The 144,179-nt window shown below is 39.4% G+C and overlaps 1 protein-coding gene across 2 annotated transcripts; it reads left to right on the forward strand.

Moving 5' to 3' along the window:
* The first annotated feature begins 31,131 nt into the window (after positions 1 to 31,131).
* On the forward strand, positions 31,132 to 116,010 carry LOC124264081. Of its 2 annotated transcripts, XM_046698805.1 has the most exons (4): positions 31,132 to 31,290; positions 31,393 to 31,606; positions 115,031 to 115,174; positions 115,529 to 116,010. In XM_046698805.1, the coding sequence occupies exons 2-4, from the start codon at positions 31,555 to 31,557 to the stop codon at positions 115,762 to 115,764; spliced, it is 432 nt and encodes a 143-aa protein (XP_046554761.1). In that variant the 5' UTR covers positions 31,132 to 31,290; positions 31,393 to 31,554; the 3' UTR covers positions 115,765 to 116,010. The 2 variants fall into 2 exon arrangements, with proteins under 2 accessions (XP_046554761.1, XP_046554760.1); XM_046698804.1 differs by having other exon boundaries at positions 31,132 to 31,606.
* The last annotated feature ends 28,169 nt before the right edge of the window (positions 116,011 to 144,179 follow it).

Below are 144,179 nucleotides of genomic sequence, written 5' to 3' on the forward strand. Positions count from 1 at the left end.
CTACTATTCTGCTTCGGTTGCGATTAGGTACCTTCTGAGCCTGTTGATGTCCTTGTAGACACAACGCATGTGGAGATTCTGATTCACGGATACGAGTCAAACACCAAAACGAGAAGCATAAGAAACGTCTCAGCTTTATCTGCAGTTACTGTGAGCGAATAGGTTTTTGGCACAGATGCTTTTTTTCTGAAAAAAAGAGAGTATATTTAATTTTGATATATTGCCCACATCTGGCATCTATAGGTCTAGTCCTCGGAAACCGATCTAAGGACAAGTTATAAGTGATACGTTTTTTATCAGCGACATACATACATGATAAGAATGTATATTTTTTAGATGAGCAGATGGAACAAACCTGCAATACACTGATTCCCAAAAACACCAGATAATTATTTCACAAGGAGCTCTAGACTATGGAGATAACATAACAACAAGACATTTTCAAAATGTTACCTTTTTTCCTTTCTCAAAGGTGTTGGTGCCAGTGAATAATTTAACAACATATCATATAAATGTGCTGTGAACCACATAAGAAGCATTATGTAAGTTACAGTTAGAAAGCTCCTTTGACCATTGTGTCAGTCATATCAAGCGGTGTAAAATTGATGTGGACCGATAACCTGTTGGTAACGAGAACGAGTATATTGTTGCCCTTTAATCATGATTGGGACAAAGATGGGCTCAAAACCCAGGACCAACGGGTCCTTGTTGCTTAGAGGAACTGGAAACTGGCCCCAGTTCCGGATATCGGAAGCATGCCTACTTCTTCCAATGCACAAGGGAGCAGTCATTATTGTCCCCCGCCGCAACGCGGAACGGGGGACTATGTATTCAGCCGCGTCTGTCCGTCCGTACGTCCCGATTCTTGTTAACGCGATATCTCATGAACTGTTGTACCCAATGTCTTCAAATGTGGTGACAGCCTACATTGGGGGATTATGCAGACACCACTCGATTTGGGTGACCCTGACTTTATTTTCAAGGTCACCATGACACTTTGACCACTTTCAAACTCTTGTTAACGCGATATCTCATGAAATGTTGTACCAAATGTCTTCAAATTTGGTGACAGCCTACATTTGGGGATTACGCAAACATCAGTCCATTTAGGTGACCTTGACCTTATCTTCAAGGTCAACATGACACTTTGCACGCTTTCAACTCTTGTTAACGTGATATTTCATGGACTGTTGTACCCAATGTCTTCAAATTTGGTGACAGCCTACATTGGGGGATTTCACAGACACCGGTTTATTTAGGTGACCTTGACCTTATTTTAAAGGTCACCACAACACTTTGAACACTTTTCAAACTCTTCTTAACACGGCATCTCATGGACTGTTGTACCCAATGTCTTCAAATTTGGTGACAGCATACACTGGGGGATTACGCAGACACCGGTTGATTTTGGGTGACCTTGACCTTATCTTCAAGGTCACCACGACACTTTTCACACTTTCAACTCTTGTTAACGCAACATTTCATGGATTGTTGTACCCGAAGTCTTCAAATTTGGTGACAGCATACACTGGGGGATTTCACAGACACCAGTTTATTTAGGTGACCTTGACCTTATTTTCAAGGTCACCACGATACTTTGACCGCTTTTTAAAGGCGATATCTCATGAAACATTGCACCCAATGTTTTCAAATATTTTGAGAGCCTACATCGGGTGATTATGCAGACACCAGTCATTTCAGGCATTTTGTATGTGACCCAAAACTAAAATGTAGTAAATATAGATATTCCATTCTTTAGCGGCGGGGGATATTGCAATATCAGTGGCAAACACTTGTACATATTGTAACATCCTTTCTTTTTGGAAGAAACACGTTCAGTTATTACTTTGAACAACCTTGGATCAAAGCGCTTAATAAGTATAAACAGGTAAGTAAAGAATGAAAAGTTGAATCCATCATTGAAAAGTTAACTTGTACTTTTAGAAATTAAAGTCCATGAGTAGCTCTGCTCAAAATTCAATTAAGAATGAATCAAATTGTTAACAAGAACTGACTGATATCAATCCCAAATAGTCATTGTAACGCTGTGGTGGTTTTGACTCTCCACCACATCTTGTTCGGACAGTTTCCTGGATTGCAGGAGTAACGTGCGATACGTGACTTTAATTTTCATGCTTTTCTACATGTTTATTTATGGTTATTTTTATAACTTTTATAAAAACTTCATTTTCTGTTTTGCATTCAACATCTGCAACTGTAACAGCACTAGCATTCACAAATAAAAAATTCATGTGTACGTGTACGACAAAGAACTGTCGTATAGCTGTAATATTGCTGAGTGTGGCCTTAAACAATAACCAACCAACTTAAAGTAAACAAGGCAAGGTGATTTAGTCGTATAGCATGTCGTCGTATCTCAACATTGAAGCATGAAAATCATGCCATCAACCACTAGCTCGTCTCGAATATTTGTTGATAAACCAGGCAAATTGCTGCGGGAATATGACGAAAACCAGTAAAGATCATTGCTTGAAACTCGTGTCAAACCAGATACAGTGTTTTCTTATATATATGAATGTTATATATACATCAAATTGTTAACAAGACTTGACTGATATCAATCACGATATATATACGCTGAACACATTTCTAGTGTTGTCGGCTGTTATAGTATTGGAATATTGCAAAAGGCGGCGTATATCAATGCTTACCATAACGCAAAATGGTCCAGTGAGTGAGTTAACGTGAGTTAAGTCACATCGTCAGTATCTCAGCCATATAGTGTCTACTAGTTATACATTCATGACAAATAAACCGAGCAAATAGAAAGACCTGTGGAAGAAGGACAGTAAAACAACCAAACTCGAACATCACAGATATCGATGTAACACAAGAACGTTAATATATAATTTTAGAACTATAGACAACTGAAGGTAGATCACCATACTAAGAACCATGGGGACTTGCGGTACTTTGCTTCACTGCATGGACACTAGCCATTGGCGATTTTGTTATAGATCTATTGACAAAACCTGTTTATCAAAAATTTCAAACAATTCAATTTCTCGTCAAAAGTCAATAATTAATAACAATTAACATTATGAAAAAGATCATTGACTGTTTCACGTATATATATCATGAATGGTCATTACGACATATCTCAGCATTGGCACCCATGAAGGGCCACCTCCTCGTGGTGGGTGCTGGGTCACGCTAAGCGCCCTTCAACCCCCCGTTGTGGACCCGGGGGGATATTTGGTCCACCAACCCGTTTGCCGTGGGTTGCGCCCCTGTGTCGGTGGAGGACGGGAGTCTGGTGGTTGAGGGCACTGGTTCCAGGAACAGTGTACTTTTGCCCAACACACCACTTCGACCCTTACTTCACCTAGACGGGTGGTTGAATGGGCCCGGTTCAACCAATCGGCTGGTCATGCTAAGCCCTGTACATGCATGTTTGTTATACAAAATTTAGAAACTATTCAATTTTTGTCAGTTGTCTTAGTTTTATGATAATATATTTGCATTTCGATCAAGTAACTATAATTTAGTGTTTTGCCTAGAGTCCTATGTCCAGAAGGCAGTGGCTCATGGGCCAATCTGGTGGATTAATTACTTGTTAATTATTCTGCTTGAGTATGTCATCCGGGTATCCTTGGTGCTGCAAGTCGGAAATCCACTTGTTATAAGCATTGTCTTTATGATACTCCGTGGTGGGTGGGGAGCTCGGATGATGAATCAATATATACTCGCCATGGAATACGAAACCCCTATAAGAAAACAAAACGTCCTCTTGACAACGATGATGACCAACGACCCTCCACTACAGTTGATTACTGGCCACGTTTCTTGATTGTTGAGACCTTGGATAAGACTCCTTTAAACTGAATCCTTTTGCGATTTCAAAAGGTGTTTATGGCATAGCAGGAGAAGTGAAGACCGTTAGCGCTTGCGTTCAGGATCACTTTTAATTGAATGCAACAGGAAATCACAGGCAACGAACCTGCTATCGACAGATATGTTTGTTGGTGTTCCCGTTCTGGTCTCTGCTCATAGAACCTTAAACACTAGCAAAGGGATTGTACGAGACAGAGATCGTCTCTTTGCAGATATGACGGAGATTGATATCGTTTCTGAGATGAAGGACCAAGGAGTGTTATTTGTCAGAAGATTTACCACCCGTAAAAATAATGAAACTGTACCAACAAACACTTATCTCTTTTCGTTTTCCGCGCCAAATCCTCCAAAATCAATCAAGGCTGGTTATTGCAATGTGAACGTTGATATGTACATCCCCACCCCTCTGCGGTGTTTTAAATGCCAAAAGTATGGACATGGTGTGAATAACTGCACATTGTCTGTTACATGTGCTCACTGTGCTGAGAATACACATGTAACAGAAGACTGTGACAATAGTTATAAAAAATGCGCCAACTGCAACGGTAGTCATTCATCTTTTTCTAAAGATTGTCCTATGTGGAAAAAGCAGATGGAAATAAACAGGATTAAATATACCAGAAATATCAGCTTTGCTGAAGCAAAAAAGTTTGTTCTTTCTACAGAACATACTGAAACCTATGCCTCCATCGCCAGCACATCAACCGTACCAACCCATAAAGAAAATTCTTCAACAAACACTATTCTTACTTCCTCACACTCCTGCCAAACAGACTTGACATGGGTGAACTCTGACGCTCCCAAACGCTTTTCTCCTGATCAGTCTACTCAGACGGAGAAATCACTTCATGCACAGCAGACCCTCTCGCAGGGACAATCATCTCCTATTCCACCAGCTTCTATTCCACCAACTAGTTCTCAGCGTGAAAGAAAAGAGAAACACACCGGAAAGACCAAAATCAAATCAAGAGCAGAATCTTCAAAACCAGATCGAGCACCCAAAGGGTCAGATCAGATAAAGATGTATAATAAATTCGGGTCACTAGAGGATATGGATGTCTGATAGCATCCACCCAAGGGCACATAGCTTGTCGCCCTCCAAGACAGTGCGGGTAGATCCCCAATCAACCCACCAAAAGATAGTTTTTCCAAAAATATAATACAGTGGAATTGTAGAGGACTAAGGGTTAATTTAAATGAATTACAGCTATTAGTCCAAGATTTTACACCTTCAGCATTCTGTCTTCAGGAAACCTATCTGAAACAGACAGATACATTTAATTTACGTCAGTTCGATACCTATCATTCTTTTTTCACCTCCAGGTGACAGGGCAACCGGCGGATCTTCAATACTTGTTAAACAGGATGTTATCCATAGTCCTGTGGCACTTACAACTAATCTCCAAGCTGTTGCAGTTAGACTCACGCTTCACGTTACCTTTACATTGTGCTCTCTGTATATTCCGCCTTCTTCAGTACTCCAGCAGTCTGATCTTCAAGCCCTCTATGACCAACTTCCGACACCCTGTATTCTAATGGGTGATCTCAATGGTCATAACCCAATCTGGGTGGTGGTACAAGCACGAACACTAAAGGTAAAATACTGGAAGATTTTATATCCAATAATGACTTGTGTATATATAATGACGATTCCAGCACTTATCTGCATCCTGCAACCGGCACTTACTCTTCTTTCGATTTGTCTCTTGCAGACTCTAACCTCCCTGAATGAATTTGATTGGTCAGTCCACAATGATCTCTGTGGAAGTGACCACTTTCCAACTATCCTATCAGAAGTTTATCCTCTGATTCTACATCTTATACAAGATGGAATTTTTCCAAGGCGGACTGGCCCCTATTTCAAACTTTGTCCACATCTAAACTAAAACTGAATATTTCAGTGATATAACGAGATCCTATTGAGGTTTATTCTGACGTCTTAAATAAAATAGCTGATGAGTGTATACCAAAGTCCTCTACGACTCCACATGTACGGAAACCATAGTTTAATACAGACTGTAGGCAAGCCAGAAAAGCGCGGAAAAAGGCAGAGCGTTATTTCCGCCATCATCCAACTGTCCATAACCTGAATAAATTTAAAATACTCAATGCAAAGGCGCGTCGTACCTTTAAACAAAACAAACGACAATCTTGGAGAAATTATGTCTCCAAAATTAATTCACGTACGCCAATGTCCAGAGTATGGAACATGGTTCAAAGAATTAAAGGCAAAGGTTCCAAATCTGCTGTTCATCATCTTAAAGATGGTGATAATTTAATTACTGACAAGTCTAAAATTGCAGATAAAATTGGCGAAACTCTTGCCAAAAATTCTCCATCGGCAAATTATGTCCCTGAGTTTCAGAAATACCAGAAACAACAGGAAAAGACTAAACTAAATTTCGAATCAAATAACGGTGAAGATTATAATGAAGTGTTTTCAGTACATGAGCTACATACTGCTCTTGCGCAAGCTCATGACACTGCAGCGGGTGATGATCATATCCATTACCAGCTACTGAAACACTTACCTGAACCATGTCTGGTCACACTTTTAGATATATTTGACAAAATATGGACGTCTGGAAATTTTCCTCCCTCGTGGCGTAATGCCATTGTTGTCCCTATACCAAAACCTGGCAAGGATCATACTGATCCGTCTAATTACAGACCAATATCTCTAACTAGCTGTGTCTGTAAAACCATGGAACGTATGGTGAATAATAGATTAACTTGGTATCTTGAAACCAATAACCTGATTACAAATATTCAATGTGGTTTCAGGAAAATCGTAGTACCATTGATCATCTGGTACGTTTAGAATCCTTTTGTCAAGAATGCTATAATTAATAAACAACATGCTGTATCAATTTTCTTTGATCTCGAGAAAGCTTATGATACGACCTGGAAGCATGGCATTTTGAAGGATTTACATGATTTCGGTTTGAGAGGCCGTTTGCCTCTCTTTATATCACAGTTTTTAAAAAACAGACAATTTCAAGTCCGAGTGGGTTCAACCCTGTCTGATCATTATAATCAGGATCAAGGTGTCCCTCAAGGCAGTATTTTGTCTGTCACATTGTTTAGTATCAAGATAAACAGTTTATCCAAGGTTTTAAACGATTCAATTGATGGATCACTTTTTGTGGATGATTTTAATATTTCTTGTCGTGGTAAAAATATGCATACTATTGAACGGCAATTGCAGTTGTGTTTAAATAAAATAAATAAATGGTGTCTTGAAAACGGCTTTAAATTTTCCAAGTCCAAAACTAATTGTCTACACTTTTTGTAGAAAATATAAGCCGCATAAAGATCCAGAACTATCTTTAAATGGCACTCCAATCAAAGTTGTTAAGGAGGCCAAATTCTTGGGTCTAATTTTCGACTCCCATTTAACTTTTTTGCCGCATATTAAATCCCTAAAAACTAAATGCCTGAAGGCGCTTGATTTGTTGAAAGTCGTGTCTAATTCAAGGTGGGGAGGGGATCAAGCTACCCTTCTCCACCTATATCGATCATTGGTCCGCTCGAAGCTTGATTATGGCTCCATCGTATATGGTGGAGCCTGCAAAAGCAACTTAAAACTTCTTGATTCTGTCCACCACCAAGGCCTAAGACTTTGTCTTGGGTCCTTTAGAACCTCTCCTATTGATAGTCTATATGTTGAAGCAGATGAGCCTTCTCTTACACAACGTCGGATAAAATTATCCTTACAATACATTACTAAACTTTATTCTAGCGAGTCTAACCCTGCATTTAACTGTGTCTTTCATCCCGTCTATGAGGATTTATACAATAAAAAACCTTCTCTTCTTCCCGCCTCTTGGGCACAGAATTAAGCCATTCCTGTCCGCTGCCGGCATTGAGCTGGGAAATATAGCTCCTTCCGTCTTCTTTCTTCTCCTCCTTGGCAACTGGTTAGGCCTGAAGTTGACCTTACTTTGACACAGTTTAAGAAATCGGAAACTAATGAACTACAATATAAACAAGAATATAATCAACTAAAAACTAAATATAATACAATTACACAAATCCTTATTTACAGATGGGTCCAAGGACGGTGGCGCGGTGTCATGTGCCACGGTCATTGGATCCAGAACAATATCTTCTAGAATACTCTATTTTTACAGCAGAAGCAAACGCCATATTAGCGGCTCTTAAATATATTCAACGACATCCCAAACATAAACAATATATAATATTTTCTGACTCTCTTTCTTGTCTTCAGGCTATTAAAAATCTTTCTTGTAAACATCCACTTTTATTAGAAATTATTGAATTGTATAATGAGCTTGCTACTGGCCAATGCGACATCGTCTTTTGTTGGTTACCCAGCCACGTTGGCATTTCTGGGAACACAATGGCTGATCTTGCTGCTAAGGCAGCACTCAACAAATCTGTGACACCACTTCTTATTCCATACTCTGATTACAAAGCTAGCATTAGAACTTTCATCCGTGATCTGATGCAGAAGAAGTGGGACACCCAAGTAGGTATTAATAAATTGCATGAAATAAAACCCAATATCGGTTACACTTACTTGGGTTGTCAGTCCAGATTTGAAGAGGTCATCATGCGACGATGTCGTATTGGCCATACAAGGTATACTCACAAATATTTGTTAAATGGTGAAGATCCTCCGTTTTGTATCCCTTGTGATGAGAGAGTCACAGTCAAGCATCTCCTGCTTGACTGTGTTGAATTCTCCATCATAAGGGATAAATATTTCAATGTTAAAACTGTTAAGGATCTTTTTAATTCTGTTCATCTTTATTTAATTCTTGGTTTTTTAAAAGAAATTGATTTCATTAATGAATTTTGATTAATATATTCTGTATATAGCTGTGTTTTAATGATTGGTAGTTTGATAAGTAACTTAGATTGTTGGTGGCTGTACTCTCAAGGGGGTTGAAGTATTGTAAAATTATTGTCCCCCTGAGAGGGTACGTAAGTCCCAAAACTTCGAAAGTCAATTTAAACTTACCAGGATTTTTAAACGTAGCATTTTGTCATTTTAATTGTAGCTAACATTTCTGACAATCGCCAGCAGCTGAAGGGATGGTGTAAATCCAACTAGGGTCCATGCAGGTAGCCAAGGTACTGTAAGTCCCCATGGTCCCTAGTATGGTGATCGACCTTCGGTTGTTGGCGATCTATAGCCTGTTTTTATCTTGTATTGTCCTAATAGTGCTATTAGTTTTAACCTTCCACACTAGTTTTAAATCTAATTGTGATATTCTAGTTGTTTTACTGCCCTTCGTTGGCAGGTGTTTTATATTATACACATATTACATTTCAATATCAAATGTTCTCGTCACGATATGGCTGAAATATTGCCGATGTGACGTTAAATAATAACTCACTCACTCACTCACTATCTCAGCATTATTCCCTATTAAATAGTCAAAAAAAAATTACTGGCTTGGTAAAATCTGCATTTCCATTCTGCTTCGTTACTTTAATATTTGGTTCAATATGCCCAGTATTGCATCATGTCAAACTCGATTCATTACAGAGAGAGAACGATACTGTAATTCCTTTAACGGTTGTGATCAAAAAGATTTCTTCCAACAGTGGAACAAAATCGATCTCGGACTTTCATATTAGGGTGATCGATAACATTTGTCATGACAAGAATACTGCCCTAATGCAATGTCAGTTGATAACGTGTTTTCGTGTTTCGGGCCTTTGGGAAAAAGGGGTTTCACATTTGCATACGAAACCCCTCAAGATAATGTTTTTGACATTTAGATCTGTTATGTGACAAATTAAGACCATTCGCTTTTTTTCTCCGAAACAAATCAGTTTAAATAATGCTTTGGCAAGGAGGCAAAAACAACAGCGAACGCTATTATAACTCGCAGTAGTGTCACGATTGATGTCTTTAAAAATACTGTTGCAGACGCGTTATTAAAACGTGAGTGATGTATTCGGTTACTTTTAAATGGTAATCTCTCTGCATGTCATAGTGACAGAGGTGTTTTTGAAAAACTAGAACCTTATTGCGAGAAATGGAAACCGAGCACAAAAGAACCAAAGGAAAGAATATGTTTTTCCAAACATACTCTAAACAGCTTTAGCTGAGTGATACTGCTCACAGTATTAAGAACATGTGAAAAATCTGGGTAGAATTGCTCTTCAGCAATCCATGTTTGTCGTAAGAGGCGACTAAGAATCGGGTTGTCAGGATTGCTGACTTGGTTGGCAACATATCGTATCAAATTGCGTAGATCGATCATGTTGTTGATCACTGGATTGTATGGTCCAGACTCGATTATATACAGACCGCCGCCATATAGCTGGACTGTTGCAGAGTGCAGCGTTAAACAGAAACAAAAATAATCATGTGACTCTGTCCCAATGCAATGGCATTCCAATGGCCAATACCAATTTTCCGTTGTTTTATATTGTTACTTCGTATACATGTTTGTCCGTTTGTTGGTTGACGCCAACACTGCAGTCTTTATGCAATACTGTTTAACCGTAGAATATATGTCATTTTAATTTATGGTTATATTGTCTAGTCCCTACTTTGGTGATCTACCGTCAGCTGTTGGCAATCTACAGCCTGTTTTTATAGTGTATCGTCTTCTATAGTTGAACTGTTTAATATTTACATACTACTTTTAAATTCATATCTATGATATTCTAGTTGATTTTACTGTCCTTCGTTGATAGGCTTTATGTTGCTTATAGGCATTTATGGTGCATTTATAATTGCTCTCGTCATGATATGGCTGAAATATTGCCGATGTGACTGTAAATCATAGGTCACTCACTCACTCACTCACTCATGCTATACTGGTGTGAAGTATTGTTTGATTTGAAATAGCATGACAGACTCAACGCTTTTTACGGTAGTGCACATTTAGATTGGAATTATCGATTAGGAAGCGATTTAAAGCCTATATCCTGCTACCTTGGCTGACGGAATTTATTTCTCTTTATAACTATTGAATTTCATGAATGTCATCAACGTCCTCTCTTTTTCTCTTGACATAATCCCATCCATGTTAAGGAGCACTTTCTGTCGAAGAGGTGCAGTGTGTAAACCCGTTTCAGGTGTTGCTGCCATTATAGTACCAGGATATTGTAAGAAGTGCTAAGCACAGGGACATAGCATGTTGCTGTCAACATATTATTGGGACTGGAAGGATTTGCGTGTCCTTTAACTCCACACTTTCAGCAATATTTCAGCTCCAGACATCCCAGTGATTGTCGTTATTGGCATCTGTCTACGCAAGTAGGATACAATGCATGACATGCATGAACCAAGCCAGCGAGCACGACCATCATACAATGAACGCTAAAAGAAACGTTACCCTCCAACCTTTATGAATGACTGAAAAACTATCAAAGATATGTTAGAAGGTATTAGTTTACAAGAAAGCTTAACAACACAGCTTTATGTAAATCCCGAAAAGAAATTCCCAAATGCATTCATATTTAGGTGAAATGCATCTTTTCCAGAAGAGATAAATTGTGCTATATTCGTCCATGCCCAATTAAACCAATAACAATGATTTTGATGTCCAAAGGAAAGGTTGAAATAAAATTCTGCTATGGGACAATGATAAACCATTTATAATCACCATTTTCCAACTATTAGGTGAAATTGGGTTTTACGTCGTGCTTGAGAATATTTAGCTCATATGACGACGTGCATGCGTGTGTATGTGTATGTGCGGCTGACTTAAGCCCAGACTTAAGCTGGTTTTATAGTGCTAGCCCACTGAGATACCATGCCTCAGTGAAGCATGAATACCCCACTCAGACACATTATACTTACTCCGAGTCGACCAGTCCTTGTTGTACCCATTAATGCCGAGCGCCAGGCAGGGACCAAAAAGTACCATATTTTAACGTCTTTTGGTATGACGAAGTCGGGGATCGAACCCGCGACCTTCCGCTCTCCGGGCAGACACTCTAACCACTACACCACGGAGGCGGTCTTCCAACTATTAAAACAAGAAACAACTGTTGTAGAGTGTGTAATATTGTAAACTAATCATTCCTATGATTTCAGTCTTTTAAAACATTTTCTAGCTGATTTGCATTAGTGAAAACAAGTAAAACGTGTCTTTGATATTGTGAAAAAGTGTTTAGGAACATCTAAAAGTATCTCTGTTAACATTTTTGTTTGCAAAGTAACATGGTTCCATTTTCTGTTTACACATAGCAATATCAAACGCCACAACGCAGCGATATTCAAGCAGAATTTGCATCCATTTCACATGTAGAATTATTCTATAGGGTATGCAGAGAGCCTAGAATACATGATATGATACACAAGTACGAGAAATATGCAACGATTAACAGCTGAAGAGAGAGAAAGAGTCATCGGTATGGTGCAGATGGGGTCGACATACAATGCTGTTGCCAACGCCCTTGGATGCCACCGTATCACGGTTATAAAACGTATTCAGGGCTTCAGACAGACTTGGGTCACCGAAGACAGACCAAGAAGTAGACGTACACGCATCACAACGCCAGCTGAAGATAGGTACCTCCGTCATTAAGGAAGGAGGGTAACGTTTCTTTTTTTGGCGTTTAGTGTACATGTATACCCTTACTGTTTTCTAACTTCAGCTTCCTGTCAGTGGCTTCAAGCATGGGTTGCTGACGATAACCCGGATTGTCACATATGTCTAGCAGTGGTTCATGAGGTCAAATATAGTTTTCGAACTTCAAATTCATTAGAAACACAAGATCACATTTTACAATGGAATACGCCGAGATAGCACCAATTCCGAATTATTCATTATATGTATTCATTATTTGATTACCACCAGCAGCTTTAATTTGTATACTGCAAATGGGTTATATGTACTCGTGTCAATACATATGGGGTCCACAAACCGTTCGTAGCACTATGTCATTTGTAAGACCTATGATAAAGTATAGTGCTACGATTGGTCGTAACGTTACGAACGCTTTGATGATCGGGACCCTGGTGTCGACACAGATGTTCAGTGATCTTTTCATGTAGTTACAACGCTATTTTGCATGTTACGCCTAAAGGAGTATGCTTGGCAAACTGACTATTGAAGCGAATTTGAATGTTGTTCACAACGTTCACATAGGCAATGAGTTGTTAATATGTTTATTGTTACATATGTTACACTTGGGATTACACTAAATGACATTGCGTATTCGTAGTTATTGTCGTCCATGGTGTTAGGGCCCTATCAATATTGCAGTAACACACATCGTCGGTCTAATTTCAATCATTTTTGTCATTTTTTGTGGCTATAAAGGTAATTAACCTCATTGTGCCAACCTCGGGGTTACGTAACACCAGTCAGTCATAATGTGACAAGATTCCAATAATTACAGGTTTTATTCATGTTATTATTTGCACAGAGAAGCTGGTAACAGTTGATTTAAGCCAATGTCCATTAATCTGTTCACATGAAAATAATTTCAACACACCTTAACGTATTGATCGGAAGTCTTTGGTGATAAAGAATACAGTTGCATCCAAAGACGATCCTGTCTGGGTTTCGTGGTTCGGGATGGGACACAAGTTGCACACTTCTGGAAATCCATCCATATCTAATTATACATTAGAAACTCTTTTGGTTCTAAAAATGTCCTGGAATAGCAGAGTGGTAATGCTACTTGACACTTTGCAATGTCTTAATAAGAGTACCAAATCTAGTGTTTGTTTTGGCTGAGTTCCATCCGGCATTCGAAGCCACAAGCACGGAGTGAGGCACCAAATCACCAACACACAATGTCAGCAAGCCAAGCAACCACCCTGTGATTGTGTGAGTCCAAATATAAATCGCAATGGTTTGGCTTGGTGATTATAATTTTGTGTTAATAAATTCTTATGCTGCAGTTGGTTTATCTTTCTCAATGCGCCTTAATGCAATCAGTCGGTCTATTCATGTGTTTTTCAACTTTTCGTATTGGTATACCCCCGTCCGCACTGTAAAAACTAATTAGACAATTACGAGTCGGTTCCTCTGTGGTAGAGGCATAACTAAAGCGTGCGCAACCCAATCGTTAGTTGAGCAAGCATGATGGCACATTGCAAATCTCCTATAGCAATCTCTCTTTGACTTAACTTTGACAAATAACTTTCATCAGCTTGAAGATAAGCAAACATTTACAAGTGACACTTAGTGATGATTTTTAAGACATAAATCGATGCTATTTGAGAGAAATAGTTAATGTTTGGGGGATTAACCAAATCAACCATGGCCTTGGTAAATGGGTTTCAGCGTTCGAGATGGTCATATCTTCTACCTATATCCGTGTTCCATGGGAAATGGATACAACGTTTCTTTCACAAATCAAGTAACAACACACATCTAATTGCACCTTGGCATAGTGATAGCAACACGAAAGAGTAATTATTACATTTCATGGATTCCCAGCACTATACCCACGCTTATTTCACCGAAGTGAAAGTGAGAAAGGTTAAATTTGAGATTACATTTTCTCATTAAAGTACAGATTCTAGTAATTTCGTTGGGTCCAGTCCCATTCGGGATTCCAACCCACAGACTCAGGCACCTAATCGCCCGCACAGAACGTCAGCTGTTTAACCCACTCAGCCAACGCTGTCTCCAAGTGTAATCCCCAATATAACATGTGTTACATTTAATCACTTTCTAAACGGCTTTGTGTATTCACAATGGAAGTAGACATCTAAAAACTGTATGTTATCTCGGTTTCCTTCCACTTGAGGCTGATACATCGTGATATAGCTGGAACACTGTTGAAAGCGACCTTACGTTCTGGCGAGCTGTAACGTCATGGAGGGAACTGTAACAAAACTGAGAAGTAGATTTTGTCTGATTGCAAACGAACATACCTCAGACAACATTAAACCACCGCTCACTCACACACATAATGAAATGCATGTAATGGTACCCCCAGGTGTACATATTAAACATTGTGTTACGTGAAGACTCCAGAGGGACTTCGTTATGTATTTCTTCTGTCATATACATGCAGCTATTGTAAAATGTGTTTCATGTATTCGTTCCTGAGAGCAAACAGTGGTTGCTTAAATTTCCCATGTCACCCATCAATGAGCCTGTCTGGCACTTACAGATGAGATATGGCTCAAGTCTCGCCAGTAATTGAGTGGGTTTGTATTTTAAAGGGCTTGTGGCCATTGGGTTCTCATCAATACAAGCGACATAACTATTTCCATATTCATAAGAAATCACAGCTCAAATCAGAGTCTGTTGTACGATTCAATTTTCGTCTGAGGCATGTGCTCTTGAATTACTATCAAACCGGGATACCATGATATGAGGTGTTCGCAAAAAGGCGAGCGTATCCTGCACAACTAGTGTCCAACGACTCAAGCACATGCAAAGGCAAATCAGTTGTTCACCTGAAAAACTAGAAGGGATCACTTGTTTGAGTGGCAAGATAATAATTGTTCTATATTGTAGAAGGGATCATATAGTATAAATCAAAATAGATGGTTACATAGGACGACCATGTGCCAGGTCGGTTGATGAGACATCTGTAACAAGCATCACAGTAGCCAATTGCAAGTCACACAATGTGACTATGGTGGGACAGGATTATTACAGAAGCGGTGTAAGGACTTTCTCCTCACTTACAGAACACTATGCCCGTGATACTGTCCCCTGAGAGGGTATGTAAGTCCTGTTTCATTCAAGGGTTGTTTCATACTACGTGTTGTTTTATCGTAGATTAGGTGGTCTTTTAATCTCTGGCTAAAGTGGAATACAATAACCAACGACTGAAGCGATGGTGTAAATCCACCTATTGTCCCTACAGGTAGCAAAAACACTGTGGTGATATACCTTCAGTTGTTGGTGATCTATAGCCTTTTTATCATAGTGTATTGCATTAATAGTAAGAAAGTTTTAGGTTTACATACTAGTTTTATGCATACTATTTTGCCGATGACTTTAGATATTAACTTACTCACTCAATTACCCACTCACTCACTACGATGATCTAGTGTGCTCCGGAACTGTCACGTTCACGAGGTGTGAATAAATAGTAGATTTATGCCAGACACTACTATTCTGCTTTGGTTGCGATTAGGTACCTTCTGAGCCTGTTGATGTCCTTGTAGACACAACGCATGTGGATCTTCTGATTCACGGGATAACGAGTCAAACACCAAAACGAGAAGTATAAGAAACGTCTCAGCTTTATCTGCAGTTACTGTGAGCGAATAGGTTTTTGGCACAGATGCTTTTTTTTCTGAAAAAAAAAGAGAGTATATTTAATTTTGATATATTGCCCACATCTGGCATCTATAGGTCTAGTCCTCGGAAACCGATCTAAGGACAAGTTATAAGTGATACGTTTTTTATCAGCGACATACATACATGATAAGAATGTATATTTTTTAGATTAGCAGATGGAACAAACCTGCAATACACTGATTCCCAAAAGCACCAGATAATTATTTCACAAGGAGCTCTAGACTATGGAGATAACATAAAAACAAGACATTTTCAAAATGTTACCTTTTTTCCTTTCTCAAAGGTGTTGGTGCCAGTTAATAATTTAACGACATATCATATAAATGTGCTGTGAACCACATAAGAAGCATTATGTAAGTTACAGTTAGAAAGCTCCTTTGACCATTGTGTCAGTCATATCAAGCGGTGTAAAATTGATGTGGACCGATAACCTGTTGGTAACGAGAACGAGTATATTATTGTTGCCCTTTAATCATGATTGGGACAAAGATGGGCTCAAAACCCAGGACCAACGGGTCCTTGTTGCTTAGAGGAACTGGAAACTGTCCCCACTGAAAACCAACATGTTGCTTGTAGGTTCCTACTGTTTTGTATCTTCGCCAACTATGGCAACGTCATTGTAAGAGATAGAAAACACATTCGTGTCGGACGACTATGTTTTATAACTCAACCAGAGTACCGGATATCGGAAGCATGCCTACTTCTTCCCATGCGCAAGGGAGCAGTCATTATTGTCCCCCGCCGCAACGCGGAACGGGGGACTATGTATTCAGCGGCGTCTGTCCGTACGTCCGTACGTACGTCCCGATTCTTGTTAACGCGATATCTGATGAACTGTTGTATCCAATGTCTTCAAATTTGGTGACAGCCTACATTGGGGGATTACGCAGACACCAGTCGATTTGGGTGACCTTGACTTTATTTTCAAGGTCACCATGACACTTTGACCACTTTTCAAACTCTTGTTAACGCGATATCTCATGAAATGTTGTACCCAATGTCTTCAAATTTGGTGACAGCCTACATTTGGGGATTACGCAGACATCAGTCGATTTAGGTGACCTTGACCTTATCTTCAAGGTCACCGTGACACTTTGCACGCTTTCAACTCTTGTTAACGCGATATTTCATGGATTGTTGTACCCAATGTCTTCAAATTTGGTGACAGCCTACATTGGGGGATTTCACAGACACCAGTTTATTAAGGTGACCTTGACCTTAATTTAAAGGTCACCACAACACTTTGAACACTTTTCAAACTCTTCTTAACACGGCATCCCATGGACTGTTGTACCCAATGTCTTCAAATTTGGTGACAGCATACACTGGGGGATTACGCAGACACCAGTTGATTTTGGGTGACCATGACCTTTTCTTCAAGGTCACCACGACACTTTTCACACTTTTAACTCTTGTTAACGCAATATCTCATGAAATGTTGTACCCAGTGTCTTCAAATTTGGTGACGGTTTACATTGGGGTATTACACAGACACCAGTTTATTTAGGTGACCTTGACCTTATTTTCAAGGTCACCACGATACTTTGACCGCTTTTTAAAGGCGATATCTCATGAAACATTGCACCCAATGTTTTCAAATATTTTGACAGCCTACATCGGGTGATTATGCAGACACCAGTCATTTCAGGCATTTTGTATGTGACCCAAAAATAAAATGTAGTAAATATAGATATTCCATTCTTTAGCGGCGGGGGACATTGCCATATCAGTGGCAAACACTTGTACATATTGTAACATCCTTTCTTTTTGGAAGAAACACGTTCAGTTATTACTTTGAACAACCTTGGATCAAAGCGCTTAATAAAGTATAAACAGGTAAGTAAAGAATGAAAAGTTGAATCCATCATTGAAAAGTTAACTTGTACTTTTAGAAATTAAAGTCCATGAGTAGCTCTGCTCAAAATTCAATTAAGAATGAATCAAATTGTTAACAAGAACTGACTGATATCAATCCCACATAGTCATTGTAACGCTGTGGTGGTTTTGACTCTCCACCACATCTTGTTCGGACAGTTTCCTGGATTGCAGGAGTAACGTGCGATACGTGACTTTAATTTTCATGCTGAGTGCTTTCCTACATGTTTATTTATAGTTATTTTTATAACTTTTAATAAAACTTTATTTTCTGTTTTGCATTCAACATCTGCAACTGTAACAGCACTAGCATTCACAAATACAAACTTCATGTGTACGTGTACGACAAAGAACTGTCGTATAGCTGTAATATTGCTGAGTGTGGCCTTAAACAAAAAACAACCAGCTTAAAGAAAATAAGGCAAGGTGATTTAGTCGTATAGCATGTCGTCGTATCTCAACATTGTAGCATGAAACCCATGATATCGTCTCGAACATTTGTTGATAAACTAGGCAAATTGCTGCACGAATATGACGAAAACCAGTAAAGATCATTGCTTGAAACTCGTGTGAAATCCGATACAGTGTTTTCTTATATATATGAATTGACACAATATATATGGCTGTGGGTCGTGGTTAGAGTCGTTGTCGTGGTTAAAGCACCGGCTCGTCAAGTCGTGAACCCAAGTACGCTGAACCCATTTCTAGTGTTGTCGGCTGTTATAGTATTGGAATATTGCAAAAGGCGGCGTATATTAATGCTTACCATAACGCAAAATGGTCCTGTGAGTGAGTTACGTGCCGTTAGGTCACATCGGCAGTATTTCAGCCATATAGTGTCTACTAGTTATACATTCATGACACATAAACCGAGCAAATAGAAAGACCTGTGGAAGAAGGACAGAAAAACAACCAAACTCGAACATCACAGACATAGATGTAACACAAGAACGTAAATATAAAACTTTAGAACTATAGACAACTGAAGGTAGATCACCATACTAAGAACCATGGGGACTTGCGGTACTTTGCTTCACTGCATGGACACTAGCCACTGGCGATTTTGTTATAGATCTATTGACAAAACCTGTTTATCAAAAATTTCAAACAATTCAATTATTCGTCAAAAGTCAATAATTAATAACAATTAACATTATGAAAGAGATCATTGACTGTTTCACGTATATATATCATGAATGGTCATTACGACATATCCTTCCAACAGTGGAACAAAATCGATCTCGGACTTTCACATTCGGGTGATCGATAACATTTGTCATGACAAGAATACTGCCCTAATGCAATGTCAGTTGATAACGTGTTTTCGTGTTTCGGGCCTTTGGGAAAAAGGGGGTTTCACATTTGCATACGAAACCCCTCAAGATAATGTTTTTGACATTTAGGTCTGTTATGTGACAAATTAAGACCATTCGCTTTTCTCCGAAACAAATCAGTTTAAATAATGCTTTGGCAAGGAGGCAAAAACAACAGCGAACGCTATTATAACTCGCAGTAGTGTCACGATTGATGTCTTTAAAAATACTGTTGCAGACGCGTTATTAAAACGTGAGTGATGTATTCGGTTACTTTTAAATGGTAATCTCTCTGCATGTCATAGTGACAGAGGTGTTTTGAAAAACTAGAACCTTATTGCGAGAAATGGAAACCGAGCACAAAAGCACCAAAGAAAAGAATATGTTTTTCCAAACATACTCTAAACAGCTTTAGCTGAGTGATACTGCTCACAGTATTAAGAACATGTAAAAGTCTGGGTAGAATTGCTCTTCAGCAATCCATGTTTGTCGTAAGAGGCGACTAAGAATCGTATTGTCTGGATTGCTGGCTTGGTTGGCAACATATCGTATCAAATTGCGTAGATCGATCATGTTGTTGATCACTGGATTGTATGGTCCAGACTCGATTATATACAGACCGCCGCCATATAGCTGGACTGTTGCAGAGTGCAGAGTTAAACAGCAACAAAAAATAATCATGTGACTCTGTCCCAATGCAATGGCATTCCAATGGCCAATACCAATTTTCCGTTGTTTAATAGTGTTACTTCGTATACATGTTTGTCCGTTTGTTGGTTGACGCCAACACTGCAGTCTTTATGCAATACTGTTTAACCGTAGAATATATGTCATTTTAATTTATGGTTAGATTGTCTAGTCCCTACGTTGGTGATCTACCGTTAGCTGTTGGCAATCTACAGCCTGTTTTTATATTGTATCGTCTTCTATAGTTGAATTTTTTAATATTTACATACTACTTTTAAATTCATATCTATGATATTCTAGTTGATTTTACTGTCCTTCGTTGATAGGCTTTATGTTGCTTATAGGCATTTATGGTGCATTTATAATTGCTATTATAATTTTGTGTTAATAAATTCTTATGCTGCAGTTGGTTTATCTTTCTCAATGCGCCTTAATGCAAACAGTGTTTTCAACTTTTCGTATTGGTTTACCCCCGTCCGCACTGTAAAAACTAATTAGACAATTACGAGTCGGTTCCTCTGTGGTAGAGGCATAACTAAAGCGTGCGCAACCCAATCGTTAGTTGAGCAAGCATGATGGCACATTGCAAATCTCCTATAGCAATCTCTCTTTGACTTAACTTTGACAAATTACTTTCATCAGTTTTAAGATGAGCAAACATTTACAAGTAACAGCACCAGATTGCAAGTGACATTGAGTGATGATTTTAAGACATAAATCGATCCTATTTGAGAGAAATAGTTAAGGTTGTGGGATTAACCAAATCAACCATGGCCTTGGTAAATGGGTTTCAGCGTTCGAGATGGTCATATCTTCTACCTATGTCCGTGTTCCATGGGAAATGGATACAACGTTTCTTTCACAAATCAAGTAACAACACACAACTAATTTCACCTTGGCATAGTGATAGCAACACGAAAGAGTAATTATTACATTTAATGGATTCCCAGCACTATACCCACGCTTTTTTCACCGAAGTGAAAGTGAGAAAGGTTAAATTTGAGATTACATTTTCTCATTAAAGTACAGATTCTAGTGATTTCGTTGGGTCCAGTCCCATTCGGGATTCCAACCCACAGACTCAAGCACCTAATCGCCCGCACAGAACGTCAGCTGTTTAACCCACTCAGCCAACGCTGTCTCCAAGTGTAATCCCAAATATAACATGTGTTACATTTGATCACTGTCTAAATGGCATTGTGTATTCAAAGTGGAAGTAGACATCTAAAAACTGTATGCTATCTCGAGCTTTTCTTACACTTGAGGCTGATACATCGTGATATAGCTGTAACACTGTTGAAAGCGACCTTACGTTCTGGCGAGCTGTAACGTCATGGAGGGAACTGTAACAAAACTGAGAAGTAGATTTTGTCTGATGGCAAACGAATAGACCTCAGACAACATTAAACCACCGCTCACTCACACACATAATGAAATGCATGTAATGGTACCCCCAGGTGTACATATTAAACATTGTGTTACGTGAAGACTCCAGAGGGACTTCGTTATGTATTCATTCTGTCATATACATACAGTTCTTGTACTTTGTGTTTCATGTATGCATTCCTGAGAGCAAGCAGTGGTTGTTTAAAATTCCCATGTCACCCATCAATGAGCCTGTCTGGTACTTACAGATGAGACATGGCTCAAGTCTCGCCAGTAATTGAGTGGGTTCGTATTTTAAAGGGCTTGTGACCATTGAGTTTTCATTAATACAAGCGACATAATTATTTCCATATTCATAAGAAATCACAGCTCAAATCAAAGTCTGTTGTACGATTCAATTTTCATCTGAGGTATGTGGTCTTGAATTACTATCAAACTGGGATACCATGATTTCAGGTGTTAGGGAAAAGGTGAGCGTATCCTGCCAAACCAGTGCCCGCCGTCACAAGCACATGCAAAGGCAAGTCAATTGTTCACCCGAAACACTAGAAGGGAACGTATGGTATAAATCAAAATAGATGATTACATCGGACGAGTATGAGTGAGGTCGGTTGATGAGACATGTCTAACAAGCATCACAGTAGCCAAGTCACACAATGTGACTACGGTGAGACAGGATTATTACAGAAGCAGTGTAAGGACTTTATCTTCACTAAAAGAGCTATATGCCTGGGATATTTCCCCCTGAGAGGGTATGTAAGTCCCATTTCATTCAAGTTTTTTCTTTCTTTTTTCATCGTAAATTATGTGGCTTTTTCATGCCTGGAACACAATAAGTAACGATGAAGGGATGGTGTAAATCCAGCTATTGTCTATGCAGGTAGCAAAAACACTGTAACGGTATCGTGATCTACCTTCAGTTGTTGGCGATCTATAGTGCTTTTTTCATAATGTATTGTATTAATAGTTAGAAAGTTTTAGATTTACATGATAGTTTTATATATATAGTCCCCATGGTACCTAGTATGGTGATCTACCTTCAGTTGTTGGCGATCTATAGCCTTTTTATCATAGTGTATTGTATTAATTGTAAGCAAGTTTTAGGTTTACATACTAGTTTTATATATATAGTCCCCATGGTACCAAGTTTGGTTATCTACCTTCAGTTGTTGATCTTCAGGTCTATAGTCTATTTACCATAGTGTATTGTATTAATAGTAAGCAAGGTTTAGGTTTACATACTAGTTTTATATATATATCTGTGAACTTCTGGTTGTTTTTACTCTCCTTCTTTTACAGGTTTTTATAATTCAACTCTGTATTTATTGCCGATGGGTGAAATATTGCCGATGTGACTTTAATCACTGTCTCACTCACTCACACTTTCACTCACCCAGTCACTCTTTTATTCACTCTTTCACTCACTCACTCCGATGACCTTGTGTGCTCCGGAACTGTCACGTACACGAGCCGTTAACATATAGTAGACACTACTATCCTGTTTGGGTTGCGATTAGGTACGTTTGGAGTCTAAGTTGAAGTCGTTTTGGGCAATACGCTCGTGGAGATTCAAACCTGGATGTTTTCCTTGACGGGATAATGCTTCAAACACCAATGTGCCCTTTCCCTCCAAACGAAATTATACATCACATAAATACACTCTAACGAGAAACATCTGAAAAAAGGTCTGAGCCTTATCTGCAGTTACTGTGAGCAAATTGACTTTTTTTGCACAGATAGTATTTTCCCCAAAAAAGAGTATATTAAATTTTGTTATATTGCTCACATCTGGCGTCTATAGGTCTAGTCCTCAGAAGCTGATCTAGGAGCAAGCTATGTGTGATACATTTTGTAATCAGCGACATACATACATGATAAGAATTTAGTTGAGATGAGCAGATGGAACAAACCTGCAATACACTGATTCCTAAAAACAACAGATAATTATTTCACAAGGAAATCTAGACTATGGAGATAACACAAAAACAAGACATTTTCAAAATGTTACCTTTTTCTTTCTCAAAGGTGTTGGTGCCAGTTAATAATTTAACAACATATCACATAAATGTGCTGTGAACCACATAAGAAGCATTATGTAAGTTACAGTTAGAAAGCTCCTTTGACCAGTATGTCAGTCATATCAAGCGTGTAAAATTGATGTGGACCGTTAACCTGTTGGTAACATGAACGAGTATATTGTTGCCCTTTAGTCATGATTCTGACAAATATAAGCCCAGAACCCAGGACCAACGGGTCCTTATTGCTTAGAGAGACAATGAATCTGTCCCCACTGAAAACCAGCATGTTGCTTGTAGGTTCCTACCGGCAGCGGAATCTCTGTACCTTTAGTGAGTGAGTGAGTGAGTTGAGTTTTACGCCGCACTCAGCAATATTCCAGCTATATGGCGGCGGTCTGGAAATAATCGAGTCTGGACCAGACAGTCCAGTGATCAACAGCATGAGCATCAATCTGCGCAATTGGGAACCGATGACATGTGTCAACCAAGTCAGCGAGCCTGACCACCCGATCCCGTTAGTCGCCTTTTACGACAAGCATAGTCGCCTTGTATAGCAAGCATGGGTTGCTGAAGACCTATTCTACCCCGGACTTTCACGGGTCTCTGTACCTTTAACAAAAATGTGTTGTCTTGTGGCTGGAAACCATTTTTCGTAAAAAATAAAATCTCCATATTGTATTCATTAAGGGATTAAGGGTGACACCGATAATAAAGAAAGTTTTTTTCCTTTTCTCCCATATCTGGTATCATTACCAATTTAAAGTAACCCATTCACATACTTTTCTCGACTATATCACGTTTTATGACAAATGGACTTGGTTTCGGTGGAATTTTGACACTGGCGATTCTTTAGCATTCACGTTTTGCTTTGAGAGTGCATCAAATCATGGGATAACTTATTTCCTATTTTCTACCGATATATACATATATATTATCAATTTTATTACCATATTAACATGTTATCTACGACAAATATGATGTCACATCATGTATTGTATAGTCTTCTTTGGATTTTTGAAAAGTCACGTTCTTCCACTGAACGAATTAGGTCTTCTTATTGACTCAAATGGAGTTTCCTCCCCTTCCTGGAAGAAGTTCCTTTTGGCACTGAAGGTAGAATAAATCCTAAATTAGTCCTTATCAGAAGAGTTACCCAATGACTACGTACTTCTGAAGCATGAGTACAGAAAAGAAAAAAAAATCCATCATTTGTGACACCATGCTAGAAGTAGGTCATTTTCATTAGGAACCTTCCGCTGGACTTTTCGGGAAGTACGCATTTGCTGTCTGGAGAATATCTTTAAAAACAGAGCTCGTCTAAAGCGTCTCTTTTACAAACTTGTGTTTCATGTGACACCAAAGTGATATTAACGTTCAGGGTTCGTCCAAGAAAATTGGACACGGTAAAGAGATGAAATGAACCCATTTCAGATATGTATGTGGCGTCGTTTTGGGGAAGGTCGTTCTAAAATGAACTAAAAAATCTTGATTAATGCGTTTATAGTAACATAGGGCTTGTCATAAATATATTCTTTAGACAAATTGTTGGATCATTTGACATCTAAGTACTTATAAACTCGTTTGTTGCAAGACATTTGGTTTCATTTAAGAAACCACTTTAACCGTTTTACAATGATTGACATTCCTAGCTATGACATACGCCTATATTTTACGCTTTCCTGTGCCCTCCATTCGGTTGAAAGAAGATTAATTTTGGTAAATAATCATATTTCTTTTCCTGCAGTCCATTTACAATTTTTGATAATTTGGGTAATCTCCTAAACTGCGTAAGTACGCTGTATACAAATTACAATCAGAAACTGAACATGTCATCCTACATTATGTTTGTTTGAGTGGCATTTTAGAAGCTGAGACGTACATTATAGAACAAGTTTTTTATGGATGACAACTTCTTTATTTCGTGAGTGCGACGTTTCGATACAGATTCTTGTACAACGGTACAAGAATCTGTATCGAAACGTCGCACTCACGAAATAAAGAAGTTGTCATCCATAAAAAACTTGTTCTATATTCTACATTATGTTGTCCAATCGTCTCTGGGTGTAACGCCAACTTTCGTTTAACAGAAACTATGGCATTATAACCTGGGTACCTTTAAAGCTAGGGAGGTGAAAGTCAAACCTTTGTGACATGATATGTAGAATTTATAAATTGTCAATAGTTTATAAATGTAAATAGTTTATTGTTTAGCGCCGCTCTCAGCAATATTCCAGCTCTATGGCGGTGGTCTGTAAATAATCGGTCAGGGCCATACAATCCAGTGATCAACAGCATTAGCATCGAGATGAGATGAGATGTGTCAACCAAGGCAGCGTTCCTGACCAACCCCGGTATTGGGTGGTCAGGCTCGCTGACTTGGTTGACAAGTTCCATATATCTGGAATATTGCCGGGTGCGGTGTAAAACTAAACTCACTCACTCACTCCTGACAACCAATCCCGTAAGTCACCTCTTGCAACAAACATGGGTTGCTGAAGTCCGGATATTCACTGGGTGAACAGTGGTCAAGTGAAGCATGATGTATTAAAGAGGCCACTTGACGTCGATGCTGCACGGAATATGTTGCAGTACACCAGTCGCGGTTCACAAGTGTCACATTGCCACCGTGTCTTTGTATGATAGTAACACTATCATCATACTTTGCTTGTTTGTTTGTTGTTTAGCGCCTCTGTCGGCAATATTCCAGCTATATGGCGGCGGTCTGTAAATAATTGAGTCTCGACCGTACAATCCAGTGATCAACAGTGAGCATCGATCTACGCAATTGGGATATGATGACATGGGTCAACCAAGTCGGCGATCCTGACCAACAAATCCCGTTGGTCGCTTCTTACGACAAGCACGGGTTACTGAAGATCGATTCTTAAAATGGACCTTCACGGGTCTCACAATCAGGAAGGTTAGTTGGTTTGTTGTTTAAAGTCGCACCCAGCAATGTTCCAGCTGTATGAGGTTGGTCCCATCCGGAAGGACTGGAGATGACAATGTTATCTTTAGAATAGAATTTGAAGGCACCCTTCTTATTTGCCCTGTCCTGTTATGTTTCTATAAATGAATTATTTATAACTATAACATGTTTGTTCTTCCAAACTTAACATTCCGCTCGCATAGCCTTCATCTGTGAATGTAGAATTTAGCTATCACCATGCTCAATACTATAGGGTGTAGTAGCATTAAACATTTCCCTTCGAAAACATGTGCTCATATATAATGTTACTGTACTGAGTTGCTGTGTGCAGGGAAACTCCAGTTGGACACCCTCTCCAGGCTACGACTGCCGTTTCTCCACAACAGTGAAGGAACTGGTAAAGATTGCTTTGTGTGTATAGTGCACAGTCGACACGGCCTTTTCTAGAGCCGTGAGATAAAACAGTTTAGGTTTGAGTAACTTTTCTCCCACAGGCTACACATCCAGGGCAACAATGTAAGCACTCATTCGATTACCGGGCCAGGGGCCCTTGATGTTAGAACACTCAGATGTGCGGACCCTGTTTCATGGTCATGCACAGAGAAGGAAACAATATTTGGTTACTGGATGTCTTGCATAGATGCAAGTGGCCAACTACCACTGAGAGTCACATACACCCTCATGAGCCTCATTCAATACACATACACTCACGCCAGACACAAATACACACACATCCGAGCCCCACCCAATACACGCATACATACACCTGAGCCCCACTCAATACACATATACACCCACCTCAGCCCCATCCAATACACACATGAACTCACGCCAAACACACATACACACACATCCGAGCCCCACCCAATACACGCATACATACACCTGAGCCCCACTCAATACACATATACACCCACCTGAGCCACATCCAATACACACATGCACTCACGCCTTACACACATACATACACACTTCAGCCCCACCCAATACACATAAACACATATCCCAACTCTATCCAATACACATATAGATACATCCGAGCCCCACCCAATACCCGCATACATTCAGTTGAACCCCACTAAATACGCATACAGCCACCCGATCCCCAACCAATACACGCATACACCCACCCGAGCCCCAACCAATATACGCATACACGCACCCGAGTCCCAACTAATATACACATACACCCACCCGAGCCCCAATCAACACACGCATACACCCACCCGAGCCCCAACCAATATACGCATACACCAACCCGTGCCCCAACCAATATACGCATACATCCACCCGAGCCCCAACTAATATACGCATACATACACCCGAGCCCCAACTAATATACACATACATACACCCGAGCCCCAAACACCCACCCGAGCCCCAACTTAAACATGCATACACCCACCCGACCCCAACTAATACATGCGCACACCCAACCAATACACACATTCAGTCACCCGAGCCCCAACCAGTACACGCATTCAGGCACCCGAGCCCCAACTAATACACACATACATTCACGCACACATGAGCCCGACACAATCACACACGCGCACTCACGCACACGCGCTATTTTATTGCAACTACATGACTCTTCCGTATTTTCCTCAATTGACAATCCCAGCCTCGTAAAATGTAATACATATTGTTTAATTTCGAAGGGGTTCTAGTGTTTCTGGCGTGATCGTGGAAAACGATCCCGGCTCGAGAATATTCAACAATGATAAATAACATAAATGTCAACTCCTCGCATGAGGATAATGTTCCGTGATGCTGCTCCCTCGGTTCCAGTAATTTGCAATATCTGGCCTTCTGTAAAAACCACTCCAGCAGGGAATTAATAACAGGACCTTTCAAACGGTTTTAGGAAATGAAAGGGCAAAAAACACCCATACCCAGCGGGTGCTTAGATAAACACTTTGGTTTTATTGCAGAGTCTGCTTCAGAACTCTTTATGTACTTATTATAATGTAACGACTTTAATTCGCCATTTGGAGGTATTATTCATGAACTATGCATGTAACGACAGAGAAGAATGCTAAACGTGCACACAATAAATGATCGACTGCACAATGTTGCGCTTAATTTGTCGGATAAATCGTCGCACTACAGACACGTGGAATAATTTTCCATGAGTGTTACGTTCTGTATGGTACCGAACGATTATTATTTTCCCGACTGGCGACTGTAAGTATAACTTCATGAAATGGCGATAACTATAATCTCCACAGTAAGAACATTCTCCAATACAAAAGTTAATATCACTAGCCATGTTGACAACACAACGTTATACCTACACCTCCCCGGCAGTCGAGTTGTTTCTGATGCCAATCTTTTACTTTCCCCTTTTCCGATATTGAGTCACTGCCAACACTGAGCGTTACATTCCCCGCTGTCGACACTGAGTGTTACTGTTCCCCAACTGTCGATATTGAGTGTTACTTTCCCCGCTGTCGACACTGAGTGTTACTGTTGCCCCACTGTCGATATTGAGTGTTACATTCCCCGCTGTCGACACTGAGTGTTACTGTTGCCCCACTGTCGATACTGAGTGTTATTTTCCCAAATGTCGACACTGAGTGTTACTGTTGCCCCACTGTCGATATTGAGTGTTACTTTCCCAAATGTCGACACTGAGTGTTACTGTTGCCCCACTGTCGATATTGAGTGTTACTTTCCCCGCTGTCGACACTGAGTGTTACTGTTGCCCCACTGTCGATACTGAGTGTTACATTCCCAAATGTCGACACTGAGTGTTACTGTTCCCCAACTGTCGATACTGAGTGTTACTTTTCCTGCTGTAGACACTGACTGTTACTGTTGTCCCACTGTCGATACTTAGTGTTACTTTCCCCGCTGTCGACGCTGAGTGTTACTGTTGCCCCACTGTCGATACTGAGTGTTACATTCCCCGCTGTCGACACTGAGTGTTACTGTTCCCCCACTGTCGATATTGAGTGTTACTTTCCCCGCTGTCGACACTGAGTGTTACTGTTGCCCCACTGTCGACACTGAGTGTTACTGTTGCCCCACTGTCGATACTGATTGTTACTTTCCCGGTTGTCGACACTGAGTGTTACTGTTGCCCCACTGTCGATAATGAGTGTTACTTTCCCCGCTGTCGACACTGAGTGTTACTTTCCCAGCTGTCGACTCCGAGTGTCACTTTCCGCGGCGTCCGTGTCAGTAAAATAGCCATGGCACGTCGTCATCGTATTAGTGGGACGGCGTGGCAGTGTCATATCTGTAGGGCATCTTGTCAGTGTCATACTCGTTGCGTTGCGTGGCGTAGCGTGGCATGAATATCCACGAAGTCTAGGTACATTGCAATTGGTCGCATCGGGGTTTTCTGCATCCAGCATCAACTTGACTGGTCGCGATACTACTCAAATACTGCGACAATTACAAAAATTAATATTTGAAATAACCATTCATCTTATTTCCTACACATGTAATGTTGTTTGTATCCGACATCCAGTAATTGACAACTCGATATTTTTTACAACGTCTGTTGCACCTAAAAAACATATTTACAAAAACATATTGTATGCTTTGCACATTTACTAACATTCATAACACCATCAGTATTTATATTTTAATATACTCCTTTTATACTCTCAAATACATTAAGAACTTACAATTGCAACATAGGTGGATGAAACCCTAAATGGCAGACTAAGAAAGAAATATATTGGCTTGAATAATATGTTTCTTGATATGTTTATACTTCATGTTTGTATAAAATAGGTAAGACACTTCATGGATGACAACTTCTTTATACTAGTATTATATTATCATATTATTATACACTGTTACTTGACAACAGTATAAGAATCTATACCCAAACGTCGCGTCATCCATAAAGTATCTTACTTTTCTTGCTGCTCACAAACTTACGAAATAATAGTCAAACATTTTTCCATGTACTAACTAAAGTAACACCGAACTCCGCCCAAATATATAGGGCTGCGCAATATAACCGGTTTATTTACCGGTTCAGACATGAAAACGATACGTACTGCGATACGCTGATCGAAAACCGGTATTTTGACATGCATTCGGAAAACTTCGGATATTTCCGCTTTTAAAATTGTTCTTTTCCTTGTTTCATTAGTGCCAAATGTTACTTACATTTTTATTTTGTCATGATTAAAAGTTTTTATTAAAGGTTAATCAATCATAGTGATTTTGTTGTGTTTTTGCTTTATAATCAAGCATTAACTCGATTATAAGTAGTTTTTGTTCAAATACATAATTCTTGCAATATATTGCAATACATATCGCAATATATGCTTTCGCATCGCAATATATCGCAATATGAAAATTCTCTGCAATACCCACCTCTACAAATATATTACTTTTATCTTTCAGTTTCAGTAAACAGCATATGTACTATTAGATGCACTTTTCTCACTCTACTGCTTTAAATAGAAGCGGCGAAACTCTTTCTATGCCACAAGTAACCGCGGTTAAAAGCAGAGAGGATTCAACGATTCTGGCTGTATCACGAGCATGTGTTTATGAATCACCATCAAATAGTGATGATACCAGCTATTTGTGAAAGGATGAACCATAGCTGTATATATCAAGTTCTATCCTATAATCTACAGAAGTAGTCGGTTTATCTATTTTCTTCGAACGCGCTATTTCTACTGCGGCTTAATTATAACATAGAATGTATTATCACAAGAATTAGATACGTCTGATCTTGACGTCGTTTGGCATTTTCCTCTTGCAGATTATCAACTGTGTTCCCTCCCCCCGCCCCTCCCCACGCAGAGAATGGACTCTTCCTCTTATTCACTGACGGCAATATCTACAGAAGTCTGTCCGAAATGTGGCTAGCGCCCGACGCTGACGCGCGACAGTCTCAGTGCCCAAACACGCGGGTTTGGCCGAGGCTTCTCTCAAGCCGCCACAGATTGATTCCCCAAGAACGGTCTACGATCATTGTTGCAGAAAGCGACGAGAGAGATAGGAAGCGGGGACAGCCCACTGTCACGCTGTAAAAAGTAACAAAGAGTGTTTTCAGAATCATTAGCTGATCATATAAATCACGCTGTTTACTCCTTTGAAAAACTTTCACATATAAAAGGCCACGTCCTTTTTTTCAGGACCCGTGTAAGTGTATTAATTCACCGGACACGAGGACTATATCTTGTAACAAATTAAAGGTTTCTGGCAGTTATGCGAGATTCTGGGGAAGTATAGGATTCGATAGCACTGAGCAGAAGATCAGGACTTCTTTTGTGAACTTGTGATGATCATCTAGCGCCATGCGGGACTGGTGCCTGAGCGGGTTTACTTACTTAGCACTGATTTCTCTAGGTAAGTAGCGGTTTGTTCTCTTGTTTGTTTTCTAAGATCTTTTTATTGATGTGATGCACGCTGGGTTTCCCATCGCTTTTACCAGTATTGCAGCAATATCACGAAGGTGGGGTTTAGGGGTGCTTCAAGAAGGTGCTTCACGCGTGTATGAAGCAAACCCATCGGTTGACTCCTTTCACCACCTGGTTACCCACCCGCCCTTTTCAGTAATATTGAATTGTTCCATGAACTTTTTGTGCATATACTGTAAACGTGTATGATTTATCAGCACTTAGGATGATAAATCAGTACTTTTCTTTGTATATTGTTTTATTCCGCATTCAGCAATATCCAAGCTATATGACAGACATTTGCAAATAATCGAGTCAGAACCAGACAATCCATGGATTACCATCATGAACATCGATCTATTTGGATACAATGACATGTGTCAACCAAGTTAGCACGCCTGACTCCGGATCACGTTAGTCGCCTCTTACACCACAAGCATGGGTTGCTGAAGACCAATTCTTACTCGGACCTTCACCGGTCGATATCAGTACTGGATAACGGATGTTGGGGTCACAGTTGGTTATCGTATATTCTCAACAATCTTTAAAGTTAGTAATAATGTTGGCAATGTTAAAATAAGGTTTAACGTTGCGATTTAAATTATTTCAGAATATACAGGGACGTGTCTGCATTGATCTGTGGCTGTTGTGTTGACAGCTTAAGAATATGGCTACCCCACAGCCCAAAATCTATTTTTAAAGTATTTAGTTAAATACAAATTTGACTCCAGCTCTAAGATATGTAATATATATTCAATGCTTCCATATATCTTTAATTTTACCATACATTTCTGCACACGAAAAATCGTAACTTAATCAGGTATCAGCCCAAGGGCATATCCTCCATACGTTCAAACCGGAATCAAATGTAATTTCCCGATGCATAAGAAGCAGTTCACATGATCTTTTTTGGAAACCAAACTATGTGTGATACATATATGGTAAGATATTGAACATATGCATTTGGATGTATTATTAAAATACATCATAACGACAAAATGACTTTATTGCCATTGAAGTTATTATACGATAATATGCAAATGTCTGGTGTTTTTAACTGTCTCTCACTAGCACGTGCAATTTCAAGGCAATTTCATTGGCAGAACAATACCGTGTCGTCAGTAATCGCACCACAGCGAAAGAAATAAAGAGAAAACAGGACATTAAGTTAACAAAAGCTCTCCGAAATGTTCGCATTTCTAAAGTTCCGAATATATGTTGGATATTGGGATATTTGTGACTGTATATTAATAATAATAATTTGACATATATAAAGTTGCATCTGGTACCTGGTATAACCCTTTTCGGAAATGATTATTGTATGTATGTTCTAGGGAAATATCCGACAATGTTTGCCAGCCTACAAATTTAATATCAAGAGATGTCAGTGCTCCGTCCTGTGAATTTGCATTTGCAAGTTCCAGGGTGTATGTTAAAATGGCATACAAGATGTCCGCTCCGCCGGAATGTTTTCCAGAACTAAATATAGGAACAGTCAAGGCTCACAGACAGAACCATTTTAGATGTATTAGTTAGTATGTGGTTCAGTAGATGATGATATTGAGGTGACGTCCATCTTAGACCACTGCTGGGGACATCAATCATTCCACGAGGTCGACAGAGGCCCAAGGGCGATGGCTCTGTGTAATATTCACAGTCCAATTCCGCGTAATTACTTCTGTGGGATACAGGTTCTTCCGTACTGCTACACATGCATGGTCCGCCAAGGTGATACTGAATTCTAGAATTGCGTTTTGAGAAACATTTAAGTTGCGTGGACGAAAGTTTGTTAGTTTGTTTTTAAAAAAAGGGCATATGACTGCATCTTCAGCTGAACGAATTTCTAGTTCTCCATACAACCCTTCTCTTCAACCAAACTCCAACCTCACCAAAGTTATTTTTTGTTTAAACATGTGGCTTAACATCCTCAGCTGAAACAATTTCTAGTTCCCCATACAAACCCTTCCCTTCAACCAAACTCCCACCTCACCACTCACGAATGCCAAAAGGTTAGCTTAATGGTTAAATTATTCGCCTTTCAATTCAAAGACCCGGAATCGATATCCCACGTAGGTACAATGTTTTGACCTATTTCTGGTGCCCCCCAGTGATATTACTGGAATACTACTAACAGCGAGGTAAACCTATACCTACCCACTAAAAATAGCAGATAGTTGGTACCTTGTAATATAAAACAAGTGATACTAGTTATCATATATAATCATGGGAAATATATCACTTCTTTTTAACTTGCTCTGAGTGTGCGTTGACAGATGTCATTGTTATTCACACCCAGTGGAATCGGGTTCGGTAAGACTGGTGTTACTCTCTGGCGCTGATGATCTAATTGAACATTCATACCCTTGTTTTAAATTGAGTAAGGAATTTTTGCTACTTTATATGGTAAAAGCTCGCTCGGCATTCTTACCACATGTATCATCGTACAAGGTCATAAAACACATAACTGTAGCGTCTGTATACTAACGTCCTGTGTTACACTGCAGAATAAAATATCCATATATACTCTGTGGCTGTGATACTAACTCATCAAATACTTCTTGAAAGATGATACTTTGCAATAGCTTGGATCTTTACAATACTTCACCAAAGAACGAACCCGGGTTCGATACCATGGGTACAATGTGTGAAGCCCATTTCTGGTGTCCCCCGCCTTGATATTGCTGGAAAATTGCTAAAAGCGGCGTAAAACTAAACTCACTCACCCCTTTATACTTTAAAGCTGAGACAATATACTTCGATCCTATGGAATAGATAGTAACAGAACCAAAATAACGATCCTGGTGAATTGACTTAAACCTCCTTACTGACTGATCTGTCTTCTTACGATGTTAACGTAGAAACACGTGTCAAGATGGATCACTGAAGTCTGATGCGAGTTTCTACAATTATCGCGAAAAAGGCATGTGAATGCGCAAGGTTAAAGAAAACAGATATTATTAATTCTAAGAAATCAAAACCCTTCAGAGCCTGTTACTTCCATGTTCGGTCTAATTAAACAGACCAGTGTAGTTGAAGTCTGTATCAAAAGGACAACAGTCACTCTGTGGATAGAACTGGCCCTTACGAACTACGCTTGTCGTACGAAACAACACAGTATTTTGTTTCTTTGTTGTTTCAACGCCACATTAATATTATTACTGCTACATTGCAGCGATCTGTAAATCATCTAGTCTGGTCCATTCAATGTAGTGACTGACATCATGAGCATCGATCTGCGCAACTGGGATACAATGACATGCCTCTACCAAGTCAGCCAGCCTGACCACCCGATCCCGTTAGTCGCCTCTTATGACAAGCATGGGCTGCTGAGGATCACTTCCAACCCGAATCTTCACTTCACGGGCAAGCAACACAGTGGACTTGGTTCTCGGCCTGAGAAAATGCTATTTAATTTAGTTACAGGTTAACAGGTCCAGACTAAACTGCTTCACACATTTTACCCATGTGGGGTATCGAACCTGGGCCTTCGGCGTGACGAGAGAACGCTTTGGCCACCGCCCCTATCTTGACAATAACGTTTAAAGATGACCAACTACATGTATATGAAAAACTCAACTCACGGGTTTCAAAGGAAAGCAATGTTACAGATTGAACATAATTGAATTAGAATATTGATCCGCCTGCGCAATATTGGTATAACGCTTCCACACTCTGCAGTGGTCTGGTAATATCATCACATTGTTTGAAGTGACTCCTGTCTCATTAGAACATTATCCGTCCCCTCATGATGAGTACCTACATACCACCACAACAAGGTGTAAAACAACACTTCTCTTCCACCCTACAGGGGTTTCACTGGAAACTAATGAGTTTCGAAATAGCACCGTGTGCCCAGAAATACGCAACGGGACTATCGGCTTGTTCTTGTGATACCATTGTTGTGCTGTGATGCAACTGTTACTGGGCCACAAATGAGACAATCTGTCAGGCAATACGGAAGTGATATGAAGTCTTTTTCAACGTTAAAACATATGTTGTACCAGTTTTAATAAGGTGAGGAAGCATGTGGGTGAGTTGACGTTGCGTCCATCAATTGCTGATGCGTTCATGCATCTTTTGCTGTTTGTCTGTGAGTGTGTGAGTATGTGTGTGTGCGAGTGTTTTTGTGTGTGTCTCTGCGTGCGCGCACGTGTGTGTGTGTGTGTGTGTGTGTGTGTGTGTGTGTGTGTAGTGTGTGTGTGTGAGTGTGCGCGTACATACGCCGGTTTTATAGCGAAAAACGGAGATACCATGCCGCAGCTTAACATGTATACCGCACTCAGATTCAGCATACTGACTACGTCAACCAGTCCTAGTTTCATCCCCTTAATGCTGAGCAGGTTATCAACAAGAACCATGCTTTAACGTCTTCTGATATAACGTGGCCCAGAGATAGCAAATAAAGGTACGTATGTGTGCATGCGTGCGTACCTGCGTGGGTTGGTGCTTGCGCGCGCGCGTGTATATATGTCTGAGGGCTGGTACAGACTGGTAATATTGTGCTAGCTAACTGGCGTACACAGTATACACCACAGTATATCTCCTTAATGTTAAGGCATGGTAACTACTTGTGCTGTCTTAGAAAAACTTTTAGTGGTACCACAACCGGAATCTGAACACCATCCTTCACATCTCCAGGCAGTCTCCATCAACTGAACCAGTCCACGACCAAAGTAATTGGTCACCGCACTTGAGGCAAGACACTAAGTTTAATGCCAGTTTGAATAGTATTTCACGTGTCTTCTTAATGTGTTGGTTGACTCCACAGTCTTGACCATTTGCACCATTTACATCTGTAGATAATTCCTTCTGGACCAGACAAATCAGTGGGTCATCAGCATGATCAAAATACCACTGTCGTAGTAGACGCAATGCAATGAGCAACTGTGGTCGGCCGTGGATTCCCATTATAGTGCGCTCTTACACTTAGCCTTAGCGGCTATGAACATATTTGTACGCGGAATCCCATAAAGGGTTGTGAGAGGAAACCCCAAAGTAACGCAGGTCATATCAACTGTTTCCTCTTTGGTGAGAATAAATCAAGGGCCCTTGACAATCCTGAAAATACGCTAAACCACCATACATCACATAGACACTGTTGGCTGTTGTGACAAGAAAGCACAGTAACAGTGCTTGGACTGTTGTCATTTATCTATGCATAGAGACAAACAATAACAAATCCTCACAAGACTTTATAAGACTGATGACTTCATTTTGAAACGTGTGTATTACCTACCATCAGCAGAATTTCTGCTTTTGGACAATTCGGACATAATTCAAAAGAATAGTACCTGGTATATTCTTACTGGGTTATGCGGCCATCAGGAAAATAATGGCCAAATGAGGATTCAATACGCTGGGTTAATGTTACAGTGGCATCACCCCATTCTCCATACCCCGATAGTTTGATCCTGACCTGGTTCCTCAGGAACGACGCGCCGTGCAAAATGTTATTCCCAGATAACTGGTAAACTCTGATGTGTCAAACTCGTTCCTTATGCCATTTAGTATGATGTATTTTCTGTGGTATTCAAGGCTGGAACTGCCCTTTTGTAAGACGCCCTATTATGGTTATTTTTGAAATACAAATGACTCTTTTGAATGCAAACCTTTGGGAACATGATCTCACAACCTTTACCGTTCTATGCATGCGATTTATCCTGACGCAATTGCACATTGTAGGCGTCATACCAAAAGGTTGCTGTGACATTTAGAGATGGAATAATGCAGAAGGAAAATTCTGAATCTTACCTTGATCTATGCGACGCAGCCCCAAAAGGTTTTCTTTGTGGGATGGTTTGGAAGTAGATAACACTATTCTTGAATGTTAACATATATAACGATAGCAATATCAAGCCTTATACCAACACATGTCCATACTAATAACAAGCCTCATATCAGCGGATAACAATATCAATATCAAACCTTATATCAATATCACGTCTTATATCAACTTCTAATGACACCACTACCAAGCCTTGTATCAACGGATAATGACATCAATATGGAGTCTTATATCAATATATAACGATACTACTATCAAACCTTCTATCAATGTATATCGATACCAATATCAAAGCTTATTTCAACGGATGACGGCACCACTATCAAGCCTTGTATCAATATACAACGATGCCACTCTCAAGCCTTGTATCAATATATAACGATACCACTATCAAACCTTTGTATCAATATATAACAATACCAATATCTATTCTTATTTCAAAGGGGAACGCTACCAATACCAAGCTATATACATATTTCAATGGATAACGACAACAATTATACCAAGCCCGGTAGTATCCGAGCATCCAGTGCTTGACCCACTACACGGTTTGGTAGTCACACTATTTCCTGTTATGACCATATACGCTCATCGGTATTCACTCAAACGGTACAAAATACACTTGAAACGTAAGGCATGTAACTAAAGTAATTCCACCACTGAAGGCATTCGGTATCTCTCCTGAGTGTGAAAACGTAATCACGACTCGTTAGGTTGGAACATGTAAACAGCATTATCACAATCCCTCGCCACGAGGCACATGGAACCTTCTGTTGATTCCATAAAAGGGTTTTGGTTCACCTTCGTGCCGATTTTCTAAAAGCATGAACTGCAAACAGGATACAAAAGCATAAAAAAGGGAGAGCAACTTTAAAATAAAACGAAGTTACGACATCGATTTTGTAACACAAGTATCGCTTAGATAAGCAAACCAAGTCTCACGCCTGTAACCCCAGCAGTTCCCGAGAAAGCTATTTCAGATGCTATGTACTCTGTAAAATAACATTTACAAAGGGTTGTAACTTTGGTAAAAAAGAAAATTAAAGCACCATTAATTTAGCACCGTCTTTTATAAACATGCAAATATGCAAACGTTCATCTAGTTTCCCCAGAAGCTTGTCTCCATTTAAGAAATGAAATGATAACATACCAAGGGACGTCACAATGAATACAATTAAAAGGATCAAGGATTTTCTGGATCACAAAATCCTGAAGCTAATGAATTAGATTTTCGAACAAGTCATTACGATTTTGAATTAATTCTTTTATCACAATCAGTCTCAATAGGTTATGAACAATTGCCGAATGCCGGCATTACTGGCTGACACATGTACAAATTGAGACCATCTGTAAAATCTGATAATGGCTTCTCTGTCGTGAATGACCTGATGCGGTCATTCTGACATGTACCCTGTGGACTAAATACCTACAGGTCTAACTTTGATAGGGCTCTTCTAAATTTGGCAATTGGAGCAGTAATTCATGTCTGATATATGAAACTGTTTGCTTAAGTTTCATAACCACCATCACCATCATCAACATCATCATCATGAACATCATCACCACCACCACCACAGCCACCATCATCATAATCCCCACCGCCATCACCACAGCCAACATCATCAACAATATCATCACCACCACCACAGGCACCATCGCCATCATCATCATCACCACCAGCGTCACCAACATGAACAAACCTGCCCTCATTTCACACTGTATGCACTAAACTGACAAGAGGCGAGCAAGTGCCCATAATCTGTTAAACAATTTCAAGACAAGAATTGTCCAACTCGTTTCATATCGTGACCAGTAACATCAGTGAGTAAAATTTCATATCTCTAAAATACATCATCTGTGCAATATCTTCGAAACTTATTCGCGTATCCGCGGGATAGAAAGATATCTAATGCTTCAAATTGTTACTTTCCAATAGTCATGTGAACGACGACAATGTTACAAAAAATGTATGTAACGGGATAAACGTTGTTCGCTTAAAGCAAGTAAACAGGAAGTTTGTATATGATGAAGTAATTACATTTATGAAAAAACATATTCTTATTACCCTTGTATGGTGATCTACCTTCAGCTGTTGGTGATCTATAGCCTGTTCATATTGTCCTAATAGTGCTGTTAGTTTCAACTTTCCACACTAGTTTTAATTCTAATTGTGATATTCTAGTTGTTTAACTGTCCTTCGTTGACAGTTATTTTTACAATTTCCCATTAATTACTATGCATAAAATTAATTGTTTTCGTCACGATATGGCCGATATATTGCCGATGTGACGATAAATTTTAACTCACTCACTCACTCATATATTCCTATTCCTATTCACAATGATTAAATGTAACTAGAGATGCATTAGGGTCTGCCAGTTCATTGCGCAATATCCACAAGTACTTAAGAGTGAGATGAGTATGATTTTAGGCCGCTTTTAGCAATATTCCAGCAATATCACGGCGGGGGACACCAGAAATGGGCTTCACACATTGTATCCATGTGGGGAATCGAACCCGGGTCTTTAGCGTGACGTGTGAATGATTTAACCACTCGGCTACCCGACCACAGGTACGGTAGAACACTGCATTAGGGTGGAAGTGCACTACCTACCATACTGTAAGCATCAGTCGGTCTCTGTAAAAGTGAATTATATTTACTATTTCAGTATGAAATACCTTTAATAATGCTTGCAATTTAGACGTAAAGTCCAAACATAATATATTAATGACAGCTGCAAACTGACTGTCTATTAGTGATATTCATATTAGAACCTGGATGCAATTGTGCAATAAGCTACTTATCCTTTATGTTCAAGTGGTGAGTGAGTGAGTTACCATTTCAGTGAAATCCTCGAACTCGTGCTGACAAACCCAGAAACAATCATTGAGCAGAACGAAAACTTAATAGGTTTCAGATTTGTCCAACTGAGCCAATCGAATTGCAGGCAACCTTTGACGACATGGCACCCGTTTCATATGTTGTGGAGTTAAAGAGACAGTTTTCAACTATTGGTGATTCTTTACTGATAATACTCTAAATATGAATAATATGTTTATTATAAAAACGTAATATATTTGCGTACGTACATTTAGCTTCAAATGATATACTCTCCAAAAAAAGAAACGCATCATGAAAGTAGCAATTTAATGTAGCAATGAATTAAAACGTGATTCATTTTACAAAAGGTTTTGCTCTGTTTATGAGTCCTATGGTGTTTATGTTTTGAAACATCACAACAAAACGCACCATCCGTAAAATACCCGTATTTAACAGCATGATTTTCAATTTCGGCGTGTAGTGTCACATGCTACACAATTCACATGCAATGCACGTGAAAGTTGGGGATCAGATAGTCTCAATGATGGGTATAAAAGGTTGATCGCTGTCTGTCGATTATTCACTGTTTTTGGAATATTGTTGACGAACGCAAAATGCCACGTCTAAGTGAAGTCAACCGTCATATCGCCATTGGTTTGCTTGAAGCTGGCCAGTCTCAACGTGCAGTTGCCCGACGCATGAATGTTCACCAAAGCACCATTTCACGGCTCTGGGAGAGATATCGCCGGCAGAATGCGGTAGCAGATGCCCCTCGTAGTGGGCGACCTCGAGCGACCACTGAGGCGCAGGATCGCTACATCCGGGTACATCAATTGCGTCATCGAACAGCTACGGCGACTAATACCGCTCGACAAACACCCGGATTGAGGAGGCTTCCTGCACAGACCGTCAGGAACAGGTTGAGAGAGGCTGGTTTCCGTGCCAGAAGAATTTATTCTGGCCCTGTGCTTCGACAACAACATCGTCGACATCGAGTTCAATGGTGCACCAACGTTCAGGCCTGGAACCTACCGAATTGGCGTAGAATCTGGTTCAGTGATGAATCACGATTTCTATTGGAACGACGCGATGGAAGACTGCGGGTGTACAGACGTCGACGTGAACGTTTCGCCGACGCTTGCGTTCCCGAGGTGGACAGATTCGGCCGGGACAGTGTTATGATGTGGGGAGCGATCACCCGCCGTAGGAGAAGTGATTTGGTGATGATTCAGGGCAACCTGACAGCTCAACGGTACTGTGACGAAATCCTACGCCCACACCTCCTTCCAATCATTGATCGCCAGAGGGAGTTGTTTCAACAGGACAATGCCAGGCCCCATACAGCTTGTCACACTAGAGACTTCCTCCAGAACCACAACATCAATGTGCTCCCCTGGCCCTCAAGATCACCGGACTTAAACCCGATCGAACATCTGTGGGTGCCCTAGACAGACGGGTGCGACGCCGTAACCCTCAGCCCCAGACACTTCAGCAACTCGCACAGGCACTACAGGCAGAGTGGGCTGCGATTTGGCAACACGACATTCTGAGACTTATTCGTTCGATGCCGAGGCGATGCCGTGCAGTTCTGGATGCCCACGGTGGTCTAACGAGGTATTGACTTCAGCGCCACCACACGTCTCCATGTGACACTCAAACTGACTTTTCTCGAGTTGGTGCCAAAGACGGATAAGTCTGCATTCCCAGTGTGCAATTTCGCTATATTTCATTGACTCTTAAAGCCTACAAGATGTTTCAAAATAAAGATATAAATACAGTTGAAATTCCTATATGCGTTTCTTTTTGGGAGAGTATATAATTAGAACTGACGTTTATGTGGAGGTTACTTTATCTTAACTACTGATCAGAAGAACGTCCCGATCGAACACGGCTGAAAATGGAAAGACAACGCTTGAATGTACACATTACATATTAAATGTATTTTGAATTACATACAAAACAATCCAAAACGCAATGTCTTGGAAGCTTGGCGGCAAGAAATATTTCGTCATAACTGTCACTGTCGTAATAATAGCAGGTGATGAATGTTCCTGAAAACATCAATTAAAATGTCAAGTGAAGTTTGTACTAAGAGAAGGGCCTTTCCACATAGCTACAGCATCAACATGACTTTTCAAGTCGTCTGACTGTTAAAGAGATCATATTCTATATGTTTCATAATTTATTCTGATAATCTATTTAGTATTGTCAGAATAGGTAAATGAAATGAAAAAAAAAGTTGTTTTGGTTGGTCAAGAACTTGTCGAACGTATTATCATTATTATGTTTTACAGATTAAAGATAGTATGCAGCAGAGGGGGTTCGGGTGATCCTTGCAGTCAGGCTGGTAAGGCTCATCATCAGCTCAGGGCCCTTGCCCCCTCTACAGCCCAGACAGCGATTGGGACTTCTCCCAGGAAACACTGCCTCGTCGAGCCCACCAAGAACTTTCCGGAGAATATGAAGGCTCTCCAACACTGCAGCCTTCTGCATTACCCAGAGTGTCAGAAGGGCTGTGCTCCCGGTGGAGTACCCGGGCACTCTCCTGATCTGCGTCAAGAGTTCAGGGGGTACCAAACCAAGGGCATCGAGAACAATGGGGAGCCTGGCGACAGTGTACTTGGGATGCATGCGAGACATTTCAAAGGCGAGGTCCGCATATTTATCATGCTTTTCCTGAATCTTGTCAATTACATTGCTGTCAAAGGGATAGAAAATTCAATGATATAAATAAATTCATTGGCTTTATCAAAAGGACAAGATCAGGTTTGTTGGCAGGAATTCTTCTGAGGCTGTATATGGGCCTGTTCCACAGAAGTTTGAAAAAATCATTTTTCAGGACGCCCTGGACATGTTCAGGGTCGTACCATGGATGGACCTCGGAGTCAAAGCCACAGGCATGGCGAAGACGGTAGTAAAGCAACGAGCCATGCCATCATTTCTCTTAAGGTATGCTGTTTGTGCCAATGAAGGGCATCCGCTGACAAGGTGTTGGACAGTCTCTGTAATTTCATTACACAGTCGACATTTCATATCGATATTTTCCTTAAGAATCACATTTTGGCGATTACGAGTGGGAAGTGACTGGTCCTGAGCAGCAAAAAGGAAGCCCTCAGTTTCACATTTGAGACCAGCCGACTTCATCCAGGCGAAGGAGTTGGTGGGATTGCTATACTGTTCCACACACTGCATGAGATTTGTACTCGGCCCGAAGTTTGTCTTGAATTTGGGCGTTCTGGAGCTTGTCTCGAACTTGCATTCCAAGATAGGTGTAGGCCTGATCTTCCACAAGATGCTCAATAACTCCTCCCCCTTGTAACCTGACTGATCCATCATTAACTACCTTGCCACGTTTCAAATGAAGAGTATTACATTTGCCGAGCCCAAATGTCATGCCAATATCATTAGAAAAGGACTCGACAAGGAGAACCTGTTCTTTCAAATTGGTATCTCCTTTGGCAAGGAGCTCGATGTCATCCATGTAAAGGAGATGAGTAAGTGGTGTTGGGGATCTGTGCTGGGAGGTCCGGGATGAGCAGAAAGCCCAAAGGATTTAGAGACAAACAAAAAAGCAAAGGACTGAAGGAGTCCCCCTGGAAAATTTCCCTTCTGATTGGAATAGATTCTGAAGTCTGCACCTGCCCTTGCTAGTACATCTCAAGTTGAGTCGACCAGCAACTCCTTAAAGACTTGAGTAAATCAAGTAGTTGCTCCGGGAGGTCAATACAACGCAGATACTTCATAATCCATTCATAAGGGACAGAGTCATATGCTTTTTTGTAATCAATCCAGCACATGGAGAGGTTGCGGTGATATGTTTCAGCCTCTTCCAAAATCATTTTCGGTACAAGAAGTTGATCCTTGCACCCCCAACATCCCTTTCTTGCTCCCTTCTGCTCTCTGTAAATTATATCATTGGAAGATTAGTAACATGACACAAGGTTTGTCCAACACCCTGTGAAGATTTTGTATTGTGTATTCAAACATGTGATATATTATTATTATTATTATTATTAACATCGTCGTGAAGAATAGATGAATTCATAGAGCAACAACCTTACTTTCTGACTGGGTTTGAAACCACCCAATATGTGGGGCAACAGCATCGTGTTTCATTATGCTATAGAACTATACAATCACAGTGCAAGAAAGACTTGCTGATGAATTGTATCACATCTGTAAAGGGCACCCAAAATACGTCACTGTTGTCCAGGAAAGGTTCTTCAGACCAAATAACATATGACCGTGTCTTCAAGAAACACGTTACCGCAAATGTCAACGAAACAATCGAGAATTCCATAACGTTGTATAGCTGCTACCTGAAGATCCAACCAGGATCCCAACGACGAATCCTTTACGTAACCCCGAGCATTAAACCCAACTATGCGTGTGTTATGGACGCTTTTGACGATCACGACACTGCACATTTATGAGGTCGTTAAAATGACTTTCTACACGCGTGACATTTATAACTGAAAACCGGCAGACAGTGTCCTCAATGAACTGATAACAATTCCCAAACATCCTTCAGGAACAGTAGAACTCAAACTACGCACCACAATTCTATGAGCATAGATACCTGCCATTTCCGCCTGATGCTGGGTTTGAATAATAGAATCGCCTCAGTATTATCATCCAAGGTTTGTCAGTAGCTTATCTAAGATCAATTGTTTGTGATGAGCGTCTACAATCTTCGGGCTTTCTTCAGACATTTGGCTTGGAGGCTGTGATATAACTGATGAAATCAATCACTCCAAAAACTCCTTACCAAAACATCCTTTGAAGATCGGTATACCAGTTATATTATTACATTTTGTGTGTATTGTGTCTCGCAGAGAATCTATTTGACGATAATATAATTTCATCAACGAGATAATCATATCTGTGGAAGATGTCGTGGTTTTACGTCATGATCAGGACAATTTCCATCTTGGCCTATTAGTAATGGATCCTTGTTCAAGGCGATTCGTGATGCACTGAAACACTGAACACATCAATCACATGCAATTAGTTGTGCTCGTGTCTGCCTACTGGGGTCGGTTCCTCTGATCTAGTTTATGGTCATTACACGGCAAGGTATTGAGATCAAACGATGCTTTTGTGTAACATCCGCACATGACTTCTCCCTATTATATATTTCCTGAACTGATTTCTACTAAGGTTAAACACGGGATTATCTTTGATATCCAGGGATAATCTACGTCATGTCAGCCAATAGTTTTGTTCAAACCGCCCCTCCCATCATACACCTTCCTTTATTGTATCGTTAAAAATTGTTGTTGTTTTGTGTGTAAAATACGGCTCAATAAGGTAGGCGAGAGTGAGTTAACGTTTATAATCACAGCGACAGTATTTCAGCCATATCGTGACTAAATATTATAAATTCATGATAAATGCACAATTTTTAAATGGCTGTCGTCAAAGGACAGTAAAACCAGCTAGAATATCACGGTATCAAGAATTAAAACTAGCATCTATCTCCAAACTTGGATTTCAAATTAGGATACAATATTTAAACTGGCTGAGTATCGCCAGCAACTGAAGGTACATCACCATACTAGGGACCATGGGGATTTCTAATACTTTTGCTACCTGCATGGACCCTAGCAGGATTTACACCCTCCCTCACGATCTTCCACGTCGTCGAGATATGATGACAAACTATCAGTTCACGACACACATCACAGAAGCTTAGCAAACGATCGTCAGTCTCAGACTCAGACTCGTTTATTTAATACTGCAGGCCATATGACCTAAGGTACAATGACACCAGAACATATTATTTTGTCACGTGGATGTAATATGATAAACAAAAATTATAATTAAGAGCGGCGTGCATTAAATACATTAAACTATAATGATAGAAATTTGATTGATTGAGAGTCTTCTATGAATTATAGGAGGCTTATTCTTACCCGAAAGTGCTACAGGAGAAAATATAAGTTTTGCAAAGGTAATGTGCCCGCAAGGACATAATGAACTGTTTCACACAATGCCCAAATCGTTCCATGTTCTGCCATGTCCGCGGTGAGACAAGCAGTGACCAAAGCAAGCCATCCATTAATGAGACCCCCTGCTGCTATCTAATCGATACTGTGCAGTCTGATAATACATTGTTTGTGTTTGCTGGAGACGAGCTTATCATCCTACTCTGTTCGTGATGACGTTCTCGTTGAACAGCAAGCGTTTATGAGAATGAGAGTGTTCAATAATCATGATACAATCACGCTAAGTAGGACTATGTGATGCCAGTTACAGAGACACTGTGTCCAAATACATAACAGAAGATGATGTACAGCTCACCACTGTGAGAACCAGTGTGCGTAATAACCACTGGCCCGCTGGCCCGTGGCTAGTAAAAATCAAGTTGGGCCACTAAATTTCCACAGTCAATTACCAGACTGGCTAGTGAATGTTCATAGCGTAATTTTGTAATTATATCACTTTCTCCGGCATGTTGAGTTATAATACACTTTTAAATCATGCAAGATTATGGCCTGACAAAGATGTTCTTCATATTAACAGCTCAATGATGAAACCCGTGTCATGCCAACAATATCTTATTCTTGTAATCTTTTGCTTCATCATCAGTTTCTACATTCAAATTTCGGGCTAGTGAATTATTTTGTAGGCTTGTAACTTTCCGGCATAGCTAGACCGACTGGCTAGCAAACTTTGGAAACTATTTCGCACATTGGTGAAAACAGTTTCAGATGAGAGTATGTCGTATTTAGTTTGTTTGCTGTTTTAATGCCACACTCGGCAGTTATCCAGCTATATGACTTCGGCCTGTAAACAAATGATCAAACACGGATCAGACAGTCCAGTGACTGACATCATGAGCATCGATCTACGGAAATGATCGATGACATGCAGCAACCAAATCAGCGAGCTTAACCACCGATCCCGTTAGTCGCCTATTGCGACAAGCATTTTGCTGAAAACCCGAAACCCCATACTTCACTAGTCTTGTATTTGGTAACACTCTGATAATCACTCTAACAAATGGCCAGTGGTGTAGTAACTTTTATTCTCGTTAATTAATTTCAAAGAATGCAATGAAATAAAACATTCGCCATACAAAATTGAATATAGTAATAGGATTGGGAATTGAATTTCATTTTGTAATGTTCCATGAATACATTCCCGTTTTTCTGGATCGTTTTACGGCAGCGCATGAATATTTTGTTTTAGGTTGTTGACAGAGATTCATTCAGAACATATGAATCTAACGATATTATTCCATGGCTTTGTTTTGAAAGTGAAAAAGTTATAAAATTCCAGACATCACGTGACCTGCGATCAATTACGAATTCAAAGTTGTGTGTATCCAATGATTTCCACAAGCCCCCCTCAAATCAGTATCTCGTTCCAGACCTTTCTTCTTGTTTGTTAAACGCCAGCAACGTTCCACGTAAATCACAGGGGTTGTTAGATAGTTAAGTCTGAAAGAATAAAGAAACAAGGCAAGAAAGGAATTAATTTAGACTTGGGCAGATAGGCACCTCGTATTTGTCAAACCAGTGGTTGATGTGAATACCTAACCAGTCGCATGAATATTAATGTTGTTTCCGTGAAGGCATGCTCTCGTGAAGATGCGGGTTAGAATAGGTCTTCAGGAACCCGTGCTCGTCGTAAGAGGCGACTAACGGGATCGGGTGGTTAGGCTCGCTGACTTGGTTGCCATTGTTTCCCAATTCATCGTCATGCTGTTGATCGCTGGACTGTCTGGTCCAGACTCGATTTTTACAGACCACTGTCATATAGCTGGAATATTGCTGGCTACGGCGTTAAGCAATAAACAAACACAAATGTTAAAATGGATAAAGAGTGGGATGGCACTGAAAATATGCGTGAATGGACGAGTCTCATGAATACACGTGTGGGTCGTTTGTTTGTTTCTAACACAGCCTGTCCACACGATCCCGTCAGTTGACTCTTACAAGCATGGGTTGCTGGAAATCTACTCAAGCCTTATTTTGACGGTTGGCCAATTTGGCCACCTCTTGCAACCAGCAATGGGGTCCTGAGGAGACATTTTCCCCCAGTTACCCACGAGGATACATGTCGTAATTACATGGAAACAAACAATTTTGCCTAAAGGTTTCTAAACAGTATTGGATTACAGTTTATTGTTACTCTGTGATTTCCGCTGGATCAAAATCCAGTGATTTTCAGAAATCAATGAGATCTTCTTCATTTGATGCCTGTAACAAATCTCCTAGTGTTTCAAAAACAGCCATGTGGGATTAATGGTACCTAGATATAGCCTTCCTGCCTTATCCTTTGATGATAATGCACTCGTTTCCTGGTATATCTCGGCTGGTCTGTGAGTCTGTGAATGAGGCTCGTTACTAGCATACAAACAGCTGCGGTGAAGTTGCTCAATGTGAACAGAACACTAGGAAACAGGCATTGTCCAGCAACTGAATTGATGTAATGTTGTGTCATGCTTGAAGTAATGTTGGTTTTGTCTCTCTGAATCTTTAACTTTAAATTCCTATATGCGTTTCTTTTTTGGGAGAGTATATAATTAGAACTGACGTTTATGTGGAGGTTACTTTATCTTAACTACTGATCAGAAGAACGTCCCGATCGAACACGGCTGAAAATGGAAAGACAACGCTTGAATGTACACATTACATATTAAATGTATTTTGAATTACATACAAAACAATCCAAAACGCAATGTCTTGGAAGCTTGGCGGCAAGAAATATTTCGTCATAACTGTCACTGTCGTAATAATAGCAGGTGATGAATGTTCCTGAAAACATCAATTAAAATGTCAAGTGAAGTTTGTACTAAGAGAAGGGCCTTTCCACATAGCTACAGCATCAACATGACTTTTCAAGTCGTCTGACTGTTAAAGAGATCATATTCTATATGTTTCATAATTTATTCTGATAATCTATTTAGTATTGTCAGAATAGGTAAATGAAATGAAAAAAAAAGTTGTTTTGGTTGGTCAAGAACTTGTCGAACGTATTATCATTATTATGTTTTACAGATTAAAGATAGTATGCAGCAGAGGGGGTTCGGGTGATCCTTGCAGTCAGGCTGGTAAGGCTCATCATCAGCTCAGGGCCCTTGCCCCCTCTACAGCCCAGACAGCGATTGGGACTTCTCCCAGGAAACACTGCCTCGTCGAGCCCACCAAGAACTTTCCGGAGAATATGAAGGCTCTCCAACACTGCAGCCTTCTGCATTACCCAGAGTGTCAGAAGGGCTGTGCTCCCGGTGGAGTACCCGGGCACTCTCCTGATCTGCGTCAAGAGTTCAGGGGGTACCAAACCAAGGGCATCGAGAACAATGGGGAGCCTGGCGACAGTGTACTTGGGATGCATGCGAGACATTTCAAAGGCGAGGTCCGCATATTTATCATGCTTTTCCTGAATCTTGTCAATTACATTGCTGTCAAAAGGGATAGAAAATTCAATGATATAAATAAATTCATTGGCTTTATCAAAAAGGACAAGATCAGGTTTGTTGGCAGGAATTCTTCTGAGGCTGTATATGGGCCTGTTCCACAGAAGTTTGAAAAAATCATTTTCCAGGACGCCCTGGACATGTTCAGGGTCGTACCATGGATGGACCTCGGAGTCAAAGCCACAGGCATGGCGAAGACGGTAGTAAAAGCAACGAGCCATGCCATCATTTCTCTTAAGGTATGCTGTTTGTGCCAATGAAGGGCATCCGCTGACAAGGTGTTGGACAGTCTCTGTAATTTCATTACACAGTCGACATTTCATATCGATATTTTCCTTAAGAATCACATTTTGGCGATTACGAGTGGGAAGTGACTGGTCCTGAGCAGCAAAAAGGAAGCCCTCAGTTTCACATTTGAGACCAGCCGACTTCATCCAGGCGAAGGAGTTGGTGGGATTGCTATACTGTTCCACACACTGCATGAGATTTGTACTCGGCCCGAAGTTTGTCTTGAATTTGGGCGTTCTGGAGCTTGTCTCGAACTTGCATTCCAAGATAGGTGTAGGCCTGATCTTCCACAAGATGCTCAATAACTCCTCCCCCTTGTAACCTGACTGATCCATCATTAACTACCTTGCCACGTTTCAAATGAAGAGTATTACATTTGCCGAGCCCAAATGTCATGCCAATATCATTAGAAAAGGACTCGACAAGGAGAACCTGTTCTTTCAAATTGGTATCTCCTTTGGCAAGGAGCTCGATGTCATCCATGTAAAGGAGATGAGTAAGTGGTGTTGGGGATCTGTGCTGGGAGGTCCGGGATGAGCAGAAAGCCCAAAGGATTTAGAGACAAACAAAAAAGCAAAGGACTGAAGGAGTCCCCCTGGAAAATTTCCCTTCTGATTGGAATAGATTCTGAAGTCTGCACCTGCCCTTGCTAGTACATCTCAAGTTGAGTCGACCAGCAACTCCTTAAAGACTTGAGTAAATCAAGTAGTTGCTCCGGGAGGTCAATACAACGCAGATACTTCATAATCCATTCATAAGGGACAGAGTCATATGCTTTTTTGTAATCAATCCAGCACATGGAGAGGTTGCGGTGATATGTTTCAGCCTCTTCCAAAATCATTTTCGGTACAAGAAGTTGATCCTTGCACCCCCAACATCCCTTTCTTGCTCCCTTCTGCTCTCTGTAAATTATATCATTGGAAGATTAGTAACATGACACAAGGTTTGTCCAACACCCTGTGAAGATTTTGTATTGTGTATTCAAACATGTGATATATTATTATTATTATTATTATTAACATCGTCGTGAAGAATAGATGAATTCATAGAGCAACAACCTTACTTTCTGACTGGGTTTGAAACCACCCAATATGTGGGGCAACAGCATCGTGTTTCATTATGCTATAGAACTATACAATCACAGTGCAAGAAAGACTTGCTGATGAATTGTATCACATCTGTAAAGGGCACCCAAAATACGTCACTGTTGTCCAGGAAAGGTTCTTCAGACCAAATAACATATGACCGTGTCTTCAAGAAACACGTTACCGCAAATGTCAACGAAACAATCGAGAATTCCATAACGTTGTATAGCTGCTACCTGAAGATCCAACCAGGATCCCAACGACGAATCCTTTACGTAACCCCGAGCATTAAACCCAACTATGCGTGTGTTATGGACGCTTTTGACGATCACGACACTGCACATTTATGAGGTCGTTAAAATGACTTTCTACACGCGTGACATTTATAACTGAAAACCGGCAGACAGTGTCCTCAATGAACTGATAACAATTCCCAAACATCCTTCAGGAACAGTAGAACTCAAACTACGCACCACAATTCTATGAGCATAGATACCTGCCATTTCCGCCTGATGCTGGGTTTGAATAATAGAATCGCCTCAGTATTATCATCCAAGGTTTGTCAGTAGCTTATCTAAGATCAATTGTTTGTGATGAGCGTCTACAATCTTCGGGCTTTCTTCAGACATTTGGCTTGGAGGCTGTGATATAACTGATGAAATCAATCACTCCAAAAACTCCTTACCAAAACATCCTTTGAAGATCGGTATACCAGTTATATTATTACATTTTTGTGTGTATTGTGTCTCGCAGAGGAATCTATTTGACGATAATATAATTTCATCAACGAGATAATCATATCTGTGGAAGATGTCGTGGTTTTACGTCATGATCAGGACAATTTCCATCTTGGCCTATTAGTAATGGATCCTTGTTCAAGGCGATTCGTGATGCACTGAAACACTGAACACATCAATCACATGCAATTAGTTGTGCTCGTGTCTGCCTACTGGGGTCGGTTCCTCTGATCTAGTTTATGGTCATTACACGGCAAGGTATTGAGATCAAACGATGCTTTTGTGTAACATCCGCACATGACTTCTCCCTATTATATATTTCCTGAACTGATTTCTACTAAGGTTAAACACGGGATTATCTTTGATATCCAGGGGATAATCTACGTCATGTCAGCCAATAGTTTTGTTCAAACCGCCCCTCCCATCATACACCTTCCTTTATTGTATCGTTAAAAAATTGTTGTTGTTTTTGTGTGTAAAATACGGCTCAATAAGGTAGGCGAGAGTGAGTTAACGTTTATAATCACAGCGACAGTATTTCAGCCATATCGTGACTAAATATTATAAATTCATGATAAATGCACAATTTTTAAATGGCTGTCGTCAAAGGACAGTAAAACCAGCTAGAATATCACGGTATCAAGAATTAAAACTAGCATCTATCTCCAAACTTGGATTTCAAATTAGGATACAATATTTAAACTGGCTGAGTATCGCCAGCAACTGAAGGTACATCACCATACTAGGGACCATGGGGATTTCTAATACTTTTGCTACCTGCATGGACCCTAGCAGGATTTACACCCTCCCTCACGATCTTCCACGTCGTCGAGATATGATGACAAACTATCAGTTCACGACACACATCACAGAAGCTTAGCAAACGATCGTCAGTCTCAGACTCAGACTCGTTTATTTAATACTGCAGGCCATATGACCTAAGGTACAATGACACCAGAACATATTATTTTGTCACGTGGATGTAATATGATAAACAAAATTATAATTAAGAGCGGCGTGCATTAAATACATTAAACTATAATGATAGAAATTTGATTGATTGAGAGTCTTCTATGAATTATAGGAGGCTTATTCTTACCCGAAAGTGCTACAGGAGAAAATATAAGTTTTGCAAAGGTAATGTGCCCGCAAGGACATAATGAACTGTTTCACACAATGCCCAAATCGTTCCATGTTCTGCCATGTCCGCGGTGAGACAAGCAGTGACCAAAGCAAGCCATCCATTAATGAGACCCCCTGCTGCTATCTAATCGATACTGTGCAGTCTGATAATACATTGTTTGTGTTTGCTGGAGACGAGCTTATCATCCTACTCTGTTCGTGATGACGTTCTCGTTGAACAGCAAGCGTTTATGAGAATGAGAGTGTTCAATAATCATGATACAATCACGCTAAGTAGGACTATGTGATGCCAGTTACAGAGACACTGTGTCCAAATACATAACAGAAGATGATGTACAGCTCACCACTGTGAGAACCAGTGTGCGTAATAACCACTGGCCCGCTGGCCCGTGGCTAGTAAAAATCAAGTTGGGCCACTAAATTTCCACAGTCAATTACCAGACTGGCTAGTGAATGTTCATAGCGTAATTTTGTAATTATATCACTTTCTCCGGCTTGTTGAGTTATAATACACTTTTAAATCATGCAAGATTATGGCCTGACAAAGATGTTCTTCATATTAACAGCTCAATGATGAAACCCGTGTCATGCCAACAATATCTTATTCTTGTAATCTTTTTGCTTCATCATCAGTTTCTACATTCAAATTTCGGGCTAGTGAATTATTTTGTAGGCTTGTAACTTTCCGGCATAGCTAGACCGACTGGCTAGCAAACTTTGGAAACTATTTCGCACATTGGTGAAAACAGTTTCAGATGAGAGTATGTCGTATTTAGTTTGTTTGCTGTTTTAATGCCACACTCGGCAGTTATCCAGCTATATGACTTCGGCCTGTAAACAAATGATCAAACACGGATCAGACAGTCCAGTGACTGACATCATGAGCATCGATCTACGGAAATGATCGATGACATGCAGCAACCAAATCAGCGAGCTTAACCACCGATCCCGTTAGTCGCCTATTGCGACAAGCATTTTGCTGAAAACCCGAAACCCCATACTTCACTAGTCTTGTATTTGGTAACACTCTGATAATCACTCTAACAAATGGCCAGTGGTGTAGTAACTTTTATTCTCGTTAATTAATTTCAAAGAATGCAATGAAATAAAACATTCGCCATACAAAATTGAATATAGTAATAGGATTGGGAATTGAATTTCATTTTGTAATGTTCCATGAATACATTCCCGTTTTTCTGGATCGTTTTACGGCAGCGCATGAATATTTTGTTTTAGGTTGTTGACAGAGATTCATTCAGAACATATGAATCTAACGATATTATTCCATGGCTTTGTTTTGAAAGTGAAAAAGTTATAAAATTCCAGACATCACGTGACCTGCGATCAATTACGAATTCAAAGTTGTGTGTATCCAATGATTTCCACAAGCCCCCCTCAAATCAGTATCTCGTTCCAGACCTTTCTTCTTGTTTGTTAAACGCCAGCAACGTTCCACGTAAATCACAGGGGTTGTTAGATAGTTAAGTCTGAAAAGAATAAAAGAAACAAGGCAAGAAAGGAATTAATTTAGACTTGGGCAGATAGGCACCTCGTATTTGTCAAACCAGTGGTTGATGTGAATACCTAACCAGTCGCATGAATATTAATGTTGTTTCCGTGAAGGCATGCTCTCGTGAAGATGCGGGTTAGAATAGGTCTTCAGGAACCCGTGCTCGTCGTAAGAGGCGACTAACGGGATCGGGTGGTTAGGCTCGCTGACTTGGTTGCCATTGTTTCCCAATTCATCGTCATGCTGTTGATCGCTGGACTGTCTGGTCCAGACTCGATTTTTTACAGACCACTGTCATATAGCTGGAATATTGCTGGCTACGGCGTTAAGCAATAAACAAACACAAATGTTAAAATGGATAAAGAGTGGGATGGCACTGAAAATATGCGTGAATGGACGAGTCTCATGAATACACGTGTGGGTCGTTTGTTTGTTTCTAACACAGCCTGTCCACACGATCCCGTCAGTTGACTCTTACAAGCATGGGTTGCTGGAAATCTACTCAAGCCTTATTTTGACGGTTGGCCAATTTGGCCACCTCTTGCAACCAGCAATGGGGTCCTGAGGAGACATTTTCCCCCAGTTACCCACGAGGATACATGTCGTAATTACATGGAAACAAACAATTTTGCCTAAAGGTTTCTAAACAGTATTGGATTACAGTTTATTGTTACTCTGTGATTTCCGCTGGATCAAAATCCAGTGATTTTCAGAAATCAATGAGATCTTCTTCATTTGATGCCTGTAACAAATCTCCTAGTGTTTCAAAAAACAGCCATGTGGGATTAATGGTACCTAGATATAGCCTTCCTGCCTTATCCTTTGATGATAATGCACTCGTTTCCTGGTATATCTCGGCTGGTCTGTGAGTCTGTGAATGAGGCTCGTTACTAGCATACAAACAGCTGCGGTGAAGTTGCTCAATGTGAACAGAACACTAGGAAACAGGCATTGTCCAGCAACTGAATTGATGTAATGTTGTGTCATGCTTGAAGTAATGTTGGTTTTGTCTCTCTGAATCTTTAACTTAAAGAATGGGCCAAATGTTCTTGCTCGGATTTTTACAATCCGAACAGAAATTCCTACGTACATGCATGAGGAAACTTATCAGCTTATTTTCTTAAAGGTCTAATCTTATAATGTAACACAGAGGTTGTCAAGGAGGTATTCCAACCTCTTACATATTGTTGTTTCAGTTAACATATCTGGGTTCACCACCTTCAGTGACAAATGTCCCATTGATCAAGGAATCAAGATGTCCCTTGAGATTGATGTGTGGGTTATTGATCTAAAATAGAAAGTTTTGACCGAATTGGCATATTTTCTTTCCTTAGCTACTAGCCAGTTGCTTTTGATGTTGAGATACTACATTGCAATAATGCCTCTTTTCTCTCCCTTCTTAATAAGTATTAAGAAAGTGTTTCCTACTTGTTGTTGTTCATTTGCTGGATCTAGCTAGATGGATATTATTGGAGCTTTGGAAACCATTTGATGTCTGGCCAATTTTCTCCCAAATTTAGCATACTGCCATTGATATGTCACTTTTATGCTCATTGATCAAACATGTAGTGATATATAATGTTTAGGTGAGTTAAAAACATTGACAGTTTGAATGCCTACGCATTTGCGATGCGGTAATTATAGCCATACTTTCAATGATAAAATGAGTACAAAGAAGGGTTCCAATCCCGTTACCCTTTTATAGTTGGTGTATTCTATCAATGACAAGACATATAAAGAGTAAAGGTTGTTTTTCATTACCTAATTTTGCATATATTTCAACATGAACTATAATGACTTCAAAGGTTTTATCCCAGCTTGTAGGCGGCTGATCCATGATTGAATATTTGACGAAGGAGTTTTTGCCATCAAGTCAGACTGTTGATAGAAGTATACAGTCTTAACAGCCATTAGTGAAATGTCGTGTCCACGTTTTGCAACACGTTCCTACAACTGAACAAATTGGATGAAATGACGTACATAAACGGATCTTGGTGGTTCTTAAATCTTGATATATTATGGTACACTTGGCGAAACCGAAAACATTACTTATATTAAGACAACAGTTCCCTTGTTTCCGAATTGTAAATTTAAACTCAGGAGTACTGGTTCATTTTCAGATGCAGATTCTGTTTCGATTTTGGCCAAACGTTTCAAAGATATATTCATACAATGGGATTTACCCTTTGTAGACCGATTCTTCAACAAGGGTTGCGGGAGTCATTTATTTACTTACAGAGACAGATATCGTTGTCCTGCACTTATTTTATGCAGTCCCAAAGGTTCCTGAACGAGAGTCTACAAATCTTCCAACATGAATGACTAATGCTGCGTTGACGTCTTTGGGAAGCTGGAAATACAATGTCTTAATACAATGGCGTTCGCAGTTCGGTTGTTACATTGTCATTTCATTAATACATCCCTGTCCAAAGACTTTCCATGGATATCGTATAAGGTCGACTGGATTTATGGCTACTAGATGGATGGTATATTTTCTCTCATATCCTGATTTTCAAGAAAGAGATGGTTTGATTGTGAAAATGGAAACGGCGGTAGACACAGCTGAATGCATTTCGGTTGATAACATTGCCGTGATCATGAAACAGATTCATTCATAAGGAATAGTCCATGGTACGATCATTCTCAAACGTGTTCATGACACTAAGAATGACTATACCAGGTATTTGTGTAAAAAACACCTGTGAACACTATAATGCACAGCAAGAGCGACCGTGATGTATGCATTCAGATAGTGTTAGTGTGTTAGTGAGAGACATTTTCCGCAGCTATTCGCAATATTCCAGAGGGATTCAACCATTATTCTATCAAACCGCCCTTGTTTTCAGAAAGAATGTGGTAGAAAAAGATTATTTCGTAATCAGTGATATAATATTATTAAACGCTAATACTTTAAATATTTTGGTCCGATGCAACAAAAGACACGTTAAATGCGTAATATGTAAATCTTCGTTAACTCTCACGAATCATAAGAACATTTGCAGTCTCATCATGTGTAGTTATAACTACGAACATTTGTTACAGTGGGTCTTGGAGATTGTGGTATTATTGTTTAAGGCTTCTCAGTATAAAGGACCCGTGAAGATCCGGGTTAGCAATGGCCTTCAGTAACCCATGCTTGTCATATGATGCAACTAACGGGATTGGGTGGCCATGCTCACTGACTTGGTTGACACACATCAACTTATTCCAGTTGCGTAGAATGATGCTCACGCTGTTGATCACCGGGTTGTCTGGTCCAGTTGCGATTATTTACAGACCACCGCCATATAGCTGGAATATTGCTGCGCACGGCGTTATACAACCAACCAATCAAAATAAGGTAACGATACATTTCATAATGATATGAGACATTAAGTGTTTGAGGACATACGTTATGAGGACTTTGGTAACACAGATGTGTGTACACTGCAGGATGTATACACAACATATATTAACCTATTAACAATCTATCACAATATATGGTCACTGAAATGTCATTTTGTGACAGATAAATGATCCATAAGATTGATCCGGTGGTAGTTTTATGTAAGAACTTTACATCATGTCCCAGATAATCGGTTTTTCACGATCCCTTGGCGGGACGAATATCGATTAATGCGACATGGTGGATATTTCTCAGCTTGCAAGTAGATTTGAAACATATCCACAACAACTAACACGTTTAATGGTCCACCATACAGGACCATGCACTCAATGTAATGGTCCTTAATCAAATGAAAGATGTCATGATTGGTGCTCGTTCCGACCTTTGATATAATCTTTCACCCAATTCCGTCCTTCATACAGTGCACCGAATAATCAAATTATTTTTTCTAAACATGACATCAATATATTACAAGAAATATCGCTATCGCGAGTTTTATTACATCTCCAGGATAATATTCCACTAGAAATTCATTTTGTTTTAAGACTTGGTTCCAAGGATGACTGATTTGGAAATGGAGGTGAGTCTCTGTGGCTGGTTTTCGCATATCATCATCCGCCGATATGAAACCCATTTCTGGTGTTCCCCGACGTTGTTCGAATGTTTGTAAAAGTGGAGTAAATGAAATACTCATTCATTCAAGGGACATACTGCCTTCATGGAGAAACACAACCAATGTGATGAAATAAGTCACTCATGTGCGTAAAGTACACTCAGAGGATTTGGGTCAGACGGCTTAACCAATTTCATTACGCTTAAGTTTCCCTTAAACACTAACCAAATTGGAACTATTGGAACATCCAAATTCATGACATGATGTTGATGACATACATCTGTGATACTGCTGAGAGATATCTGTATTTTTTTTTCTATTCGCACAACGAATAATTCACATTTGTACACAGGTTGAATAATGGTTGTAGAGGTGGTAATTTTACATATCTCCGTTACAACTGAAGAAAGAAACCACAACTATTACAGGTACGTATTGACCGTACAGATACATACATATCTTTGTCAGCTTTAGCTGAGTATATTCCGTCGCCTTATGATCATATTTTGGATGGCAGACCAGCATACAGTAAACAGCAAAGTTCAGTCCTCATACAGCAGTTACAACACAGTGTAGTTCCGCTAAGAATCCGTCTGACAAATATTCTCAGGTGTTTTCAACAGCTTCTCCGAAGAACGACTTTTGACCCAAGACATCACTCCAGAAGAAACGTATCAGAGGAAAAACACTCAATGAACCCTGTCATCAATCGATGTGTAGACAGTCTGAATGCGTTTTACTTCAAAAGGTAAAATTCTGACTTATAACCTGGGGATGTCTTGTGGAAGAAAAACGACCGTTATGTCGTACCTTCGGTGTCAGCTGGAAACAGAACACAACTTCAAACAGTAAATGCAGACAGAGTTAGAATGTGAAGGTCTGGAAACTACATGGGCATCAGCGGTTGATGAAACTCCCACGTTAAGGTCCATTTCTGCATTCCAATAATAATTCCAATCCGGTTTAGTGAGTGAGTTAGAGGTGTTCGTTGCAAAATATTGATCCAGCTGTGTAGAGACGAGAAGAAGTTATGGAACGAACCAAGGGAGAGTGTTGAACCAAGAGATGTCATGCACAAAATGTCAATATCTGTGTGGGAAGCAGAACATGGGCGTGGGATGTATCATGTAATAAAGGTCAACCTTCATGACCTAGGAATTTCACAATGCACTAATTACCACGTCTAGACCTATCCTGAAAGTGTCACTCTTATCTATAGTATATCTCCTTCAGATCTGTGCGCAATATGCCCTACTCTTATTCACAAAAACATAAAACGTCAACGCCCGACAATGAATGACCAGTCTCGATCATCGGACAGATTCCACTGGGCGAAAGAGGATAACTGTGAAGACTATATAACGGGATCACTGAAAATTATTGTTGACAAGAGGTGTTCGTGAAAAGAGAAAGCATGTCCTTCCCTACTATGCCGTTAGCCTCTGCTATTCACACATTTTTAGCAACAAATATGCATGTAGCACAACGCCGTATAACACTAGTCTCTTCATGCAATGATTTCAAATTTCAACTTCAATATTAAAACAGCTCAAGCCTTTTGTGTATACATTTCACAATTTATAAGTTACAATCGAGCATGTTCTCTTTACCAAGATTTCAAAGCGCCTCATACCACTCTTGCCCTTGTTCGATCAAAGTTAAATCACACTCGTCAACGGTAAACCTTTCAAAAAGTATTTTGGTGGAGGACATTAACAATTTAACATATAGGTGTATGTTTCATCGTATCGCATGACAACACTCACTGGGTTGTCTGGCCCAGACTCTATTTGTTTATAAACAACATCGTACAAAATAATATATACTCATGATATAGTCACAATTGTACAATCGACTCTGCTTTTAGCAGCGCTTTCTTATGAATGTGGAAAGGGTTTTGTCGCTTTTATTGAGGAAGAAGAAGAGTTTTTTTCGCTTTTATTTCACACAGCGAACTCGACGATATATTTTGTAAGAGTTTTCACTTCTTCCCATGTGGACGGTAGGGTCGCAAAGTGGTTAAAGCGATCGTTCGTCACACCGAAGACCGGGGTTTGATTGCACACATGGGTACATTGTCTGAAGCCCATTTCTGGTGACCCCGTCGTGATATTGATAGAATATTGCTTAAAGCTGCGCAAAACTAAACTCACTCACTCAGTTCTTCACCTGCATAAATATCATGAATATAATAGCAACTTCATTAGATCCACCGACTCCGGTGAGAGGGCAAGATGGTAACCCGAGAAATTTGACTTCCATCCATATTATGAGGAAGTTTACAATCAGCCATACCTATCAGGAAAACTAATTACTCCAATGATACGTATTCATTCTATTACATTACATTACAATTCTGAACTCCACAGCAATGGATGCATTCAAACCCGAAACAGATAGCCTGGAAATAATCAGCGGAAGTTCCAGATGTATTTAGATGTGTCTCATCCAGAGTCAGAGTACTTCTTTCACTAAGTCGCGGGGCAGTTAATCACTTCTTCATGTCATGTGTCGCAAGCCCAACAGATATATGCTTCGGATACTCTCCAGAAATATTGCTTGACTCTCAGGGGAACAAGACAGATAGTCTTCCGACCCTTGTCAGTGCCCAGTCTTTGTTTGTTCCAGACTCATCTGCCCCTCTGGATTCGTGTCCAGTTAATTAATTGAGGGCAGGGTTTGTCCGAACTTTATTTACTGCCAGCTTTGACTGAACAGACGCCCAGGAAAATGGAGAGCATGGCATCGTGTAAGCTTATAATGACATGGGATTGAGTACCTTTTAGCGATGATCTGGAGCGTCCCTCTCCTCATCATGCTTTACCCGCTCATGTTTTTACATGAGACTTGTCTGTTGTTTGCATGTTCATTTCTAATACGTAATAGCCATCCTGGATTATCCAGTTTATATCATGTTTCCGTTATACAACGGAACAACCTTGGAAATAAGCTATCAAATAACACTCGTGAGGCTATTTTGATTTTTTCCATGTAAAGAGTAACATGTTTGTTTGTTGTAAAATGCCGCACTATATGACGGCGATCTGCAAGTAATCCAGTGTTTGAGATCATGAACATTTAAGAATGCAATGCAGATGCGATGACGTGAGTCAACCACGTCAGCGAGCCTGACCACTCCATCCCGTTAGTCGCAAGCATCAGTTGGTGAAGACCAATTCTAGTCCGGATTTTCACGGATAACAGTTATGACAGCGAATGGGCTTATAGTATCTGTCATCCTCAAATACAGATCTTATACATTGGCTACTCGCGAATGATAAGCGTGTGAAATCTAGGCTGAAATCAGTATATACATGTTTGCGGTCAGAATGTCAATTAACACTCCGATCAACAGTACGTGTGCCATACGTGACCTCTGTCTCTACCAGTATTTTAAGGTACAAGCAATTTTGGTAATGTCCCATCGTTCCACTAGTGTGGAACAACGAATATGCCTCACACATTTAATCAGTGTATATAGATTCCGGGTCTTCGGTGAGAAGACGTAAAGACTTCAATCCCCGGACTACCTCGCCGCTCCTTTGAAGGGTCCAGACGCACAAATCGAAATAATATTATGATAGACATTCACATCATATATGTAATGCGATTCGATCGAGTTTCCTCATCATCGCTCTATCCAAAAATACGTTCATTTCTAACTGATGGAATATACAAGCTTCATCAATAACGACTAACTCTGTCAGCAGATCCGACACTATGTCAATTGGAAAACAATTGTCACCACCGATTCCGTGCTTGTACGTCTTCCGGTTTCGCATCTCAGATCAGGATATGCTTCTTCGGGGCCATTTTAACCGATTTAGGAGAAATACTGCCCATGGTGGACATTTCAAATGAATTTTATAACCACGAATAATCCTCTTGAGGGGAATAAGAAGATCCCCTCTGTTGAGTTAGACTTTGCGTCTTGGCCAAATTGCCTATAAATCAGCCCGGATTTCTGAAGTTGGGTCTTCTTCACTAGGGTCATGTTTTGAACAAATGAATTCGATTAGCCAGGCTACGGAAGGGTGACCTTGCCAAGTCCCTTCACTCAGTGTATTTACTCGCACGGGAACTCAAGTGTTTCTGAGTGCCCTTGTCTGGCAGGGAATAATTTGCTATTTACGTCTTGAGCAGTATATTGTGTCCTTGTATCTTGGGGGTAATTTAGTTGCACACTCAGGGTTAGGGATATTAAATCATCTTATGTGATGTGGTATTTTGAAAAGGATGGGGGTGATTAGTCTTTCACTTGTTAAAGACATCAACATTATATTGCTCAAGGTATTACCCTGTAATGCAAATCATGTCGTAAAATGAACATTACAAATAAGCTTCACAGTGATAACACGTGTGTACAGTGAAAAACTATGTCCCATATGTTATTAGGAATTCGAATTACATGTATACCTTTTGCTCCTTGAATAAATCAAATGCAGTTATAGACATGAATTCTAAATCTGCTGATGTCATAATGTTAATGTTATATGTGTAAAATACATTATAACATTACAGCGGCGCTGACAACATTATCCCTGGGATGACAGGGTGATGGTGTAAGGCTTGTTGCAAACAGATTCACTTGGTGCAGCCTAAATCAGGAGCTTTAATGCATTTGCAGACTGGGCGTTGAGATGCTCTAAGATTCTGTCTTCACGTCCATTTTGATCATGAACATTTGTGTATTATATCTAACAAGAAAACGCCTGAAGACCTTGTATTGAGGTCACATCATGTTCTAACGTGTTCACTCTACGAAACTGTCCTCAAAGTGAATATCGCTTGCGGGCACCGTGGCAGGTTAATGGCAGCACTATCTAGACGGACGTGGATCAAAATGTTTCAGAAGCTGCACCATCACCGAGTCACTGAGTGAAAGTCAAAGCAAAATACAAATCGCTAATAAAAGGTCTTAAGGTTACACGGGCACGATACTACACAAGTTTACGGCAAATTATGTCTATGGTCTCAAATCACAGCATAGTGGACTTTGCTGTCATAAAATTTGGAGGATCACTGGTTAAAAAACCTACAATTTATCCCCAGACAAAACTCTTTTAATACAAATACTGAGGGTTGTGAGGAGGATTTTGAAGCTATAATTAGCTACCTCGACAGCACACACGGAAATTGAACATTATGCTCGCTGAGCCCTGGGCAATCTGGAAAATAGAAGTGGGAAACATTGGGGTGGAGCGGGCGTAACGAAATGGTAGCCTACGGCCATGTCCTTGCAAGAAAGATTGATCCGACCTTTTGCAGAAGATTACATCTTGCAAAACCTTCATATGAAGGACAATCTCTGTTTGCGTGTACGGAATCTGTTTTGTGGCAATTAGATGCTCGGTATTCATGGCTCATATGGAATCGGACTTTTTGTGAAACTTAATGTTAAAATTAAGGTAATGATCTTAAAAGATATGTTTTTCAAATGAATAACAACTGAATTGTTTTACTGCAGGTTATGAATTTTATCGGTGGAACTGGTTGAGTAGATTTAATCTTGGTGGTTCTCAGTAATACTTCAGGTTGATGTCACCAGCACACCGTGAGCATGAAAACTGGCTGTTTAATAATGAAACATGCATCAAAGGTATTTGTCAATCACAATAAACTCGTAGAAATTTATTCTGTGTCAGAGTATGCTCTTAATACCTCGTGCTTTAAGAAATGCCCAATGCATATTAAATCATGTAACCAGGGAATGAGTGTTGTTTTATGCCGCAGTCAGCAACTGTCTGTCACGACGTCTTTATTTCATTTGATTGTTTGTTGTTTAACGCCGCACTCAGCAATATTCCAGCTATATAGAGGGCGGTGGGATAGCCTAGTAGTTAAAGCGTGCGCTCCTCACACCGAAGACCCGGGTTCGATTCCCCACTTGGGTACAATGGGTAAAACCCATTTCTGGTGTTCCCCGCCGTGATATTGCTGGAATATTGCTAAAAGCGGCGTAAAACTAAAACTCACTCACTCCAGCTATATGGCGGCAGTCTGTAAATAAGACAATCCAGTTACCAACAGCATGAGCATCGATCTACGCAATTGGGATATGATTACATGTGTTTTTATTAAGTAAGCAGTTTTGTGGTTTATGTTATTATCAACGTTCCCAGCCGTCGTTTGGTCCACTCTCACAACAAGAAGCATTAGAGTGCTTGGAGTTATTGCTGGATAACTGGGTATCAACTGGACTTGTTACTCGACTTCGGACGTTGTTCATGCTTCCTATCACTGGTTTGTGTCGTTCAGACGCGGCTGTAGTTCAACCTTGCTGGCTCTGCGGCGTTAAACATTCACTGATAGTACCATTAACAAGTATCTATTTTGTTCAATAAAGGAAACAAGATTCACTACTTCTTTGTGAACCGGACGAACGTGTCCTTAGTGCACGTGTACTTGGTAGGACCCGACGTTATGTCTCTGCATGATCCTAAACGTTGTAAAAAACATTATTCGGCCTGGAAAAACATCTTCAAAGATTAATCCATTCATTATTCCAAGTTGAGACCGACCGTTGTGTCTCCTTGATAGAGACATTTGGCCACGATGAAAAGAAGTGAAGATTAAATAACGTAAGCAGCTTTGCTGGGTATAATAAATTATCGGATTAGTGTGTTGAGGAGACCATTTTCAGGACTTCAAAGGATACAAAAATGTCGACGATCTACAATACTCTCTTTCGACCAATACTCTTTACTGAAATACTTTTTTCTGAAAATCCTCAGTGCATATGTTCTGGTCTCACATCATGGCATTCAGTATAAACTGTGTAGCAGGGCGTGGTTTCAATCCACATATGGCATCCATACCGCTTTCTAACGGGTTTAACATCATCAGTCTTGTGGACAAGACGTCAGACCTAGTATTAGATCTAGAGAGTTAATGTTTCCCATCAAGGAAATCTGTTATGACCGCTTTATTGCCGTCCAAACTGGGACTGAGCCTGTTCGTATTGAACTCTTCGAAATACGTCTCTACACCATACTGTGTGCTTTCCGTTGACGAGGTTTTATGGGGCAGTCCAGTGATGATGTCAAAACCTTTGTCTGACGAGGATAATCTCTGGTCATGCGGACAAGGCATCGAACCACTTGTCAGAAGTTCCTATGGTCGACACACATCATGAGAATCGAAACATTAATACCCGCAACAATAGCAACCATTAAAATTTGCAAATATTTTATGATCCTAAACATTATGACCTCACCATAACTGTTATGACTCGCATTTTGTGTCAAGGCTCAGATTCTCTGTTTCCTCTTCACGACAGACTACATGATTGCGAAACCGTTTTCACTCCCAATTTTTACATTCGTTCATTATGATGAAACACGTTCTTGGAATATGACTAAATGTAGCTGAAAATATTGGAAAGTGAAGCAAAACAAAAACTTAATGGCACATACTTAATGGCATCTTGGGGACTTTCTAGTAAGGGAATATCGGGTTCTGGGTGGTGGAGAAGGACTTATGTGGGCTGTGCTTTAATGAACGCAGGCGTTTGTGTCAACCTTCGAAAATGGAGTGCAGTGAATACATATCATGCTGGCAAAACGGTGATATGGTCAAAGTTAACTTTTAAACAGGACGACTAAATTAGGTTTACATTTATCAGTCAATTCATGACGCTTCTTAGGATAGACACAATTTATGAAGGTCTTCGGTGATGAGCAATATCCGTGACGTGGCATAGTATTCAACTAACTCCCTACAACATTATCACTGGATAATGGGGTTTGTGTTTGTGTTTAATCTTTGTTTTCCAAAGTGTTAACAGTTCCTGTGTCTGTGCCTGTTTTGTGTCCTATTCTGAGGTCAATATACTTTACATGAATTATTTTAAATCTTTCATTAAAATAAATCTTTCAATAAGATTTCAAAATTAACGTTTTGTCTGCAAAGTACATGGTAATTCATTCATCTAATGTTACCGTTAAAACGCTTCTCTTTTTTTAAAAAGAACACATCGATGGTTCCATCTGACAAACAATTTCCCGAGCAAATCATTTCCTGCACAAATCTGCCAACTGTGCTCGTATAAAACTGTCAGCGAAGACGGGGGCATGTGTTACTGTGAAATGAATGTGTGACATCAACCTTATCGATTTGGGAGTTTAAAATTTTTGGTTGCTTGCTCATAGCTGTGGTGCTACATGTATCTCGTATAGCCTCAGGAAGGAGGACGGGTGAGAAGGCAAATAAACCTGAACAGGGAAACAAGGTCTCTGGATAATTCATTTTGTTCTTATTCTTGTGTTTTGTAATATAATGAAGTAGGATTAAAATAGGTATTAGCGCTGAAACCAATTAGGGAAGGGGTGGGGGGGGGGGTGTAGCCCGGGTTCCATTCCCCACATAAATACAATTTCGGAAGTCAGTTTCTGGTATCCCCTGCCGTGATGTTGCTGAAATATTACTAAAGGTTGCGTAAAATCCTATTCCTTCACTGTCGAACTTCCACTGTACGTAGGCGTCTATGCCTGAATTTATACATGTATGCTTAATTTTACATAGTTCCTCGTTTTCAATGAACTGATACTATTTCTGATGTAACAAGCTTTCATTCATGTAGAGAAATGTTTTGCCATTTCACCTAGTTATTGACAGGCGTACAAACATTGGGATATTTGGATATTGCCAAGTGTCAAGTGTAAATATTGGGCTGAGTGAGTACGGACATATTCACGAAGCGATAAGCAATATAACAGATGAATAGGAAAATCGATCTTCGCTTAAATTAATTGGGGGTCCCATGACTCGTTAGTGTCGACAGCATTCCGTTGTGGTGTCACAAATAACAAATGGAATGGAGATATCTCGCATGCTTATGGTACAATTGGAATAGGAAACACGCTGTTTTAAGCAGACATGGTTATATGATTATTGGACAGTTGAGCTTTTGTAAACGCTGCCAGTCTGTCATCTTTGTAGATAATGTTCTTTTACTCTGTTACGTCACTTGTTTCTCTCCAGTGTTTTGGAACGGTATTGTTGCTTTTATTACGATAACAGGTTGCAAGCTACCATGACTCCCTGTAAATAGAGGTTCCACTAATAGTGCACACGTGATTAACGTAAACGCACACCAACAATAGATCGAATTCGTAAAACTAATTTACCCAAACAAATCATCAGAAAGCGTACAACAAATTCAGTTGCCGTTGGGTTGACAAAATCCTTGTCAATGTTAGGCAACACAATGTTTCCTATCTATAATCTGTCTTTGATCTCGTCGCACCGCCCGGAAGCGTTACACAGTTGTCAGTTTTCCATGATGTACATTGCGCCATGTGTTGATTTAATCGTTTCGCTCCTGTGCCAAATCTATAGCTTTTTGTGTGTAGACGATCACGTAGATTTCACGCTGCAACTTGTATTAATACCAAGAGTACTTTTCGATTTCACGCTCCTCGACTTTTCTTAATGGATGCCCTCAAAATAACATGTTATGGACTTTTTGTTCCTCCATGCGATGGCGGAGTTGAAGATGTGGAATCAGTTCAAGGGTTGAGTGGAGGGTGGGCGGGGAGAAAAGACATTATACAGACATGTATTCGGGTTAAATCTCAGTTGGTTGACGCTAACCGTCATACTTATTTCCTGCTTCAACCGAAAACCGGAAGACGCCATTGGCGACTCAGTCACGTACAGCATGAAATCTGTGTCTTGTGGAATCAAACTCAGCACGCCGAGGAAGAAACGATAATGACAAGGAAGTTCCTATTACTGGGTGATAATGTCGTAGAGTTTGGTCAATACACTTGTAGCAATTTCACTGATGCTGACAGTAATCGAAAGACTACCAAATTTGGACAAGAAATTTATTTCGTAAAGGACTGACATTCTTAAAAGATTTTCAGGTTCGGAAATACTGAAAATGTTATGAAAACGATTATGTCAGTTGTAACGTTGAACGTAACCTGTATTTCGACGGGGCGGTGGGGTAGTGGTTAAGGCGTCCGCTCGTCATGCTTAAGACCCGGGTTTGATTCCCCACATGGGTACAATGTGTGAAGCCCATTTCTGGTGTCATACCACACTTGCTCGGAAGTTGTTTCTTCACGGGCACAACATTCAAGGCCTCAGTAAAGCTTTCAAAAGGCTTTATGGTAGACATGTGGAGGGCATTCGAAATTTGAAGCAAATGATGTCCGATGCAATTCCCTGTTTGACTTGTACCATACGTTCCCGAATTATTTCAGGTGAATAAACTTTGCATATGTTTATGACGGGTGCCACCGGTGGGGCAGGATACGTTCACCTTTTCGCGAACACCTGGTATCATCACTATTTCATTGTGATTCATAAACACATACTCTTTCTTCGTATCGAATGGCGACAATCACTGGATCGTCTGGTCCAGACTCGATTTGCTTACAAAGAACATCATACAGCTGAAACACATCTATACTCATGGTATAGTCACAACTGTACATTCGACTCTGCTTTTAGCAGAGATATCTTAAGAATGTGGAAAATTAATGGTTTTGTCGCTTCTAATTCTTGTTTCCAAATACCACAATGTTGCTATTGAACTACTCTAGTACACATACCTGTACTAGAGAAACAAGCTTTCAGTCATGTGGAGGAATGCTTGCCATTTCGCCTACTTATTGACAGGCGTTCAAACATGTGAGGATTTATAGATATTGTCAAATATGTGTAAATATGAGTACGGACATATTCACGACGCGTTAAGCAATATCACAGATGAATGGGGAATCGATCTTTGCTTTAATCAATTGGGGGTCCCAAGACTTTCCGTTGTGGTGTAACAAGTATCAGATGGAATAAGAGATGTATCGCATGCCAGTCGGAATACGAAACACGCTGTTCTAAGCAGAGATGGCTATGTGATTATGGAACGGTTTTGGTCTCTCCAACCGCATTGAGATGAACAGTTGAGCTGTTTCAAACTCTCCCAGACTGTCACCTTTGTAGATAATTCAGTGTTCATGTTTTGTGTATCACGCTTCTCTCCAGTGTTTTGGAAAGGTTTTGTTGCTTTTATTACGATAACAGGTTGTAAGTTACCACGACTCCCTGTAAATGCTGGACACGTTTGTCATCAAATACCACATTGTTGCTGTTGAACTATTCTACTTACGGATATGAAAATATACTACCCAATAGAAGTCAAAGAACAGTCATATAACTGGAATACTCTTTAGTGTATGGACAAATAACGAAATAAGAGCTAATAGAACACGGAATATCCCGTCATCTGAGGCAATGCAATAGGTAATGTGAGTGAGTGAATTTAGTTTTACGCAGCTTAAAGCTATGTTCCAGCAATATCACGACGGGGAACACCAGAAATGGGCTTCACACATTGTACCCATGTGGGGAATCGAACCCGGGTCTTCGGTGTGACGATCTAACGCTTTAACCACCATGCTACCCCACCGCCCCCATGGGTTGGAAGAAGCATGCCCCAAGCTGTTGGCCGAGCGTTCACTGAAACTGGTGTTATTTGAAATGTCAACACCTGTGCAATTCTATTTTCTGTAGAGGTGGAAATCGTGTGACTTGTTGTGATTCACGTCTTGGCAGCTAGCAAGTTGTTATGTAGTCAATTTAAACTTTCAAGCTCATCTTAAGATGTGTTTGCATAACACGGGTCTTCGGCGTGTCGAGCGAACGCTTTAACCACACAGCTAGCCCACCCACTGTGGGTTGAAATCTCTCTAATTATGGTTAAAAGTTGCCTTGTGGTTGTCATTTAAGTGGTAACTACGTCGAGGGCCTGTATCATTCCTCCCACATTTAGCTGACACACTGTCATGTAATCGAAATACTATTCAAAACCACTCTAATTCACTCTTTGCACTTGGTTGTCATCGTTGATCTGTCTAACTACGTCACGCAATAGAATATAGATCACCTTTGATCGGTTCATTGGGATGGATACTCTTCGGCGTACTTCAAATGTTACAATTCAATAGCTGTAATCAATCACAGTGTAATACGTGTTCGTGATCCGATATGGATCTAAGTGTGCTAATCGTGGAGCTTGTAGCTAAACTGCGACAACATGTCAACCAAACCACAGCATTTGCATTTTGTATCAGACTTTTTGTATAACTTTCGTTATCGTTTTTCGTTTAAGATTTGAAAGGCTTTTCAATTTGAAAGGCATTTCAAATCAAAGGTAAGAGTTAGTGAGTATGAGTGAGTGAGTTTGGTTTTACGCCGCTTTTAGCAATATGCCAGCAATATCACGACGGAGAACACCAGAAATGGGTTTCACACATTGTACCCATGTGGGGAATCGAACCCGGGTCTTCAGCGTGAGGAGCGGGCGCTTTAACCACTAGGCTACCACACCGCTCCCATGGGTTGGAAGAAGCATGCCCCAAGCTGTTGGCCGAGCGTTCACTGAAACTGGTGTTATTTACACTGCCAACACCTGTGCAATTCTATTTTCTGTAGAGGTGGAAATCATGTGACTTGTTATGACTCACGTCTTCGAAGGCAGTACGATGTTGTCTAATAAATTTAAACTTTCAAACTCATCTCAAGATGTGTTTACATAACTGTCCGCGTGTGTGTTCAAGTAGTGATAATATCAGAAATGTCATCGTTAAATCTTTTAAATATTTACTCCTATTGCCATGCCATGACAGTTTACAGCAGAATTAATCTTTCGTATTGTCTCAAACATTTTAAACTATGTTTTTAGCTCTGCATATGAATATGTCAGTGAATCCCCATGGAAACGTTTATCGAGAGATGCCGCCGAGTGCGAGCTACACAACAAATGGCAGAATACTGCAACCAGGGTTACAATGATATCTCATAAGGAGGACTACGATGGTACATCATTACAACCAGGACCACATCGTATCAGCATTACAACCAGTGCGGCGATGTTACATCATTATTGCCAGGACCTGGATGTTAAAATCATTATTTCCAAGACAATGGTTTTACATAATTATTGTCATGTTTTGGATAATACATTATAGGATGTTACATCATTGTTTCCAAACCACGATGTTACATCGTTATTGACCAGACTATTACATCAGTACAGCCAGGACCACGATGTTACATCGTTATTGACCAGGATATTACATCATTACAACCAAGCCATGGTGTAACATCATCACAACCAGGCCAAAGGTGTTAAACCAGTACAACCAGGCCACGGTGTTACATCATTACAACCAGGGTCGCTGTGTCACATCATTACAACCTGGGCTGCTGTGTTACATCATTACAACCAGGCCACGGTGTTACATCATTACAGCCAGGGCCGCTGTGTTACATCATTACACCAGGGCCGCTGTGTCACATTATTACAACCAGGCCTTGGTGTTACATCATTACAACCAGGCCCACGGTGTTACATCAGTACAACCAGGCCACGGTGTTACATCATTACAACCAGGGCCGCTGTGTCACATCATTACAACCTGGGCTGCTGTGTTACATCATTACAACCAGGCCACGGTGTTACATCATTACAGCCAGGGCCGCTGTGTTACATCATTACACCAGGGCCGCTGTGTCACATTATTACAACCAGGCCTTGGTGTTACATCATTACAACCAGGCCCACGGTGTTACATCATTACAACCAGGCCACGTGTTACATCATTACAACCAGGCCATGGTGTTACATCATTACAACCAGGGCCGCTGAGTTACATCATTACACCAGGGCCGTTGTATCACATTATTACAACCAGGCCTTGGTGTTACATTATTACAACCAGGCCCACGGTGTTACATCATGACACCAGGGCCGCTGTATCACATCATTACAACCAGGACCGCTGTGTTACAGCGCCCTGGTGTAATGATGTTACAACGGTCCTGGTTGTAATGATGTGATACAGCGGCCCTGTTTGTAATGATGTAACACCAGGGTAACACCAAAGGCCTGGTTGTAATAATGTGATACAGCGGCCCTGGTGTAATGATGTATCACATTATTACAACCAGGCCTTGGTGTTACATTATTACAACCAGGCCCACGGTGTTACATCATTACAACCAGGCCACGGTGTTACATCATTACAAACAGGGCCGCTGTGTTACATCATTACACCAGGGCCGCTGTGTCACATTATTACAACCAGGCCTTGGTGTTACATCATTACAACCAGGCCCACGGTGTTACATCATTACAACCAGGCCACGGTGTTACATCATTACAACCAGGGCCGCTGTGTTACATCATTACAACCAGGCCATGGGGTTACATCATTACAGCCAAGGCATCTGTGTTAAATCATATCATCCAAGGTCATGGTTTTATAGCATTTCAACCTGGACGACGTATCATATATGATGTTTGATCATTACGGCCCTGAAAACGATGTCATATTATGACGGTATTATTGCAGGTTGGGGCTCTAGGCGTTGTTCTAGACAGAAAAGCCTACCTGGTGTGACACAATAATTGCTTAAACTGCCCCAGATGGAATCACTAGGAAACATGGCGATGTATAAATCTCCCCTTGACGTAAGACAACGATATCTCATAAGGATATAACGTGCTTCAAATCAAGAATGTGTTTCGTATCACAGATTTTGTCAGCTTAGTTTTGTGGCAAGTGTCCCATCGCTAGGTATTTGCCAGCTCATAAATGAGAGGAGATCAGTCGCTGAGTATTCCTAAAGTCCATTCTCAAGGCGCCTGGTTTACACGTTGATACTTTTAAGTGTTGCAGTGTTCAGTGCAGCCAGTTAAAGGTCCCTCAGGTGACAACCTTTCACGATGAAGTGATATCAGTGTGGGAGGAAAAACTTGATGTTCAGAAGGGAAGGGGTGATTTGTGGTTTTACTCAGGAGCTTAGTTATGTTTTCCAAAAAAGGGTGTTCTGTGGATTCTTGTCTGCTAGAACAGAGGACATAAGTTGTCATTTTACATTATGTTCCGAGGTATATGGATCATTTCTCTGTAATACAGGGGTTGATCATTTCCTCTTAACTTATCCCAACCCCAGACCTCCCCTACAAATGGTTGCCCCTTGACGATACGGGAACATAATGTCATTTTTTTATGTTTCACGTAGTCACCAAATTCTGAACATGGGACGGGGGAAAAAACTAAAACAAAAATTAATAAAGACAAAATTATCCGAATAATGTTCTTGAATCTTATTTATTGTAATTCCTATTACAGTTTCTCGCATTCCTTGGGCTTGTGGCAGCGATTGATTAGAACATTTTTGATAGATAAACATTCTTGATGACGAGGCCGTACGTTTTAGGTTCGAGTCGGCGGTGTTGGAATGAAGAAAAAGTTTTTTTGGGGTGGTCGGCAATAAAATTAGACGGGTCGGTCGGGTGATGAGAAACACAAAAAATAAAAATGCTGCCCTAATATATTTTACTCAAATGCCGAAAGCTGGAAAATGTTTTGTTTTTCTAGAACCAAACGTCGCATTTGCCTCTAACTGCAACTGCTTAAAAACCAGGAATGTGTGAATTGCAGAGCAATCTAATTCCTAAAGTGTCCTTTTCGTGGTGCTGGTTGTAGATAGCCGAAATGCTTTGAACAATAAAATTGATCGTTCGACGTCGACGCACTGCCTAAAGGTTTTTCAATAAGCCGACTAATCAACGGAACAGCATCTACATAAAACAAGAGTTCCGGCTACTATAACTCCACAAACAAACCATAAAGACTCTGTCATGACCAGTACCAATCAGCATCATTTTAACTTGGCGGTTCCACAGTCTGATCCACATCCATTTGGCGTTGGAAGTGGAAACATGTAGAATAAACACAAGTCATTATTGAGGATTTGAAGTCAATGCTTGTACAATCACTTCTTTGGATGAGGGTATCACATCCCGTCTTTCAAGTCGTTGACATCCTATTTGTTGGGTCTCCAGCTGATGTCCATGTTCAATCAATGGGTAATACACGGCATGCAATGTGACCATCTGAGCGGTTACAGGAGATCCGCAGGGGAGCACGTATAAACATTTATTTCAATCAGTGAAATTGTAGATTCTGCAGATAGTGTAACCTCCACCTGTCTGCCGAAAGAACTCTAGGGCTCCTTGTTTGCACGAAAAGTACGAGTTCCTGTTCGTGTGCTTCCGGGGCAGCATGACAGATAAGAAAGAAATGTTTCCAGCAACACATCTAGATTCTATAAAATCCAGTTATTGACCAATACAGCTTTCTAGCAATATATTTATCTTATATTATTGTCACAGATTACAGGAAACATTATGCTTGGGAACAGCTTCCATTGAATACTGTCATTGTTTTGATTTACAATAAATCAAAGTGACTAAGTGAAGTACAGTTTTAGCTATGACTAAAGTATAGGTTTAGCTATGACTGAAGTACAGGTTTAGCTATGGGCTAAAGTACAGTTGTCGCTATGGACTGAAGTGCAGTTGCAGCTATGGCTGAAGTACAGGTTTAGCTATGACTGAAGTACAGTTTTAGCTATGACTAAAGTACAGTTTTAGATATAACTGAAGTACAGGTTTATTTATGACTAAAGTACAGTTGTAGCTATGGGCTGACGTACAGGTTTAGCTATGACTGAAGCACAGTTTTAGGGATGACTGAAGTACAGGTTTAGCTATGGCTAAAGTACAGTTGTCGCTATGGGCTAAAGTACAGTTGCCGCTATGACTGAAGTATAGGTTTAGCTGTGACTAAAGCACAGCTATAGCTATGACTGAAGTACAGGTTTAGCTATGATTGAAGTACAGGTTTATCTATGACTGATCATGCAGTACAGTTGTAACTGGCTGAAGTACAGGTTTATCTATGACTGAAGTACAGTTGTATGACTGAAGTACTGATGTAGCTATGGCTGAAGTACAGGTTTAGCTATGGCTGAAGTATAGTTTCACGTTGTATCCATATGTTCAGTTTGAATACACTACCAAAAACGTCGGGGATATTCCATGTTGGTGTTTTTATTTGGAAACCAGGTGTTATGATTGTTTAAATGCATAAAGAAAATGATTATTCCAATGACCATGTCTTATGAATTTCGAGCAAACACACCAATATACAAGATTTTTTATTGACGTGCACGTGAACATGGTCGGGGAAAATGTGAAATTTACAGTGAAAAGAGTCAGTGTGTGGATGTGATGATATATACCAGACTGAAGGTTTTTCAGATGTTTTAAATTCAACTAAACGTGTTTTTGTCACGCGGCGACTCTCGTGTCAGGAACGGCTACATGCAGCTGGCGCGTTGGAAGTTGGAGCAAGGTATAGCATTGTCGCACGAGCTCGTAACGTTTCACGGTCAGTAATTAGCAGATTGCACAATATCGACAAACAAACAAGGTTGATGACAGATGTCGTTCTGGTTGACCAAGAGCTACATGTGTTCGAGAGAGTGGACCCATGGCTCGTAATCGGCTTAACAGATGGAACCTGCATGTTCGATTCCAACGTGTTATCCCACGACTGACATATTACATATTATTCACGGACCAGTACTACCGTGACAAAATCCTGGATGAACACGTGATGCCATTTGCGCGCCGACATGGACGTCCTTTTTTTGTTGCGAAATTTGACTTCTTGTGGTAAATGGTCTGGTGTACAGTAGCCCGCTTTGGCCAATCATCTAACAAAACGACTAATGCATATCTCAGTCAGATGTTCCTACGACTAATGCAAATCTCAGTCAGATGTCCCTACGACTAATGCATATCTCAGTCAGATGTCCCTACGACTAATGCAAATCGCAGTCAGATGTCCCTACGAATCTCAGTCAGATGTCAGATGTCCCCTCAGTCAGATGACTAATGCATATCTCAGTCAGATGTCCCTACGACTAATGCAAATCTCAGTCAGATGTCCCTACGACTAATGCATATCTCAGTCAGATGTCCCTACGACTAATGCATATCTCAGTCAGATGTCCCTACGACTAATGCATATCTCAGTCAGATGTCCCTACGACTAATGCATATCTCAGTCAGATGTCTACGAGTCAGATGTCCCTACGACTAATGCATATCTCAGTCAGATGTCCTACGACCCTACGACTAATGCATATCTCAGTCAGATGTCGACTAATGCATATCTCAGTCCTACGACTAATGCATATCTCAGTCCCACGATGTCTCAGTCAGATGTCCCTACGACTAATGCATATCTCAGTCAGATGTCCCTACGACTAATGCATATCTCAGTCAGATGTCCCTACGACTAATGCATATCTCAGTCAGATGTCCCTACGACGATCTCTCAATGCATATGCATATCTCAGTCAGATTAACCTACGACTAATGATATCAGTCAGATTAACCTACGACTAATGCATATCTCAGACAGATGTCCCTACGACTAATGTAAATCCGGCCCCGTTACTCTGTTAACCCATGTATCTCATTAATGATACAAAACAACAATATTCGTACCCTTGTATTGAATATCCCCTACTTTTGTGAATAGTATATATACCAGTATTCAAAACACAATGAATTACACATGATGAGACGCGAAACTTGTAAAACAATGTCATATAAATAGCAAAGTAAAGTTTACCTTGTTTAAAAGATAAATAGCAACGCAACATTGCAACAATGTTAAATACGAAGGCACAAAAAGGTATATGCCATCACCCTAGTAGTCGTTTCTTTCAAATATTTGTGACCGTTCTTAGAATCGGAAAAGTTGCGAGAGCGGGAGGTAAGTGATGTGTGCTGTAACGAGTTTTACTATTGGTATGCGCAGTATGCTATGCGCTTTTGTAGGCAAGTGTAGACAGGGTCGAGTTAAAGATATTCGTATCTCCACCATGGAAGATTTTACTCTTAATGGAGATCGTGATCTTAAAGCCTAGCCGGCTAAGGTCGGTGTGTCGGTTTATATAAGTAGGTAACGCATCCTGATTGTACAGTTGACTGTATGCGCCTAAGACTTATTCTAACTAATATTGTGCATGTCGGCTCTGTAACGGTTCTACACCTAATATTTAATGAAGATACATAAAACATTACCGTAAATTAAAGATATGTTCACGAGGCTGAAAGGTAATATATTCTGTAGTTTCAAAACTGAAAATAAAAAAACCCCAAACGCCCACGAAGAACGAAAGGGCTCGTCTCTCACCATTGATATGTATTAAAAATATTCAATTACGGCACATAAAGATACAGAGCAAATGATGTTTTATTTGGATTTCATGATTATAAAGATCCTATGTCCACATTTAGATCTAAAACGTAGTTGCATTTAATAGAATACAATGCAAAAGAAATTGATTTTATGTCCGTATTGGTTACTATACGATATTGAATTGTCACATTCATTGTTTTTAATATCATATCCTATTTCTTAAAAAAACAGCGAATAAATACGGTCGTAATTATTTTGAGTACAATACAGGAGATAATTCATATTAAATGTCAGTTGAATTCACTGAAAGGTTCATTGATACACCCAATACAAATGCATGCTTTATGTAAAGGCCAGAATTAATTCAGTGCATGGTAATACATCTTCAGACAACTGACAGGACAGAATAAAAGAATCTATTTCTCAGCCATGCGAAGGAAAATCATTTTCAGCTTGGCATTTTCTATTCAGCTTGTTTCGTTCAATTTAGATTTGGTTAAAAACTGCAATGCAATAGAAATGACCACGAACAATTGTGAATTAGGACCAATAAATCCTGTTGCTAATGCACAAAAATCAGACCACCGAGTCTACTTTTTACTCGCTTACAGTTTAATTTTATAATTTGAAGTAGGTTGTCATAATTACATTATCATAAGAAGGCAATGCCAGCTTAAACGGGAACCTTACACCGACCTCAACTACAGTCCGGCTTTATGTGAGCATCTCGCATGTTAACATTAGCCCCTTTTCACGGATACTAATTAAACAGTAGCTCAAGACCCGTCTGAGACAAGCCAAACCATTAATGAGTTTTCCTCCCCAGTGAATGTGACTTTATATTTTAATGCAATTATCAACTCAATGAATATGTTGTATAAATGCAGCACCTTGTAAATGTTCTTCTATAACGACTGTCATAAAAAGCGAGAACATAAGGATGTCGACTTCTATATTATTAGTACCAGGACTTTTCGGAGTGTATTCTCACACATTCATCAAGCGAGTGAAGGTGTAAGAATACACTCCGAAACGTTGTGCTCCTCATAATAAAGAAGCTGACATCCATACATGCTCACCTTTGATGTGTATGACTTTTATATGCCGTTCAAAGACATTAAACAACTGTCATGTTCCCCAATTCCTTCTTAAATGAAAAAGGAGAATCTTGTCACATGTGAATTTCATTTACATCATTCAAGTAAATTGGCTTCTTTTGTATACGTGATGTTACGGTAACACCACCTTGTCATTCAACTTATGAAACGGCAAGAAGTAGCCTGAAAAGCTGGGAATGTGTAATAAAGAAACTATTGTCAATAATACTTATGTTGACACCCGGTTTCTAATGTTTGTAAAGACTCGAAACATGTATACGTTTACTACCACGTATACGTTTGTGCGTATTTTCGTCTGTGTATCTGCTTGAAATTTCATTTTCGTGTCCGCGAATATTATTGTTCTTTCTGCACAATATCCCGTGATGCAGTAACTAAATAAATAAAATATATCAGATCGTTAATGATGTCTGTAGTAGGTCACATCCAACGCTCAGGGGATCTATCGAGTGAGTCAGTGAGTATGGATTTACGCCGCTTTTAGCAATATTCCAGTAATATCACGACGAGGGACATCAGAAATGGCCTTCACACAGTGTACCAATGTAGGGAATCGAACCCGGGTTTTGGCGTGACGAGTGAACACGTAACCACTACCCCACTGACCCTCTATCGAGTCAGAATCCCCTAGTGTCCAGTATCAATAGATCATCTTCTTTAAAGAAAGATAAATCCATTCAGCTTCGGGTACTTTTAACGTCTAGTAAAAAACACAAATCAATTCACCTGATTTGTATATCGTGATATAGTGATGGCTAGATCAGCGCGTTCCAGTATGTAAAAAAGGAAACATGTTTTCCTAAATTTCAAATAAATGTAGATTGCTTTTCGGAGATTCAGTATTTTTGTTTCATTATGTAACGTTGCATAACTCCAGAGACAGAATTGGTACATCACGGCGGCCATTCAGTAACATGATCATGCAAATCTCTTTATGTCGATGTAGTATTTTTAAGAAGACATTCGAAGTGTCGTTTTTTTTTATCTTATAACTTTTTATAGTTTTTAGTTATCAAAACAATGAATGACATTATTACATTAAACCACAATAAAATTCATAGTTTAACATACACATAGAGCGCCATTGCAAAAGAATACCCTCTCTTGACTATCTTCCGAAACAAATTCCGTTCGGTGTAAAGGTCAAAATAGCTGTGAAAACAATATGAATATATATGAATGGATCACTAAAATTGATGAAGACACAAGGCCTTCGTGAAAAGGGTAAGCACCTCCTACCCTACCGGTAGCACCCGCCATTCACAAAAAATTGACGAAAAATGCAAGTAAAATGTATTTTTTGGCCTGACGCCGCACAGCAGTATTCCTGCCGGCAACGGCGGCCTGTAAACAGAGGGGGCGATCAATTGATCGATGAACCGGAAAATGCAGTTAGATAATTTTGAATTACGATGCGTATAAGGATAGAGTGAGTGGGTGAGTTTAGCAATATCCCAGCAATATCGGGGACACTTGAAATGGGCTTCACACATTGTGCCCATGTGGGGAATCGAACCCGGGTCTTCGGCGTGACGAGCGAACGCTTTAACCACGAGGCTACCCTACAGCCCCATATAAGGACAGAAAAAGGTTAGAAAAATAAATTTGTTTTACAACACACTGAGATCGGTTTTAATGTCTCGGATCAAACACTTCTTTTGTATTTGACTCAGCATACTTTAACTTGCTACTGAGCTTATGATGAATTATGGTGCAAAATAATACCCAGTCTTGACTATCCTCAATAAACAAATTTCTTTTGGTGTTAACTGAAAACACCTCTGAAAACTATACTGGACAAAATTAGTTATATATATATTTAAATTTTGAAATTATAAATAATGATGTATTTATTCATTGACAAATTGATAAAATATCAATCATAAAAATACCAGTATCCTTAACTTATTATGTCCAGTATATACGAATGGATTGCTGAACATCAGTGGTGACTTCCGGTGTAAAGGGTAAACATGCCCTGTCTTACCGGTAGTATCCGCCATTCACATTATAAGAAACGCTCCTGCTGTTGTGATACATGTTCAACTGAGTCTTATACCTCAATCCGATATCTCATGGAATCTCATAGCATAATGAATATTGATCCGTATTATTCTGAACGATAAATGAATGCGAATAGTTCAGTTGACCTTCAATGTCAATTAGTCGTCAGAATGATTCCCCCGTGATATAGATATATGACGTGTGTGACGTCAGCTGAGGTGAGATCGTGGTTGTACAATACCAAGTGGGGCGGGGCGCTGGAGCTCCTATTCCAGCCAAAAGCCGCAGCACGTGGGTGTTTAATTATTTTGCTACCGATGATGTCTCAGACATTAGTTTTAGGTCACCCGTTGGGCTCAAGGTAAGCTATAGAATAGGTCCCAAGTAATCGATGCTTGTCGTGAGATAATCTGAATTAATATGATAATTGATTGATATGTTCTTGGCTGCACGTGAAAGAAAAAGGGTTAAAGTGAACTTTTTTGTTGATGCCTTTATATGATGTCCTGGAAGATAAACACCAGACATGTTCCAGAGCATCCACGATATGGGAACAGGCGAATGATTCAGATTTCTTCAGAGAGCACATTTTATAACCACATAAACTTTGTCAAAGCAGTAAAAAGCAGGTCGTCGGGGTCAAATGCTTCTATCATCTGATTAAAAACGCACTAGGCACAGTAGTGTATTTATAATCAATGTCCGTTGATCCAGAACACGGGAGAAGGCAACCATTGCCCCATCAGCAGGAAAGGTTATGATCTCCTGGTTCATTGTGGGCTAAGACCTTAAAATAAACAAATCACGTAGGTCTTTAATAATCATCAGTTGACTGGCCCCAGGACGTTTATTTACTTCTCGTTTTACCATGCCCATGTTTGTTCACGTCACTATAATGGTATAAGTGTCAACGAGAGTGAATTAAGATTTTAAGTCACATGGGCAGTATTTCAGTCATATCGTGAAGTATTAATGTAATCTGCCAGTGTGCACTGTAAGAATGAGAGCTAACTTGTCTTTCTCCGATTAATTAGATATCGTCAAATAATTTAGAAATATTGTAATAAAGGAATCCTACCCTAATCACAAAATTCCAAATACCTGTATTTCAGCGTTAAAACTTACCCGGCGAACCTTTCCTGAAAGCCACCGAAATTATTTATCGATATTTGTAAGAATGATGGCCTAAAGCAACCGTTGACTGGAGGTATTTGGGTGAGAATAGTTGTGAACTAAAGGTTTGTCTTGTTGAGACTTATATTCACACAGGGGGAAATATCACTTTCAACCTGAGAACCTGTTAATACTGCCTCAGGATGCCCGATGAAAAAGCAAAGCATTTTCAAATGAATGTAACAGCGCTCCTTGTAAAACCTTCTTTGAACAGATGTTCATGAAAATATTTTGTGCGAAAATTGCAGACGCCTGTTCACCAACATCACGGAGAAAACAAGAATCTTAAGATGCTTAATAGGGTGTGAGGGAAAATGTTCCTCAATATCTCCTGTGATCAGTAATTGAACTGGCAACAGGGATACCAAACGTACCATGTAGCATTTGGAAGAATTTATACACACATATTTATTTCTTTGAATTTAAAGTATATAATAAAATCCTTTAGTATTTCAAAATGTGCATCTACTAGAGTCAGAAATTTTTATTTCGTTTCGTTTCATTCTTCGAAAGGCCACAAGTAGGTAATATTAAATTGACTCTCTGAATAATACATTGACAATCAATGAGGGCATGATCTTTACTTCGCATCCGCCAGGCGTTATTAGCACACAAATTTACCGTGAAGGTTTACAACTTCTGGTGCCAGAATATACGGTCAATAATGTCCATAAATCATTGAAACCAACCTTGATAACTTTTACGATTTGTCCCTACTCGGAAAATCTTGAAACACTGGGATAGCATGATCCTATTACAGAAGGCCGACTATTCCCAGAAGATTGCCTTGGAGTCCATGCCCATGGCATATCAATCAAGGAATCGCCAATAACAGACTGGAAGATGGGATGTATCAGGACTGTGCAATCTCAGAAGAAAGATGTCGATGGGATGGCAATTTATCGAGTCCGAGATTGAAAACGAAATAATGTTTCAATATATGACCCTTTGCATTGCTCAACTAACGTGTCTCATACATAAAAGGTTACCCTATGAAATGTAATCACCTTCATTCGAATATAGAGTATCGCAAGTAAAATGTATGCTCTTGGTCATGACGTGAATATCACCTGTTCTAAAAAACCATCATGCACGAAGTGTGGAATAAAATCAATGATATACTCTGGTATTAAAGTGCATACGATATCCGATTTTGTCAACATACTATCTGTTGTAACTGTGTTGTTTTGACGTTTTAGGAAATACACTGATATTTTTCCATTACGATCATTGTTGTACAGGAGCTTGGGTCAATGGTTATAGTTAAGCGTATTAATCATTCAAATATAATTAAATTTTCGCTGTGCTCTGCATTCTGAATGGCTGAACTGGTCACGTGTTATAGCATTCTTTTCTCAATGATTGTTAAAATATTAACCAGGCCCACCAAAGCAGATTACTTTCACCACTGCGGATTACCGGAGAATCCCATTCACAGGGAATTCCCTTTCTGTTTACGCGTATCATTCGTGCACAGGAATATTTAGCGATATTCATACATATTCAGGGTCGCACAAACCACCTTGCGATACCCGAAAGCCCAGAAGGTTTGCAAGGCCTGTAGGCTAGCTTGCGTGTTTTTGGGGGGTTTTTCTTCGCTCGTCTGGGTTACACAAATGGCATTTATGTAAGTTAGAGTTAGTTTCCAAAGTAACATTTTTAGCATTGTCTACCCGTCGTTAGGAAACTAATGCTTGAATTTGGCGGTTACTGACCATTTGAAAGAGTGACCCTCTTCTCGACATGTTTGTTCCGGCGTGTTACAGTCTGACTGTTGTAGTACTTCTTGCCTCTTACTGTGATTGATAGGTCCTTTTTAGCTATTCTCCGTTGATTGGCGTGTCCAACCTTGTAGGCGTGTCAAGTTATGTGCATAAATTCAACAATCACCTTATACACGTCACAGTTTGTATTCCTACGCTTGGAATGTTTTTGGGTTTTTTTTAGTGGTTTTGTGGTTTTTTTGGTGTGGTTTTTTTTTGGGGGGGGGCTTCTTTTTTTGTGCACCCGTGAAGGTCCGGGATAGAATAAATCTTCAGCAACCCAGGCTTGTCGTAAGAGGCGACTAACGGGATTGGGTGGTCAGGCTCGCTGGCTTGGTTGACACATGTCATCGGTTCCCAATTGCGCAGATCGATGCTCATGCTGTTGATCACTGGATGTCTGGTCCAGACTCGATTATTTACAGACCGCCGCCATATAGCTGGAATATTGCTGAGTGAGGGGTAAAACTAAACTCACTCACTCACTCACTCTTTTTTGTGCACTCGAGTCAGTATTTCTGCTCGGATTTACGGAACAAGGGAATTTGGACAAAACGTTTAACCTGAGATTCTGGTATAACGATGTAAGATTTGTTCAATGTTGATTAAATAGACAATTTCCTTGACTGCAATACCAATCTGAGCTAAGATTAAAACATGCCAGTGTTCCATATTTAGATCGTTGCAAATACATTCAGCCTGAAGACAGCCATCTCCAAGATCTACGACAACAGTGATTACTGTCCTAAGATCGACTTTTCTTTCATGTCGAGCAAGATTTTATCAGCTCCATTGCTAGTTTAGAGGCACGGTGCAGGTGTGTACATTTCGGAATATTTTAGGTGCAATCGAGCAAGTTCTTTCTCCGAAGCTCCCAGACACTCTAACTCAGAAAGATGTTTGATCAGTGATACAACATTCAAGACCTTGGTAACACTATCAAACGGTTTAATGGCAGTCATATGGATGGTCTTGTCACTCGTACGCATCAAAATGATGTCCTATGTTATTCACAATGTTTACATACACCATGTTTTCCCATGTGTGTTGAGATGACTGGTTTGCTTCCCCACGTGCTTGTGACGGGTACCACCAGTTGGGTTGGATGCGCCACCTTTCCGCTTGCTTCATGCAGTGGTTTATTTCCTGCAGCGGTTTGTGCTATAGTTATACAATGATCTGCATTCAACAGATAACAATGATCTGCATTTAACAGATTACAATGATCTGCATTCAAAATATTACAATGATCTGCATTTAACAGATTAGAATTATCTGCATTTAACAAACAACAACGACCTGCATTTGACAGATTACAATGATCTGAACTCAACAGATCACAATGATCTGCATTCAGACGATAACAGTGATCTGCATTTAACAGATTAGAATGATCTGCATTTGACAAACAACGACGACCTGCATTTGACAGATAACAATGATCTGCATTCAACAGATTACAATGATCTGCATTTTGACAGATTTCTGATATTTATTGATTCGCTTGTGTATTTTTTAGCCCTTCTCCGACATTACGAGGAAAAGCTTACCAATAGGGTTAGAAACCCACCGTGTTACCTCTGTTGAGAATACATTTGGCAGCATGACGCCCACAAATTGATGTCAACAAATGTTTGACATTCAACGCCAGATTCTTTCTCATTCAGTATGCAGTGGACGTGAGCTAATGCAATTTCTCAATACTTTGGGGGAGGCCATTTCCGATAATCAAAATTTATTTGCACAATTTCCAGATTCCGACTGCGTTCCGAGCACGTTTCCCTTCAATTGCTTTTCCAGAAATACAATTTATATTGACGTAAACACGGCGACAGGAAATATTCAATTCACACTTCGTATGTACGTCAGGTGCCATTTCTCTTCTTGTTACTTTGCTGTTTAGTTGAAGGTGAGTCGGCCAAATGTCTTGTAGCAGATGTTCCATGAATTTTGCGACATGGAAATATACATTTAGGCGTCAAATATAAGACCACGGCGAACATGTGTTGCGGGCGCGGTTTATCTCATTTCCTTGAGCTGGAGGTACAAATCACCGCCAAATCCGAATAAATAGCAGTCATTTGTTTGTTTGTCTTTGAATGGAATATGTTAGAATCCAATTGAGTCAGAATTGATCTTCGGCAGCCCATGTTTGTTGTAAGAGGCGATCTTTGGTTGGTTTGTTGTTTAACGCCGCACTCAGCAATATTCTAAGTATATGGCGGCGGTCTGTAAGTAATCAAATCTGGACCAGATAATCCAGTGATCAACATCATGAGCATCGATCTATGCAAATGGGATACGGTTGCATGTATCAACCAAGCCAGCGAGCCTGACAGTTCGATTCCGTTAGACGCCTCTTACGTAAGGCGATATACGGGATCGATTGGTATGGTTCGAACCGATGACTTGGTTGATTTATATCCTCGAACCCAATTACGTAGATCGATGCTCATGATGTTAGTCCCTTGGTTGTCTGTTCAGACATGGCTATTTACAGACTGACGTCATGAAGCTGGAATATTGCTGAGTGAGGCGTTAAAAGTCAAAGTAATAATATCCAGTAACCATTGATCTCGGGTACAGAGGACTCAAATATCAGATTTCGAAATCCGATATAAGCAAAAAAATATCTTTTTTTCATTCTCAGATATGCTTTTTAATTGAAACGCTTATAATATTCATAACGTTGTCTTTGAAGGAACAATACGGTTTCGATGGAATTTGTTTTAACAAAAACGTTTCTTTTGATGTCCTTTCATGCAGCTTAATCTGAATTTCTTGTAGAGTACGTTTCACTTTAATTATTACAAAACATTAGCCGTTAAACACTTGTGTTGCATTCATTCTGTGACAGAGTGCTCGCCAATAGGTCCTTATTTCAACTAATGTTGAGAGACAACATATCATTGGATATTACATGCAAGACTGCCTGTGAGATGTTGACGGTAACGAAAACTGCGCTTTGCTTTGAAGAGGATTACCATTAGCAATTGTTCTGATATTATTTCCATTATCCCAGATTTTCACTTAGCCGTCGTTCACAAACCAGAACCATCTTTACACAAGCGCTGCACCGTTCGGCTTTTAATGAACTTTGGAGTCGAAATAGGTAGGAGACGTCTCAGCATTTTGATCCTATTTGATACATTTACCGTGAAAGGTCACGTAGCTTTGATCTTTCGCCCTCGGTTATCATGAAGAGTACTGCAAAAATTGCAACTTATGGCACTTTTGTTTTGAAAATGGTTGGAAGCAACTTTTAGGTCCTGATAGTGTTGTGGCACATCGGTACATATTGTCTATTCATGCAGTTACTGTGTATATTCACTTTTGAATCCATTGTTAACATGTATGTATTCATGAGTGAGTGAGTGAGTTTAGTTTTACGCCGCACTCAGCAATATTCCAGCTATATGGCGGCGGTCTGTAAATAATCGAGTCTGGACCAACAATCCAGTGATCAACAGCATGAGCATCGATCTGCGCAATTTGGAACCGAGGACATGTGTCAACCAAGTCAGCGGGCCTGACCACCCGATCCCGTTAGTCGCCTCTTACGACAAGCAAAGTCGCCTTTTATGGCAAGCATGGGTTGCTGAAGACCTATTCTACCCCGGATCTTCACGGGTCATGTATTCATGAGGTACTCTATACATTCTCTCATCGGATGAATGAACAACAATTTTCCAACAATGTGCGAATACCTGTTCTCATCTACCCGTGACGGTCCGGGTTAGAATGAACCTTCAGGAACCCATGCTTGTCGTAAGAGGCGACTAACGAAGTTGTCAGGCTCGCTGACTTGGTTGACACATGCCATCGGTTCCCAATTGCGCAGATCGATGTTCATGCTGTTGATCACTGCATTGTCTGGTCCAGACTCGATTATTTACAGACCGCCGCTATATAGCTGGAATATTGCTGAGTGCGGCGTAAAAACAAACTCACTCACTCACCCCTGTTCTCATCGCTAGTGAATAGCGATTCACATAATATGCTTTTGATGGTCAGAACCTCACACTGAATCTTGATTTAACAGTTTGTTATTATTAAGGCGGGGTGGCTGGGTAGCCGAGTGGTTGAAGAGTTTCGAAGACCCGGGTGCCATTCCACCATGGGTACAATGTAGAAAACCCATTTCAGGTGTTCTCCGCTACGATATTGCTGGAATATTGCTAAAAGCGGCGGCGTAAAACTAAATTCATTCACTATGATTGAGGAAACGGGGTTTTCCGTGTATATCTGTATGTGTTATTTACATCAATTTCTTCTTTTATATATGTAACGGTAAACCTATGAGATGGGTACAAAATGTTTAAAGTTAACTGTACTGCCATATAAGTGCATGAGTATAATGTCGGAGATTCTACTGAATCAACGTGGGGAATCTATCGTCGGTTGTTTGTTTCAGAAACTGCTATATTTAATGTCAGCATAAATGTATAGCAACTATGATCAAACTGATCTCAAACCAGAAACACAGAAGACTTAAGCATCTTTGTTTATGAGAAACATTAACAGTGTTTCCTTTACCCTCTTATTATGAGGGGCGGTGGGGTAGCCTAGTGGTTAAAGCGTTCGCTTGTCACGCCCAAGACCCGAGTTCGATTCCCCACATGGGTACAATGTGTGAAGCCCATTTCTGGTGTCCCCCGCCGTGATATTGCTGGAATATTGCTAAAAGCGACGTAAAACCAAACACACTCACTCTGATTATGAGAAATTGAAGGTGTGTGCGTGCGGCAGTCGTGCGCGTGTTTGAACGCTTTACAATAACCATGCTATCCCAGCTGATCAGAGTTGAAGAACCCCTATGTCTTTAGACATCAATGTCTGTGAGGAACGTCTACATCATTTCTACCTAATAAAAGAGTGATCGAGTGTGTGTCTTACCTAAAGACAGGCACTATTTAGCACATAAGCATTTGCTGAACCTTTAGCTCGTTAAGTGAAGGTCATTGATTTAGGCTTTCATCCTTCCTCATTGTCTGTACACGATAACATAATTATGCTAAGGAGTGACTAGTTAGTTAATGAGTGAGTGGTAATATTATCCTTGAAGCGCAATGGTTCACAATTAAGTTCATTCGTCAGTGGTTTAAGTATACGTACGTTGTCACGACTGTTCGTGTAAGAAAGAAATAAACAGCGGGACCTATTTAAGTCTGTGTAGTAAGTCTTGCATTTATTCCTCTCACTGACGTTTTTCTCGTGTTCCATATGTGTCTTGTCACAGTTAGGAAGGACAAATTGTCGTTGCTGACGTTGAATATTTCAGGTCTATGCTAAGAAGTCCAATCATCGAAATGGTACCATTTAAAACCACATTTCCAGCAAAGCAATAACCGTGCATTCGACGAAAATAACATTCTTTAAGGCAATCTGTCCATAGAGGAATGTTTCAATGAGTGGAGTTAAGTCTCTGTCAGCGTTGTGAGGCTCCGGTGATTGGCACCGATAATGACATCATTGCGCAAACGCCCTGCGTTGGTGTCAATCGCCGGTGCGTCTGGTCCGGGCTATTATGTACGGACCGGCATCATACAAAATACAAATAATTTGCATATATCTTTCTGTCCATGTGCTTATGCACTTCTGCTCAGGATATAGCCATAATTGTACAATCGACTCTGCGTTTGGCAGAGATTTGTTGTGAATGTGGAAAGAGTTTTGTCGCTTCTATTATTCAAGACTGTGAGTACAGTATTTTTATACAGTTGTACCAACGAAATCCATCCGTCCGTCCGTCTGAAGACATTTTTATTCAACCAACAACTTGAAAACTATGTATTGGATTGTTGGGGACAATCGTTTATGCCTACAGGGAGGTGCAGTGCAAATTTTGATTATGATATTTTAGATTTTTAAAATGGAACTTATGTCCATTCAAAAACTTGAACACATTTGAATGGAATGTTTTGAAATTTAGTGATCATCCTCACTATCAATAGAAGTGGTGCACTGCAAAGGTATATCTTGATATATTCCATTTATCAAAAATATCATAAATTACCCCACTTAAACTCGGGGAAAAGTCACACGTTAAATTTGTTCTTCCAATAACTTTTCAATCACTTAATGGACTGTTTTCGGATTTGGGCAGTGAATTCATGTTTTATAGGAAAGGTGCAGTGTAAAGTTTGACACAGAGATTGCATTTTCGCCCAAAGTAATCAACATTACAACTGAAGCTGGGAGTCACGGCCGGGGGTATTAGAGAGTCTTGCTGACAAATGTTGGCTCGTCATAGATATAAAATCGTCATATATACATATACAATATGTTTTACAATTGTAATAGGATGATTCAGTAAAACGCACAGTAGCCGCCAATACTGGGGTAAAGTGAGGATGTCATCTTCAGTCTTGTCGCAGACTTAAGCTTACAATTGGTACTTCATGCAGCAAATATTGGTATTGGTATCTTGTCAGTCCATGTGACTGGAGCATAGTCTTCAAAATCGATCACTGATAAAGTCATTCATATCTCTCAACGGCTTTGGTAACACATGTATATTCAGCCTTGTGGCTAAATGTGTAATGTATTGCTCAAATCATTAATTGCACATCATAAATCTACACTAAGAGTTAACTCACATTTACTGTCACCGAAGTGGCAAGGTAATCCTTTCAGTTATAGGATTTATACCAACAATCACCATTCCCTAATTATTAGACAGTCCAGAGAAAGGCCGGACGGTAATGACCAGTAGTAGATGACCTTCAGGATATCCGCGACAACAGAGTTGTGCTTGGGCATGTAATGACTTGGTTCAGACGCGACAAACCGTGGTAAACATTTGACATTACCGCAATAGAGACATACTCTGGGAGGCCGCATACTACGGGGTTAGAAGGGATAGATTGTTGGTTTTCACACTAGTCCCTGACTGGTATAATTACTTCCTTGCAGTTCTGTTGGGACAGAGATGAGCAATTTAACAATTTGCATAATCGTCTCCACGTATGTCTTGTTCGGTTCGGCAACAACTGTGTCTAGTCCGAAACACACTTAACTGTTAAACGCATTGCATACAAACTGTTGATGTTCCTTGCTATGATAAAATAACTTTCAGTAAGGATGTATTTTGGAGGCTGTGGAACCCATCGAAAATACCATTGACATTTGGAGGACATTTCCAAATGTGCTGCCTCAGTGACAGGATGTTATAAATATTTGTCAAACTTTCATGGTAAATGACAGTTTGACAAATATTTCGATTCAGCTTGACATTAATCTCTGTTTCTGACAGGAACTGTCAGACACTGCAAACACAACTGCGTTATCGGTAAGCTATAACAACCCCAAGGTGCATTAGTAGTGTGGACTTGGTGTCTCGATCAATTTGAAAATGTTGGCTGTAAAGCAGGTGTTTCTGGCGGCCCTGAAGAACTTGCAACCAATTTCAATAGGCCCCGTCTGGACTCACATTTCAGATTAGTACACCTCGCTATTGCTTATCGTGACTCAGTAACTGGACCAATATGTGGTCGTGCCCTGATGGATGGCATGGGTCGTTTTCATGGTTAGCCAAGTCCAGACTTCTTTGTTGGCGGACCGGCGTGATTTGGCAAGCGCTTAGCAAACAACACTCAACCCTAATTTCAGTCGATAACAAATGCATATAGGCATTAAAGATAGATGATGATCATGAGTTATGCTATGTCGCTGGCACTTGCGCCTCTTTTGGACAGTAGCAGTTAACTCAGTCGTAATGTGGATGGGACGTTGATGGACTATTGGCAAGCAATAGTGTCTGCTTCTTTCTAATGGCACCAGTGTTTAAATGAGGGTTGCAACGTACAAGGCCTCAGTAAAGGTTTCTAGATGTTCCACGGTTAACATGTGGAGGACATTTCCAAATGTGACAAAAATGGTGTTGGGTGTGCATGGTGACAATCACAAGATTGTCTGGTCCAGACTCGATTTGTTTACAAACAACATTGTACAGCTGTAATACTGCTGAAACAAATATATACTAATGATATAATCACCATTGTACAATCGATTTTTTGATGGATGTGGAATGGGTTTTGTCGCTTCTAAATCCTATCTTGTCCAGTACAACATAGTGCCGTGATGATGTTTTCACCTTTATTATGGACGACGTACGGCAGCCTAGTGGTTAAAGCGTGCGCGCGTCACCCCGAAGACCCGGATTCGATTCACCCACATGGGAACAATGTGTGAAGGCCATTTCTGGTGTCCCGCCCGTGATATTGCTGTAATATTGCTAAAAGTGGCGTTAAAACCAACTGACTCAATCACTCACTTTTTATGATTATAGGACTGTTTTGGGCGTTTGGTTAGTTGGTTCTGCCGCTTTAATTAACGGGGTACATGCAATGAAATTTATACGAACGCTTAATTTCGGTTCCTTCATCCCTTTGTACAGGCGAATGGAGCATAGTTTATTCGAGTTTGGGTTGAGTTATCGACTGGTGCAGCCGCCGCACTGACTGGCCCGCCGTGGGGGTCACAAGGTGGTACTCTGTCTTTTCACGGCAGCTGAACAGGGCACGGTAATGTCATGAGCTCTTGAAGACAAGCACATCGATTGTCAATTAATTGGAGCGCATTTCCCATTGTTGCGGGTTTAGTAATATAAAGACCCAAGGTGAATGACCTTGTGTCAATCAAAATGTCTTCCAAGCAGAAGTGCCTTTAATTACGTTACGTGGTAGACAGACATGTTCTCCACGGACATGTGAAGAGGCAGTGATGAGGGGATGGGGTTACGTAAATATAGACGGTGGGACATATTCACTGAGGAGATCTTTAATATGTGTCTCCTATACATTCATTCTGGAGTTTACCTGTGACAATTTCCAAGTTGAAATATACGTTAACCAGAAATATGTACGTAAAAGAATTCAACAGGGAGCCAACACAAGCCGAAAATATTTATTCAATTAAAACTTATATTTTATTATAAAATGAACAGTACAAGACAGTGCAAGATACAAGAGCAATACAAATTCAATTATAAGCGAAGATAACAGTGGTATAGACGATAACATCAGTAGTAAGAAAATTCAGCTGGCAACAACACAGGTAAAACTTCCCAGACAGGTTGGGTATCGCGGGTTAAAACAGAAACTTAACAGATTGCTGGTTTTGATGTAAAACGAAGTGAGACAAGCATGTGTAACACTTACATAGTTTAAATAACTTCTGGGAGGTTCTGTTCCATGCTGGGCTAATCTAGCAGTTCTAGAAAATTTAGGATTAATCTTGATTCCGAGTCTTAAAGCATCACTGCCCTCAACGGAATGTTAACAGGAGCAGTGCATACACTTACAATACCTTGCCACGCTTATATTTTCACGCAGACGATTCGGGTTAGATTTGATCTTCAGCAACCCATGCTTGTGGTAAGAGGAGACTAACAGGATCTGGTGGTCAGACTCGCTAACCTGGTTGACACATGTCGTCGGTTCCCAATTGCATAGGTCGATGCGCATGCTGTTGATCACTGGACCGTCTGGTCCAGACTCGATTATTCACAGACCGCCGCCATATAGCTGGAATATTGCTGAGTGCGGCGTAAAACTAAACTCACTCACTATATTGCCACATAACACCGTTAGCGAGGCGGTTTAAGCCATTTTCAGTGTTATTTCAGTATGTGTATGTACAAATCACGGTGTGTCAGTACGTAGGAGAAAAGTCAACTGTTAACGGTAACACTTATCATTACTACTACAGGCATGGGGTAGAGCTAAAGGTCATAATCGGCCTGAATAAACTATTTGGACAAGCGGATCCTGGCAATTGGGGTCAGAGTATCCCACAAGACATCCAAAGTAATAACTAAGTGTAACACAAAACTGCCAAAGGTCATTGTCATCTATTCTTCTTTTATAAAAATATATGTGTCACATGGTTCATTTATTTAAAAAAAATTACAGTAATAGTAAACGGTGCATATACTTAAGGAAGAGTTTTCTCTATTATTTTAGTTTGTACCAAACTGTACTGATATATGGAAGTTCGCCCTGGCGCATGCTGCAACGTGTTCCATTGATTACCAGCTCCGCCACCCAATTTGGAGATTCACCATCCCCTCTGCTTGTCATACACATTGTAATGGTTGACCTGGTTCACAGCACCATTACACCTGGGCGGTGTTGATCAGAGCTAAATCTGCACAATGTTCCAGGGACGGTCGCGGTAAATGACAAAACTGTATCTGACCATTCACTGTTTATAAATCATGATCCAAACACCCACTGACCTGACCAACATAGACAAGACAGAAATAACACACTTACGTTTTCTTTGTGATGATGTTTACTGTTATTCTGACTGATTGCATCGTGAAAGTAATATCAAGCAGATTCATTTGTGTGTACTCTTCACGGGCAATAGCTTTCTCCAATTACGAACAAATATCAGGTTCATCGCACGATTCTTAGAAACGCTGTGTTTGTTTCCTGTGGGTTCTCACACCATTTCCTTTTAGATTTATTTAAATCCATACATTATAATGGAAGTGCCAAGCAACGAATCACATTAGTATGACCTGATTCAAACACTTAATCAAACGGACCTTTCTTGTAAATCAAACACTTCAAGTTCATGATCTCAGCATTGAGAAACGACACCATGCTGCTTTCTCGTTTTCTGCTCAAATTGAAATATTTGCTGGATCTCGGAGCTTATTCAACCGTTTAATACCTGAGCACTTGGCCTCTTAAGAGCTGTTAAATCGAAAGGATTTCTCCCACGGCTCCTTCGAAAACTAACAGAATTATACCAATCATTTCAAGGGATTGACAATCTTGCCTATTACAGCCCATGCTATCGAATCAAGGCAGAATCGACGCAGGGTCTTTCATTTATCAATTATCCCAACACCATTCTAATCGATGAAAAGTAGCCTCCGGAATTTTATGAAACATCCCCTAATACAATCAGTTAAGGTTACTCCGAGTAAACTGGTTATTGGTTATCTCGAGGACCTATTTGGAAACTTGAAATCATTATAACTGGCCATGTAATAACATCATTTGACTGCATCCCTTGCTAAGATTGCCAACGTTGAGGTCAAGAGTGCTGAAGACAGCTAAGGGCACTGGATGGTCGTATTTTTACAGTTCTAAGTGTGTAGAGCTAAAAACATCACGGATCTTTGCTTGTTATAAACACTAGTATAGAATCTGTTTAGTTGGTTTTAGAAACAGAAGAATACAGCTGAAATAGCAAACACAATTGTCAACCAATATTCATGTGTTGCTGTTATTGTTGAGTGGCATGTTATGTATGCTGAATTTTTTTGTTGTTGTTTGTAAATGAAGAACGATTACCACCAACGTCGTTCGAGGACACACCATCTGCACTCTCCCATACTGCACAGACAACATATAAGCGTGACGTCAACAATAGTACGCTGGTACTTCAGAATTATATAGGAGATATTCAGAGACGATAAACGAAAACATCTCTTTAACGCGTTGCATAAAATTGGATGACTGAGTGAGTGAGTTGAGTTTTATGCCGCTTTTAGCAATATTCCAGCAATATCATGGCGGGGGACACGAGAAATGGGCTTCACACATTGTACCCATGTGGGGAATCGAACCAGGGTCTTCGGCGTGACGAGCGAACACTTTAACCACTAAGCTACCCCACCGCCCCCAAAGTTGGATGAGAGAAGGTCAGTTTAATTGAGTTCATGATTTAGTGTAACTGCACAATAATGATGTCAAGACATGTTCAGGAGAACAACAGGCTTGTTTTTGCATGTTTATGTTGGTGTAACATAAGTGAAGCAGGATATGCCGGGTATCACCTTTCACTCATTGATTCTGATTCATGCACATAGGCTTAAGGTGCAATTCGAATCGTGCAAAAGTGTTTGGTCCCGATATTCCCACCCGACACACATATTTTCTCTGAAGTTATAAACTTTCAAATTATAAAATCATTTTGACGTGATTGATACGTATGCATGTGAACATAATATTATGTCCTTTTTTCCGTCGTTACCAGTAATTGTGTATAACTAACAAGTCACACATACTTGCTCCAAGGAATACGTACACTGTTTATCAAACCAAGAATACAAATAGGTGTGTTATGGTCAAGTGGAGTCGCCTGTGTCCGTGCGGCTTCTTGAACTACTTACCCGTGAAGATCAATTCTAACCCGGATATGTACGGGTCCAAGGGAGATTGTCATATAAACCCAGGTCTGTGGTCTGGCTCGCCGACTTGGTTGACACATGTCATCGTATAGCAATTGCGTAGATCGATCAGCTGATGATCACTGGATTGTCTGGTGCAGATGCGATATTTCATGTACAGACCGACGCATGCTGAGTGCGCGGTTAATCCACGAACAAAGAAATATTGTACTACAATAACGAGATACCATTCCACAGTTGATGGATACCCCGCCAAGACACTGACACCTCTTCAAGTCCTGGGCGGTGGGGTAGCCCAGTGGTTTAAGCGTTCGTTCGTCACTTCGAAGACCGGGTTTGATTCCCCACATGGGTACCATGTGTAAAGCCCATTTCTGGTGTCCCTCGCCGTGATATTGCTGGAATATTGCTAAAAGCGGCGTAAAACCCAACTCACTCACTCTACCAGATCTAGTTGTAGCCCCTTAATGACAACAGTCAATGTGACAACAAGACCCATATTTAACTCCGTCTGGTATGATACAGCCAGCGGATCCAACCTCCAGCCTTCCCCCTCAGACACTCTATCCACTACCCCACGGAGGCGGTTTCAACAGAAACTACATTCCCTGAAACAGTAACATGTGCATCAATTAGAAATGAACGTCAAATTATTTTCCCTGGATTGAAAAGAACCTGAATGTGCTTGCAGGTTTAACGTCACATACTCCAAATACCCTACAGTATACTCACAAACAACACACCACTCACAGCCTGCGCCACAGTGTCGTATCAAAGGGCATGCAATTAACACGTCAAGCACTGAAATCATCATGTTATCCGGCCCATTTGGTTGCAGTGGTAACCTGCTACTTACAAGCCCCGAGATGCCTGGGGGCAGTGAAGCAGTCAAAGACTCCTATAATGATGAGTAATGGTGTCATCGCGAACTCTAAGATAACACAAAAGTACCTCCACATAACGAGACTCTAGACAAACACCCACTCAAAATTTGGCGCATTTTGCAGCATACCATCTGACAAATGCCCAAAGCGTTTCTCAGTATTATAGTAATGCTTGTGACATTTGTAAGCCTTGAGTGAGAATTCCGTAAGTGCTCCGGCAGTAATAATGCTTATTCTGCCAACGATTCCTCAAGATAGTTCCAATAGAAGCCTTCCCCAGCAGTGAGAATGAAACCCACTGGACAAACGTAGCATTTGGTATATTGCATTGAGAGTGTGAATCAGCATTCCGCATTGCATTGTTAATATATCATTAAAAAGTGACGGGGACAACTTGCGCCAAGAACATGTCCAGTATATCAATAAGGTAGAGGTCACAGATTGATTAAAATAGATGAACACAATCAGATAAATATATCAAACACTCCAAACCTATTCCATATAGTACATACTCACTGGGGCGGTGTGGTAGCCTAGTGGCTTAAGCGTTCTTTTGTCACGCCAAAGACCCGGGTTCGATTCCCCACAGGGTTACAATGTGTGAAGCCCATTTCTGGTGTCCCCCGTCTTGATAATTCTGGAATATTTCTAAACTCACTCACATATTAAGTATTCATCGTACTGATTGGTGTCTAAGGTATTGTATAATTAAGTGACCTTTTAACGGGTGAAACGATATTTTAATATATGCTGCTTTATAATCCCATTTCCTTACGGTTGCAAGTATCCTTGACGGCGGTACTTTCATTACATTATGGGGGGTTATACTCATCAATGAGACACAGATGTTCATGAGAAAACAAACATCGTTTGGAATAGCTGTCATCATCCCTTCCTATGTACTTTTGATTGTTGCGCCTTGAGCATGCTGCTAGCGTGGAAATGAGCGCATTATAAATATGCACTATTATTATTATTATTATTATTATTAGATGAAAATATACTATTCATACTTTGCTAAGGATCAAATCATGGATTCAACAGAAAACTATGATGTGGGGTCAAATTTGGTTTAAATATCTAAGCTTATTGTAAGCATGGATCCTAGGTTTCAGTTTGTCATTCGTCTTGTGGAACCCATACCTGCAATTGACAGGTGTTGTGTGCTTGTCAATGACTCGTTCCATGATTTGCAAAATGGTCGATTGGTGCCATGAAAACAATTTATATGGTAACTCATGCATCAAGTGCATAAGGTCAGATTGAAGTGACTGTTTGCCTTAAGAGGGGTTACCATATCATTATTTATCCAATTTCAAATGGATACAATTTCAAATTATAAATCTACGTTTAAGTAAAGTTGTGATTATTTTTTATCCTTAGCAAAGTGTGAGTACTATATATTGTTGTTGTGGAAGTGTGTAAGCGATATTTCATTTCAAAGAATGCGTCATATTGAACATTGATACAACATACATTGCCTGTATGATAGAAAAATGTGAGAACTTACAATTTGTAGTCTTTGAACAACAGGTGAGCAATTTTCGATATGATGATGTTTTGTATCAGTGTAGGACACATCACATTCAGCACAAAGTTGGGTTTGTTTGTTTGTTTGTTTGTTTGTTATTTAACGTCGCACTCAGCAATGTTCCAGCTATATGGCGTCGGCCTGTACATAATCGAGTCTGGACAAGACGATCAAGTGACCAACAGCATGAGCATCGATCAGTTAGGATGCGATGACGTGTGTCAACCAAGTCAGCGAGCCTGACCACCTGATGCACTTAGTCGCCTCTTATGGGTTGCTGAAGACCAATCCTAGCCCGGATCATCACGGCTCGCACGAAACTGGGCTAGCCAGATCAAATAGAATAAGATGCGCGCTTTTACATCCCATACAGTTATGAATTCCCAGCCACCAGTTGTAATGGTACAGACCTGTATGGAATCCTGGAAGGGACATTGTCGCGTTGTCGCCCTCTCAAATACAAGCAAAATTAAACGAAACGCGACACGCTACATCGCGACAACGCGACATTTCGCCTATTTGTCGCATTGTCGCGATGTCGCGTGTCGCGTTTTAGTGAATTTTAGGCTTCTTTTTACACATCTTAGATAGGGCGACGCGCGACAACGCGACATATTTTGACCTTGAATAGTGTCGCTATGTCGCGTGTCGCCCTTTGGAGGAATAGAAAAATATTGTTCAAAACGCGACACGCGACATCCCGACAATGCGACAAATGGGCGAAATGTCGCGTTGTCGCGATGTCGCGTGTCGCGTTTTGGTTTATTTTGCCTCACTTTACTTGTTTTTGAGAGGGCGACAATGCGACATAGCGACAATGTCCCTTCTCGGATTCCATAGACATGACTGTGCATTGAGATTCATGATTTGACTCCACGTATTCCCCTCTGGGTGATGTCACGTTAATAATAGACGTGTTTTAGTGAATAACGTTATCTGTAGCACGATGACAAATATTGATATATAATTAATATGGTATCAATGTGACCTTGCCAAATGACAAAAGTTTGTGCAGTTGACACTATGAAAAAAATGTGCTACAAGTATGTGCTTCAACGGTACAATTGCTCTTCGCCTGCAGTGGCTCAATCAAATGCGCATTCTTTTTTTTATGTGAAGATTTCAAAGAGTTTTTTGAAACCCTTGCTCAGAACGTTTTTAATCAAGGTTACAAAATTTAAGGCCTCAGTAGAAGTTGTATGTACCACCTGCTCCTGTGTTGTTATGTTCATGATAGGGTAGGAATAACACGTCCGACTTTCTTTCTACCTTCAAGAAGTTCCTTAGTTCTGGAAACTATTATGGGTGTTAATAGGGTTGTGTCGCTTTAAAAAAAATATTCAAAAACATCTGAGTGAATCAATTATATGTATGGCGCTCTTTTAAATCTTGGTAAAAAGAGCAGGTTCAAAAGTATCTGAAAAGTTGTGAAATGTAATCTCCTGAGGCTGACGCTACTTGAATATAGCTCAAAACAAAATATATGACAGCAACATGACTATTGCAAAGTTGAAGTCATCCCTCTTGTCATATGGTGTTGCGGAGAGTTCCGTTTTTGTTCACACAGATCTAAATATGAATACCAGAGGGTCACACTGGTCTCCTGATTTTTAGCTCAGATGGGTTAATCGGCTAGAGCGAATTTGCTGTTTGACATCAGATTATCGATATACCTGAATGTTTAGATAAATCTCTTGGCCAGATTACTTTGTTTTGACTTTGCCATTTCGAGCTGAAACTTTGATTCATGATACACGAAGAAACAGATCCGCACAAAGGACAGTACAATTGGTGCTTAGGTAGGTGCTTACTTCTACCTCACATTTTTATGGATGTTAGCAACGTGGAAGTCCAGAATTTTATAAAACAATATTCCATGTATATCAGGGGGTGTTAGCTTAATGTGGGGAGAAATTGCTTAGTGCTGTGGGTCGCAGACCATTTGGAGTTTGCGGAGCCTCCGAGCAAGAAGATGGTGCTCATAAATATTATTATGGCGATCCTCAAAGATTTTAGTGTACCTAAGAGACATGGGTGCATGGTCCTTCGTGCCTTTATGATTATTGGGTAAAATGAATAAATGCAGCAAACAGTGTGATGCCCGTGCAATCAGCATGGTTAGGTTCATAAGCAAACTTTATTTCTCTCAAGGCTAGATACATAGCATAATGATGGTTTCCAGAGGTCACTGTCCCCTCCAGACGCAGCCCAGACAGCCTTCTCCTAGGAAACGCTGCCCTATCGAACCCGTCAAATACATTTCGGAGAATGTGCAGACTCTCCAGCACTGTCGACCTCTGCATTACCCAGAGTGTCAGAAGGTCTGTATACTTTGCTCCAAACCCGAGGATTTATCAAAAAGGACACAGTCAAGTTTTTGGATTGATAGGTCAATCCTGAATCATGGCGAAGGCGGTACTATGTGTTTTTATAACTACACCATTTATGTCACTTAAGATGCTATGTCAATGCGGGGCATCCCATGACAATGTGTTGGATATTGTCCTGGTAAATTCTTGGGATCGTCTAAATGTCACATTCACATTTTTTATGCAAAACCACAGATTGGTGATTTCGAATTGGACGTGACTGGTCCTGAGCAGTAGCGACAAAGCCTTCTGCTTCACTTTTTAGGTCTGCGAAGTACATTTGGGGTGGCCTCCTTTTCAACACTATGCATATGAGCTCAGTTCCTTGCCAATTTGCTATGGAACTTCGCATGGTTGACGTTCATTTCTTTGCGTTCAAGCACTACACTACCATAAACAAAATCAACATTTACAGTGAGATTTTGACCCAAATCCCTGACCTGTCCGAGTGAACTGTGTTTATCACGTCAGCACGATCAACAGAAAAAAATAGACGCCCGTCACATTGGATTAATCAAGCGACGCCCGTCATATTGGATTGGCATAAACTTGCAATTTAGGAAAGAGCGAGGATCTTTTGTCATCTTGCAAGTGAAAGAAGATTTTGAATTGTTTTATTCCGTCCATTCAGTAACACCAGAAACAAGTCGAAAGGACGGGCACGGAATATGTGTTTCTGACTCTGAATTTATTTAAAGTGTTACAGCTCTGAACTGTCTGGTAAAGTCAAGGCTTTCTGTGGAAGATACGTCCTATATAAATAGTTTGATACCCCGATGTTTGTCGGCGATATCAGCATTGTCCTTGACAATGTTCAATCTCTCCTCCCCCTTGTAACTCAACTCAACTTGTTATAAACCTTCCTCAGTCTTGCCACGTTTTAGATAGAGGATATTGCATTTGTCGAGCCCAAAGGTCATACCAATATCTCTCGATAAAGACTCGAAAAGGAGACGGATGTTTCACACTGGGACCCTTATGGAATCCAATTGAATCTGTTTCGGCCGTAAATTTAGTCGGAATCTCTAACGCTGACGTTTACACAAGGCCTTCAAAAAAGAAAGATTTGACATTACATTTGATACGTCAAATAAACCAGGAATAATACTGAACATTTTCAGATACCTTACTCAATTTTAAACTCCAAATTGAGGAAGGTACAATTGTTTTTTGAGGCCACATTTTTACAGCGACCGTTTATAGCGTCGTCCTCTCTTGGTACTCTGTTCTGCCCGGAGAGCTAACATCCTAACAATGCAAATTATTGACGTGAATCAGGTGGCTCAATACCAGCAAAATGAGCTGTTGGATGATTACTTCTAAATTGTGTTGTTCGACTTGTTGAAACGTAAAAATGGTGGTACTAAAGATTTAACATTCAGCAATACCGACGCAAAGCTGTTAAATGTTCAATTTTCTGCCTTGCACAACATCGACCAGTTTCAGCGCCAACTTGGAAAATAATATAATTGTTTTCACCATGGAATTGAGACCTTAAACGTTGTCAATCATTCACTTGCATACGGTCGTACATAGAAGTTTGTTTTCCTACCACTGTCAACTAAATAACACTCTTTACCTTGTCAGGTTGTGAATTATCGCACTCTTCTGGCAGTGACAGACCTTCCGGGTGAAACTGGAGGTGTTGTGCGTGAGACGCGCGTATATGTATGACATGTCCTGGTTCGGTAACGTATTTGACTGCATTACATTGCATCCAAGTGCTCATTATATCAGTCACTGGATTGTCTGGTGCAGATTGCTGTATGGAGGCTTAAATATTGAGTGGTATGATAAACGTAAAAAAGCAAAACAATCATTTCATGAAAACCTTAAAGTTTGTCAATGATAATTGCCTAACGTCAATGTTGAGACTTCTTTGATGCCACTTTGGATATTATTCCAGTTATATCGCTGCGTGTGAGCTCTGTGTGGAAGGAAGTGATGTAAGTCTTAAATGTTTACAACTTTAGTGAAACCCACGATTATGAGTGGAATGCTGACAAAGCTAGGTAGTATTACATGTTCACTTAGAATTAAAACTAGCTTTATTCAGTAATGTTATCATAAATGTTGTTTAAGAATCGTCAGTAAGAAAACTCCATCTAAATATTAATATTTTCTTCATGCAATCTATTTGCATATACTTATTCATCTGTATATATGAAATACTCGAATGCACATACATTGTATATAACTCTAAGAGTATATTCAATTGTAACAGACCCATGAAGGTCCGGGTTATAATGAATCTTCAGTAACCCATGCTTGTCGAGTGGTCAGGCTCGCTGGCTTGGTTGACACATGTCAGCGGTTCCCAATTGCGCAGATCGATGCTCATGCTGTTGATCTCTGGATTGTCGGGTCCAGACTCGATTATTTACAGACCGCCACCATAGTGCGACGTAAAACTAAACTCACTCACTCACTTTAATTGTAACATATATGTAACCTCATATGCTGCTGTCTGCGCCCTGAGTTGAAATAAAGTCCACTTCAGTTCAGTGCTTCTTTACCAATGTGTATGCAACATATTCAAACTCGTCTGGAATCGCTCGGCAAGTATGGTTAGACGCCGTATGAAGTAGACAACGATTGGTGCTTAATCATATCTGTCGTGGTTGCGGTTTTGTACAGAAATACCTCTGTTAATATTGTAAGGCTTCAACATATTGATATCATGACATTTGATGCCAAGGACAAAAATTGATGACTATTTCTACTTCTGTCGATAGAATCGTAGGGTTTGATCTGAGGTTTAAAGAGATTGGCTGATTACATTCCGTGTGCTATGGGTTTTGCAGTTATATTTCTTTGCTGGTTCGATTTGCCAACTAATTGAATTCTCAGTTGTGAAGGAGTCCCTATTAAAGCCTCGCGGTGACCATGTCTGATTTTATTTTTATCTAATTTCTTTGATTTGAAGAATATTACGTTCTCTTTCGCTTGGGGGAAACTGTTACCCTATATAAAAATGTTTTCTTCATCTCGAGGGATTTAGCTTGATTCTCGAAATAATTGCAAAGTAATATACCGTTGAATATGTATTTCAATCGATATGGTTTGAAAGTGTTTAATCACGTATTTTATCAATTCTTTAGGGAGCATCTATTTAAATTTAAGGTTGGGAGTCACTTTGTTTAACATTTACATCCAGACAGTGTCCCACAGCTTATTTATGTTTTTAAACTTCCATATTCACGTTCAACACAGAACGAAATTGATGTCAGGATATAAATTGACCTCATACTAACTATTCGTGTAATTAACAACTGTAAAAACTGTTTGGGTATATTCCTGAAAAAGCTACTCATGTAAGAGACGTAATACATGTGTATTCCCTGTGTCGCGATTCACTAGAAGAACGCATTCATCACATACAATGCAGTCCTTCTGGTTTGAGACGTAATATGAGATAGAAAGAAGAAAGAGTTAACTCCCCTGATACACCTGTGAAAAAGATGCCAGAGTATTCCACAATAACCTCTGAGGCAGTTGATTGTGGAATTATTATCCTTGTGGCACTTTCCAGATCACATTTACATGTATAGCATACCACTTCATCTTACTGATTCTGCAGGTACAACACAATGTATAACTCCTGAAACATTGTTGCACAAGATATAACTCTGCCTCACAACAACAAATAAGTAAAGCCATATTGGACAAGACTGCCGTCAGACAGTCAAGAAAATTACGCTTGTTATAGGTGAGAGAGTACACTGGTTACAAGGTGATCTGTTTACAATAGATGAGTTGAGTAGATCAGAATTAAATGCTGCATGCACTTGGGAAGAAAACTCTCTGGTTACAACTGATTGATGGCTTAGCTTGTCTGATGCGCTTCTTCCAGTCGTGAATAATTGTACAGGGAAATTTGTGCAACCAGGAGACTGAGTGGTTGGGATTGTGGATGATAGCGCTGATTTCAGGTCTTCTTTCTGGATAGAGAACTACTGAGGTTTAACCAATGAATGATGGTCCTCTTGGGTTCGATCTGGTCTGGTTGATCTGTCCCTTACCGCTCTTTATAGATTTTTTAAATGTTAGGTTAACGTTGATAACTGCAGTTTTACTCCTACTCTGGTGGCTGAAATGGTTTCACTGCTAATCTTTGTACGGGATAGTGACTCGAATGCGGATGTTTCTGGTTTGGGAGGAAGGTCATTTTGTTGCACCAGGGTTACAGTAATGTTTGCTTGACTATTTCTTATTATATATACCAAACGTTTACAGCATATGGTGAAGTCCTTGTCGGGGTTTTAAAGGGCGAACGGTCATGCTTTTCATTCAGAAAAGTATTATATTTTGAGACACCTTTACACACAAGAACAAACATGTTATACTCATTAAATTTCTCTTAAATATTCTAATGAAATCTGCTACAGATTATACAGTCGAATTGTTTCATTTTATGCTCATAGTTTCAGCGTGGCTATATTTAAACTAAATGGATCAATATCTACTTTTGCATTTGATACTGCTTCTATGCGGTAGTTATTTCCTTCGAAGCATATTTTATAGCACCATAACTGTTTGTCTATGAGTTAACTTAAACCGCTACACGATCGAATCGCTGAAACTGAACTTTACCCACATAAATCTTATTACAAATCCGTGAAAGTGTGTCTGACACCTGATTGCCTGGCCCCCAACTTAGAAAATTGTGAACAATGAAATTCCGTATTAATCTCGTTTGTGAAATGTTGTATGTGGGTCACTGTTTCCTTTTCGTACTCCGATGAAGAACTTGTTCTTGGTATAAAGAGGGTACTGACCCGATAACCAAACAGAAACGTTAATTTTTACTTCCTCAAACCAGGAACGCGCAGTTGAGACTTCATACATGTACATTTAGTTGATACATAAGGAAACCAAACCATTTTGATTGGACCGCAGAGATAATATTGTTTACTGAATGCTCACAATAAACACGCCAAATCAAACTCTTGCATGAAAGTTAAAAATATACCCAATGCTGACCAACTCTAAACCACTCTAAACCCTTCTGGGCATTTCCCAGATAAACAATTTCTGTTCCGTTTGGAAGATGATAAACTGCTTTTGCCTTTACTACCAGAATTGATTGTAAGACATTGTGCTCATTCATCACTATATACATATACAATTTGCTATGACTTGATATGCTCTTTCTCAGAATTCTGTACCAAACTGCAAGGGAGTTAACCCTATCAACTTTTGCATTATCCTATTGTCAACCTATGATTATTATTGTTCAATTGTACAATGTATCTACTTGTATAATTATGCCATTCACGTTCTTATGTAAGAGCCACCAAAACAAAATGCTATGTGTTGTTTGTACTCTGGGCCTATGGCCCCTATTACTGAAATAAATTGAATTGAAAAAAAATCATTGTAAGACGGCATAATTATCTATGCATGAAACATCCGTGGCCTCAAGTTCATTTCACCCTGTAACAATGAGCTATCAAACTTATATTTCACTTGATGTTTAGAAGATCCCTAGCTTTGTTGTTGTACTATCCGGGATGTAACAGCTCCAGAACTGATGCTCACTAAACTAAGGTGGTTTACCTTGTATCTTATATGCTTGTACTTCTGTTCCTCAACACCGTAACGGGTCGTGCATCATAATGTACTGGCGTAATCCCAAACCATTTATCAACAACGTGAAGTTCCCAATGGTTCCAAGAGAGAGTAGCCGCGTGTACGAAATCCCTTGAAGCGGTAACAATGAAGATAATTACTTTCAACTTTTTTACTCTTTTTACGACATTTCTTGTCAGCCTCTCAGTCTAATAGTTATCTGGACTTAGCCCTGTACGTCATGTCATGGCTTAGCCCATAGACACAGGGGAAATCCAAGACTTACGAAACAGTCGGTATCCTAGAACTTGAAGGATAACAAATGACATTCGAACACATTCCAGAAACGCTTCTGTAACGCAGCGTTTATCTAGCCCCGTGTATTGCACAATGACTGATCAGCTTTTAATCTTTCGAAGGTCCTTATAGGGCGGTAAAGGGATATTCGCAATTGCCAAGATACAATTATTGAATCTGTCTGGTGGAATTCAGTGTGAAGGTGGAATAGGTTCTTTCGTTATGAAGAGACACAATGCAGGAATACAGACATAAAGGTACCCCGTACATGCTAACATATCCATCCATCTTTCTATTCATCCATCCATCCATCTCATTCCAGCTAATCATGTACTAGGCACCGGAAACTAAATGAACCCGAGGGAAGATGCTAGTTAAAGGGCGAGCACCGTAAATTATCTCAGACCAAAATGTTTCACCTTGGCATGGGAGACAGACACTGTTTTGTTTCTTTTTCTGCATACAGGTGTGTACGTAGAGATAATATCAGTAAGGTATGAGGTGGTAGCGCATATGTTTAAAAAAGATAGGAAGAAGATATAGGTACGGTACGATGTGTACCGTCCGTCCTTACTGGCCTCATATTCTGAGGTATTTAATAAGTCACTGTACGATAACATCCATGGACCAAGTCAGCGAGCCTGACTACCCATGGCCACCATGCGACAAACATGGGATGCTGAAGTCCGATCTTTACTGGTCCTTGCAATTAATGTAGTACTAGCCATGCTCACATAAGGGTTGTGTTATTTTGGGGATTGTCAGGGGGAAAGAAAAGAAAACTATTCCATACTGGGAGCAAGACTTGGGATGAAAGCTGTCTTCGAGAGAATGGTACACATATATGTCATTTTAGTTCATCATCATCAAACCCTTTATTAAGTAAGAAGGTCACATAATATACATATTCTAAACAGGTATGAAGGCGTGAACTGGAATTGTTTAGAATTTTAATACCTATTTCTGTTTTTCTAACTTTTCTCTCATTTTGTATGCATAATAGATAGAACGAGAAAGATTGTTAATATCTTCAGTCTTGTTTCGTTTAAGGATATTGCTAAACGATATCATGTTAACTTGCAAATTCTTAGATAAAAATCTGCCTCGAAGTTCCTTATAAGCTGGACATTTCAACAAAAAGTGATATTCTAAATCTACTTTATATACAGGACAATTTCTTTGAGACACATCAATATTTTGCTATATTTCTTTAAACGTAAGACACCAGCTCTGAATTTGAACAATACCTTACGGAACATATATTCCCAATTGGAAGACAGATACCTCTCTGGCTCAAGAAGACTCTTATATTCTGTACATAACTGATATCGTAAACTGTCTTAAAGAGTAGACGTCCAATTTTGGTAAAACATGTTGATCAAGCGTTCTCTAAAAATGTGAATAAAAGTGCACGGATCACCGACAGCTTGTGAAAACCAGACAAATCAAAAACCTTGTGAGAAAAATATATGATGGATCTCAGACGCCCATGTGTGGTACCCGGCTGTATCTAGGTAATACAACATACTATATGCCTTTTTCGGAATTCGTCCATCATGCATTGTCGTTAACTTAAGTCAATATCATCGAACATAGGAATTAATATAAACTGGAAACCGTCCACATTCTCCATATACTGTTGCATTTGGTGTCTGTGGACCGACATTTGAATATATTTTACATGCTTGAAAGTGATTTTTTCAATGCTGTCGTATCTTTTAACCTCCCAAACTTTTGACCCGTACAAATATATTGGCTGAATTTGGCTGTCAAATATTTTTTAAAATACTTCTATAGCTATTGGTCCTAATGTCCTTAAGTTTATAGTTAATTCCATTAAAGCCTTCTCACTACGAGCAGCAAGTTTTGAGACTTATTGTCTAAGACTACAATTACAAGTGAACACAAAACCTAGATATTTGAAGCTGTTTATCTTTTCAATGTTTCTCCCACTATAAAGCAAGTCTTCCTTAACCGCTAATTACCCACCTCTCCTAAAAACTAGAACTTAAGATTTATCGACATTTACAGTTACTCCCCACTTATCTGCATACGATTCTAAAGTGTCTAGCTGGCACTGAAGACCACCAATTGTATCTAATACACGAATTACATCATCCGCAAATAACAACATTAGGATTTCAAGCACATCTGAAAACAATTGGACTCCATGTTTACCATAATTTGTGATTTCTACAGAAAGTTCATTTATAAATTATGAGAATAACATTGGACTCAACATACAAACCTGCCGTAAACCAAAGGGACAATTAAAATGTTCCGTTAATTCGGATTGTACTCTGACACATGATTACACTGTTAGAGCTTTCACAAAAGAGCTTGCAACATTTTATCGTTTACGCCATAAAAAAAATCAAAAGATTTTGTAAAATCAATGAACGCAACGTATATCTTTTTCCTTCTATACACAGATTTTTCTCGATTATAGCATACAATGCGAAGACATGGTCAACAACTTAACAGCCCTTGTACAAATTGACACGATTTGGAATTAGTCTTTTGGGGCTTCCTATGGAACAATCATTTTGTTGATTTTGAAACGATACAATGATTTAAGCATTGAACATAGAATAGTTCCATTGGTATTCATCATAAAACCTCGAAATATATAAGCGTTTGTGTTTTTAGACGATCTCCTGCAGTGCAGTAGCCAAATTATGGTATGTCACGCTCAAAACCAATAGGAACCGTGTTTTTCAACCTCCAACCCTACACTATCTGTTCCCTGGGTCGCTGCCTTGCCTTCTCAGTTAATCAAGTCTTGTCCAGATTGGAAACTCACCTGTTTACTTTCACCAAACTAAACTAGATTATTCAGTCGTTTCGTTCATCGTGTGACGATTCAGCCTGGTCTTAATTACGTTCATGGTACACAACAATCATCATCAGTGGAAGTCATCCCATGATCACCATTACTAGCAGTCATTGTACAATGAAACTTGGTCAAGCCTGTCACAGACAGGTCACGTCTATCCAATCCCTAATTGAGTCAGCTCTTGTAACAGTTCGGAACCTGGGAATCTACACATAGTTCCAGCCAAGCCTTCACAACTACTGACGTTGAATGGGCCAGAATAACCATTTATATTACCATATATCTGCATTACAAAACCAGTTAAATGTCAATTTGACGAAAACAATGTTGAACAGATCAGTGATAACCAGAACAGCTGCAATCCAATATTAATGACACTGAGTGTTCCATTCTGGCGGACACCTGTCTCCTCGGACTCGTTAAACATGACATTGTAGTTGTACAAACTATATACTAGGAATCGTACTAGATTGCATTTCTTAACAGCAGGCGCCAAGCCGCATCTATATGTAGGAATAGTAGAGTAAATGTAAATGAAACCATCAGATTTACACGTCTTTCAATGACACTAGGTCTTTGAATTGTGCTACTGCACCTCGCAAGTACTTTTATTCCTGGTCCAATTTTAGAACTGATATAACTCAAATAATTAATTGCTTTGAAGTGAAAATATCTATACATGTAGTTTCAAATGAATAGAGCAAATATGAGAAAGTTGACCAAACTGTTACATGCATCTTACACTTCCTTTGATTTCATTAGTATTAACTTATAAACGTTGCACCTTGTTACCACAACGGACGACGAGGTCAGCCTATAGTTATCTTTGTTATAGATATTGCTGTCAACCAACAATGACTTTATTTGGTAGTGTTTCGGGCAACCTTGGAATGACTAAAGGTAATATTTCATTGTCTTAGCGAGCGAGCAAGTGAGCATTTTTGTACTGTATTTCATTAAGATCACTGCATTAATCCAAACAGTGCAGCGGGCATGGACTTGGTGCCGACAACATTAGAAACAGAATCAGAGCTGATCGGGATTCAACCCACGATTTTAGCTTTTGTGCACCCCTTTTGTGCACAACCTTGCATATCCAGTTACGGTTTCACTTGGCCACTGATTACAATTCACTCTATAAATTAATGTTCAGTGTTTGTCAGCAATATTCCATACCTTTTTCAAAGTAGCCCTCTATATAATTACACACTTAAGAGTGCTTATTTTATTAGTCTGTGTTTTTGAAGAGATGAAATTCGATGATGTTAAACTGTAAATAGTCGATTCCTGACCAGGAAAAATGTTGATCTATTCCAGCATGGTACTATAACACCAAAATTATTTATTTGCCAAATCATGAAATATACATAGCCTCAATTTATGACCTGCGAAGCTGATATTTCACTTGAAGGTTAGACGATCGACAGCTTTGTTGTACATGTACATGTATCCATGATGTAAAAGGTCTGACATTAATGCTCACCTAAACCAAGATAGTTTACCTTGTGTCGTATATGCTTGCACTTCCATTATTAACAGTGGTTTCGGGTCGTGCGTCACAATACACCAGCGTATTCCTTAAACAATTTATCAATAATGTAAAGTTCCCAATGATTCCATGAGAGAATAGCTGCATGTACAAACACTTTTGATGCGGAAACAATGAAGGTAATTACTTTCAACATTTTTACTCTTTTTGCGACAGTTTTTGCCAGCCTCTCAGTCTAATGATTATCTAGAGTTCACCGTATACGGTGAATGCTCATGCCATGCTTGAGGCCATGAACACAAAGGAAATCCCAAACTTAGGTCAGAGTTGCTTATATATAGCATAGGGGATTCTAACACATCGCAGCAATGCTTCTGTACTGTAGGTGTTTTTTGGCCCACTTATTTCAATAATGATTACTCAGCTTCAAATCAGAATAAGAATTGAAGTATAGGGTCGTATTTTTCACCAAAGTTCTTATCTCCCAAAATGTGCTGAGCTTCCACAATTACTTTGTGTCCAGGAACTACTCTGCACATTGTCCGAGTGCCCAAATGTGCCTTCGATGGCCGCCATATTGAGACCAACTTCTTTAAACATTTTCAAATCTTCAAACAATTTCCAAGGTTAACTTGACAGTGAAGTACAAAAAACACGTTGTGATAGTTGTGTAACATGTAAGTATTAGTCTGATAGATGAGGTAATAGTTTGACAGCTGATGTCAGAACACTATTTGTGTCGACCATTGACAGTTCCCATCACCAACTGTTCTGTGCAAAGCTTACAAAAGGCTATCGACCTGTATCTATCTTGCCAAACTTTATGAATAAGAACTTGTTTAGTTCGTGAGTGTAGCGTTTCGATACAGATTCTTGTACCGGAATAAGGAAGTGCTTATCCATAAAGTTTGATTATATTGTACTTTCAAGCTTCTAATATGCCACTCAAAGAAGGATATGTATCTACGTGGCATTTTGAACGGTTTATGTTTTGTGGTGCATTTGAAAACACACCGCTTAGCTTAGCTATAATGTCACCAAATTACCTGTGTTCCTGACAGTTTAAACAACGGGTTCCAATCCTTGTGAGTATTTTTCCCGAGACCCCAAATGATATTGTTAGATCCATGAATTTGAGCTTTGAAATAAATTGAAACCAAGTGAGAACACATAACTCCTATTCTCAAATCCTTACCCCTTCTTCCTATTGCATCTTGTATTGACTTTAAACTTCTCTAGGGATGTTCTCAAAGGCTAACCTAGTACTTGGTCGCATAAAGCGTGCAGTTGTATTTTAAAATATGGCATTGGGACAAACAGTTTTAAGGTGGGAATAGAACTTTATCACTAACACAGTTGTTGTGTTTGTCTGTCAATGGGGACTACCACTGGTTCAACCAAAATTAAACTGACAACTGTATTCACTCTACACTAATCATGGTGCTGTTACAATGGTGAGCGCGTTTGAAAATCTGTATGGCCATGTTGAGACATCGGATGTCATGCATTTTAGAAAACTACATCGATCTCTTTGAAGCTAAATTCCCTTACATTCCCAACAATATACCATCCATTCATCAATCCATCCATATTTTCATCCATGCATCCCAATCTAACTTCCGGAGAATAGCCACCGCCACATATCTGTATCGTTGACAACAGTCTCACAAATCACTACGTAATTTTTATCGAAAATTCAATCTAGTCATATTGAACCCGCTAATGAGCTAAAAAGATAATATGTTGTGTGGGTTTCCCTGACGTGCCTTTCTTTTTTTTCATTCTAATCCTTCAGTGCATCAAGGGGTTTAATTATCTTCCCTTTAACGCCATAACTTGCCTGAGGTTTCTCTTATAACGAGCGAAGCTCGCAAATACTGCTCGACTTTATTTTCTTTAACCGCAATTATCAACACAGGAATGTTTCGCCAGCCATTGTAAAGGATTTCCTGTCAAATACCTAAAGCGTGAGGTTCTGAATGCCAATATTATTGTTGTCAATTATTTCATGATTCAGAGATTAATTTCCATCAATTCTCCTATTACTGCTAGCCAAAGGCAAAGTGCCACTCAGTCGCCGTTGTTTTACGATAGATCCATCCGTGTGGTTTTCACCACCGATCAGCCTTTTGCGCCCTAGTGACATGATCGTGGGATCATCAATGACGTTATGCATTAATTATATTGTAATGTTCAATAATATTGAAGGAATAAACGTCTCTGGTTAACACTTCTGCCATGTTCCGGATATCCAGCACTCTCTTGCATTTTCTATGGTCAAGCTCGTTTTATAATGGTTTGTCTGGACCGGTGAAAACCTGGAATATTTGTGGCTGCGGTGTAAACTTATAAAAATAATTTTGGAAAACAATCATTGACAGAACACGTGTTGTATTTTTTTCCTGCAGCAAATTAATTCTTTTTCTCACGTTAAAACGTATAAAAAAGTATAGTACACCCAAATGTATCTGGCGTCAGATTCCACACTAAAGCACTGACTATCGGCCGTCCAATAATGACTTCTCAGTCAAACGTATCTATCATTAGTGTTGCACACAATATACATACTCTCTGTTTCTCTGGTCTATTGTACCAGGGGAAGCAAAAAACCTTCACCCAAAGACTAAGGCGTCATGATTCACTTTCATGATTGCTGAGATACCAAGCGTGTTTGAAATCGTAAGAATACAGTCATCGAAAGTATTGTTCTGAAAAGAAATGCGAGGCAAAAGAGGGTTTCAGAAACAGACGTAATTCAAGCTGTTTGAACTTTTAGCCTCCTTTGGTAAAGCCCTTGGTTCTTAGTTTGGAAACATTTTTATACCTTCCATGGTATACCATATATTGCAGTAGTCTAAATTATGGCCACTTCAAACGTGTGTGCTATCAACATTGTAAATCATTAGTGTTAGTATGGGGAGAAAAGATAGCGTGCCACGTGAATCTCGAGACATGTGTTGAACTGTTCACTTCAAGTACATTCTCGCCTGAATCTCTCATTACATATAGCTTACACATACCTTATAAACACACTACACCTGTTCAAGTATAGTAACAGAGGCAACAGTGTTTACTGACTATGTACGTAACTACACCTGTTCCAGTAAAGTAACAGAGGCAACAGTGTTTACTGACTATGTACGTCCACTTTCCACATCTGCTCAGCTGGACTGGATATTTTAGTCACACGAAATCAACGTCCTGTTTGTAAATAGTATGGCGACTGTCATGCAGCTGACTTCAAGATCTGCAGAACATGTGAAGGGTCGTAGGGCGTACACAAATATAGTTTTAAATGTATTAATGTTTTAGAATCACCATGTTAAAGTGTGAAGCTACAATCCCCATTATATTCTTTTCTGAGACAGAAAGTGAAACCTTTTTAGGTCGTCTTGACTGGACACAAACGTAAAATGAGATGTAGTGGATTCTAAGTGACCAAAAGGGTCCCAAGAACGATCACGTTACAGAACATAGCAACTAGTGAAATAACACGAAATTCCAGCCTTGTCCGGCAAGGGTCATGTACGTGAAGTCACTGTCTAGTATCTTGGACCCTCGAAACCTTCTTGACAACACGAAAGACAAAAACTAGATCCACAGATTGTGTGGCTGTTTAGCAGTTTTCACGTGATTCAAGAGACATATATCTTACTATGTTAGAGTCATATGATAACATCTAAATGCAATGAAGCTAAAGCTACCATTGGTCTATTATATAAGCAACACGGATGATATAACGTCCTGTGATGTTTAAAGCGCATTGTCATCTGTTATTAAAACATTGCATGTGATGTCCACAGTGCAATTATGCTTGCAAGATATTAATCAGTACATTATCTGGGTTATGCTATACACAATCACAGTATGTCACGAAAGTGCCCCCTTTCATGGAGTATTCCCTCAAGGAAAGTCTGAAGATTAGACGGTATTATGGGACAGCTTTCAGAGCATAATAGCTTTAGTCGTCTCTCTTTACACACAACATTAATTATATTTTGTTACAAAGAATCTGAGATTATACGCGCACTAACACATGCACGGGAAGGTCAGATACATGCAGAAGATGTGTGTCCCCATCCTTGAAACACCCGAGACGTAGTTACATATCTCTTGTAACTTAATTAACGTCTCCATATGTATATATACAAAAGAAGCCCCTGGAGGTCGAAATCACCAGATTTGACAGTAAATTCATTCCCAACCGCCATCATGCGGAAGGCGGAACGCTAAGCTAATGGGGTCCGCATTGACGTGACTTCACTGAAATACGTTCCGATTTCAAAGTGTTAAAATACGTTTTCCTCTGTTCCAGGTGCTTGTATAAAGTGTTACAGGTGTGACAACGAAAACAATGGGGCATGCGGAGAGGAATTTAAATCGTACCAGTTTACAGCCTACGAGTGTGTTGACAAAAGCATGAAATGCGGCAAACAGACCCAGCTGCCTCTAGAAGACGGTATAATGAAATAACTTCATTTAGTTTTTTATGAATATATATGGTCCAACTTATCCCTATTCCTTATCTGGTGTAAGTGTTGCTTCATAGTAAGGCCTATAAGGTGTGATTCGCTTCAGGTTTACAGATAGAATGTAAGATGATCACACACACAGACGGCAATACTGAGTGCATAATAGATCGATTGAGTAAATTGAGTTAAAATGTAAGAGTCATCGGCATTTTACATTTATGTTAGGAGAACAAAACGCATAATATTCAGTTTTGAACAATAAGATTAATTGTTTTATTAGCAGGACTGAAATGTTGTGAGTCATACAAAAATCAAAACACATGTTTGTGATTTCCTTCCAGGTTGGGTTGGTGTAATACGGAGCTGTTACCATCTCGGTTCCCTACCTGGGATCAACGAAACCAATGGCTGCCACTACTGGACTAACCCCATTGACAATTTTACTGCTCTCATGTGCTTTTGTGACACTGACATGTGTAATGTTGGCAGTATGCAGGGCCTTGCGTCAGAAGCAATTACCTTTACCTTTATATTAAGTGCAGTTATTCTCCTTATGCAAAGTTTCCTGTGGTCTTGAGAAATGAACATGATTGTCTCTTTTTTAATTACTGTCTATGTTAATATTTCTCAACCGATATCACAGGTGTAAGTATAGCTTGAGTCGTTCAAACTGATTTTAATTTCAACAGGAACCTTTCACACAAACTGAGTTCAAATATACGCACGTGTCTTCTTTAAGTATGGTGGGTTCTTTTTCAGAAAGACTGGGAGTGTAAAGAATTGTGTATCTGGGTGTGTAAACACTTGCAAACTTGCAGACAACGCAAATTTGCAAAAATACATTTGTAGAAACATCTGTAGATCTGAAATATTATTGAAAAAAAAACTACAAATAAAACTGAAAGTGGCACTTTTTTCATGAACCATCTCTGTAGTTTGCCTTGAACGTCTTGCTTAAATGTCATTGAGCTATCTCGAATCTAGGGGGCATTGCTCTCAGCTATTACCTTAAAGGTATTGAATTTCAATATAATGTGACATCAACCAATGGGTTACGTTTATTCTTAACATATATTTCTTACCCTTCCAGTAAAGATGTTGAGCGTTGGGTAGCCTATTGGTTGAAGAGTTCACTTCGAAGATCAGGGTTCCATTCAACACATTGGCACAATGCATAAAGCAATTGTTTCGTGTCCCCGCTCTGACATAGCTAGAATATTGGTAAAATGCCGTAATAGCATACTCTCTCACTGATTCACCTTGGTGATACAATTTTTTTGACTTTAGCATAGTAGTGTGTACATGTGAAACTATGTGATTATAAATCTCACTGCAAGCATCCTTGCCAGTTAATTATGATTTGTGAATAATAGTCTTTGCAATAAGCATGCTTCATTTTAATCTCACAAGAGTTGAGAACCATGTCTCCTGTGCAGATTTGTGTCAATGTCCAATGTGCTTAATTGAAAGGTGAAAGCAACACAACAGTACACAAGGTTAACGATAATTTGGCTAGACCTATGTAAGCACGTACAGAAAACGTAGAAATATTTTAAGCATGCTACTTTAACTATACTCATCCAAATTAAAAGCTTCACACCTCTTAAACTGAATCCCACAATTAAAATATCATGTGCATATTATGTATCATGGATGCATACACCATCCAGGTAATAATACAGAGGAGACTGAAAGCCAACTTTACATAAAGAACAGAAGACATCATTAACAAATGTGACTTCCTAGGACATCCGCGACGGCAAACACATCGTCACCTAATGGACAGGAGAATCTGCCTGAACACTTCAGCAAAAAGTCGTTGCCATTGGTTGCCTGCTCAAGTTCTTACAAGGCCTAGAGTCGATTCGTCTGCTTTTGCACTCGTCTTCCCAGCTGATTCCAAATGTGATCGATCGGGTTCAACTTTGGGGAACAGGACGGTCAGTGCATAACATCAACACTGGCGAATAAAATGAGTGTCACGTTTCTAATTTTTTGAATATATTACTTTCATTTAAAATCATAAGTAATGGCATTAATAAACGTGGAAATATTAGTTCAAGGAACTCGAACATCAGAAATCAACTTTAGCCAACGTTTCTATTGTATCACCGAAGTACCAAACTTAAGATGTGTTTTTTAAACTTGTATCATCGGGCGATTTTTTTTGTCTTGTTCAAACTCATCCATGCCATGTTAATTGTCTTGGCGCCATTTTGGTACTAATCAGGTATTTGGTATCATTATTTACCCGCCAAATGGCAGTTTTATTCCCACAAAGGTATGTTTTCTATTTTGAGTGTGATCACATTATATATTCTGGATGACGTACCTTGAGATATATTTACTTTTTTCGATTCCGGATGTATTTAAATGTGCTTCTATCATTTTTAATTGTTCCTGGGCGCATTTCCCTGTTCGTGGGATGCGATTTTGTCTCTACATTACATACGAGAATGTATAATATTCATAACGCTGCATCTCGTAACTTGCAACATAGTGGATAGTAGCATGAAGAATACACATACTAACAGAATGTAACAACTAGAAAACGAAGTCTCTACGTGTTCATATGTTCCCGTGAACATCCTTACAGTGGGGAATGACGTGAGGAGTTCTTTGAATGATTGTCGAGAGTACACTTGAGCAGATGATCAGCTGGCGTGTTCTGGCATGACGTTATATATGCTGATGTTCAGCAGTCGAAGTTACACATACTCAGAAAGGTTATGGTTTTGTTGGTGTCGCCTTATGCTGTCGCTAAGGATGACATGGTTCATATGAGAAGCATGACGTCTTTTATACATTTACATTTCATCTCGAGGAGTACTATATAACGCGCTGGTTATTAGGCATGTGGTCATTGTATACATGGTTACTCCCTGGGTGTGATTGCAATGCATGTTGTTACCAAATACAAGCAATCCAGTTCTACAAGCTGAAAAGTTGATAGTACATCACATGTACTAGAAATATTGATCTTGGCTCTATAGACTGCATATTTCCTCTTGGACGTTCTATTCATTGTGTTTCTAAGCGAATGAAAATTGACTTGAGTCAGTGTTTTTGAGAATCTTGTATTTAATTCAAACGGAGCTAGTTACCTTCAACTCGCACCACAAGTTCGGATATACGGGATGTATCAGTGAAACAGAAGTGGCAATATTGGTGCGATTTAAAGATTTGTCATGTTTTGTATGTCTATCACTATGTATGTATACACAAATTCTGTGAATCCATTTGATCGTCAGCATTTCATTTTAGTTCTCTATGTAAATGTTCTGCCTTAACATGCCCCCTCCGTTTGAAAAGAACTAGCCATATGAAGTAGCAAGCATCAGTCACGGTGCAAAGCACAATGTCAGTCTTCAGGTCCATTTAACTATTTCTGAAATTATTTTGTATGCTTTTTCTTATGATCATGGAAAACGTTTGGTCATTTTAATGAGACAAATTAGTGGATATCTCTCTATTGGAATGTTTTATTATTATGAACATTGGCAAAAGTAAATATAGTCATCATGTTATTTTTACACACGGGTGAATTTGCTAACGTATGTGTTAGTGTAGAAAAAACATAAAACCCTGAAAAATAGATTCAGTTTGGTTTTGAATAGTTTGAAGATGAAGCCAGAAATAGCAGACAAATAATCCTCTTGAGTAACTCTAAGTGACGAAACCTCTGCTTTGGATCACTTACGAGATTCTCAGACATGTGTTTTAAGGTAAAGTATTTATATCGTTGTATATAATCATGTCAACAGTTTTATAGTACCCCTAGCTCATTTGTATGTATCGGACAATCAACTTTTGTATGCATTGTGGTCCAACAGAAGAAGCCCTGGTTTTGTGAATTGTCGCCATTTGTAAATAAAGTGATAACCCTCATGTCGCTCGTGTTCCTCTTTGTCACAAAAAACAAAACTTGTTTTGACGAGTCTTGTGTTCAGTTGAGCCAATGATCATGTTAATTAGACCAGTAGACCAGGAACAACCGGTAGCGATCCCAAATTGACATTCATAATGTGAACCTCAGTTTCTCAGTGCACACTCTTGCTTCTAGATCTCATCAAATCTTCGACCATTGTCACTTTGATATTTGGCATCACGTTAGGATAAAGGAAATATTCCAGGTAAAAGAAATGCATCAAGTATATTTAACACGGCTCCTAAACAAGGTTCTGGTAAATGTTCCAGGGCCTTTGAATGGCATTTAGAAGTGATACACATGAGGAAGAGAATTTTTATGGATGTCAAGCTCTTTATCATGAGGAACACGACGTTTTGGAGTATATCCTTACTCCTTCATCAGGTGATTGAATGGTATGAGACAGATAGCATACATTTGTACATGCAAGAACAACAAAAGTAATAAGACAACAAAGATGCAGGCAAAACAATGGAACAAATAGAAGCCAGCACTTACCAGTTAATTAGCACTGAATAGACGCCAACACTAGGTAATTAGTGTTGAATAGAAGCCAACATTTAACAGTCAAGTAGTCTTGATAGGTGATGAACCGTGGACATCTAGAAGCCAATATCTGGAGAATGGACAAAGGGCAGATCGGAGGTAGTCTGCAATAGCACTAATAGAAAAAAAGCAATAGAGAACGAGATGGAGTGAGTGAGTTTAGTTTAACGCCGCACTCAGCAATATTCCAGCTATATGGCGGCAGTCTGTAAATAATCGAGTCTGGACCAGACAATCCAGTGATTAACAGCATGAGTATCGATCTGCACAATTTGGAACCGATGATATGTGTCAAACAAGCCAGCGAGCGTGACCACCCGATCCCGTTAGTCGTCTGTTACAAGCATGGGTTACTGAAGGTTCACTCTAACCCGGACCTTCACGGGTAGAACGAGATGGACAACTTGAGGCCAGTACAAACAGATGGTCCCAGAAGAAGATGATTAGCACAGACATTGATAACGCAATGGCTACAGACATCAAAGTAATAAGTCCCAGGCATTGGGCAAATGGGTTCCTTGGTCGCGGTTCATGGCTGGCTGGTGCCTCCTGATGTCAATGGCTTTGTCGCCAGTTGTTGTTGGCAGACAGAACTTTGGTCACTTCCCACTTGATGTGATGATCTTGGTTGGTAATGATGTGTTCAGGGATGGCGGATTTCAAGTCTAGTTTGTTGACAGAGGACATGTGTTCTTTGAGTCTGGTGTTAAGGAGTCTGAGGGTTTCTCCGATGTATTGGTGGCCACAGTTGCAGGGGATCTGGTAAATGCATCCTCTGGGGTTGGGTGTAGCGCTGCTGGGGCTTCTGCCGTTGGCTCGCAGAAGAATCTTGATGGTCTTCCCGCTACAGAAGGTGAAGTATATGTTTGCTTGGTTTTTCATGAGTCGAGAAAGCTGTTGACATCCATAAAATTTCTCTTCCGTAAAGTTTCAGGGGTTGATAATGTATGTTATCAACTCTTGAATCAGTATAATGAGCTTGGTCAAAAGCAATGCGCGCGGAGCTCATGAGTAGAACAGATTTCATCATAATCTTCACCATTATCTGAATTAGTGTTCCTGCAGTTGTATGTATTGTACACATTTCGTTGCCTTTATTTACATGCTAAGTATCAGTGTCAGCAAAATTCCCTGTTTCGTGGCCTTCTGTAAATAATAGTCACACATGGTGACAACCACTCAAGTCGAAGTCGAAGATCCTCCCCACTCCATTCCGATATTAGTCATTATTTACCACAAGCATTGACCAGTTCTCTCATCATTACATCGTTCTGAATGCTTGGGGAATTTTTATTGTTTTTTTCTGCCTTACGTCAGGAGTGGAATCTTAAGCGATGATAACACACGCACAACATATTTGTTGCTTCCTATAAAGGAAACCTGTTACAATCAGAATAATTTAAGTCAAAGTGAAAATGGTTTTTGTGTGGGATCCTGGTCATGAAATACACATTTTAACATCCAATGACAAGAAGTCTTGAGAACGATCACATCATTTAGCCGTTAATGAAACATGGATAGTGAGTAACACATTTAGCTCAAAGCTGGCTGTTTTCTTCTTCCAATATAAATATCATTGTGTGTGACCCTTTAAAAAGTAGTGGGGAGGATTTACTCACCAACATCCGAAGATGAAAGGTGATATTCCGTAAGATTATTATTAATTGCAGTGTTGTGGTGTGATCATGAGTCTTGAGATAAAATAAGTCCTTTTAGATAGCATAATAATCACTGTCAGAAACTACGTTTAGACTGACTGACTGAGTTTGGTTTTACGCCGCTTTTAGCAATATTCCAGCAACATCACGGCGGGGGACACCAGAAATGGGCTTCCCACATTGTGCCCATGTGGGGATTCGAACCCGGGTCTTCGGCGTGACGAGCCAACGCTTTAACCATTAGGCTACCCCACCGCCCCACTACGTTTAGAAAATCAGAAATTGATACTACATATGTTGTGAAACATCCAGCACGAATGCCTGTCTGGAATGACCTGGAATCCCCACAACAATCTTCTGGTAAAGAGTCTTGTGCAAACAGAGTGGCTACAATGTGTCCCAGTTGACTGTGAAATAACGTACGTTCGGGTTCCCAAGGTACCGTCCAGTCCATACTTGGTGCCTGAAATATGAGATGCTATTCAGTAACTGGGATGGCCGAGTAGAAGTGGAGGAGTAAGTGCGTTCGTTTAGTTTAATGTCACTTTTAGAAATATCCCAGATACCCATGTGGGGAATCGAACCCAGCGCAACAAGCGAGCGTTTTAACCACCAGGCTATATCACAGCCCCTAGAAGCGGAGGAAGCTTTCAGAAACACTATGTGGTGTCATTTTCCTATTATAGAGATGGCATTTGATTTATGAAGTCGAATTATCAATATTGTGGGGATAAATAGTTACTCAATTATTTGCAACCTCTATATAATTTCATTTTAATGTGACGGTACATCGGCTGGACATACACACACCCCTCCCTAAACGCAAATGATATATGCTCCAGTGTAAAAACCTTCGGCTTCACTGCAGGCTCTCTCGACCCGTGAACATCCGGGCCAGAACTTGTCTTCAGCAGCCCATGCATGTCGGGATCGGGTGGTCAGGCTCGCTGACTTTGTTGACACATGTGCATCGTATCCCAGTTGGGTAGATCGATGCTCATAATGTTGATCATTGGGTTGTTTGGTCGAGATTTGATTATTTACACACCACTGCCATATAACGGGAACACAACTGAGTCCTGTTTTAAACAACAAACACACAAACAAACATAAGACTCTCTCCTTCCTCGATTTTCACACGGTCATGAATAGGTTGTTATTTATGCTAATATTAATCCCGAAGATTGATTATGACAGATTGTGTATCCACATCTTTTTTTTCAAATGGCAATTACTTTGATTTTCACATGTTGTGGGCCGTAAATTACCAGTTTATATTCGTGCACTGACACAAGACTTGCACTGATATTCCTCTTTGTAAAAATCTAAGAAGCGAGAGCAAAAACAGAGCACATCACGGGCTATTTATATCGTCTAAAAGGTCGCCTTTGTGAACTTAACTTGATATTGTTAAAGAACATTTTCCAAATATCTAATTCGTCATAAATATGTACCATGTCATTCTATTTCATTTTGTTTTGCCTGAAACGTAAAGTACGTAAAGTTTACATTTGCTATAATAGTATTTTTGCACATTTAGTGTACGATCCACGAGAGAGGATTACATGTTTTACTTGTCTAATATCTATGCGATGCATTTATTTTCTGATGACAGCCTGTTAGTGTAGCTCTGATATATTCCTTTGAAATTCCTAATGAAGCAATTAGAGTATTAATTATACTGCTTGATGACAGATGTTTCCTACATATAGAACATGACTGCACAATGTCATTAAAAGCGTTCGCTAATTTGATTCCCATGATGCTGTAAACAGGTTGTTCATAGATTTCTGAAAGCCGAGGGCTGTTTGGCTATAATTTCCTGCTTTCTAGTGACGTAAGGCGCTAAAGGTTCTTATTAAGTGTATTTCCTCAAAAGCATGTGGACTCATCTTCACAGGAAATAGACAGCCATGTTGCCATCACCCTGCACTCTGTCCTAACATGCCGGAGAATTGATAATTTCCTGCTTTTTAAAGAAGCTGAATGCGGTTGATGATTGAGCAATGGCTTGAATATACGTTTATTTCACGTTGACAACCTTGTCAGAAGCTGGTTTCCTCTATCTGATGAAATAACACGAAGAAGTGGGTCACTCCCTCAACATTGATGCATAGTCAGCTAGTACGAATTAGTACGAAAAGTGAGTGAGTGAGTGAGTTTAGTTTTACGGAGCACTCAGCAATATTCCAGCTATTTGGCGGCGGTCAGTAAATAATCGAATCTGAACCAGACAATCCAGTGATCAACAGCATGAGCATCGATCTGCACAATTAGGAACCGATGACATGTGTCAACCAATCCCGTTAGTCGCCTCTTGTAAGCATAGTCGCCTTTTGTGGCAAGCATTGGTTGCTGAACACGCTTATAACTGTATTTGTCCGCGCCACTTGATATATGTTTCAGTCAAAACTGGTAAAACGAACATCGAATATAATAAACTAGCATTACAGATCACTAGAGTTCGTTATAACCGTGCTATAGCAGTTTTCAAATACATTCGACCATTAAAAAACCACAATTGCTCTGAAAATTACATGTATTACATGAATGGAACATAGAACATGACACCAGGTGTTTGCACGCCCAGCAATCCAGGTAAAACCCGTCATACAATTGCCATAATAAAGAACAAACCTCATACGATATGATGTATGCAGCAAAACAGAAGTGAAACTGTTGAACATCGACGTGTCAATAGATCTATACAGAGTTATGCAACCGGTTTACTGCCTGACTTGCTGTGACGGAATTCCAGATCTAAATATCTACTTTAAGCATTAACAGTTACTTAATAAGGTGCTCTGACCTTTAAAGACGTAGAATAAACATTTAAACGATTCAGTTTAACAAATATGTCACAGAAACCTTGTATCATAACCAGTTTAGAATGATTCTGAAAAACTGTGTATATACATAACGTATTAAAGTTATTAAGTGCCATCATGATGTTGATAGTCCTCCTGTACAGTAGTGCTTGTGACATGGTCTTCAGTGTAAGGACAACATGGAGACTACGGACTGACGCACACAGTAAGGGTCAGTTACTTTATTCACTTGGAGATTTATAAACAGCAAAGTCCCATTAACTGGGATGATAGTCGATAATCCTCGCTTCATTACTGTGTTTTCACTTAATTCGTTACTTTTAAGAGTTTTTGGAGGCACACTGATTTCCTGAATGCTGAAACCTGTATCAAATTGATGGTCTAAAGATGTAAGGATTGGTGTGATCTTACTCTCATTGGGATGGTCACAGTGTACAACCGACAGTGAAAGCCTTTGTGATCTCTTAACCAAGAAAAACAGCCCCAGTTATCATCGTTTGTCATACGTGAATAACACAGTGACCTTGCCCACAGCTCACATCGCATGGTTGTACTTAAGTTTCGAATGGGAGAGTGCGTCGACAAGTACGACCCTTGATTTACAAAAGCTGTCCTTCCACACACTGCGGCGTTATACAATGAATTTAACTTAGTAATTTAATTTACACACAAAATCCGTCCCACTATAGAACAGACTGACAACATTTTTTTAGAAAGTTCAAACCGCATTAAAACATCATAATTGATAAATCACCGTAGCATTATCGGAAAAACATTTTTTTAAATGCGCATTGTCTACCTATTTTTTTCAATCCTAATATCTTAGTCACTGGGAAGAGAAATTAAACTTCAAAATGTTTAGACGTCATTATCCAAATCACCATATTCAGAAGGACATATTTTGTAGCTAATTTGTATAATGACTGAAATAGTATGGAATTTTCCTAATAGTGACAACGATGTCTACATTTCATGATAACATTCCAAGATGAAACTGAATGCCAGCTTTGCTTATCAATGGGAGGATACGCCCTTATACTATCAAATGCGCTTTCGGTTAACTCACATTTTCGAGATTTCAGGGATATCTTCATGGGACCCTCGGGACAAGAACAATAACAAAAGCAACCATCAGTTTAGGTCATTCAGTGGTCTTCTATACCACGCAGAAGGGATATCTGTATGCCTCTCAAAGAAGACATCTTCATGGCTTGTAATCATTCCTCCGTCTCTACATGTAATCTTATCACGTTGATGGCAGGAAGTCACACCACTAGTTCATTTAGTCCATGTGGGAGTTCGATGTCGTGCCTTCATCTGGTAGTCTAGATAGCGTACTTCATGTACCCCTCTCACAAGTTTAAATTGGCACGGCTCCCACGGCCGAAGGTTTAACCAAACAAAAGTACTAGAATCTGTACTTTACTGAGAACGTTTTATTCATATAAAACATATGCTACAATGGAGCGCTTTCTAAGCTGCATTGTGTAGACATAGCTTTCGGACGTAGGAGCCGTATCAATTTACCCTTGTAAGACGGGTACATAAAGTATGTGACTTTGACTGCCAGTTGTCCGACTTCCATTCTTATAGAAGCCGTGGTGGCTGAGTTGGTTAAATGGCTGACTTTCTATGCTCTTATGAAAGATGGGACTCAACCCAACAAGAGTATTAGAATATCTACTTTACTGAGAAAGTGTAATCCCAAATATAGCATATGTTAGATTCCATGATACTTTTGAAAAATATCTTTTATATTGCTTATCTTAATGTACATTATCAACAGTGCTCTCATTTGCAGAATGAAAAGAAAATGAGACTACTGACAATGAGTCAGTTATCTGTTATTCCAGGTCTTTTTGCGGAAATAAGTCATTGCCCAGATCAGGTAGTGGAACCGATAGCATAAGGTATTAATGTTTGTGTATTAAATCGGAACTGTCACATTCTTCACACCGAATATTTAATCTACATTTATACAACAACCATAGATTAAATAATTACCCCAGATAAGTACAAACGTATTCTCGCCAGAGCGACTTTTGAAGGTACGGATATTCTCCTAAAAGCGGTGTCATTTTTATCACACGTGATTAATTAATATCTGTGCGGCAGCTTTTACAGCGAGCAGCACACTGTCAGTGACAGTCAACTGATCTCACGGATCATTGTTATAATAGCAGTTGTCATGTTCAAACCCAATAATTGCAATATCACAAATCCTGTGAAACATGTACTTTCGGTTCACTTTATTTGAACGCGAATTGAATATTATCATATACTATCTTACTATCTTCATGTAAAAATTGCAACATATTATGTTCACATGTCAACATTACAGTTATTGATTGTAAGGTCAGCAGAAATTACCAATACTCGAAAACACATGACAAGAAGTAACCTACCCATTAATTAAATACTGCTCCTTCCCTCAGACAAAGAGGCCGAAATCACCATGTATAAATTAGTGTCCAGCAGCATTAGAACTCTCATTTCACTCCAACAGTACCTATACAATGTCGCAAATACATTTAATAAAATGTTTGAATATTAGTAGTGCACAACTCTCTGCCATAAAACAATCTGAAGGCTTTGCCGAGGCCTTGCTTTTTATAACTTTGATCAAACAACTTCTGAGAAAGTCATAAGAGGCTCTTTGAAATCTTGATAACAAGAGCATCCTTTATTGTTCCTCAATAGTTGACAAATGTAAACACCAAGGACTCGATCTGTTTCAAAGCGGTACTAGGGACTAATTTTCTGTAACCATGATAAAACAAATTTCTTGACAGTCTTTGAAATCGTAAGAACATGCACAACATTACGATTCAGTGGTTACGAATACAAACATTACTAAAATCAAATACATTAATTTGCTTGACATTTAAAGCAATTATTTGTCAACTGGAAGGAATGTGGTTTTAACACAGCCACGATGTGATCTTCAGTCCTTCGTGAACAGTTTCAACGCTTGGACAGTGAGGCCAGCACAGATAATTTGTGTCTCCACAGAAGTACATCACAGCATAGCATGTTTAGTTTTTCTTGACTCCTGTGTGTATATATCTTGGATTTGTCCAGGATCACACAATCATAGCTTTCTGTGCGCAAATTATATATCAACCCCATGGACAATTATCGAAAGATACCTTTTTCCTGAAACATCATAACGTGACTGATGTTTTTGTACATTAGCCTAAATGTCAGCATCTATATCATAATTATCTTCAGATTATTGTTGTAACCACAATCGATAAAGTGCTTGGTGTAACAAAATACGTGCTTTTGTTTCATTCGTTTATCTTTGTCACTGAAGAATTTAATATTGCATTGATATTTTTTCACTTCATTGAAGTGTTCTGACTAGATCGTTGCAGTCGTAATGTTTTGGAGAGCCACAGCACTAAATTGGATTCTCTGTGAGAACTTCAGAACAAAATCAATGTGAGTGTGAAATCGATAAATCACCCCGACTCTGTCTTTCAATGCAATATCGTCATGTCACCATACATTTTAGAGGGTTTATAAAATCTTGACAAAGCTAACCCTGCCAGAGGCCATGTGATGGATTAATGTTCCACGAGCAATTTAATCACTCGGGGATATGGTCAATTCCATTCAGAAGTTCTGAAATAGCTGTCAGGAACTTGCAATTTGCGTTGCATACGTGTTGTATATCACGGGAAAATCTCCTGCAGACTGTTATTAGGAACAACCTATCACGATTAATAGGCTCAATCAGTGCTTGTGCAGAACGAATGGCATTCTTCTGGGAACTTATGCATCGTCCCAGGAACATTTCCACACAGTCTGAATGGGCAATATACGTTTTATGTTTCAACTGTGTTAGTTTGTATATATTGTAATGCCAAACACGACACCATTTAAGCTGTGCAAAGGCCGCCATTAAATAATTGAATCCGAACTACTCACGCCAGTGACTGATATTATGATCAACGTCCTCGGGCGGGAAATGACCACGCGTAATTAACCAAGATAACGGTCCTGGTAAATCTGACCATTTCGTCTCTTCGTATTACAAGCCCCTGATGCTGCAGACATGTTGTATCCCGTAATCGAAACCGTAAAGCTTCTGTATTGAGACCAACTATTTTTTTCAATCAGTACTGACAGCTCTAAAACCTGACAAGCAAATGTTTTGGAACGGACAACGGAACAGTTTTATAGTTCTCGCCTCTTCCGTGGACACTCTGTTTTGTTTTAATACTACATAAATTATTGTTGTCTACCTTTTCCTTGAAAAGATTTATATTATTTTCTTAATGTCAATGCTTAATGTGCTCGTCTGCATCAGTATATCTTTTAAAACGTCACATCTCTATTTAAACGATTCAGTGAGTGAGATTTTACGCCGCATTAAGCAATAGTATGGCAATATTATGGCGTTATGTACCAGGCATGGCCTTCACACATAGTACAAATCTAGGCAGGCTAAGCCATACATATGTCGTCGTGATAAGCAATCCCCTTAAACCACAACGCTACCCTTGCAATAACTTTTTAATGATGTTTCAATTAAATGAAATGGAGGGCCCCTTAAGAATAACTCATTTGAAGAGTGTGTACGTCGTGGCTACTTAGCTATCTCTTCGACAACACCTCATAAAACTATATTTATAATGTATCACTCAATTATATTCTAATCAATCTAATCTTGTAAACAGAAGTGTTCTTAATCCTCTTTATCATTAACTTTAGAAAATGTACTCGTCCCTTTTCCACCTATTTGAATAATAGAAGCATATATTCCTGTCACTGGATCCAGACAGGTGTCCACATAACAAGAATCCTTGATACCAGTTCCTTCTTCACAACAGAAACAAGGACCATTCTGATGTCAATAAACCATCTCAACATAACCAATTTGTAATATTTTCGGATTCTCCCGCATGTCTTCAGGCAATTATAATTCCTCTTGCAAGAATCAAAATTTACCAAAAACGATTGAATTGCATAAAAAGCATGTTACTTGTCAATGTGACATGGTCTTCTGTTGGTTACCCAGCCATGATGAAATCACTCCGACATCGTCGTTTATTGGTTATCCAACAATGCTGAACATGAGCAGTCGAACCAGAGGGACCCGCTTGATTGCAAGCAGATGGCATCACTTAGTGTCATAGGTAATTAACTACAATCATGAAAAGAGTATAAATGGACATTAAAGTATGATGATTGTTAATGATGATGTACCGTTGATATTCTTCTCACACTTTCCTTCACAAGAATCATTTTGGTTCTAAGCTTTACCATTTGTGAAAACAACGTGGTTTTTTTTATTTCACATTACGTTATTGCCCATAACACATAATAGATACTCGAGCCTTGATATGTGTCTAAACCAGAATTGTTTTATTGATAAAGCATTCTTTTGTTTTCTGTTATCATTTTGTTTTTGATAAACGCTATCATGATGTTGGAATCAAGAGGACTCTTTCGCCAATGCCACTTTAACCACAAGGCTCCCTCCCTCCCTAAAACGATGTAAGGTGATTGTTGTAAATAGTACTAAGATTGTTGGGAAACAATGTGTCTCTTTAACATTTCTGCTTGTTTTAATTAACCAGTAAACATAAACGACTTCTCACTTGTAATTTGTAATAAATTTGTCATTATAAGATTCCTATGTTTTTGGTTCATTGATCCACTTCTTTACTATTAATTGCAAAAATCATTATATATACGTGGCATATCAGTAAAGGGACGCACTACAAGCATCGTTCTGTTGATATATTGTTGAGATGCTTCATGAGCACTATGTGAACCAACGCTGGTGTTTTTAAGGAGTGACTAAAGTGGATTTAAACACGCTCTGAAAAGTATTCTTGATCTTGTATCACGGTGTACCTTTAATAAACTGAAGTTGGCTATCATTACTTTAGTCACTCAGATAAGGAAGACCTAGCGTGTGGCACTGTTTGGGTCGCTTTTACAACCATAAGAGCATTAAAGGTATGTTTCGTTTGTCTTCGCAATTGACCAAACTCCCTCCTATCAAAAAACCGTTATGTCAAAATGCCCTACATGAACAATAAGAGGTTTTAACACAGCGTCTCTTGCAGTCTCCTTCAACAATTATTGTATGGATTCAGGGACTGCAACTGTCTTGATATCTAGCACATGTCATTATGTCATCTATGACATTTGACGGAATCAAGCAAAGAAACAACTCGAGATAATAGGTTAAAACTTGTACTGATTTCTAATGCTGAGAGCCTGTGTGAGGCCTCGTTTGTTGAACCTTGAACAAACAAGTTTTCAGACAGTCATAAAACGCTCTTTGAAATCTTCGTAGCGAGAGCATGGGGAAATCATATTATTGTTCCACGAACCATACGAGAAAGTAGATCTGCTTGCAGTACAAAGTGACTGGGTGGTCTTGCTGTATAATTTCATTGATATCATGTAATCGTGTCCTGAAGTGATACGACGGCGGTCTGTCTTGACTGGACAGCCCTGTGATTGACATCATGAGCATTGGTGTAAGCAGTTTGGAAACGATGGCAAACATCAACCTAGTCATCGAACCTGACAAAGCGACCCCACCAGTAGCTTTTTACGACAAGCACAGTCGCATGTTAAGCCAAATATGGCTTGCATAAGGTTACATATGGAAACAACAGCGAAATTTCACAGGATTGGTTTATATCAGTATTAAAATGTCCACACGCTCGGAAACACTGCCTATCGATGCCCATTATTGGACACAATGCAGAGACGATTCTGCCCTCCTGCCAATATGTCATCAAAGGGCTGGAATGCCAAACATTTTGCACATGGGTAATCGTGTTCTTACAGAATCACTATTTCACTCTCCAGACAATCTCTCAGCCTACTTTCACCTGAGCCTGCCAATTAGGCGTATCGGATTTCATATGATGTTTGAAAAGGTTAACAACACACGCACGTAAACCGAGTCAGAAATACTGCACATGCATGGTTAGTTCTTCCTTAAAGAAAACATAAAATAATGCTTTGGTATTCCTTGCAAAGTAAGCGAGCGTGGTCTATGTTCCTACTGCATTGACCTCAACAATAGGCAATTTGAGAAGTATTACCGCGTAATTATTGAGAGACAGAGATGAGCGACGAGACATATCTTTTCTGACAAACTGGAAAATGAGGCTGTTTGATGTCTCTTAATGCCTCATTAGCACGAGACCCGTGACCTTTCAGCCAATCAGATGACAGCCCTTCAGTTGTTACCGCTTTCAATTGCCGACATTGATACTTGACACACAGAATACTGGAAGCAAATCTCACATATAGTTGATGTAACGTTGTATGAATGTTTTCTCAGCATTACCTGATGTAAAGCTGTATGTATGGTACATTTGACTGTACTTGGTGGTAACTTGTATGCATAGTTTACTCAGCTTTACTTCATGCAAAGTTGTAAGTATGGTTTACGTATTTTTAAGTGACATGAAGTTAATACTTAGCTTGACATGGTGTACATTTGTATACAAATATTTCTGTGTTTTACTTAATGCTAATTTGTCTATATGGTTTACTAAACTATACGTGATGTAAAGTTGTATATATGGACTACTTAAATATTTTTATATAAAGTTGCTTGGTTTAATCAACTTGGTTTTGTCGTCCCAGACGCGAATATTTACTGACTTCTTCCTTTTCAAGGTTATGTAGTTGTTTACTTTGCTTGACTTGGTGTAGTTCACTAAGTTTTACTTGATGTAAATTTGTCTTTATGGTTTACCTAACTTTACGTAATGAAAAGGTCTAGGTATGGTTTACGTAAGTTTATAATTACTTGTTTTATAGTTGTATGAAATGATTACTCAACTAGTTTTATGTAAAGTTGTTTGGTTTACTTTACTGATTGTCGGTCCCGATTCTAATATTTACCGATGAGTGGCTTATTTACCGAGGTATACCTGGCTCATGAGTGTGATGTCAAGTAACACACAACGAAAAACCTAATATTACCTGATGTTAAGTTGCACTTTTGGCTTACATAACCTTACTTGGTGTAAAGTTGCACATATGGCTTACTTAACTTTACTTTATGCAAAGTTGCACGTATGGTTTACTTAACACCCTATTCTCAGTAGAGACTTGATCCACGCTGTGTGGGCACGATGACAGACGATCAACCAAGTCGCCAATTCCATGTTGTCACCTTTTAAGATCAGCATAGGTAAGACATTTTATTCCGGAATCATCAGAGCCTTCTGTACTGGGGACAGGCAGATGTCGCCTTCAAACATTCGCAAGAACTGTTCAAGATTTCTTTAATTTTGTGTACGCTTTCAGCAAGTGCCATCCTTGACAATCCAGTTTATACTGTCTCAAAATTATTTTGACATTTATCCTGGACAATTCTCTCCATTGCTTCATTTAATATCGTTCACATTCGACGACTCTGAACAAAATCCAATGATTGATACTGTTATATTCAAAAGACTTTTTTGCCATTACTATTAATTGTCATAAATACAATAGTACCGGACGTGTCCATGTAAACACAATGCGCGTGAATTCCTGTGTCAGTTCGCCGTGCGGAATTAAAGAGTGTGGAACTAAAGTAATAATGTTTATTGCATGAGAAGTGAACGCTGAACTGAAGATAAATAATATACAATTAGCAACAATCTGCGCTGCCGATGACACTTGACATCAAAGTCAAGTTTTATGATCTTGCAACAGTAGCCCTACAGATTGGCTCATTACTCACAAGATCAATCATAGGATCAATCAGATTTGATTACAGGGTGTCTGGAATTACATCTAAGAAGAACTCCTTTCTCCTCCAACGCCACTAGATATCCCCTAACCTATGTTAGAAAGTCAACTTTGTCTGGTAGTCTATATAGACATTTACTATTATTTTGACAGGCAGACAGACAGACAGACAGGTTTACAGATTTATTTCAGTATAAGGCCATTGGCCAAAAATACATTTATACACACGAAACAGATATACCGCATGCTTTAATTCTGATTTTTTTGTAATAAGGTGTGTAGTAGAGCTTTCAGTATGTTCATTGTTGGATTTTGTAAATACACTCATGCCAATAATGGTTGTCACCAGTCTTATGTTAAAGTATCGTTTAATTGTTGTTTAAAAGATATGAAGATGTCAGTATTTCCTATTTCCTGCTGAATCCAGACTATTCCGAAGCCAAGTTTGTATAGAATTGATTTTATGTCTGCAGCCCAAGTTTTTCTCCCTGCATCTGGGGCTGATTTAAGCATAAGATAAGCTTGGTGTGGTAGTCTTGATGGATGTAGATGAATGACACGGCACCAATAGACGATGACTCTGGTCATATACATACCCTGGAGATGGGTTTTCCAAAACTCTCCGAGAACCATATTCGTGTGGGGTTGCCTTGGATAGACCCTGAAAACGCTTACAGAATGAAGTATGAACGGTTTTCACGGAATGACGTTCCCTACACCTCAGCACCATAACACAATATTGGAACCAACATACTCTAATACAGCTTTAACATATCACTGTAGGCAAAATCACCGAACTTCCTTTGATATTGGTATATAGCCAACATAGCCTTTCGTGCTTGTGCAGCAAGGCTAGCTTTAGCCTTACTTCAAGTAAGCTTCGGCGAAAACACAATTCCTAAATATCTGTACTGGTTCACTGTTCCAATTTGTTCGCCTTTAAAATGCCATTTCTCGTAATTTCGAAGGGGTCCGCCGTTTCCAAAAACGATTATCTTGGTTTTATTCAAATTAATTTTCATCCCAGTTTTGTCACAGAATTCTTCAAAAACGGTAATCTTTCGTTGTAATTGTACAGTCGAGTTCTCTACAGATGACACATCGTCGGCAAAGAGCAGAGCACATATATCTGGTATTTCTGTTGTAATGAAAATCCCCCTTCCTCTTGTCCTGTTCATCATAGAAATGAGTTCGTTTATGAAGATTATAAAGAGTTTAGGACTCAGCACACATCCCTGCCTGGGATTTTATTTTGAGACACCTTTATACATCATAACAAACATGTTATACGCTTTAACATTCTCTATCAAATTCTAATGAGATCTGCTACAGACACTCTACAATCGAGTTGTTCTAATGGGTTTTCTTGGGTCTTTCAGACAATGAACCGACCACTTTCATTTTATCTGAATAGGTTCAGTGTGGCTACGTTAGCACGATATGGATCAATATCATTTGATACTGCTTCTGTGCGGTAGATATCTACTTCGAAGCATATGTCATGGCATCATAGCTGATTGTCTATGAATGAACGTAAAGGGCTACACGATCGGATCACTGGTACTGAACTTAATACATCTTATGAAAAATCCATTAAAGTGTGTCCGGCATCTGATTGTGTGACACCAAACTTCCAAAATGGTAACTAAAAAACTTTGTATCAATCTCCTGTTTAAAACGTAGCATGTGGGTCACTGTTTTCTTTCCATACTCTGATGAAGATTCTGTCCTTCGTATGGCCCGAACCCAAGCAGAAAACTACATTTACTTCAACAAAACAGGATCGTGCAGTTGAGACTTCAAACATGTAATTTTTGTTGACAGATAAAGAAAAAAACAATCCATTTCGATTCGACTGCGGGAATGCCATGCTACTGAAAGCTCTCAATGGACACGCCAAATAAACTCTTGTATGAAATTTCAAAAGAACAGATGCTGACCTACTCCAAAGCACTCTAACCTCTTCTGGGCATTTCCAAGATTAACAATTTCAGTTCAGTTTGGAAGATGATACAACTGCTTTTGCTCTTACTACCAGAATTGTAAGAGAGCATAATTATCTATACATGAAAAATCCGTGGCCTCAAGCTCATTTCACTCTGTAACAATGAGCCATCAAACTTATTCTTCAATTGAGCTTTAGAAGATCCCTAGCTTTGTTGTTATATTACACGGGGATGTAACAGCTCCAGAACTGATGCTCACTTACACCAAGATGGTTTACCTTGTATCTTATATGCTTGTACTTCTCTTCCTGAACACCGTAACGGGTCGTGCGTCACAATGCACCAGCGTAATCCCCAAGCCATTTATCAACAACGTGAAGTTCCCAATGGGTAGTCGCGTGTACAATAGCCTTTGAAGCGGAAACAATGAAGGTAATTACTTTCAACTTTTTTACTCTTTTTGCCCGTGCTTCTGTCAGCCTCTCAGCCTAATGGCTATCTGGACTTCGCCGTATATGTCATGTCATGGCTTAGCCCATAGACACAGGGGAAATCCAAGACTTACGAAACAGTCGCTATCCAAGAACCTGAAGGATAACAAATGACATTATAACACATCACAGAAATGCCTCTGTACAGCAGTGTTTATTTGGCCCCGTTTATTGCACAATGACTGATCAGCTTTTAATCTTTCGAAGATCCTTCTTGAGCGGCAAAAGGACATTTGCAATTGCTGCCTGCCAGGAATTCAGTGTGAAGGTAGATTAGGTTCTTACGTTATAATATCGGATTGCTTTGAAAAGAGAAACTCATTTTACAAACGTAATGTGGATGTTCTGAACAAGTATTTATATCTTATTTGATATATAATAGATGCAAATATTGCTTAGAGAGTAACAGGTTTAATAGCTGACTGAATTAAAAACGCCAAGCCATAGGTGTATTTATATTCATATATCCGTCAAACGGTGTAACAATGTGTCTAACTTAGCTAAAAATCTATTCACCGTGCACACATCACGGTATAGTTTCATCGACTGCAGTGTTCAAGAATCGGTTTTTGCATCAGATATACAGACATACACCTATCTCTTACATACTAAAGTATCCATCCATCCATCCATCCATCCATTTGATTCCGACTATTCAGAAACTTGACACTGGAAACAACATGGGGAACAAACGTTGGTCTAGATTGGTTTCAAACGTGAACTTAAATTAGGTCAGGCATGTAGATTTCCACAAGGTGACTGCTCTTCTGTTACAGTGTTAGCACCGTAACGCAAAAATATCTTCAACCGAAGACAATGTTCTGTTTCGCAATCTCCGTGGAGGTTTGTATGTGATGAAATTAATTTTGTTTGCTTCATTTAAGACCCCCACTCAGCAATATTCCAGCTATATGACGTAAGTCGGTAGTCTGGATCAGACAATCCAATGATTGATATAATGGCATCTATCTACGCGATTGGGATACGATAAACATGCATGGATCAAGTCAGAGAGCCTGAACACCTATGACCACCTTGCTACATGGGTTGCTGAAGACCAATTCTAACTCCCGTATTTACGGGTCCTTGCAATTAATGTCGTTCGTACCAGTCATGCTATCATAACGGTTGTGTTATTTTGGGCAATGTCAGGGGGGGAGAAAAGAAAACTGTTCCATGCAAGGAGTCTGGGAGAGAATGGTACATATATATGTCACATTAGTTAATGATGGTTAACTGGAGGTCTCAGTGGGTTAACAGAATAAAGCTATTAACTAAGAGGTTATTTCTTTACACCACGTTTTATCTTACCCGCCTTTTGAAACAACAGATGTATTTCTACCCCGTCTTTATCTCTTCTTTTGATAATAGTCGTGCAGTTACAATGCATGACCTTGTGACAGCGACAAGTCACATTCTGAAGTCTCCTCTGTATGTGATTTACTCATCTGTTATTTCACTATCCCAGTGAGCAATGCCTAGTTTGTACAAATTCACTCGAATTGGAATTAGTCCTTTTGCACTTTATAGATGGGGCTTCCAATGGAAAGACCATTGTGTTGATTTTGAAACGATACAACGATTAAAGCATTGAGGTAGTATAGCTCCATTGTTTTCATCATAAAACCTCATTTATGTTTTTAGACGATCGCCTGCATTCACCTAGCCAAATTATTGTATGTCACGCTCAAAACCAATAGGAACCGTGTTTTTCACCTCCAATCGTACACTATTTGTTCTTCTTTTTGTCGCTGCTTTGCCTTTGTTAGGACGTAAATTGTAATAAAAAGGCAAATTGTAATACTTGCAGCAGATTGTAATAAACTTGACGTAAATTGTAATAAAAACGTAAATTGTAATACGCAAATTGTAATAAAAATTGACGTCAATTGTAATAATTTTAGTTGCGGCAAAATGTAATAAATATTTACATAAATTGTAATAACAGTTTTAATCACTCGTAAATACGCGTGCGTTTGTTTCTCGATGCATTTCATACATCATATAAGCTTGTTAGGTCGATAACTCAAGAAAGAAATAATGAATTTTGTTCAACTTTGATACCAAGGTATACTGGCGAGATTCACTGACACCAGTTAAAATGTATGACCTTGAAATAATTTGCAAGGTCACTGCAAAAATCTGAGGGTTTTGCCGGTATGAAGATTACTAGCGCGATAACCCAAGAAAGAATTGACAAATCTTAGCTAAATATGATTCGTCCTGATACACAAAATCTCTGTCCTCTGTATTGTCTTTTCGCAAATATCTGTTGATGTTTTGAAATGTATACATATAACGTGAGGGTGGGTGGGTTTCTAACGGGTATATCTAACACACTTACATCCGTGTAGCGTCAGCCTCACCTAGAATATGATACAAGTGCAGCTGTTTTTATGTTTTATTTTTCTACATATCTGTCAGCCTCAAGCAATTTCTTTTGCTATGTTCCAGCCTCACGATCTCATTTTGTGTGACTTTGTATCATGGCTTGGTACTCCCCAAAAATGTAAAATCTGAAATAAAATCCATCACAAACTTCAGGAAACAAAATATGCAAGAAACATTTTTGTATGTTTGAGATTGGTAGAAGTCCGCTAGAATCAAACCTAAATATTAAACTGCACAAAAATGCAATTTGAAACTACGATCGCTTGCTTAAGTGACTCCCCCTTCTGTTTACTGAAAGAACTCGAGAAAGAAATGATGGCTTTTGTTCAAATTTGGTACCAATGTTTATTGACAAGATTTACCGACACCACTTGAATTTAGTGACCTTGATGTCATTTTAAAGGTCACAGCAAAGGTGAAACAGTTTTGCACATGCCAAGCTTGGTAGCCGCTGGCAATGTGAGTGTTTAATTCATTGCGGCTAACGGGCATCATGGCTGTATGATCCCCAGGGAGTTGAAAAAGTATCGGAAAGTACGATAGTGTCCTATGATCGGGTATAGTAATGTACGTAGCGCCGTGAGCAGGCAATGTGCCTGGATGTGAGGGCCATATATGCGAACTATTACTATTACTAGATACCAAATGGCAGATCGTTTCCCATTTTCTGCAAAATTGTAAGAAACATTATACCCCAATATTTTGTGATGACTAATGTCTCGTTAACCACATTACCTACATGAAATTTTGGATATGACTTTGCTAATGATTCCTGCCAAATAAAGTGGAAACACTGGACATGGAGAATATAGTGAAGCTGACTACTTTTTCTACGCCCCTCGTAACATACTTAAAAGAAAAGAGAACGTCTAAGGAATACTTCTGACCTATTTAAATACAAAAAGCAAAGGAATAAAGTAACTAATCTGAAAAGAATAGCCAAGGAAAACTTCATAGCTAATTTGGATAACTATGTATCACCTCAGTCTACTCAATCAGGTGGTTACTACTTCATCGGGACCCATTACCCCTCTTGTCACTGATGATTCTCGGATACCTTCAGTTTTTACAGATTTGGATAACGCTCAAAAATTAAATGAATATTTTGTATCTGCTTCAAATGTTAATGATGGCGGCAATACTTTTTTGCCACCTGTTAGCCATCGCTGTGTTAACAGTATAACAAATGTCATTGTAACCGAAAAGGAGGTATCTGAGATGATTAAGACCTTACCAGCAAACAAATCTAGTGGACCTGAGGACATTAACATGAGAGTGTTTGTACATCTATGGTAACCCCCCATTACCCCTACATGCCACTACCCCTACAGCTTATAACAACATAGTTTACGGTCTGTTGCACTGTTAATCCACTGCCTGTTACCTATTCCACACAATGGACTAATCCACTTAAGAGACATAACAACACACAACTAAAAGGTTGAGAGAATGATTTTAATGAAAAGTGATCATCATTTGTCATCATCAAGATTTTAATAAGAATTAACAATAATTCGTCATCATGATTCGTTGATGGACATTAACAATTAATTGTTAACATTCAATGTTACATCTATAGCTGAACCTCTTTGTTTGTTGTATAATATGTCACTGTGTGACTGTATTTCCTACAATGTGGAAAACGGGTAATGTCACTCCTATTTTGAAAGAAAGAGATACATCCCTCCCAACTAATTACAGACCTATTATATTAGTATCTCTTCTTGGGAACATCCTTAAAAGAATAATGGTAAAGCATGTACACAATACATAACATTTTTAAAGTAAATTCCAGTCAGGTTTTACAGCTAGTCATTCTACTATATCTCAACATTTATCATAATATACGCTCAGTCCTGGATAATCACCACCTTTACTGTATGCCATTTTGTGATATTTCAAATTTTTTTTTACAGGGCTTGGCATAAAGGTTTACTGCACAAATTACAAAATTATGGTGTTCGTGGAAACGTACTTAGTTGGTTAACTATCTATCTATCTGATAGACGACAGTGTGTCTCTGTTAATGGTACATTATCAAACGAACTAAATGTTACTGCAGGGGTTCCTCAAGAGTCAATTAGGTTAATTTGTATTCCTTGTATATATCAATGATTTACTTGGAAATTTACAAAATATCACAAAGAATGTTGGCCGATGACACATCAATCGGTGTTGCGGGAAAATATGTAACATCCATAGAAATCCAGAGAACTCTCAACTATGATTTATCCCAATTGAATAAATGGGCAGAATGGTGGTTAGTTAAGTTTAACCCTATTAAGACTTTTCAACCATGGACATTGGCCAAGTTCCAGACTTGATCTTCAGTAATGAGCATTTGGAGTGTGTACATCAACATAAACATCTTAGTGTTAACTTATCGGACAATGCAAAGTGGTCTCATCATGTAACAGCTGTACAAGAAATAGTTTCCTCATTACGGGCGCTAAAGTACGTCTTACCTAGAAATATTATATCAAGCATGTATGAAATGTATGCTAGACCTATCTTAGAATATGCTTCTGATGTCTAGGATAATAAATTATGATCCCGCAGACATTTGCGATAAACTTTAAATGGTTCAGCTTGAAACAGAAAACAGTGTAACCGGTCTGCCAATATTTGCTTCAAGAGCTATTTAGTACAGTAAAAGTGCGTGGTTACCTTTATAAATTAGACTTACACATAAGAAACTTTGAACATTTTACAAAATTGTTAACATGCAAACTTCTGATTATCTTATAGACAGTCACTTATTTCCGCCATCTACTGAAAATATTTTTCAATACACTGCGCAATATTTGCGCAACAAGTCTAATTTGATTATTCCAAAGATTCAAACCACAGTTCTTCTTATATATATGATTGTGCTTTTTATGGAATAATCATTCCTCCACAATAAAAAGTACCAATTCATTTCCATTATTTAAATTTAAATTATCTGAAAAAATGATAAAATTCCTAAAGAATTCCTGTTTGGTGAAAGGATGATGAATATTCTACACACTGAGTTCAGACGTTCATGTAGTTCCTTAAATGCTGATCTTTTTCGTGTCAAATTATCTGAAAGTAAAGCTTGTCGTTGTGGTGCTCTTGTGGAAAATGCCAAGCATTTCTTTCTAATATGTCCAAAGTATGTTAGCTGCCGGTTTGATTTGATACACGGCTTTGAAATCATAAAAGTTAGTTTAGATATAAACAACATTCTGTACGGCAGCCTTAGTCTCCCCTCAAAATATAAATGAAATTATTTTTAGTCAAGTACATAAATTCACTGTACGTAGGAAGCGTTTCAATTATTGTGTAATATGTCCATTACATGTATTTTCCATGTTATTGTCGGAAGCGGGTTTTAATAAGTTGAATAACTTGAGCCCAATCCCTTTCAGTACTGAATGAAGTACATGTACAATGTATGTTCAAACAAACAAACTTAAATACATGTAGAGGGGTTGGGTGGGGGATGGAATGGGTGATGTGTTCTAACGGTTATATCTAGCAGACTTTAAGATATAGAGGGGATGGTGGTTCTAACATTTATATCTAGCAGACTTTAAGACAGAGAGGGGTGGTGGTTGTTCTAACGGTTATATCTAGCAGACTTTAAGACATAGAGGGGCTGGTGGTTCTAACAGTTATATCTAACATACTTTAAGACAAAAAAGGGGGGTTCTAACGATTATATCTAGCATATTTTAAGACATAGAGGGGGTGGTGATGGTTCTAACGGTTATATCTCAAATACACGTAGAGGGGGGAGGTCTAACGGGTATATCTAACATACAACAATAAATACTTTCAAGTATTTATGACCCACATTTTCGAACCTTTTATCAGCCTCTAAAAAGCAGCTGGCAATAGATGTTTAATGGGCTTCGTCCTTCAAGCCTGAAAACCTTTCAATATGGTTGAATGATCCTTTGTCATTTATCAAAAAAGTAGTGAAGTTGTACATTTTTGTTATAGATTTCTAAAATCTGTGGACAGTATTGGGACGTTGGTAACTTTTATCAGACATTATTTGACGACATTTCTCATGGTTGGAATATAGCCGACTTTATAGAAGATAAATTTGAGCGCCCTTGTCATATCATGTTTACAACACAACTGTCTAAATCTTGGTATTTTCGGAACCAGAGAAGGGATATGCCGATATTTAGGTCGTCAACATAGTATGATATTGTCACAAATTTAATCTTCTATTTATTACCGAAGTCTTTAATTTAGGAAATTACGCGATAATCCACTTTCTAACAAAGGCAGGCTTCCCATCATCGTTGTATTTAGAAGGCGGCTTCTTAGAAGCAATGTGACGCCATAACATTGTTCATGATGTCATGTCACCATGCCAAAGTGATATTTTACCTGGTATATATCGTACGAAAACAAACTATCCCCGATATGTTTGCCCTCGTAGGTTATAAGCATTGTTATTATCTTTCTTTGAGGTTAATGTCACCCGTTGATTTCTTTGTTGTATTTGGAGCGGTGAAACTAAATAAATGATTTCTTTAGTATACCCATAACAATTAAGGTGTCAGCTTACAATGTATAACCAACAGAAAGAAGTTTGACTTTATTTTGATAACGAGCACATATGATCGATTCCTTGAAGCAAATGATACAATGCAATAGCATTTCTACATTTTATTTTAAATGCATCAATCAAATACAACAAATGAGTAGACAGATTGGCTGTTACGTGACAAGAAAAAAACAGACGCCAGCGATTCAAATGTAACATAAAAATTCTTCTCATAAATCTAAATTAATAATGTAGTAATATGATGAAGAAAATACGATACGATGTAATACGAACCAGGTTAAACTGTGACAACGCAATATATGAATGTATGATCGAAACATAAATCATAATAAATCACATATGATCAAAACATAAGATTAACTTCAAATATGTCATTGCGCCAATATTGAAAATAATTCGAAAATGAAGAAGAATAAACGTACATTTCAAAGCGTAAACAAACAATATTCTGTTATTTTTGGATATGCTATATGAAGTTCTTCAAGTTGTAATAGAAATAACATTAAACTATTGAAAGCTATTGCTCGTAAAACATGTCCTTGCGTCAACATCGAAAATAACTCCATAATGAAAAATAATTAACTTTAATATTCGAAACATACAACAATAAACTCTGGCTTCTTTAAGACGTGTCACGAATAATGTCACAGCTGGTAGAATTAACATGAAATTATAGAAACCATTTGCTAACAAAACATTGAAAATTATTAATGAAAAAGCGTTTGTCACAATCAGAGCTATTACCCCCGCCACTTGTCGATATCTGAATGTCGCAATAATCCTCTGTCTGACCCTGAATATTATGTAATCTTTACCGAAACTGTCATCTGATGCCTTGATACAAAATGCGAACAAATTCCATCCATTAGTTTTGGAGATATCGCAAAAATACTCGCTGTGACCTTGAACATAATCCGAAGGTCACTGAATTCGACTGGCGTTGGACGATACTCCCAACGCATCTTGGTACTACTTTTAAGCAAACATGTGGTTTTGCATTAAAAAGTTAGACATGTGCAAAACAATTTTCACTGTGAACTTAAAATGAGCACAAGTTCCCCAATCAATTGGTGTTGGGGGAATCCTGCCAATACACCTTTATATAAAATTGGATCAGAATCTATTAATTCTTTCCTGAGTTCGCGGCTACCAAGCTTGGCATGTGCAAAACTGTTAAACCTTCGCTGTGACCTTTAAAATCACCCCAAGATCACTAAATTAAACTGGTGTCGGTAAATCTTGTCAATAAACATTGGTACCAAATTTGAACAAAAGCCATCATTTCTTTCTCGAGTTCTTTCAGTAAACAGAAGGGGCAGTCATTTGAACAAGCGATTGTAGTTTCAAATTGCATTTTTGTGCAGTTTGATATCTAAGTTTGATTCTAGCGGACTTCTACCAATCTCAAACATACAAAAATGTTTCTTGCATATTTTGTTTCCTGAAGTTTGTGATGGATTTTATTGCCGATTTTACGTTTTTGGGGAGTAAGCCATGATACAAAGTCACACAAAATGAGATCGTGAGGCTGGAACATAGCAAAACCAATTTGCTTGAGGCTGACAGATAATATGTAGAAAAATAAAACATAAAAACAGCTGCATTTGTTTCATATTCAAGGTGAGGCTGACTATATGCATGTAAGGGTTTTAGATATACCCGTTAGAAACACACCCACTCCCACCCCCACTTTATATGTATACATATCAAAACCTCAACAGATATTTGCGAAAAGACATAATACAGAGGACAGTTAGAGATTTTATATCGATTATGTATCAGGACGAATATCATTTTCGCCATTTAGCTAAGATTTGTCAATTCTTTCTTGAGTTATCGGGCTAACAATTTTGATATCGGCAAAACCCTCAGATTTTTGCTGTGACCTTGCAAATATCTCAAGGTCACACAATTTAACTGGTGTCAGT

This window comes from Haliotis rubra, unplaced genomic scaffold (assembly GCF_003918875.1).
Source record: "Haliotis rubra isolate DU_JTF1 unplaced genomic scaffold, ASM391887v1 Scf908, whole genome shotgun sequence".
NCBI lineage: Eukaryota > Metazoa > Mollusca > Gastropoda > Lepetellida > Haliotidae > Haliotis > Haliotis rubra.

What these genes read in the sequence shown, in the direction of transcription:
- LOC124264081 (XM_046698804.1), top strand. Translation starts at nt 31,555, where the DNA reads ATGCGGGACTGGTGCCTGAGCGGGTTTACTTACTTAGCACTGATTTCT. An exon ending in CTTAGCACTGATTTCTCTAG is followed by an intron (nt 31,607 to 115,030) that starts GTAAGTAGCGGT and finishes CCTCTGTTCCAG; the next exon opens with GTGCTTGTATAAAGTGTTAC. An exon ending in CCAGCTGCCTCTAGAAGACG is followed by an intron (nt 115,175 to 115,528) that starts GTATAATGAAAT and finishes ATTTCCTTCCAG; the next exon opens with GTTGGGTTGGTGTAATACGG.